Source organism: Molossus molossus, unplaced genomic scaffold (assembly GCF_014108415.1).
Source record: "Molossus molossus isolate mMolMol1 unplaced genomic scaffold, mMolMol1.p scaffold_m16_p_17, whole genome shotgun sequence".
In the NCBI taxonomy this organism is placed as follows: Eukaryota; Metazoa; Chordata; class Mammalia; order Chiroptera; family Molossidae; genus Molossus; species Molossus molossus.
The window spans coordinates 68,676,905-68,800,457 of record NW_023425352.1 but is presented as its reverse complement, the minus strand read 5'-3'; the positions used below and the strand labels follow the sequence as shown (position 1 = coordinate 68,800,457).

Sequence of the window (123,553 nt, the reverse complement as noted above, 5' to 3'; positions counted from 1 at the left end):
CGCCTGCAGGGGCGTCTAGTGCTTCAGCCGGGGGTGGTCTGTGCTCATGACACACACCCGCCTGGCCCTGCCCGACTGCCTCGGCCCGGGACGGCTCTCATCAGAGCGCCGGTAGCCTCCACGCGGGATGAAATGTTCTGTCTTGGCTCCCTCTACTCTGCATCCATCATTGCTCACCCGTCTGAGAGACAGTCTTTCTCAGTTTTGTTGACTTTGAAGAAAACTCCCAAATAATGCATCTTCTAGCCCACTTCTCCTTCCTTCATAGGCCACACTAGCATTACCCAGCACCCAAGTTAATGCTGCCACCCCTATTTGGTTTCAAATATGGTTCCACTCCTGTGCTCTTAGCTTCCTGACTTACATTTCCAGTCTGGACTTGTCTTCTGAGTCCCTATCATAACCCGTGTCCCACTCAGCACCCCTGTTTGGACAAGCTGTCAGCTCGTAGAACTGATCGGGTCTCAGCCGCCTTGGATAGCCCCACCCCCAGCACGCAGACCTGTGCACCCACAGGCACACACAGACGTGTGTACACACTCACAGATGGATATTCACACACACAAACATGCGTGCACACACCTAGCTGATCTCCCCAATTCCCCGTGTCCGTACTGCACACCCACGTGCAATTCGCTCCTGCTGGGAACCCAGGGGTTCATCTTGACATGCCCCTTCCCCTGCCCCACATCCATCCATCACCAAGCCCTGCGGATCTGTTCCCCAAATATGTTTCGAATGCACCCACTCTTCCGCCTGCTGGCTTGTGACCAGCCGTATCCAAACCATGCTGTCCCTTGCCTGGACTTCTGCAACAGCCTCTTGAGTGACCTTCCACTTCTTGCTTCTTTTGCCAGTCCATAGCTCACATACGACCAGAAGTGACTGCTCACGCCACTTCTCTTCTTAAAACCCCCTGCACTTAGAATACGGCGTACACTAGGGCAGCCCGACTTGAAAAAGCTAAACCCTCAAAGGAGAACAGGGCGTCCACCTTCAGTAGCCTGAGTGACAGAGAAGGGTTGTGCTCCACTTAGGGGACGGAGCAAGTGCAAAGGCCCTGATACCTGAAAGCTTGGAGCATTAAGGCCAATGGATCTGCAGTGAGCCAGCAAATACTAAGAAACGGTGATGGAGAAGTTAGCAAAGGCTGGGCCATGCAGGTACTATCATAATTATTTCTAAGTTTACATATATAGATATATATAGATATATATACCTCATATATAGTATACAAACCGATGCATACTCTATCTTGCCTACGGGCCGTAGCCCCGCAGAGAAGCTGCCATGCCTGTTCTGTTCAGTTCGCTCCCGGGCCCAGCAGAGTGCCTGCCACGGGGTAGGTGCTAAATCCTCAGGGAGCGTATGAGAGAAGAAGTATCTTCAGCCTCCGAGCCAGGCCACGGGGCTGGCAACTCCCCCAGATGTTGTGCCCGTCCCTCTTCTAAGAACTTCGTCTTTATCTAGCTCAGTGATTGGTTCTCAACCAGGGGGCCATTCTGCCTCCAGGGGACATGTGTTAATATGTGGAGACATTTTTAATTATCACAATTACGGGGAAGGGGGTTTGTAGACAGCTGGTTAGATATGGGCCAAGGAGGCTGCTAAACATCTTAAGTATACCGGACAACCCCTTCCCCTGACAAACAATTATTCAGCCTAAGATATCCACTGAGCCAAGGTTGAGAAGCTCTGGTCTTGCTAGTTCTACCTGTCCTCCAAGCCTGTGTGCACATCACCTGGGGACGTTCTCCTTCCTCGTGAGCCAGCATGAGACTGCCCTCCGCTCCGCTCCCTACCTCCTTGTGGGGTGAAGCCCTCTCCCTTGCGATTGGCTGCTCTGCCTGTCTCTCACTGGGGGCGGGTATATGTTTCCTCAGCATATACCCAGTGGACCACCCACGCATTTGAAATGAATGCAGCCCCCTTAGCTAGGAATAAATAGGAGGGCAAAGACGGATTTTGTAGCAACATTTTAAAACATACAGTTGACATGTCTGAACTCGTGGGTCCGCGGGACTCAGCCAGCCCCCGTCTCCGCCTGTCTCCAGGTGTCTGTGCCAGTTTGTAAGCAACAGAAACGGCAATTTCCTGGGGGTCCAACCTAATAACACGGTTCACTCTGTTAGTCATTGCCTCGAATTCTGACTTATTCAAGTTGATCCCACTGAAGACAGACATAGAACTAGGGCGTATGAAGGGTTCCTAACCATGAAAAAATAGAGCCAAAGCTTCATTTGCAGTTGGCTCTCCGGTGAGTCATGACTGCTTGATCCACCAGCAAAAATAAAACTCCGCGCCCAGACTCCTGACCCTCAGATGTCCGCCTGCCGCGCGAAACGCCCGAGGCCTCTCCTCGTCGATTCAGGCTTTGAAATGGGCTCTGCTCCAACTGCCGGGTCCTGGAAGGCGCCTGCCCCCTCCTCAGGGTCCTCCCAGCTCCGCGCTCAGCGGCTCCCTCCACGCGCCCTTGTCCCGTGTCCGGTGGCTCTGGCCCTGGCGGCTGGGAGGGAGCGCTGGGAGGAGAGGGCACACCACCTGGGCTCACTGCTGCCGCAGCGACGGGCGCGGCCTGCTGCGGCGCTTCGGACACTCACTGCTGCCGGAAGGGCTCTGTTCTTCCTCCGCCTGCTCCTGGTCCTGCGCCTGCCTTCTCTCCAGCATCTTCTCGAAGAAGGCCTGGCAGCTGAAGCCCTCCTGGACCCCGAACTGCACGTGCTCCAGCAGCGCCTCCAGCGTGAGGAAGACGCGGCAACAGGCCACGCAGCGCAGCCCGTAGTCCGTGGTGACCAGCCAGTCCGGGGTGTCCTGCAGCTCCTGCAGGCAGCTCTCCAGAGGCCCCAGCAGCTCCGCGCCGTCCTGTTCCGGACAGTCCTCGTCCTTGCTGGCTTCCGGGTCCCAGTAGGGGCCACTGTGGGAAGCCACCTCGAAGGGGGAGTATTTCCTCCTCTGCCTCCTGGTGAACTCGGCCTCCCGCACGCGGGGCTCCCGGCTGACCGGCTGGAAGCCGGCCTCGGTCTCCCAGGCCACGGCCACGCTCTGCACCGTCCGCACCAGCGTGTAGAAGGCGCTGGCGCTCTGCTGGCCCGGGTCCTCGTCGCTGCACAGGCAGGAGTAGCAGGACTGGGACTGGGAGGACGGAGAGCTGTACCAGCTCAGCAAGCCCCTGGCCCTGGAGGCAGAGCAGACGTCCTCCTGCTGGGCAGCGGCTGGCCCCGGCCGTGGACACTGCGCCCCCCTCTCCACAGCACCTGAGAGGCGGGAGATTTGCATCAGTGTCCCCATGGATCAGCGCCCATCCCGCCTCAGGACTGCAGTGGGGCTGGCTCCAGGGGCCCTTGGGCAGGTCCCATACCTCCCTGTGCCCGTTTCCTCATAAAACAGGGAGAGTACAAGGCTGACCTCCTGGGGCCGTGATAGGCATCAGATAATTTATAGACAGGTGCATGCATAGGTTATGGATATGATGATAAAGATAAAAAATACATGAATGTAATCACCCAAAATGACCAAACCCCAAAAGGCCATCAGCTGATGAACAGATAGATGGTACATCTCTACAGTGACAGCTCATTCACTGCGGCGTGGAAACATCAAAGAGTCCCGACTGCATTCTCTGCAGCGAAAGCTGCGGAGTGAAATGGTCACCCCGAGTGTGATCCCAGAGAGAGAATATTCCAGAAAAGGTGAGACTACAGGGAGAGAGAACAGGTCAGGGTTACCAGTAGCTGGGGCAGCAGGGGAGCTGACCGTGAAGGGTCACAAGGAAACTTTGGGGGGGGGGTGCTGAAAATGTTCTGTGTCGTGATTGTGGTAGTGGTTACACAAAGGTACATGTCAACATTCTTCAAACTGTAGACCTAAAATTGGTGAGGTCTGTGCCTGTGAAGGCAGCTCAGTAAAGCCAATGTGAAAAGCGAGGCATTGGACGTGCTTTGGCCAGGCCACTGAACCCCAGCTCCCTCTCTGGTGTCTGGGATGTGTCTCCATCTTATCCCAGGAACCATCCTGCCTTTACCTGGGAACACTCATTGTATCCCCTCCCCGTGTAAGTGTTGCCATGTTGCTGTTTTATTCAATTACTGACAGTATTACAGGTGTCCCCCATCTTCCCCCACGTTGCCTCCTCCACTCAGCCCCCCCCCCTCCCAGGCCTTTCCCACGCTGTTGTCTGTGTCCAGGGCTACGCATATATGTATGTAAGTTCTTGTTAACCTCTTCCCGACCCCTGGCCCCTTCCCTCTGAGATCTGTCTGCTCCAGGCATCCATGCCTCTGGGCCTATTTTTAATTTTTAATCTTCACCCGAGGATATTTTTCCATTTATCTTCAAACAGAGTGGGAGAGAGGGAGGGAGGGAGGGAGAGAGAGAGAGAGAGAGAGAGAGAGAGAGGAGAGAGAGAGAGAGAGAGAGAGAGAGAGAGAGAGAGAGAAATTGATATGAGAGGGGCACATCGACTAGTTGCCTTCCTCATGATCCCAAACAGGGCCAGGGACTGAACTGCAACCAAGTTTTATGCCAGAATCGAACCCAGAACCCTTTGGTCCGAGGGCCCACTCTCTAACCGCTGAGCCAAACCAGCCAGGGCTGGACCTATTTTTTTGTCAGTTTATTTTGTTCATTACATTTCACATATAAGTGAGATCATGTGATATTTATTTTTTTCTAACTGGTTTATTTCACTTAGCTTAATAATCTCCAGGTCCATTAATATTGAAAAAACCCTTAAAAGTGGCAGTGTTTGATTCCCACCTGACAGATTAGCAAATTGAGGCACAAAGCATTTATTTATATTTTATTTACTTTAATTTATTGGGGTGACATTAGTTCACAAAACCATGAAGGTTTCAAGTATGCAACTCAACAAACCTCATCTGTACAGGGACCGTGCACCCATCACCCAAGCAAAGTCTCTTTTCGTCCCCATTTCTCGCCCTTTGTTTGCCCAGCACCACCCAGCCCCACCCCCTCTCCCGCCAGCTGTCACCACACTGTTGTCTGTGTCTATGTGAGATATGTATGTATATACGATTTCTTGCTTAATCCTTTCGAGGCACAGAAAATATAACTGACTGGTGGTGCCGGAGCTGGGCCGTGCGGGTCTCTGCCCCCAAAGCCTGGGTGGTACTCTGCCAGAGTGGGCTGTGCAGGCTCTGCCTGTGTGTCACCTTTAGGTGATGCACATTTCAGAGAACTCTTCAATTTGACATCCTAGATGAATTTCAATCAATTTATTATAAAGAAATTTTTCTACCTCTGCTGAAATCAGGGTTGACAGGACTGACATGCCAACTATTTTTTTAATGCACATTAAAACAAAATGAGGGTTCCGCCAGTGTGGCTCAGCAGTTGAGCGTTGACCCTGCACCAGGAGGTCGCCGGTTCGATTCCCGGTCAGGGCACGTGCCCAGGTTGTGGGCCCGATCCCCAGTGGGGGGCGTGCAGGAGGGGCCAATCTGTGTTCTCTCTCACTGATGTTTCTCTCTCTCTCCCTCTCACTTCCTCTCTCTCTAAAATCAATAAAGGAAAAAAAAAAAGAAAACATAATGAGGGGCCCCACGATGCTTGCGACCAGGGCAGCAATGGGCAGTGGCAGTTCGTCCCAGGTAACCTCCTGAACCTGTCCCCAAGGCCCCCTTTTCTCTGACATCTTAGAGAGCCAGCAGCCCAGCCCGGGGTCATTTCCTCACCAGTCCCCCTCCTGTTACCCTGGGCCCTTCCTTGTTTCACTGTCCCCAGCTTTAATAAACGTCCTCTAAAATAAATATATATCTGACTAACATTGTACAGCTTCCTCTTCATGGATCCTGAAATCACCTCCTGTACTCAGAACATTGGCCGCGTTCATGTGCATTGCTATGGCCATACAGGGACTTGGTAGGGCTCTGAGGGCTGCCCTGCGGCCCACCCCTCCCTTTTAGGACCCCCCCCCCCCAGGGAGCACACCTGCCTGCCGTCTCCAGCTCTTCAGCCCAACCTACCTGGCCAGGACACTTCCACGCTGTCCTCCGTGGACTCTGGGCTGGCTAAGACGAGGGTGGCCTCATCCGCTGGGGACTGTTTTCTGCCGTGGTCCACGAAGTGGCGTTTCATGACGTGACGCAGGTGTTCAGCGTTCCAGCTGTTTGTTGGGAGTTGGCTTGGGCTGTGCTAAGCCCTCCACTGGCCCCAGCCTGAGTGGCCACTGGGGCTCCAGGGGTCACTAGGATCCTGGCTTTATTCTGTTACCTCATCAGTGACGTTGGTCTGCTCTGTGACCCGGCAGAGACAGAGACCCCGCCAGGATGGCAGGAGAGGCTTCTCCAGGAGCTCATTCCCCTCAGGGACCTCTTCTGCCTTGTTTATTACCAGGGCACACAAACACAAACTCGAACACACAACACATAAAGACAAAAACACCTGTGCATACCCACATAGACAATTACACACATATAAACACACATATACTCATACCAACAAACACATACATGTCAGACACACGCACTCAAACATACATAAACACACACAGTTAAACACACATGCACAAAAACATACACACATACTCACTCAACCACTCACAGTCCAAGGTGTGCGTGTACATGACCAGCTGGTGTGGCTCAGCGGTTGAGCGTGACCCATGCACCAGGAGGTTGCTGGTCCGATTCCTGGTCTGAGCACAGGCCCAGGGTGTGGGCCCAATCCCCAGTGGGGGGCATCTGGGAGGCAGCCAATCAATGTTCTCTCTCATCAATGTTTCCATCTCTCTCTCTCTCTCCCTTCCTCTCTTTCTCAAATCCATAAAAGAAAAAACAATGTTTTAACGTTTACAAAGATGTAAACAATAATATAAACAGGGCTCCTTTAACATGAAGCCGGGCTGCCAGGCCAGAGGAACTGCCTTGCACGACTTCTCCAACCTCGGTATGCTAAAAACTGGGCAAAAAACCTTTGACCTGGGCTGAGGGCAACATTGTGTATCAAAAGAACTGTTTGCAAAGATAACAAGAAAGCAGACATCCTGGCTACTGGGCTGATGACTAGGGACTGAGAATTCAAAACATTGCTCAGAATTAGCATCAGTGTATTACGATGGAATTTCCCTCCTTTTCTCATGAATGCCCATTGCTTTGTCCCCTAATTGGGGCGTTAGTGGGGCTTCTTTCTGAATTAATGATTCCTGAATAGCTATTCTTATTGATCTCAGATAGGATCAAATGGCTCTCACTTTGAAAGGCCTTTTTATTTTTAAGTTAGAAAAGGAAATATAAGTTAACATTTGTAATGAAAGGGTAGCTTTCCTAAACTCTCGTGATATCAATCTTCCCAAGCATCTTTGAATCTTTGCCACCCTTTTTTTTTTAACTTTATTGCTTAAAAAAATCTGTTTCAGTTTGCATGTCTCTGCCTTTTAGCGAAACTGAAATGAACAGTCAGTGAAGGAAATGAGCAGGCAGTTCCCAGGCGAAGAAATGCAGAAGTCTGATAAACATACCAGATGCTGGACCTCCGATCATAAGAAAACTGCAAATTACAAAATCGTGATATACATAATGTAATTTTCACCCATCAGATAAGCAAGAGTTAAAAATATGAACAGTACTAAGTCCTGGTGAGGAAGGACAGGAGGAAATAAATATTTTTATGTTTTTTTGGTAACAGTGTAACTTGCCTTTCTCAAAGGGAATCTGGTAGCACTCATTAAAATTTAAATCGGCAGTGTTCTCTCTCTCTCTTTCTTCTAATGAAGTATACAAGTTTACTGGGTACAATTCATAGCACAGGGAATTACTCATTGTCATCTACATCTGTGGCTTGCTTTTTTAGTCCACTTTCCTCTTCTGCTGACAGGACCCTGATTTCCAACTCGGGTATTTAACCTCTCAGCCATTCCAGGGATGTTGAGCGGAATCGCAGCTCCAGAGATGACCCCACACGGGTTGAAGTCAATCCCATTTTCCTGGCTACAATGATGGTTCAGAGTTGAGCACGAGCTCAAATCTAGACATTAGGAACAAACCCAGGACTTAAGCAAGAATAAGGAGAGACCCCTTTCTTCCTCTGGGGAACGGGCCTGCTACAGCGAGGCCGTGTGAGGGCCCCCCTCAGGGCCCAGGGCACCCCTCAGGGCCAAGGGCCCCGTGGGGCTAAGGAGAAGCGGACCCTGGAGAAGGGCACTTCACTTGTCATCTTGTTCCCGAGAAACACCCACATTTTGTGCTATGTGGGTAATATAGCACATAGAGAAATATTTATTGCAGTATCGCTCATATTAGAAAAAATAGGAGACGTTGCAAAGATCCATGAAACCAAAGAAATGTTTAAATAAATTACAACATAAGCAAACTGTGGAATGTTACGCTGCAATAAAAAGGAAAATCTGCATGTACTAATAAATGAATTCATACTACGTAAAAGAGATGCTAGGGGAATTCCACCTATGTAAAAATTAAACTAACCCCTCCCCCGAAAAGCCCCACACCGCGTTCTGTGGCATCCGTGTACGAGAAGGCACACAGATCTGCAGAGATGGGAAAGGGGTGAACTCGGCAAAGGGAAAGAAGAGCAGGTGGGTTTGTGGGAGACTGTCCTTTCCCGCCCCTCCCCACCAGCGCATCTCCTGTGCCAGGGGCTCTTCTCCCAGCTCCAGGGGGCGCCCCTGTGCCGAGAAAGACAAGGCCCCTCCTCCTGAACCCGGTGGCCACACCTCCACCAATGGGATGCAGAGGAGTGGTCAGGGCTAGGTCCTGGAAGGTTTTCTCTTGTTCTCCCTCCCTCCCTCCCTTTCTCCCTCCCTCCCTCCCTTTCTCCCTCCCTTTCTCCCTCCCCCTCCCTCTCTCTCCCCCTGTCTCCCCCTCTCTTCCTCTCCCTTCCTCCCTCCTCCCTCCCTCCCTCCTCCCTCCCTCCCCCTCTCCCCACCCCCGGCCTCAGCCATGCTGTGAGGAAGCCCAGGCCCCATGGACTGTCCCAGCCCACAGCCTGGGCAGAGGCCCCGCCAACCACCAGAGGCACGAGTGAACGAGACTTCAGGTGACCCCACTTCCAGCTGGGGCCCAGAGGTCTCAGAGCAGAGACCGGCCATCCCTGTGGACCTGAGCCGTCTGCCCTGCTCAATTCCTGACCCTCAGGAGCGAGCACAGCAAGGGGGTTGCCACACGTCCCCAGCTATGTGGTCTGCGCACCGTGGTTCCGTGGGCGGTGCGGTCCTTGCCCTGTGTACTGTGTTCCCCGGAGGCAGCCCACTGGCCAGCGTCTGCCCTGGAGCCTTCCTGGCCTCGCCTGTTCAGCCCCACTGTGCATGGTGGCAGGTACAGGATTATGGGCCCGCGCCCCGCCCCCCGCCCCCAGGGGAAACTAACTCACAGTGTTCACATAGTTACTTTGTCTCTCACCTTTTCTAGTCACAACACCACTTGCCAAGGTTCCCTGGGGCTGCCCTTCCCCCTCCAGACTCCATAAATTCTCTCATCCTTGCCACACCTGCGGGTAGGTACTGCTAACCCTCCTTTCCGGGCGGGGGGGCAGGATGGGAGGGGCTGCTTGGCCAGGCTGTCTACTGTCCCTGGGGGGCTCACAGCACAGCCCCACCCTCGAGGACAATGTCCTCCCCCCTCACGTGGCCCCTGGGCTGCTCCTGGCCCGGCCACGGGGGCCCTCTGTCCCAGGCCCTCCTCTGCTCCGTGCAAGCCTTTAGCCGGGCCACCCAGACGGGTGCCCCCCAGGGGAAGGGGTGGCTGTGGCCCAGGGCACCCGCTCCCGGGCTCCGGCGGGGTCACAGGCCTGCCAAGAGCTTCTGTCTCACAGCCACAGCGAGCAGGGCCCTGCGAAACGCTGAAAGGACCGACCACCAGCCCGGCTGCGCCCTGGCTCCTGCCCGCCCATTTCACACACAGCACGTGAGCCCACACACAGCGCGTGAGCCCGCACACAGCGCGTGAGTCCGCACACAGCACGTGAGCCCGCACACAGCACGTGAGCCCGCACACAGCACGTGAGCCCACACACAGCACGTGAGCCCGCACACAGCACGTGAGCCCAGACCTCACCAAGACGGCTGGCCGGTTCGCCTCAGGGCTCAGCGCATCGCCCGAGGAACAAAGGGTCTCGGGTTTGAGTCCAGGTCAAGGGAACGTACTGGGGTTGCAGGTTCGAAACCCAACCCTGGTCAGGGGCCTGTGGGTGGCAACCAATCAATGTGTCTGCCTCACATCGATGTTTCTCTCTCTCTCTCTCTCCCTCCCTCTCTCTCTCTCTCTCTCTCTCTCTCTCTCCCTCTCCCTCTCTCCCTTCCACTCTATCTAAAAATCAATGGAAAAATATCCTTGGTTGAGAATTGACTAAAAAATAAAAATAAGAAGGTTGTAGTATTTTCTAGTCTTAATTTTTTTTCCAAAACTCTTCCAGAAATGCCACCTCCTGTTTTTCTTCCTGTCACTCCTCAGATTAGCTTGTGCTCGATCAAGGCTGCAGGGAGGATCAGTCACTCAGCCAGAGCCGCGCGGGCCCAGCATTAGCCTGTCCCCTGGCCTGGCCGAGGAGCATGGTGTCCCGGCGGCGCTCCGGCTGTGGCCTTTCTATGGCCTGGCTGCTGGGGGCAAGTGTTTGAAATGGAGACACTCTTTCCTCCACGCTGGAAAGGGGAGGGACTAACCACTCTGCGCCCTCCTCCCCGAAGAACCCCTGTGGTCAGACCTAACAGGTGAGGGAGGCGGAAGGGCGCTGCCCAGCTGCCGGCCAGCCGGTGGCTCTGCTGGAGAGTCATCCCCGCGAGGCCACTCTGGGGGCTTGCTGACAGCTCTGGGCTCAGCCTGCAGAGAAGCCGCCAGGAGCCAGCAGGCACGTGAGGATCACAGAAGGGGACTCTTCTGTGGGTTGTTTTCTGTTGTTTCTCGTGACGACTTGGAAAGAAGTGAGTCAGTGGACCAGGAGGATCAGCCGCAGAGAAATGTGATAGGGAGCGCGCCCCAGGCCCCCGGGCCAAGGCAAAGGGAGCCTTGCTTTTGTTTGTCTTCCATTTAATAACAGGCTGCCTCTCCTCAGTGGTTTGTTTGGAGCTGTCCCAGGGTTTTGACCTTAACCTCAGGGCGCCCACACAAATAGCCTAGGCTTTCTCTGTCATGGGGGGCAGGGGGCACCCCTCAAGCTGGGTCCTCAGGCATGTCTGTGGCGGTGCTCCAGGCCCCAAGCCCCCACCTGGCCCAGAGCCACCTGCCGGTTCTAGCTCCATGGGACCAGGCATGTTTAATGAGGGTTCTGGAGGCAGAGGTGCCTTTTCCAACATAACGCTTCCGTGGGAGGGTGATCTCAGCTGGAGGAAGGACCGCCTGGCTGGAGGCCACGCACATGACCAGGAGCCCCAGCGTTCCAGCAGAGGCCGCTCCCTAGGCATGTTCTTAGAGAGCCACGCGGGGAGCTGGGGGAGGCGGAGGGCCTGCCCTCTGTCCAAACGGTGCTGGCCATGGGCCGCTGGACACAACTCTCACACACCAGCTGCTGCCGTCCTGAGTGAGCCTCTGGATGCACTGGCTCCAGCTTGGAAGTGAGATCCCAGCACCTCAAGGGCCACCAGTGAGTCACCAGGGTTTCGGAGCCCCGCGTGGTCCCGCCCAGCCTTCCACTCTCATCCAAGGCATTCGCAGCCCCCCCCCGGAGGCAGCGCGTGTGCTCGCGTGTAACCCACGCACAGCCGGGCTGGCTCCTCCTCTATGTTTGTATTGAGTTTTAGAGAGAGGGGAAGGGAGAAGGCGAGAGAAACGTCAATGTGAGGGTGGAACAGCCATCGGCCGCCTCCTGCACGCCCCCCACTGGGGATCAAGCCCGAAACCTGGGCATGTGCCCTGACCTGGCATTGAACCAGCGACCTTTTGGTGCATGGGACGATGCCCAGCCAGCTGAGCCACAGCGGCCGGGGCTGGGGAGATTTCTTTTTGTTCCCACTATCAAGATGACCTTTGCAGACCCTCGCCTTCAGTCTGACTCCTTCCGGTTCCGTTGTTCAGAGACAGTGTCTCTTTTGTGAGGTGCTGCAGTCCCTTAAGGGGCGGTCAGCCGCTGTCCGTCCCCCAGCTGTCCACTCAGCCCTGGAGCTGATTCCGGGCCTCCAGGAGTGAGGCAGGGGTGAGGCGGGGACTTCTGGGAAGGCTGGACGAGGCTGGGCGAATTCCCACAGGAAGTTTCCCGGGAAAGGAATCTGGGCCAGGGCTCGGGGCCAGCCGCGAGGCGGTCCGTCCGTTCACACCGGCCTGCTGCTGCTGCTCCCCACTCCGGGCTTGGGGTGCCGTTGCCGGGGTAAACATCTTGCCCTTCTGTGGTTGAATTTATTCCTAGAGATTTCATTCTTTTTGATGCCATGTAAATGGAACTGTTTTTTAAATACCTTTTTTGGACGGTTCATTCCCGTGGTTCAGAAATACATTTGTTGTTACTCAACTTCGCTGAATTTGTTAATTCCAGGTGTTTTTGTGTGTGGATTCGTTAAGGTTTTCTATACGTTAAATCATGTCATCTGCAAATGTGGTTGTAATTCCCTTTCCACTTGGGTGCCTTTCACGTCTGGGTTCTCTAATCACTCTGGCGAGAACTTCAGCTGAGAGGAAGCGGCAAAGGCTGTCACCTTGGCCTGTCCCGTGTCTGAGGGACGCGTCAGCCTTGCGCCATTGGGCCTCTTGTTGGCTGTGGGTTTTGTGTTTATTTTAATATGGTTTTTTAATTGATTTTCTAGAGAGAGAGAGAGAAACATTGACGTGAGAGAGAAACATCCATTGGTTACCTCCTGCATGCCCCTCCTGGGGGTCGAGCCCACAACCCAGGCGTGTGCCTGCCCTGACCAGGAATCGAACCGGAACCTCTCAGCCCATGGGACGCTGCTCCATCCGCGGAGCCACACCGGCTGGGCTAGCTGTGGGTTTTCATACATGGCCTCTCCATGTAGAGGAAATCCCCATCTAATTCTAGCATGTTGAGTGCTTTTATCTCGAAAAGGCTGCTGGATTGGGCTAAACGCCTTCTCCGCGTCAGCTGAGATAATTCCGTGTGTGGGGCTTCCCACTCACTCTGCGGTGAAATTGTTGCTCGGTTTCCTCATGTTGAGCCAGCCTTGCATTCCCAGAATGAACCCCACTGGCTTGGCTCCAGGAGGGGGTTCTAGAGGCCCCTGTGCTCCATGTGATCAGGTCGGTGAAGTGGGAGGAGCTCGTGGGGAGGGAGATGGCCTGAGGCAGAACGGGGCGCTGGCTCTCCCCGGGCACAGGGAACGGGCGGAAAGGGCAGAGCAGCGTGCCTCCCCCATCGTCTGGCACAAGAACTAGCCCGCGTCACGGGCACTGAGCACACCGCTCCTGGGGAGGAGACAGTCCTGCCAGTGCTGGCGGAAGAAGGTCCCCTTCCCTGGACTCACTTCACAAGAGGAGGACACTCTCTCCAGAAGCCATTCCTGGTGCACCTGGCTGTCACCAGCTCAACAAATACAGCGGTCCCCCCATCCATGGTTTTGCTTTCCATGGTTTTGGTTGCCAGCAGTCAGCAGCAGTTCGAAATATTAAATGGAGAATTCCAGAACTAAACAATGCAGAAGTGTTCAGGTGCATGCCATCCTGCATAGGGTGATGACATTCCCAGCCACCCCAGGCTGTCCTGCCCGGGACGTGAATCACCCCTCTGTCCAGCGTATCCACGTTGCATATGCCAACACCTGTTAGTCGCTCCGTGGTCTTCTCGGTGATCAGAGCTCCTGTCTTCTTATCACAGTGCTTGTGTTCAAATAACCCTTATTGTACTTAGTAATGACCTCAAAGTGCAAGAGTCGTGATGCTAGCGCTTTGGATGTGCCACAGAGGAGCCATAAAGAGCCTCCTTTCAGTGAAAAGTGTGAGTGTGTGCAGGTTCGGGCATTCGCTAGGGGGCTTGGAACACACCCCCCATGAATAGGGGGCACAGCTGCGTGAAAAAGATCAGAGGCAAGCACAGAATTACTTATTTATAGAAGACTATAAGCGTTTGCATATTATTTAAATTTTGATTTAAGTTGTAATATAATTCCTAACATTGAAGATAAACCAGCAAATTCATTATTACCTTATTGGATGTAACACATAATAGGCTAGTTACATAGCACAAATTCACAGGCATTAGTACATTTCAGAAATATCCCTGAACAGGCCCCCAATTTTTCTTTTTTTCACATTATTTACATGCCTTAGTGAAAAAGGTAATGAATGGCTCTTAATTGAACCACAACACATACACGAATTCCAATCGGCTTATTGGAAACTCACAGCCCACGAACATCAGTAATGTGATAAGAAGCAGTACACTGAAGAGTTCACCATCCAACCCACAGCAAACTGAATTGATCACAATAAAGCCAAACTAAGATAATTAAAAGGCAAGAACAGCGGCAACTGAACGTGATCTGTCAGACCTCACCGATGAGGTCCTGGAGCAGAGCGGCTCCCCGGATTGCCAGCTCCCCCGCATGAGTCCCGGCGAGAGCCTGGCTGCACAGCACGGGGGCCAGATGTCTTCAGGGCCCCGAACTGCATTTCTTGCAGAGCCTGATGCTGCACTACTTTAAGATGCAAGTGCCAGACATCTGGAACCAAATAATTCAGATTGCCGACATGCAGCCCTCCGATGAGTGTGAAAACGAAGTAGTGTGACCACGCACAATTCCTCTGTGAGGGTGGAGAAGGGGCTTCGATGAGCTCATGGCCGTGAGCTCCAGTGCTATGCTGGGGCCAGCTAATCCAGGCTGGATAGAGCCAATTATCAAGTCACTCGATAACTTTTTGCAAACCAGGTGTTTCATATAGTTATCAAAATTGAAATCATATAACCTTATAATTGAATCAATTATATTAAACACCAAAATAATAAATACTTAAAACTCATCAATTTCTAATTATTTTACTACATCTTGTGGCACATTGGCAGCTTGTAAGAGGCTCAGAGGGAGAACTGACACCATGGTAATTGGCAAGGGCTCACTCAAGCCCCTACCCGGCCCCAAGGCAGGGAGCAAGCTGTGACACATTCAGTGTGCACCCCTGGGGCTCCTACAGGCAGTTGCTGGAGCCCACAGTTCCGGCTTCGGAGGCAAGCCCTTTAGGCGACTTTTCCCCAATAATTACACTTTCCGGAAGTTTCCACCATACAGGCCGTCTCTTAATCCTTCGGCGAAGTTGTTAGGACCCTCCCATCTACAGGTGGGTAACAATTTAGGAAGGGCACTCCCATCCATCATTTTATAATCCCACAGCAACCTAGAAGCACGGGCAAGAGTATTCTTTCCCTTCTAACGGATGGAGACTTTGAGCCTCAGACGGTGAGGGGTCTCCTAGGCTCAAACACCCCACAGGTTGGGAGCCCAGCTTTCTTGGCCATATTAGCTGAATGAGTTGGGCACATTTTATTTAGAAAACAGTTGAAATCAACACAAAGTGCAGAACTGGTAAGCTCTGGTGGGAAAATAAATTGAAGCAAATTCTCTGGCAACATGTAGCAAACTTAAACCTGAGATGCCTTCTGTCTTGGTAATCCTGCTTCTAGAAATTTATTCTTAAAGATATTAGGAGTGTGTTAGAGATTTTTTTTTTTCTTGTGGTACGTGCCCCTAGTGGGAACTGAACCCGGGACTCTGGTCCGCAGGCCGACGCTTAACGACTGAGCCAAACTGGCCAGGGCGGGAGTGTGTGAAAGATTTTCCTAGCCCATTTTTAGTGGTGTTATTTATACTCAGAAATTCAGAAGCCACCTGTGTTCCAAGACAGGAAGTTGGGCTACATTGATTGGAGAGCATTGGTCTCACCTGGAATTTGCTAGAAATGTAAATTCTTAGGCTTCACCCCAGTGCGAACCAGCAATTTCATTTGAGTAGGCCCGCCTGTGATGGATTGAAATGCCTGCTGGAGTTGGAATCCAATGCAGTTCATGAAGAACATGGAAAAACATGTTCACAGTATCACAAGTAAAACATGTATCGTTCTATAAACCTAGTATATGTACATACACATGCTCACACCAAACAATACATACCAAAATGTGAACATTTTTCTTTGGAAAAGGGGCTCCCCCATTCTTTTGTTTATCTGTATTTTCTAATTTTTGTATAATAAACATAAATGATTTTAAAAAGAGAAATAATTCTAGTTTTATTTAAACACTAATGAGAATTTTAAAATAAAATACAGGCTCACTTTGTAAAGCCCCTTGGCCCCTGCCCATCCATCTCGAGGGTGCTCCCCACCAGGTCCCAGGGGCATTCAGCCCAGGTCGGTAGCCCCTGTGTCACAGGGCAGAAACCCGCCCCTGTCCACACAGGGTTAAAATAAACTGGCTAGAAGGAAGGCCCGTGGGAAAGACGTGACATTTGTTTGCCAGGAAACATAAATAAGGACAAATGAAGGCAGAGAAATGTGGCTCAGTGCAAGCCCGGTGCAGGCCAGCTGCGCAAGCAGGCCTGGCCGCGGGGAAGAGCCACGTGGAGGAGCCTCCCGGGGGGGCTGGGGCCCAGGAGGGCTGCCCAGGGAGTGTGGCCTGAAACACAAACGGCCTGGGGAGCTGGGCATGATTGGGGTCTGGCACTTTGAGACCTGAACGAGCCGTCCAGTTGCCAGGATGGGAGGACGACCCACCGAGATTCTGTCTTTTAGCCCCAAGTTCATAGAAAGAAAAAGAATCGGCATTTATTGACCATTGACCATGTACCAGACACAGAGCAGAGCGTTTCATGATGTCATTTAATTTTTGTGGTGCTGCTAGAGGAGACCATTTCTTATCCCACCTCCTCTGACACCCACAGGTCCCCTCAGCCTGACTCAGCCTGTACCTACAGCTGTCCTCACAGATTCCATCCTCCACCCATCACTGGGCTGTCTTTGTCCCTTAATTTTGTTTCTACCATGTTGCTGCCCTTTTTCCACAGTGGTCTTATAGTTCATTATGTCCACTTCCCTACCTGGTGACTCTCTCAACCAAGATCAGGTGACACCACCCCCTCAGGTCAGCAGAAGCAGCCTGGTATAGTGGATGTACCTACACACACTCGCACCAAACGATACATACCAGGTGCTAAGTCTGAGGAGCAGACAGGGATAAAGAGGGCAGAGAGGGTCAGGCTTCCGTCCTCACATCAGGGTCTAGCAGCCTCGAAGACCAGGGGGATAATAATGCTAGGAGATCATATCATTACACATGATACTATTACTTAGAACATGTCCACACTGGCCATGCTACATGCGTGCTGCAGTTTCAGAAGTCAACATTCTATCTGTCCTAGAGAAATTCTCATTTCTGTGCCAAGAGAATATGTACAAGAATTGTCATTAAGTGTGGTTTATAGTAACAAAAATTAGAAATGACACACCTTAAAAAACTGGGCATAGCACCTGGAAATTTCAATTGATAAAAAAAAGTGGGAAAATGTTTAAAAGGCAAACAGCATTGGTAAGCAGGTGGGGAAAGGATAGTGCTTATATACTGTTAGCAGGAAAGTGAATTGATAGAGACTCATGGAAGAACATTTAAGCAATAACTACTACAACTTCTATTTTTACCCCACCTCAAGGTAATTACCCTATTCAGTTTTTAACTTCTTTTTGAGTCACATATAGTCATTTAAATTTTCTGGGAAAATCATCCATTTTATCCAGATGTTCAAATTTACTCCCATAGAAGTATTCTTTGTTATATGTATACTCTTTTAATATTTTTCAATGTCTGTACATCAATAACAATAAATGTTTATTAAGCACCTAATTTCTGTCCGTCATTGTTCTAGACTCTGGAGATACTAAAACAGTGAACAAGACAGACGAAATCCTTGTCCCCAAGAAGCTGGCATTCCTGTAAGGGATGAATAATAGATAAAAGAATATTTTGATCTGCTTCTGTTATATGTTTTGTCTTAAGAGACATGTATTCCTGCTTCTTTGAATATGTGGTATTGTTCCATTCAGTAACGGACATTTTGGATGGCACATTATGGAGACTCTGGGTTCTGTTATCTTACTCTGAAGAGTGTTGATTTTTAGTTGTTCTGTGTTTTCATAGATTTTGTATTTGTCTATTTAGCACCCATTAATCACAGAGCCAAACTGACAGCCCAAGTTGTTGATGCCTCCTCTGCAATCCAGCTTCTGCAGGTAAGTGAAAATCATAGTGTAAACCCTCCAACCTATCCTGGGTCCATAACCCCAACCACTGCCTTTATGTAACTGTCACACACCAGCCACGTCAATAGTTCCCTTGCCTTGAATCACCTAGGCCCAGGTATCAGGAAACCAGAGACCACCTCCATAGCCCAGAGTTAGCCAACCTTATTCAAACTGGCCAGTCCTAAGCTGTTTTCCGGCCCCTGCCTTGCCTCTCCCGTGGAAGACACTGTAAAGGCTCTGGGTCATGCTTTTGCCTTGCTCCTGTCTCCTGACAAAACTGGTGTTCCCCTGTGGCTCTGCATGGCATAGGGTTTACATTCCTCCTTCTCTGGGGGAAATGTAAGGAATAAATTCATTATAAATGACATTGACTTCTGCATCATCATTTAGTCACCTAAAATCTGGGCAGAAATCATTAGTCTGTCGAGTTAAATCGTTGCAAGTGATCTTGAGTCTATAGACTCCTGGTCCTGGGATTTGCTGAGCGGGTCTATTTCAGTTTTTCCTCTAGTCCTAGGGCAAAACCCCTAGTCACGATTTCAGTGGAAGCCAGATGTGTTTACCAAGTGTATCAGTAAAGGTTCTCCAGAGAACAGAATAGGATATATATAAAGAGATTTCTTGTATGTAACTGGCTTATGCAATTATGAAGTCTGATAAACCCAAATCTGCAGGGTAGGCCGGCAGCCAGGAGACCAGGGAAAAGCCACTGTTGCAGTTCAAGTCTGAAAGCTGTACGCTGGCACAATCTCCTCCTGCTCATGGCAGATCTGTCGTGTGCTGTTCCAGCCTTCAGCTGATTCATCATGGAGGCCAATCTGATTTAAATGTTCATCTCATCCAAAATACACCCTCGCAGGAGCATCAAGGACATTTGCCTACCCATCCAGACACCGTGGCCCAGCCAAATTTGCACATAAAATTAACCATCACTCCGCATTCCTCTGATTTGTCAGGATTTGAACATCAAACTCTCTCCATTCCAGGGCCTTCCAGCTGGTGTTTTTCTTCGAGCCCCTTGACAGTTTCCCACTGCACGCCCAGCTTAGAAGTCAGCAAGGATGTAAGGGGAATTTTTAAGCAGAGTTCCCCCGCTAAGGCTACTTCCCTTCTGGGATTATTCTCCCAAATTCCTAGTCGCTGTAACTCCCTTGTCTTCCCAGCCCAGTGAGACAGCCACTTTCTGCTTAAACTCTGTTGCCAGTGTAGACAGGAGTCGAGCCGACCAGGGGGCTCACCTACTTCTTTCCTCTTAAGGCTCCGTTTCCCTCGGGCTTATTCCTGCTTCGGGCGACTCTTCAGTGCCTTTGGATTGCTGTTTTCTTCTATTTTGTACTGGGTTTATCATTGTTATTGAGAGAAGGGTTAGTTTCAGAGTCCCTCAAGAGTTTTTTGTTTATTTTTAATATTTTAAGATTTACAAGCTAAGAAATATTTTGCACTAGCATTTAAATTTTTTTTTAAGATTTTTATTTTATTAGGGTCAGTTAATGGAGAGAGCATAATTTCAATCCTTTGTAATTTGTTGAGATTATTTTTGTTTCTTTGTGGCCTACGTAATAGAAGTCCCAGCTTCTTTGATCTTTGCAGAGCTGGTTTGAAGCGCCTGCTATTTCCCTGTGGGTACAGGACACTTTGCTTTATTTCAGAGCTATGTTGACAGGGACATAGAGCTTCATGACGCTTCTATCATCAATATCAAATGTCCTTTGTCAAGGTTTTTACTTGAATTAAATTTTTTTCTGATATTACTATTTCTATCTCTCTCACATTTTTGTCAGCATTTGCCTGGTATAACTTTTTTCATGTCTTTATTTTCAGTCTTACTATAGTTTTTATTTTAGTTGTGTCCCTTACAAATGGAAAGTGTCTGAATTTTTAAATAAAATGAATATTTGTTTCAAATAGATTAATTTAATTACTTTACATTTATTTTTATATATTTATACTAATTTCTGCCACCCTGATTTTCTTCTGTTTATGATGCTCTCTCGTTCCTCCTCCCCCTCAACTCTCCTCCTCTTTCTTTTCCTCCTCTTCCTCCTCCTTCTTTCTCCTTTTGTTTCTCTGTGGCCTGTAATTGCTTGGAAGCTTTCCAGGCCCTGCCCCCTTTTGATTGTATGGGCTTCACCTGAATTTATATTATACAAATTTAATACCGTTTGTTTCTATCAATATTAAGAATTGATCAATATTCTATATTATGTCCTTAATCAATATAATGCTTTTACTTCTCTCCCTCATTTTTCTTTCATATAACCTCCCATGTTGAGATCATGTAAAATTTAATGTGTTCAACAGTGCTGTGCCCTGGCCGGTTTGGCTCAGCGGTTAGAGCGTCAGCCTGTGGTCCGGAGAGACCGGGGTTCGGTTCCCGCTAAGGGCACGTACCTTTGTTGCAGTTTGTCCCCGGCCCTGGTTGGGTCATGTGGGTGGCAGCCACTAGATGTGTCCCTTTCACGTCGATGTTTCTCTCTCTCTCTCCTTCCCACTCTACCTGAACAAAAAAATGGAAAAATGTCCTCGAGTGAAGATAAAAAAAAAATAGTGCTGTAATTTTGAAAACATCAGTTATTTAAATTTAAACATAAATATTACTGATTTCTTTGTTTACCACCACCTCTTTTATCCCATATAGTCCTTTTAAATTTGTTTTTAATTTTCTTGAAGTTCACCTTCTAGTAATTCTTTTTTTCAGAGAATTTTTGGGTAGTACATTTTCTGAGATTTTCATTTCTGCATCTTTTCCCCCCTGTTCACCTGAATCTTGTTTGGATCTAGAACACTATGGGCATAATCATTCCCCTGAGAACTCGGAAAACACTGTTCCTTTGTCTTTTTCATTCATTTCTGCCCATAGGAAGTCTAATTTTGCTCACATGCCCACATTTGTATAGGTCATCGGCTCTTCTTTGGTCTTGGCATCCTCACATTTTCCTTTGATTTTTCTGTGGATAGTTGGCTTTGCATTTATTTCACAAAATAACAAGAAATGAGGGACTGGACGGGTCGGCACCCGCTTGCCTCACCGATTCCTGACCCACCTCCCCTGCAGCCTAACCCTGGGCACAGCGACTTCCCGGCTTCCTGGCTTCACCATGCTCCTCCACACTTCGGGTTCCGAGTGCTCTGCCCTCTTCCCTGGCTCAGAGGGCCTCACACCAGGTGGAGACATCGCGCTCTGCCACTAATCACGTGTTTCTCTTCTTTCCTGGGCTCCAACAGGACCCTGTTCAGCCTCTGGAACAACACGTGCTAACCCTGCTTGCCAGCTTCCTGCGTAAGGACCACACCTCGTCTTTGTTTCCACGGCTGTGCCACAGCTGGCAGTGGGCCACGCTTGCTGGGCATCACAAGTTCTGGACAGGCTGCACCTGTGTTACATGCAAGCACACCTGGAAAACCAGCTGGCTGCGCCTCCGCTTCCAGAGAAGGACACTGAGAGGAAGCCAGGGACCGGCCAGAGTCATGCCCAGAGGAAGTGGCAGGCAGACCAGGGAGGGCCTGGCCCCCTGGTGAGAGCCCATGCTCTTCTCCAGGCTGAGTGGAGGTCCTGTCCAGGAGGGAGCGCGCTGGTTGTGGCGGTGAGTGCAGTGAATCAAGTGTCCGTGGGTCCGGATGAAGGCGCCTGGCGAGGTTTCCTGGTTCTGACACCTCTTATTTTCCTTCTGAGACAGGCCACTGCCTGTGGACATCGGTCCCCTTTATGCCCGGCCTGAATGAACCCGGACCAAGGCCCGATGGGGGAGGAGAGCTGTGGATGCAACTTGACTTCAGAAGGTGGGCGGGGCTGTGGGGGCGGGGCGGGGCGGGGCGTTACGTGCCTCAGCAGCTGGAGGCCCTTCTGGATGATGGGTCTGGGTGATGGTCCACACAAACTCTGTCCTTGGAGTGAGTCCGCTGGCGTCAGGGAGCACAGCCCTCCCTGCTGGCTGCAAACGCCTTGTCACAACACGCGTGGGGCGATGCTTGGACATGGTTTGAAGTCCTCTTTGTTCAGTCAGTAGTTGTGCTGGGCTCACGATAAGTTGCCAACATAAGAACTACCTCCTGACTTAAACTCGGGAAAGGATAAAAAAGAAAAACCACATTGTAAGGGTTCCTCATGGGTCCTTTTTTGCTAAGAAAAAGAATGGGCAGCTCTGAGCCACTTTCCTGAAGGGTGTGCTGTCTTACCTGGGGGCGGGGAGGGGAGGGTGTGTGACATCCGCACCTGCCTCAGCAGGGACCTGCTTTCTCCCTGCGGCTGCTGAACACACAGGTTACCTGTCGCTCACCTGAGCAGCCTCGCACTAATGGGAAATGCCTGTTATGTTTCATTAAAAAAAAGTTTCCCTTTTTACTGAGCCTACCCAGTTCAAACTTAAGTAACATTTGTCAGCTCTCTGGCTAATTTTATTTATGAGTAAAGGTTAGATTTTATTATAAATAAAGATGTTATTTACAACAAAAAGTGAGTGAAGACTTGGTTTATTGTTTGATTATTATCAATTTTATGTTACACGTAAGATAAATTTATCGTCATGGAAAATCAAGAGACAAGTCCTAGGTTGAGGGACAATCTACAAATCGCCTGCCTAAGGCCCTTCAACAGGTCAAGGTCACCAAAAACAAGGACAATCTGAGAAACCGTCACAACCAAGAGGAGCCGCAGATTCTCCACGTGAGCCCGTGTCCTGGATGAGGTTCTGGTACAGAGAAGGAATATGAGGGAAACAAAGAAGTCCAAACCAGCAGTTGACACTAATGTAACAGTGCGGGCTCATTAACTGTGAACTAGACACCAAGCCAACGCAAGGTGCTACTTCAGTGCAGGGCTTACGGGAATTCGTGCTACCTCACAACTTTCAGGAAATCTGAAACTTCTAAAATCAAACTTTATTTTCAAAATATGTAAAGACATGGTATACTTCACCTGAAATCTCACTAAGAATGAAAACGTCCACTCTCATTGCAGTCTCAGTATCTGAATTTTGGAACGGGGTACAAGTTGACCCCGACAAAAGCAAACTGTCCTTCATTGGTCACAGTGGCTGAGTGCTGAACACGCCAGTGTTCCAAGAGGGTTATGTGCATTACCTCGTTGAATGCTGCCAACGACCCTGTAGGGTAGGGACAAACATCAGCCCATTTTACAAATGAGGAAACTGAGGCACGGCAAGCTTAAATTGTTTGTTCTGCTCACAAGGAAACGTGGCCGAAGAGCCACATATGCTGCCATCATTCTATACTGCTTAGCGGGGAACAGAAATGAAGAGAAAACCTAAATCTGTTGAAATTCCAGGACCATGAACATTCAGACCCAAAGTACACTGAGCGGGGAGGCTGGACTATTGGTACCCGAGTGGCTGCCCGCACTCTGCACAGACCGCCTGGGAGAGGCGCCACTCTTTGTCATCAGTGATAATGACGCGTGCAAAACTCCTATTCTCTGAAGGTGGTTCATTCATCTGACACACGGAGATGAGACAAGTGGCCCAGAAGGGAAAGAATGAGCCAGCAGGGTGGCCCAGAGCACGCCCAGACTTTAGCTCCAGGTCACAGGCATCAGCCCCTCTGCTGGGGTCCTCGTCTCCACTCAGCTCAGTGTCCCCCATCTAAGCCGCCCCGCAGCACCTTCCGTCTCGTGGGGAAGGAGCCGCACAGCCCCTCCAGCTGACTCTCCCCTGTGTGCTCTCATGGGTGCCGGAGAAATTTTGGCGCGATCTCCAATATGTGTGTTTTGACCTCAGTTCACAAGCTTGAACACCTGCAGGAATGTGGGTTCACTCTCTCTCCAAAGGCAGCCCAGCTTTGGCTCCCTAACAAATCCAGGACGAGCTGTAGTCCTGCCCCAAGACCAGGGCTCCTGGGCCTCCTCACCTGGGGAGTCACGCCAGAGCCTAGGAGAGGTGTGCCTGCTGGCCTTTCCCTCAGCCCCACATCTGTCGGTCCACACGTCCTGCACCTGCTCCTCCAAACCGCACCCCAGACCCACCAGCCTCTCAACTCTCACTGGAACCGGACCGGACCCCGAGCAGCACTGCGGCCGAAGAGTGATGCTGACATGTCATGATCCACGTGGACATCACAACTCTGATGTTTTCATCACCATCTGCTTAGCTTCTTTGTCTACCTCTCAACTATTTTTAAACTTGGATGGTGAAAAGGATGTCATTTATTTACTTATGCAAACTCCATATATTCTAGACTAGAATATATCCTAGAATATATTAGAATTCTATTATATGCATGCTTTTAACACACATGGAAGAGTATACGCAATGTTGATATAATTTTTATGTATTGATTTTAAGTTACATATTAACCATAAATAACTGTATGTTGCAATTGTAGCTACAGAGATTAATATATACTTAATTTGTTGATCTTGCCAGATGATTCCTCCCCAGCTCGCCTTCTTCTCATCCGGGTATGAGTCCTAGAATCAGCAAACCCGCAGCAGCACCCGGATTCTGCTGCCTACTGCCGCCTGCCGCCTGCCGCCTGCCTCACCTGTGCAGGGATGGCTCGTCCTCTGGTGTTGGAGCATCATCTGCCCCTTCCACTCTGGGCAGGCTGTCCTGCCACCGAGACAGACTGCGTGTGATTTGCATATGTTCTGGGGACCCAGAGGCTCTGGTTTATTCCAGCCCTTGGCCTCTGCTAGCAGGCCCCCACACAGTTTGAGGCCGTCGAAATGGCCCTTACTAAAGACATTGCACTCACTGTGACTTCTGTGGCTGCTTCCAAACACATCCAGAAGGTCTGCCCACCAGAACCTCATCCCCAGGAGCTGGTCCCATGGAGAAGGGCTGTCCAAAGGAGCATGACAGCTTCCAGTAGGACTGCCATGGAAGGAAGCCTGGGCTTGGGACATGAGCCGAGGAGAGCCCCTGCGAAGGGCCCCAGCCCTCTCGCCCCCCAGGCGTGTCAGCCTCTCTACCCTGAGGAGAGAGCATGGGCTCCAGCGTACCTCTCTGTGCTCTCACACAGGAGAACTTGTGTGGAGATCAAACATAACCAGAGCCCAGAACTCGTGCTGGGAAGACATGTCATGATGTGGGATGGGGAGGGACCCCCACGGTTCTGTGGAGGCTACAGAAAACGAAACGACTACTGAGGATCCAGAGGCATCCCTTCCGTTCACAGGTGTCTCTGCCATTCACAGAGCAGATGTCTTAATTAAAATGCTGCCAAAGGAAACAAATCAATGAACAGATAGCTTACATGATGGTTTATTCTATCTTACACACAGAAAATTGCTTGTGAGCATCGCATTGCTGCTTTAGGTTATCAGTTAACAAAGGCTGCTAATGAAGTACATTGTTATCAAGTCAGATGAAAGATGCCCTGGGACTCCCGGCAAATTATCATAACACAGCTCTTCGTTTTGTAAGATAGCTCTCTCTCGTCACGCACAAGGAGAGCGACCTAATCCAAGGAGAAGCCGTCTGGATAAGAATCGGAATTGCTGTTGAACGGAAAGGCAAAGGCGACTCCAAATGCAGTCCCAGAAATACACAGTCAATATTACCGGGCAGAAAAATGATAACCGGAGCTGTACCACAGAACCTTAGGTTGATGAGAATAGTAAAAAGATGTTTCCTAAGCCTCTCCGTAATAAGGTATGCACATTATAGCCACGTAATAATTGTAATATGTAACAATAACCATGAAATAATTCTATAAGCATAACAATGATCGCTTACATTTGCACAGTGTTCTCCAAGGCACAGCCTCTGCTTTTTCACGTCATCCTTCGTGGGCCCGTCATTTTAAGAGCTGCAGGCTCAGCCCATGGCCGTCAGACCCTCCTCTTGCTGCAGCCCAGCCTGCCTTCTCTTCTTGGGGAGATCAGTGTTTCATCTGTCGGACTAGAGCCTGCCCCTGGTCTCCGTGTATCAGGGCCCCTGAATGTGCACGAGGGATTCCTCTGGTGGCCGAGAGGGTGAGGCCAGCAGTTCTGCAGAAGGCTGCTTACCTGCCGATCAGACGGTGGTGCCGAAGAGCCTGTGCCTTGAGTTTGGCTCTCTCCCCACGAGCCCTTGCTGAGGGCAGGCTCCCTCGGCACGGAGGCGATGCCATCGCAGAAGCCGGGACAGCGCTCACGTGGGAACCAGGACAGACAGTGAGGGCTGAGTCTTCCATCCTTTCTCACGCCGGTCAAGTGCCCACACTCCCTCTATGTAGCAAAGTGCTTGCAGAAGAGAAGTGATATTTTCCTTCAGGACGGAGGCACTGTGGATTCTGTTCATTCCGTTATTTTCCCTGGATATTGTGTTCCGTGGGAAGTTCCATCACCGGCTTTGGACATTCAAGTTCAAGACGTCCCCCAAACTGCAGTGGCCAGTCGTCTAGACTGCCGAACCCCTCCTGACGTGGCCGCTCACTCAGACTTCAATCACTTGCGAGGCTCTGGAAAGGAAGAGAACCATCTGGAAGACTGACTGGCAGTGACCATGCTCTAACTAGTCATGGCAGTGCTATGTGACACAGTCACACAGGTGTGCGAGAGTTCATCAGCAAATCCTAGCAAGGGGGACAGCTCCTCGTCAACATAGGAAGGGACCTGAAGACCAGTGGCTTCTAGGCAAGGAGGAGTTTGTAGGCAAACCTGAAGGTGGCTTTCTGCCTGCCAGACAAGACACACCTCATCCACTTTGACGACAAGGGAAGAAGTCATTCCCCGAGGTCAACTGCATATCTAAGGGGAACGTGCCACTCTGTGCAGGTGACGAGTTTGCGCAGATCTGGGCAGGTGCGGAGGGACAAGCAGACAGACCGATGGGGATGTACCTGGAAGGGGTCCCTTCAAGTCTGCACTACAACTGTCACAGGTGAGGCCTCGCTGTACTCGGTGCCTCAGCTGTGACGGGAGGAAATGGCAGTGTAGATATATATTAAAATCAGGAACAGAGAAGAAAAGATGAGGTCACCAGACCAGATCCCAGCACAGTAGAGCTTGGGCTGAAATTAGGGCAGAGGCCCTACTGTAGCCCCTCTGGGCTGAGGGCCTCACCAACAGCTCCATGTTGGGACTGAACTCACACCAACACTTGACTGTAGCTTCACATAAACATTATCTGTGATTATCTCAGGAGGACCTGTTTATGCCTATGTTACTTTCGTGTTTATGCCACGCCAATGTTTGTTTTCAGTCTTAATATCTTGTTTAACTAGCATCCCACCTGCGAGAAGGGGCAACAGCAGCAAAGGACTGGGGCGGAGTGAAGCATCAGTGGACACGTCAAGCCCACGGCCATAAAGGGCGGCGCGTGCTTACCCACCCAGGCGTGAAGACCAAGGGCACAGGCTGAGGCTGGGTTACAGAGCTGAATGGCAGCAGAGCCCACATGGAAAACGAGCAGGTTGGAGGCCAGCAAGAACAGTAAGGACGAGAAGCAGAGAAAGAAGTTCTAAGAGCCTAAATGTTGCCAGGTGTTATGCTTCTTCTTGGAAGTATGATGGAGCCAGAAGAACATAGAGCTCAAGTTCAAGTTGGTCTAGAAGTCCAGGCTCAACAGAAAGTTCATGCTTCCTACTGTCTTTAACAAGTGCTGAATTCAAAGGGCCCTTCAGGTGTTATTAAAGAGAGGGTCTACAGTGGCTGTACCTAGCTAGCACTTGCATTTGAACTTCTGATTCCCAAAAAAGATAGGCAGACCAGGAGAGCAGGGTCCTTCCATCGCCGACGGCCCAGAGCCGGGGAAAAGAAACTTGTGAGCTACCTCATGGAGGAAGTTGTTCTCTGACAGGGTAGCAAGGCATGGGGACAGCCCAGCCAGAGGTAGAGGGTACCTGAGGCCCCCAGGGCAAGGGCATGTCCTAGCTCCTGAATAACCCCAGGTACCAGTGGAGAGCAATACCAAGTCTAGAAATTGTCCAAGTACATAAGGAGATTTAGAACATGATAAAGGTGGCGAATAAAGCACTGGGGAATGTGTATGTCACCAGCCTCTAGAGAGCCAGGCACCACCTGCAAGAAAAAATAAGCTAGACAGGAGCTGGGGGAGCATGCTGGCTTGACCAGCAGCCGAATTAGGCTGCAGACCTCGACTGGGTACCAAGAGAAGGACAGTCTTTTGGAGACTGTAAAATTATGGTGGCTGCCTAAACCCACATCTTCACCACATCCTACAAAAATTATACAGACCAACAAGGAGAGGATAAAAACAAAAACCAATGACAGCAAAAACACAAAGCAAAACTAACAACAAAGGGGCCTACACATCCTGGTTTGCTCAAGACAGTTCCAGGGTATACCTTCTGAGGTAATGCTGCTAAAGGTCTTTTGACTAAATCCAACACACAGATCTGATTTTGAAAACTCAGTAAAATAAAAATTAAGGGATACTTCCTTAATGTGATCAAATACATATAGTTCAGCCCTAAAGCCAGCTTCTTACTCAATGGAAAGCACTAGTGTATTTCCCACCAAGAGCTGGCACAAAACAAGTCTGCACATTATTTCCACTATTATTTAGCATTGGTGGTCTTAGCCTATGCAATCAGAGAGGGAAAAAACAACCAGAAGCATAAGAATTGGAAAGAAGATTTATAGTTTGGGAGATGACAGGATATCATCGAATTTAGAACATGATAAAGTGGCAAATAAAAGACCAAGAACAGTAGCAGCGTTTGATGAACCAACTGCTATAACGTTAACATACAAACACAATCCAAAGCAATCAATGACCAAGCAGGAGATGGACTAGGAGACTCCCTTTACAAAAACAACAAAATCATGAACTATTTAGGAATAAACTTAACAGGAAATGTGAAAAACCCATGAAAGTAAAATCTGAAAATTCTTGAGGCACACAAAAACAGACTTGTGTAAATTTTCTGTGAACAACTGCTTAACATTGTAAAATGTCAATCATCTTCAATTTAACACATGAATGTAAAGCAATCCCCCCAAATTCTAAGATATCTGTACCCCTAGCTAGAGTCTTAAGTTTACTCTCAACTTCACTTGAAACAACAAATACGCAAGGATAGCTGGGACAGAGGAGCAGGAGTGTGTCCCTGGAACAGAAGCGCAAGGGGGCAGCCCAGCCAGAGGTAGGGGTACCTGAGCCCCCAGGGCAAGGGCATGTCCTAACCCCAGGTACCAGTGGAGAGCAATACCAAGTCTAGAAATTGTCCAAGTACGTAAGGAGATTTAGAACATGATAGAGGTGGCGAATAAAACACTGGGGAAAGAGGGTGGTTTTAAAAAATGATATTGAAATAACTGGGTTGCCATTTGGGAAAAAGATAAAATTTAAATCTCTGTTGCATACTGCACATCATGATAAATGACAAGTGGCCAAATAAAAATGCTAATCCATACAAGAACTGGGAAAAATATATTCATGTACATATATGTATATAAACCTCTTCTTTGATTCTATAATATATTGTATATATGTAAAAAATCGTAAGTATCTTTTGTAAAATGAACATAGAAAGGATAAAGGAGAAACTATTGAAAACAGCTCAAACCATGTGGGAGTGGACAGGTATGGGAGCACGATTGCTCTGAGTTTATGTTTTACATATTCAAAAAATAAAATTAAACTAAAAGGATTGAGAAAATGCAGCAGACAGACAAATGTTTCTAACTGTGTCAAATTGATAGTATAACCACAAAGAGAAAATAAATTCAATTGAACACAGTACTCTGCACACACAGAAGGCTACATTCTAAGAGCAAAAGGCACTGTAAAGAAATCTTCAAGTTACTAAGCAAGTTTGTAATTCTGGAAGGTGTGTGTGTGTTATATGACATAGCAAACTAATAAAAGCCTTCATGTGGTTGAGAAACAGGGTTTTCACTTTGGAGGAGGCCAAATAAAAATATAAAATAAGAGAAGCTTAAGAAGAACCTTGAGGGACTGAGTTTGTGGTTTTAGTATACATTCCCTGACTGTCCATTGAGAAGGTGTAGAGGTGATAGTGCCTCAGTATTTATGAGCACACATTGTGCCCAGATCTGGGTTTCTAGAAAAAATTCACATCATCAAAAGGAAGTAAGAAGGGAGGGGGGGAGGGAGGGAGGGGGCTGGTGGTAGGGGAGAAAGGGAGGGAGGGAGGGAGGGGAGGAGGGGGCTGGTAGTAGGGGAGAGAGGGAGGGAGGGAGGGGAGGAGGGGGCTGGTAGTAGGGGAGGGAGGGAGGGAGGGAGGGGAGGAGGGGGCTGGTAGTAGGGGAGGGAGGGAGGAGGGAGGGGGAGGAGGGGCTGGTAGTAGGGGAGAGAGGGAGGGAGGGAGGGGAGGAGGGGGCTGGTAGTAGGGGAGGGAGGGGAGGAGGGGGCAGGTAGTAGGGGAGAGAGGGAGGGAGGGAGGGGAGGAGGGGGCCGGTAGTAGGGGAGGGAGGGAGGGAGGGGAGGAGGAGCTGGTAGTAGGGGAGGGAGGGAGGGAGGGGAGGAGGAGCTGGTAGTAGGGGAGGGAGGGAGGGAAGGAGGGTGGAAGGAAGGAGGGGAGGAGGGGGCCGGTAGTAGGGGAGGGAGGAGTGCAGGGATCCTAGGGTAAATGGGTGATTCCAGGACTGAGTAGGGACAGTACAGGGTGAACCTGGATGCTGTGTCCTGTCAAAGTCTAGGAAATGCTCAATGACGAGTGAGTTCCCGTCGAAAGCCCCCAAGAAGTGACTTGTACTGGACACACTTCAGAGCATTAGAACAGAAACAAGATTCATGATGGAGATGAATGAAAATGCACTGAAGTTCATAGGATTACTATTCAACAGGTAAATGAAGGAGAAGGGGGAGCCCTGTTTTCTGGAGGAAAGCCAGCGGCACGTGGGGAGGGGATGCGGGAGTGAGAAACAGCGCGTGTCACTGCTGCAGCAGCTGCTTCCCACACCGCAAGGAGATTAGGTCCTCAGGTGCTCACATGGGCTCAAAGGACGACCCTCAGGCTGTTTCCTGGTTTCAAAGGGGACATTTCTTCTCAGCGACCTGGGACCTGGCGGTGGCTTCCTGGACCGAGCCAGCAAACACAGCATCACCGCCATGGCAGGCCGGACGCAGCACAGGAAAGGGTACAATGTCCCCTCTGTGGCAATCCCGACAAAATTCTGACAAATCCAGAAAACGGGACATCGTACAAGACACCAGCTTAGGTACTGCAAAGTTGGTGACGCCCTCGGGCAGTGACTTCCAGCCGTGCCCCAGAAGCCTGAAACCACTGAAACCCGACTTCAGTCCGGGCGCTGACCTCTTTCCCTAGACTGTCAAATAAAAACAACAGCCAACACAACAATAGCTGTCTCCTGTGAGTGAATCAAAATTACACCTATTTTTTGTCAAATCGGCAAAAACAATCATCTATTTTTGATGTGCCCCAGAACTTCAATTAGTTTATGCCCCCAGATGAAAAGGGTTGAAAACCGGGGCCACAGGGAAAAAAGAGGGGCGGTCCAACGATGAAAGGGAATAATAAGAGACCGAATCAAACACAGTGATCCCGCCTTGGAAAAACAGAGCAATAGAACATACTTTTCAAACGAGCAGAGGAATTTGGATATGGACCACGTAACAGATGATACTGAGTCGGTGCTCGTTTTCTTAAGCATGGTCGTTGCATGACTGGGAGATGACATGGTAATATGTTCAGTGCCGCAGTGCCATGACATGTTTACTAGTTGTCAGGCGGGTCAGAAGAAGGGATGCACACAGAGATGCAGCAGCTGGGCACAGGCTTACTGGTGAGTCTAGGTGAAGAGGGTGCATTTGTTTTTATGACATTGTTCTTTCCACTTTTCTGTATGAAGAAGAGTGAGAGCCTGTGGGCAGGGCATTATTTAGGAAGCTAGGCCCAGGGAGGGCGAGTGTGAACTGGGAGTCAAGGTGCCTGCCTTGCTGGGAGCAGGATCCTTCGGGGTGCGGGGGCGGGGGGGGGGCTGTGCCGGCTTCTGCAGGCCCCGCCCCGCTCACTCAGGTTTGTCCACTCTGAGACCCCAAGCCGAGGTGGAAAGCAGACACTTAGCCCACCCAACCGCTTGATGACGCAAAGAGAAGTTTGGGAATTTTTTCATCAGGTGGAGGATATCGGCTAAGTGTTTGGCCTCTGTCAAGAGACTGTCCTGGTAAATGAAAAAAAAATTAACTGTCTTGCTATTAAAACCCAATTTTCTCAGCTCTAATCAGGCAAATGCCCCCAGAGTTTCATTTTACATATTGCCAAAGTTCCACCTTCTAGGATTTTCTGCAAATGTCCCAAAAAGAGGCTGGTTCCTGGTCTCCCAGCCACCCCGACGCCAGGACTTGTGACCCTCGGCCAGCAGTCGCCTCCTGGCCTGCGTGGGGCGTGCAGGGGAGCCGCCGCCCTGGCCGGACCGGGCTCCTGCCTCCTTCAGTAAGTGGCGACCGGACATCAACTCACCTTCCGGAGCTGGACCTGCGGAACGGAAGAAGGGGATAAGATCACGTGTCGTCCTTCTGACGGATGAGAGAGGTGACCTATGAACCCACTCCCAGAGGGCAGAAGAGCATGTGCAGGTCTGCTGTGGGGAGCGGCTCGCTTGTCCTCTGCTTTTCCTTCCTGCCTCAGCCCGACTCCGTCTGTTAGTTCAGACACTTGAATGTCTCCCTTCTGCAAACATCCTTGCATTTGCAGAGGGGCTCCGATGGCATTCCTGCCCAGAGCGGTTCCCTGCACCTGGTGAGGCTGCATCCTGGGGGACAGTGCCGCCAGCCGTGAGGCCCAGCCACCCGGCCCTCCCCTGCCCTCCATCTCTTCGTCCCCTTCCTCCCCTCACCTGCCTTTCTCCGGTTCCCTTCACATCCCTTTCCCTGAACCTCACTTCCACAGTGTTTACTGTTGACCGATGTTACAGCAACCTGGCCTGGACTGTGGGAATCGTCTCCTATGGCTCTGACGTGTCTCACACACACACGCACACAACGTCAGAATAATCCAGACCTCACACACCACACACACACACACACGACGTCAGAATAATCCAGAACTCACACATACCACACACACACAAACACGATGTCAGAATAATTCAGAATTCACACACACACGACATCAGAATAATCCAGAAATCTCTCTCACACACACACACGACGTCAGAATAATCCAGAACTCACACACACCACACACACACACACAACGTCAGAATAATCCAGAACTCACACACACCACACACACACACACAACGTCAGAATAATCCAGAACTCGCACACACACCACACACACACACACACGACGTCAGAATAATCCAGAACTCGCACCACACACACACACACACACGACGTCAGAATAATCCGACCTATCGCACACACACCACACAACACACACACACGACTCAGAATAATCCAGAACAGCACACCACCAACACCACCACACACCGAAATCAGAATAATCCAGAACTCACACACACCACACACACACACAACATCAGAATAATCCAGAACTCGCACACCACACACACACACACATGACGTCAGAAGAATCCAGAACTCACACACCACACACACACACACACACACACGACGTCAGAATAATCCAGAACTCGCACACACACCACACACACACACACACGACGTCAGAATAATCCAGAACTCGCACACCACACACACACACACACACGACGTCAGAATAATCCAGAACTCGCACACACACCACACACACACACACACACACACGACGTCAGAATAATCCAGAACTCACACACCACACACACACACACGACGTCAGAATAATCCAGAACACACACACCACACACACACACACACGAAATCAGAATAATCCAGAACTCACACACACCACACACACACACGACGTCAGAATAATCCAGAACTCACACACCACACACACACACACACGAAATCAGAATAATCCAGAACTCACACACACCACACACACACACGACGTCAGAATAATCCAGAACTCACACACACGACGTCAGAATAATCCAGAACTCACACACCACACACACACACACACGAAATCAGAATAATCCAGAACTCGCACACACCACACACACACACACACACGACGTCAGAATAATCCAGAACTCACACACACACGCACACTCACGACGTCAGAAGAATCCAGAACTCGCACACCACACACACACACACGATGTCAGAATAATCCAGAACTCACACACACACACACACACACGACGTCAGAATAATCCAGAACTCGCACACACACACACACACACGACGTCAGAATAATCCAGAACTCGCACACACACATACCACTAACACACACACATGATGTCAGAATAATCCAGAACTCACACACGCACACTCACACACGCACACAGGGCTAGGTGTGCCTCTAACACGATCCTACGCAGCAGCGTGAAAGCACAGGGACCCCGTGTGTTGGGCTGGGATGCTAACAGCGTCTTCACAAACACACACGTGTTAGTGGTCACTGTGTCATGACGGCCTCTCCGGCCCTCGTCCCGCGGCTGCACCCGTGTGCACGGACCCGCGCCAGGGTTCAGTCGGGCTTTGTGAAATCTTACATTTGTGTGAATTCTAGCACTAAGATGTCCCCGACACAGTCTGCACAGGCCCCGGAGACTCCCGGGGGCACTGGAGCTCCCAAAGCCAAGTGCTTCCCCGTGCGGGCCGTCCGGCGGCGGGAGCACCGCTCAGCCCTGCGCCGTGTGAGGTCACCGCTGGGATCTCCGCCCAGCACGCCACCGCCCTGACCGTCCCGACCGTCCTGACCGAGGGCAGAGCTGGCCGGAGTCTGCAGCCACAGCCGGGGTGCTCAGGGCCCAGGCCTCTGGGCTGTGCCGCCCCTCCTCTCATGACACCTGCCCACAGCCCAAGCAGCAGAGCGGGGGGAGGGGCCGGGGTGCAGTCTAGTCCCCGCGGAAGCATTCAGGGGGCAGGAGAGGTTAGGCTGGCGGGCAGGGAGCAGAACGCACGAGACAGGAGGGACCCGGTACTGCAGCAGCTACCTTACCTTGGTGGTCTCCTCTGGAGGGCGACAGTATCTAGACAGAGAGAGCAGGGCATTAGGAAGGGGGCAGGGTGGTCAGTGTGCAGCTCAGTGCCAGGTGGGGGCAGGCCAGCTGGACTGGGGAGGGGCTGAGAGGTCCCCTGCGCTGGGGCTGCTGCGGGGGGGGGGGGGGTCTTGGGCTGAGTGCTCTGCCCCAGCCATGGGCACTGTGGGGGCTTCTGTCCCCAGCTCCTGTCACTGAGAACTCACAGCTCAGCAGGTGAGACTGAGCCGTCCCTGGGGCACCCCCACCCGAGGGTCCTCCCTCTTCTCCACTCGCAGGTCCTGGGAGTGTGTCCGCAGGCGCCCACTCTGTGGTGACAGGCTGTTCGCCCTCCCCCGTTCCTTGTTCGCAGGGATACAAAACCAACGGTAAACAGGCTCCTACCCCTCGTGAAGCCCCTGGTGCCATTAGACAGCCAGCATCTCAGGAAGCCCGAGTCTGCCGCTCCGCCCCGGCCGACCCCTCCCCACGCCTTCTGCATTTCTCCACGCACATCATCAGACTGTCCCAGAGGCCGCAGGCGCCTTCCTCCTCCCCCCAGGAAAGCCTCGCGGGGAACCGCATCGTCATGCCAGTGTGCCTCCTAGGGGGTGGGTTCAGGCCCCCCTTGAGAAAGAGGGTGTGAATCACTGTTGCATTTTGCCATCAAAACTCACACACTGACAGGTTCCGGTCTGCGCACGCCCCACCCCCGCAGGTGCCGCGGGACACAGAACCACGCGGGTTCGCGGAGCCCGACCCCACACGTGGACCATGAGGAACTCCCCACTTAGGAAAACAGTGCAGTGGGCCCCGTCATCAGTGCCGCCAGCACCTCCCCCCCCTCCCAGGCCGGGACCAGGGCAGCACCTCCGGGGACTTGCTCTCCCGCCTTCCCCAGGAAGCCAGGTTCCTGGCCACATCACAGGCTCTGGAATGGAAGAGCGCAGAGGGGGACAGAAGGACAGAGACTCGGGGTGTGGCCGGGGGTTACTGCGGGTTTTTTTTGGCCGTGGTTTTTATTCTTTCTCTACCAGGGTTCTGGACTGGTGCTGGGTCCAGAGCTAGGTGGCTCCCGGGAACATGCCCCGTCAGGGACAGAGCCCAGGCTGAGCTGCACCACGCGCTTACCGTTGGCTCCTGCGTTTGTGTTTCTGAAGTCCGAGGAGTCGTGATCAAACAAGTGCTTCTTGATCATGCAGATCTTCAGGGCCAGGGAGCCAGCCGATATGACGACCCCGAGCGCCGTCCCGATGATGGCGTATTTGACATCTCCTGGGCAGGAGGAATTGAACGATGACGTTAGTGGATCACCACCCCGCAAAGGTCCTCCACGGCTCCTTTTGCATTCTGGGTGAAGTCCAGGGTCATGCCTGAGGACCTGAACACCCTACATCTGACCCGCGGAGGCCAACCTGATTTTCCACCCTCCGGGGGGCACCGTGCATCCAGGCTCCTTTCCCTGTACCCCATCTTCTCTTCCCGGAACCCCTGGTCTCCTCGGCTGTGAAAACCACCTCCACGTGAACAGTGGTCCCTTTCTCTGGGGTCTCAGAGCCCTTCCTTCCTTAGACTTTCATTCATTCTTTATTGAGTATGTGTTCCTGTGACGAGGACCGAAGGCAAAGAATGAGACCTGGCTCTGGGGGCCTGCAGGCAGCTGGGCACAGAGGGCTCACTCTAATGCCAGGTAACCACGGGCTGCGCTCCATGGGGTTGGCAGCTTTCTCGGGGAGGTGGTGGTGCTGCCCTTCCTTATTCTGTGATAACTGGTAAGAAACCAACACCAGCCTGCCCCTGCCTACCCAGCCAGGCCTGGGGCGTGCTTGCTCTGGCCCCTCGCCTCCCAGCAGAGGCAGCTGGGCGGACCTACCGATTTCGGCCTCGGCAGACTTGCCCGTTGCCAATACTTGAGCTCCTCCAACATCTGCAGGGAGAGAAAACCCAGAGCCTGGTTAAAGCAGAACTAGGCCGTGAACAGGCCGAGCAGGGCTGGAGGTCCGAACCCTGACTCCGGCAGCCCCCCCCACACATCTGGGAGCCAGCCGTAGGTACCGCTGCTGCTTGGCTGCCACCCTGGGGAGCGCGGAGGTGGGCTCCTGGCTGCCAGTGTCCTGGTGCCTTGCCGGAGTGTTAGAGCCTCCACAAAGCCCAGGCCAGGAGCGGGGTTCCGTGGGGTTCAGTGAGACCAGCCCTTTGACACGGTCTCCCAGACCCTCACTCTGGCTCGTGCCTGCTGTGCCAGCCTCCCCATCACTCTCACGAACCCCCTCATGCCAGTCAGTCTGAATGCTTCCAGTCCCTCACGGGCCCAGGATCTGCTGCCCCTTGGCCCTCTGCCAGCCCACCTTCTCCCTCTCCTTCGGCTGGTCTTGGGTCCACGTCACTGCTTCCCACACCTGGCTTGGCCACCCCCTGCATGCCCCACAGCAGCTGGGTCACCCACCACAACTGACCACATCGTTTATTTAACAGCTGACGCAGCACTGCCGTGCGCCAGAGACCCTCTGAGAGCTTCTCCGCACCAGCCTAGTCATGGTCTCCTGGCCGGTCTCCCGCTGCGCTCTGCCCGCTGGGTGTTCTACCCACAGAGCAGCGCCTGGCACACAGGAGCTCTTGACGTGGGTTTGCTGAATGAATGAATGAATGCATGAATGAGTATATGAATAAATGAATGAATGAGTGAGTGAGTGAATGAGTATATGAATGAGTGAATGAATGAATGAGTTAGTGAGTGAGTGAATGAATGAGTGAGTGAGTGAGTCAGTGAATGAGTGAGTGAGTGAATGAATGAATGAATGAAACGTTGCAGGGGGTCTCACTCTTCTAGCCAGGGCTTGAACACTTAAGAACACCACGCCTGGGGCGGTGGTGCCCCAGACAGACCCTGGGAGCACGAAGGCAGAGCTGTGGCCTTGGAGAGGAGAGCACACACGGACTGGCCACTGGGAGGCAGATTTCGGTACAGCACTTGCGCTCATACATCTAACACGTGCAGCAACGACTCTGAGGTGCGCTGCTGCCACCACCACTTGATGAATGAGGAGCCAGAGGCACCGAGATCGTGTGCTCTCCGGCAGGGCAGGGGAAGAGCCAGGGCCCGGCCTGAACTGCAGGGAGCCCTGCAGGCACTGTTCCGGGCAGCTAGCTAACAGAATGTCAGCAAAGCCCCAAGGCCAAGGGCTGGTGAGCGCGGTGAGGCCCAACCATGCTTCTCAGGGGCCAGCTCCCTGGCCAGAGGAAGCACCTATGCGTCTCCTAACAGGCAGCAGGGGACTGTCGGATGTTTCCAAGCTCAGTTCCACGAAGCCCATCTCCCCAGCCCTGACCTCCTGGAGACTGAACAGCTAAGGCACTTGGTCACCGAACCGGCAAAGATGGTCCTTCCACGGCCCCCTGGGCTGGCCGTGTTCAGTGTGCCCGGGTGCCGTGTTAGGTTGACACTCCACAGAGGACAAGGTCACTTTACATGCTTAGTGGGGAAGGGATCAGCAAGATGGAGTTTAGGGCTTATCCGGCGATCTCACTGGGTCAGTGAAGCAAGCGGGGTTTTCTGAAGTCAAAGCGCACAGCCTGTTCTTCCAAGTCCACGTGCAGTTTCAGCGGCTGCTCGTTTCGCGGGGAACGCACACCCCACGTGGGGCCTGTCCACTCACACGCGCCACGGACAGCCCGGCACAACGTGACCCTAGGCTGTTGGCTGTCTGAAGCCTCCACTGAGCTCCCCGTTTCCTTACATGGATTCTTTACCTTGATCTCGCCGCGCTGGCCAGGTTGACACCATCTCAGGGACACACACGACAAGGCTTGCATTTGGCACAGACAGAGTGGGGTCACTAAACGGAGAGGCTGCCTCCAGAGCTGACTCGCAGCCCAGTGCCCGCAGGTCACAGCGAGGGGCTGCCCGCTCGCCTGGCCCTTCCCACGCCGGCCTGGCCTGGGCTGCTCCAGCACGCAGGGCGCAGGGCATCAGCTCGGGCCCCGCCTCGCTCACGCACACAGGTCTTTCCTGGCTCCCGCCCTGCCCTCCACGTGGAGGACGCAGAGCTCAGAGTGAAACTTGAACAGAGGAAGAAGAAAGGACGCAGGTCAGAATGAGGGAGACAAAAAGAGCCAGAGAGCCGGAGAGTTCAGAGCGACACGCAGAAGGACACGCACGGGAGAAAGGTGGACGCACAGGGACAGGCCAGAGGCTGGGCCAGACAGACAGCCTGCCAGCAGGAGCCAAGAAGGGACGAGGAGGAGGAATGTCCAGTGTCAGCAAGGGCCTTGTGCCGAGCATCCTTCTCCACATCGCCCCCTGATAAGAGTCCTGAACTCTCAGCTCCTCATCCTCTTTGGCAGGTTGGGCCCCTACTCCTTGCCCTGCCCCCACAGGACCAGGGCCCTTAGGGGCCACCCTCCACACTCCATCCTGTGCCCATCCCAAGCCCTGAGGCTGGCCCTAGTTCCTGGGCCCAAACAGGCCCCCAGGCGTCATGCCTCAGGCCCGGGGTCAGGGGCTCAGTACCCACTCGGCCTGGAGCCGCTGCTGGGAGCTGCAGGCAAATAAGCAGGCACATCCTCCCCTAGGAATTCCTGCTAGCCCGCCCATGGCCACTCGGGGGCAGCCTTTCCCCTCCTGGGGCGGGATATCCCTCCGCCCACATTCCCCTGCACTCTGCTCTCTGCCCTGGCTGGGCTCCAGTGAGCCCTGGGGAGTCTCCAGTGAGCCCTGGGTGAGCATTCGCCCCAGCACGGGGTCCTGTGGACCCCCCTCTGCCTCCTGCCAGGGTCATGAGCCCAGGGAGGCCCTCCTGGGCCTTAGACCCCCTGCAAGCCCCAAGCGCTGGTTTTTCCCTGGCTCTGCAGAGGAGCTGCAGGGTGGGTGGCCAGAGGGCTCTGCTCCCATGTTCGATCTGAGAGGCCCAGGACGGAGGCAGAGCCTCTGCACTCGGAATTCTCCGGGTTCTCTGCCCACAGAGGAGGGAGCCTAGCGCTGGGGGACAGGCTGGCGCTCAAGCGGAGCAGGGACACGGCCTCGGGTAGACTCACACGGGGCTGGGCTGCTGGGCTCCTTGCCCTGCGCGCACTGAGCCGGAGCAGAGGGAGGAGCACAGGCCCCGAGCAGGCAGACAGCTGGGGCTGCCCGACGACGTGGGCCTGCTGAGGCGCGAGGGTGGCCTCCCCCACACAGGTCTGTCGGCGCCCAGGTCGGCCCTGAACCCAGGAGCTGTTACCAAGCTCACAGCTGAGGCTGGTTCCTCTTTGGAAGGGGCATAGAGGCACGTTGGGCTCCGAGTCTGGGGTCTCTGCTTCCTCCTCGTGCCCATTTCGATGTGCTGCTGCTGGATGACCTGACACTCTACCCCTGCTGCCACGACACCTGGTCTCCAGCCCCTGTGTGCAGCCCAGCCCTGCGGAGCACAGCCTGCTCTCTGCAAGTGCTTCCGGCAGGAAGGGGCCCTAGAGAGGAAGCGGCTCTAGGCCTGCAGCTGCCCGGGCCCAGCTCCTGGGGGAGAGCGCAGCCAGCAGGGGAAGGCAGCAGGCCGTCCTGCCCCGGCCCCTCTCAGCTGGAACCCGACCCTCTGGGAACCCATCCCTGCCGTTAGGACCTCCGGGCGGAGCGCATCTGTCGGCCCACCCTCAGCGGGGCTGGCACTGCTCGGCACCTTATTTGGGCAGAATCCGCTGCGTGGTCCCAGAGTGGGGCAGTGGGCGTGCACGGCCCTCGACGTTCTATATGCATCTGAACTAAAAATAGAGCACGTCTTGCCTGAAGTGTTTGTCAGCTGATGCCTGGCCATTTCCATCTTGGAACTCGAATGTTGCAGAATGGCTTCTAACTTTAGATCTCACGAATTCCAACATTCTCAGGGAGGCAAGGGTTTCGCATGTCTGAAAGGGCACCAGCACTTCCATAGTCCACACATAGCGATGCACCTGCACATGCTCCGGACCGCCCTGTGCCAGGGGCGCCGAGAGCAACCAGCCGCTGTGCCCACGAAGGAGCCCGCACAAGGAAGGGGAGACGGGCTCACACCGTGGGAAAGATCAGCTTGCTGTCGGGGATGCGCGGCACGTCCTGGAAAGCTCGCTCTCACGGCCAAGGAGTCTGAAGGGCTGTGTGGTAACACTTGTGCGCTGGCCCACCTCCCCTGACTTGACCCCTCAGGTGCCAGAAGGCCGGCTGGGAGCCAGGGCCTGCAGCACAGCCTCAGACCGCCCGGCCAGGGTCGCCAGCTGAGTGTCGTGTGCCCTGTGCCTCGCGCCCACCGGCCTCGCGCCCACCTGCCTCCCGCCCACCTGCCTCGTGCCCACCAGCCTCGCGCCCACCTGCCTCGCGCCCACCTGCCTCCTGCCCACCTGCCTCCCGCCCACCTGCCTCCCGCCCACCTGCCTCGCGCCCACCTGCCTCGCACCCACCGGCCTTGCGCCCACCTGCCTCCCGCCCACCTGCCTCGCACCCACCGGCCTCGCGCCCACCTGCCTCCCGCCCACCTGCCTCGCACCCACCTGCCTCGCACCCACCTGCCTCGCGCCCACCTGCCTCGCACCCACCTGCCTCCCGCCCACCGGCCTCGCGCCCACCGGCCTCGCGCCCACCTGCCTCGCGCCCACCTGCCTCCTGCCCACCTGCCTCGCACCCACCTGCCTCCCGCCCACCTGCCTCCCGCCCACCGGCCTCGCACCCAGTGCCTAGCACCCATCTGCCTCGCGCCCACTGGCCTTGCGACCACCTGCCTCCCACCCACCTGCCTCGTGCCCACCTGCCTCGTGCCCACTGGCCTTGTGCCCACCTGCCTCGCACCCTGAGCCTCGTGGCCCGTTCCTTGCAGGTGCTGCTCTTCCCTGAATGCCGCCTTGTCCCCTGCAAAGCTCTCACTTCTCCTTGAAGACTTATCACAGAGCCACCTCCTTTAAAAGTCCCCATGCTCTCTGTGGGTACAGGGTCACCCCTGCCACCTCATCATACCTCTGTCCCTGCCCGTTAACACCGCCCCAAAGGTGGCTCTGTGGCACAGAGGACACACTTCAGAGAGCCCAGGTGGGCTGCTCCCCCAGGACCTGGACGACACGTGGGGCCCCCTGGAACTCCGTCTCCCCTCCTGAGAGATGCGAGGAGCGGTGGAAGGGCAGAGTCCGGAACTGACGAGGACTTACCCCCAAACCATTGACCGTTACACCAGAAGTGGCTTGAAGCGATAAGATCGAGTTTCTTGTTCTGAGTGACAACATGCTTGAGAGGGGAGAAAAGTTCAGCCGCAGAGAAAGGACTCGGGTGCAGCCTGTGAGTCCGAGTGGGGACGCGCCTGCAGTGCCCACAAAACCCGTGTGGGACGCGCATGGAGGGCCTGTGGCCAGCCTCTCAGCCTCTGTCCTCTCCACCCGAGGCCACGGTCCGAGTGCTGGCCCTGCCGAGAGGACCGGACGGGGAGCCAGAGGGCAGAGTGGAGGGGACAGTCCAGTCCTGCTCCACGCCAGTGTGATCCTGGCCTCACTGTCCTCGTCTGACAGCGGGGACGTAGGCCCCTGACGCGGAGAAAGGACTCGCCGAGACAGTCCTTTCCTTCTGCCCATTTGTTCCGAGCCTCCCCGCAGCCTCAGCCGACCCGCCTCAACTCGGGACTCCAGGGAATGACTGAGGCCCGGGCGTGTGTCCCAGACGGGTCCTGTGGGGCTGGGGAGGCCGCCCGGTGGAGGAGCTGCGGTCTGGGTGCCAGCAGCCCATCCTTCCTCCGAGCTCACGGTGGGCCCGCTTCTCAGAAAAGCAAGGTCAGTGGCCCTGGCCATCCCTGCCCCCGCCACGGGCCTCTTGGAGGCTGGAAATTAAGCCCATGAAGCCCAAATGTGGGCCGGGCCCCGGCCGCTCCGAGCAGAGGCTGAGCGTGGCCCGGCTTCGGCAGCGCGCCTGCTGCCGGGGCTGCTGGTTTGCATGGGCTCTAGAAGCTTCCTTTGACCCAGCCATGACTTGCGGAAACCACCGGCTGCCTGTCCACAAGCCTAGAAACCACCTGAAACTGCCCTTCCTCAAACCCTCTCTGGTCTCATTGAAGAGTCCCCGCTGCCCAACCTCAAAGACAAGGACACCCTGCTCGCTGCTCATGTTTCTTCCCGAGCGCAGCCCTGGGCTCGGCAGAACCCACAGCTGCCGGAGCGGAGTTCCGAGATGGAAAGCAAACGCAAACAAAGGAAAGAGGAGAGCGAAGCAGAGATGCTCCCCAGGGGGTGGGGGGGTCTTGGGACACGTCCCTGTTGCCATGGATCCCCATCCATGGAAGAGAGCTCACTGCGCCCGCCCCACGCCTGGCTCAGCACCGCCTGGCCCGGCCAGCAGGGGCCCAAACACCCAGAGACGGAATGCCTCGCCTGGGGCCCACACGACGTACACAGACATCGGCCACCAGGAGGATCCAGGGGTCCTAACCCAGCCTGGGGAGTCAGAGAAGGTCACCTGAGAAGGAGTGCGGTTTAAATGGAAAGTAAGGACAAGCAGGATCTGGTGCAGGCGGGCGGGGCGTTGAGAATGGGGACAGCGGAGTCCAGGCGGAGAAAGATGCATGAGCCAACGCCAGGGGCCTGAGGCAGCACCGGGGCCTGGGAACGAAGGCGGTGCGGTGGGTCAGAGTACCTGGGGGACACAGGTACACTGCGGCTCTCGGAGCTGTTCGGAGAGAGGGGTCCTGCAGCCAGGACGCGGCCACCGGGGAGGAACCGGACACAGGGGCGATCGAGGGGTACCCGGAGGACAGAGAGGCTGACCCAAGGCTTCCAGCAATCGCATCGTGATTCAGAGGAAAACAGGAACAGTGGGTGACCAGACAGTGTCAGAACGTGTGCCGACTTTGTTTTCCTGAGCAATCTTTGCTAATTCGTTCTTAAGACTCTCACACTGGAAACGAAACACTCAGCCACAGAAGCCAAACTGGGCAATATTCTTCCAGGCTAATAGAGGGGCTGGGGGTGGGGCTGGGTAGGTAGAACCAGGGCCGGGGCTGAGAAACAGGGTGGGCAGAGCGCTCCAGGTCCCTGCTGGCGAGGTGGCGGCAACATGCAAATGCTGTCACACCTGGCAGGAGAGCTCACAGGCCTCCCTGGCCAGGGAGATGCTGAACACTCCAGGGAGCCAGAGGTACCGCAGCCGAGCGAGCTAGAGACGGCCCTGGGTGGATGGTAGTGTCAGGGAGCACGGACCAGCGGACCCACACCAGAACACCCAGCGAACCCTACTCACTGGTGGAGGGGTTTGCTCCATTTGTGAGGATCTCTGTGGGGCAATAAACCTTCCCATGAGCCACTGTGGATGGAATCGGAACCTCTGAGTCCCCATTCTGCAGATGTGACAGGCCCCCAGCTCCGTGGCCCTCTGCCATGGGGCTGACCCCAGGAAGCCTGTCCAGCCACACACAGAGTGTGGCCATGAGACCACGGAAGATGTGTGCTTGCAGACCAAGGTGTCCTCCGCGAGCAGAGACACCTGCTCGAGACCATCCTCGGTTTCCCTGGGACCCTGGGAGATGTGGAGAGCAGAGCAAACCAGAGGCAGCTCTGGGGAGGCGGGCAGGTCGGAAAGGGGCCAGGCCTCCCCGTCAGGGGTGCGGGGGATGTTGGGACGAGCCGCAGAGCCCAGCAGAGGCCTCCGACAGGCGGCGGGGCTCCCGGTGGGAAGCGCGCCCAGCCAAGGCCCAGAGAAGGCCCGCTGCGGAGAGCAAGGCTGCAGAGGGACGCGGCCCAGAGAAGGCCCGCTGCCGAGAGCAAGGCTGCAGAGGGACGCGGCCCGGAGAAGGCCCGCTGCGGAGAGCAAGGCTGCAGAGGGACGCGGCCCGGAGAAGGCCCGCTGCGGAGAGCAAGGCTACAGAGGGACGCGGCCCAGAGAAGGCCCGCTGCGGAGAGCAAGGCTACAGAGGGACGCGGCCCAGAGAAGGCCCGCTGCGGAGAGCAAGCTGCAGAGGGACGCGGCCGGAGAAGGCCGCTGCGGAGAGCAAGGCTGCAGAGGGACGCGGCCCAGAGAAGGCCCGCTGCGGAGAGGCAAGGCTGCAGAGGGACGCGGCCCAGAGAAGGCCCGCTGCGGAGAGGAAGGCTGCAGAGGGACGCGGCCCGGAGAAGCCCGCTGTGGAGAGCAAGGCTGAGAGGGACGCGGCCCGGAGAAGGCCCGCTGCGGAGCGCAAGCTGCAAGAGGGACGCGGCCCAGCGAAGGGCCCGCTGCGGAGAGCAGTGGCAGAAGGGACGCGGCCCGGAGAGGCCCGCTGCGGAGAGCAAGGCTGCAGAGGGACGCGGCCCAGAGAAGGCCCGCTGCGGAGAGCAAGGCTGCAGAGGGACGCGGCCCAGAGAAGGCCCGCTGCGGAGAGCAAGGCTGCAGAGGGACGCGGCCCGGAGAAGGCCCGCTGCGGAGAGCAAGGCTGCAGAGGGACGCGGCCCAGAGAAGGCCCGCTGCGGAGAGCAAGGCTGCAGAGGGACGCGGCCCAGAGAAGGCCCGCTGCGGAGAGGAAGGCTGCAGAGGGACGCGGCCCAGAGAAGGCCCGCTGCGGAGAGCAAGGCTGCAGAGGGACGCGGCCCAGAGAAGGCCCGCTGCGGAGAGGAAGGCTGCAGAGGGACGCGGCCAGAGAAGGCCCGCTGCGGAGAGCAAGGCTGCAGAGGGACGCGGCCCGGAGAAGGCCCGCTGCGGAGAGCAAGGCTGCAGAGGGACGCGGCCCGGAGAAGGCCCGCTGCGGAGAGCAAGGCTGCAGAGGGACGCGGCCCGGAGAAGGCCCGCTGCGGAGAGCAAGGCTGCAGAGGGACGCGGCCCGGAGAAGGCCCGCTGCGGAGAGCAAGGCTGCAGAGGGACGCGGCCCGGAGAAGGCCCGCTGCAGAGAGCAAGGCTGCAGAGGGACGCGGAAGTCGTGCAGGGTAACTCATTACTGCTGGCAGGACTGTGGGTGGGGAAAGCACTGCATAACCGCTAAGTGGTGGGTCATTACTATTCATGCAATATTCATGATGTGCTCTTCAGCCTCTGGGAAGCTTCATCCCAAAGTCCCCAGAGAGCTGGTGGAGGAAGCGTGTGCCCAGGGGCGGGGCTGTGGGCAGACTGCTGGCAGGGCCACAGGGGAGGGGCCACGACGCTGCAGGGGAAGCGGCGACACCCGCCCACTCGGGAGCCCTGGACCCTGGCATCTGCCATCTGCCTCATCTTCCAGGAGAGGGGTGCTCTGAGCCCTGCTGCGGACGGGGTCTGCGCCTGGCTTCCCCGTCACAGCCCCCTTTTCTAAGGCAGCTCGAACATGGGCAGAGCCCAGGGTTTGCAACATGTCTAGACATTTACAAGTTGTCAATCAAGCCACACACAGGACCCAGCTCACTCCCCCCTCAGGGCCCTGCAGTCCACTCCCAGGGGTCACCTTCGCCAGGGGAGGCTCAGTGCTGCCCAGGCCTCAGGGCCGGCAGGGTCTCTGGGCAGAGCAGGAGGACGCTGGGCCTGCTGCAGTGACCGGACCCGCTGGGCTGGGAGCAGGGCCTGGCCCGTCAGGCTCCCAGCAGTTCCCCCCACCCAACAACTGGGTCCCAAGAAATGGGGGCTGCCTGGGGACGCTTGTCGGCATTGAACCAGAGCTCTCCCTGGTTTCTGGGGCCCTGAGCAGGCTGTGGTTTGCCCTCTGGGGTGCCGCACCCTCTCTCAGTGCCCGGTGTCCACCCAAGTCCCTTCCCTTCTATCTGCATGCCGACCCAGTTCCTGAACTTCCGAAGGACTCCCAGCAAGACCAGGCAGAAATAAGGCTTTGTGTTGGGCTGAGACAGGGCCGGGAGGGGCTCTGAGGGCAGGGCAGGGCTCCGCCCCCTGGCGACACAACCCTCATTTCACTGGGAGCCCCAGCAGGCAACGTGCTCTCTGGGTCACGCCTGAATCGGAGGGTTCTGGGGTCTCAGCCGGGTCAGCCTGGCTCCACAGGAGTGTCTCACCACACGGGGCAGACAGTGACTGCAGTGTCATGATGTGTCTTGTGGCTCACCTGGAGCTCAGGAGGTTCCGTCCCCAGTCACCTCAGGGACCCTCTCTCAGTGTCTCCAGAGCCTTCTCTGGTCAGTGCAGCTGCCGGTCCAGCGCTGTCTTCTGCACGGCCGAGCAGAAAACTGACAGACACTGCACCCCGGCCACGTCCCCGGATCTCAGGCCGTGTGCCGCTGCAGGGGGAAGCTGGAGGGACGGTGCAGGCAGTCTCAGAGGACGACACGGACCTTCTGGCATGGCCTAGGCACCCAGCCTGTCCTCGCTTGCCTAGAAAGTGTCCCTGCGGCAGCCTGCCTGCTACCCTGCCGCTGGGCTCTTCCTCCACGGCCTCTCCGGTGCTGAGCAGGGGCAGCCGCCTTCCTCCAGGGGCTCACCAAGCCCTCCCGCTCGGCCGTGTCACCTCTCAGCCTCATCGCCTGCTCCCCTCCGCCCCACGCTGCCCGCCTGTCCCCACCAGGTTCGTTCCTACAGACTGGCTTCTGGACGCTGAGGTTCCCCTCCATGCACGAGTCAACTCACAAACAAGTGCCAGCCGCTGGGAACAGCTGAGCGGTGGCTCAGCGAGACCAGGTCCCGGCCCGACCAAGGCGACAGTGTGGGAACCAGCCTGGAAGAGACCCGCTCCGGGACGCGGGCAGCCCACGGTCCGCAGGGGCTTGCTGGGCATTGGCGCCTGGGGAGTGGGCACCTGGGGCCTGGGGCCACAGTCACCGCTTCGGTCTGTCCTGGCAGCCCTGGGAAGCTGCTGAAGGATGGCAGCAGGACAGAGGGTAATCAATTTGCTCTCAGAAAACCTCTCCTCCGGGAAGCCCCTCGGATGCCCTGGTCTGATCAAGGCTCCTTCTCTGCTTCTGTTTCCTTCGTCTCAGCGCTGAACACACCACTTGGCCACTGTGCCCCCGATGGACGGTGTGCTTTCAGCTTGGGGCCTGACTCACCGACCTCTGTGTCCCAGCAAAGCCTGGTGGATTTCAGTGTTTGCTAACGTGAGCGAAAGCCCCTGTGCCCGGGTCCCAGTCCTTGCGACAGCCCAGGGCTCATTCCCCAGCTGCTCCCTCTGTCATTCGGACCAGCAGGAGAGAGCAGGCCCAGGTCAGCTTACTGAGAACCATCGGCTGGTTATTTCATGGAATCAAATTTAATAAAAGAAGCAGTTCAAGCAGTTCTGGTGGATAAACAAGGGCTGGGTGTGACAGAGACACTCACGGTGACTTTAAAGGGGAGATTCTGCGGATGTGGGTGTCCAGCCTCTCAGCTGTGCCCCAGGTAAGGTGCGAGGACCACAGGACTCCCTGGGAGGCCCCCGCCAGCACCACCCCTTCTGGGGCCTCCAGAGCCGCGTACGTGTCTAAGGGATGTCAGGTAGCCCAACCCCTCCCAAAGAGCGCTCCCCAAGTCACGCATGCCCCAGCCTCTTAACAATTCATTTCGGAGAAAGATGGTAATAAGCGTATTTTTCTCTGTCCTTCTCACCAAGAATAGCTGAAGCCCTCAGATGTTATATTACAGACCAACGCAAGAAGGTCCTGAGAGATGGAGAGAAAGGCAGACAGCCCCGTGGCACCTGCTGGGAACAAGTGTCCTGAGCTCGGGTGTGGCTCAGGAGCTGGTCGTCAGCTCACAAAAACATGGTTTTCATTCTGTAAGGGGTCTAAACTATGTGTGACAGTTGAACTTAAAAATGGTACTATGTCTGTTAAAGTGTTGACACCATGGCCCTGGCTGGGTGTTCAGCTGGTTAGGGCGTCATCCTGTGCACCAAAAGGCGGCAGGTTCAATTCCTGGTCAGGGCACAGGCCTAGGTGGCAGGTTTGGTCCCCGGCTGGGGCTTGTGTGGAAGGCAGCTGACTTCTCACTCTCTCTTCTGTCTCCAAAAAAAATCAATCAAAAAAAATTGTTGTAATGTTGACACAGTAGGCTGTGATGTTTAATGTGTATATAATGTGATACAGCACCCACTAAGAAAGCTATGAAAAGCAATGCACTAAAAACACTACAGACAAATCAAAAGGGAATTCTAAAAATAATAACGCACAGGAAGGTAGGAAAGAAGAAATGACAGAAAACAAACAGAAATCAAAATATAAATTGGCAGACTGAAAGCTCTATCCTATCAATAACTACATTAAATGCAAATTACCTAAATTTGCTCATTAAAAAACAGATTTGTGAAGTCAATTTAAAAAATGCTGAACTACACATTGTTTAGAAGAAATTTATTCCAAACATGATACAGGTAGGTTGAAAGAAAAAGTATAGAAAAAGAAATGTCATGCAAACATTAACTTTTTTAAAGTGACTAAATTAATATCAGAAAAATTTCAGAGCAGATATAATTATCAAAGCCAGTGATATTACATTACATAGTAATAAGTTAATCAACCAAACAGACGTAGCGATCCTAAATGTCTATCCATCAAACAATAGCTGCAGAATATGTAAAGCAAAAACTGAAAGGAAAAATAGACAAATGTTTAATTATAGTTGAATGCCTCAACCACTTTCTCTCGATAATTAATAGAACAACTGGATAGAAAATCAGTAATAATATTTCAAAAATTCAACCATGCTATGAAGCCACAGGACTCAACACTAGCAGAATACACCTTCTCTTTACACACTCATAGAAGATATATTAAGATAGACTATACTCTGAGTCAAACCTCAACCAATTTGGAAGGATTTGAACCATGCAAAGTGTGTTCTCTGATCACCATCAACTCAACTGGAAATAAATAATAGAAAGATTTCAGAAAATTTCCAAACACTGTGAAACTAACAATATCCTAAATAGTTTATGAGTCAAAGAGGAAGCCCCAAGGGAAATTAAAACATTTATTAATCAAACAAAAATGAAAAGTCACAGATTAAAATTTGTGAGACACAGCTAAAGCAGTGCTGAGAGGGCAATTTTTAGCAGTAAAGGCTTATTTTACATTAGAAAAGAAGAAAATTTTAAATTAATAATCTAATATACCACTTTAAGAAACCAGAAAAGCCTCAAAATAGAGCCAGAGCAAGCAGAAGGAAGTAAATAATAAAACAAAACCAGATATCAATGAGATTGAAGAAAATAGTAATACAGAAAATTATGAAACAAAAAACTGGTTCTTTGAAAAAAATCAGTCAAGTAGACAGACCTCTAGCAAGATTGAAAAAGGAAAAAAAAAAAAAGGCATCAATAACCAATATTAGAAATGAAACAGGATACACACAGACCTGCAGACATCAGAAATGAGAGTAAGGAAATAGCATGAAAACCTGATTCCTTAGAGAAAATGAACCAATTTCTCAAAACGTACAAATGATCGCAGCCCTGGCTGGTGGGGCAGCTTGTTGGAGCGCTGTTCTGTACACTGAAAGGCTGTGGGTTCGTTTCCCAGCCAGGGCACATACCTAGGTTGCAAGTTCAATCCCTGGTCTGGACACGTACAGGAGGCAACCAATCAACGTTTCTCTCTTACATCAATGTTTCTCTCTCTCTTTCTAAAATCAATTAAAACATATTTAAAAGGGAGGGAGGGAGAGAGGGAGGGAGGGGGGAGGGAGGGAGGGAGGGAGGGAGGAAGGAAGGAAGGGAGGGAGGAAGGAAGGAAGGAAGGAAGGAAGGAAGGAAGGAAGGAAGGAAGGAAAGGAAGAACCAGAAATTGTTGCCTCAAGCTGGAGGTCAAGGTAGGCTAATTTGAGGAAACTGTCAGGAAGGAGGTGTCAACTTAAAAAGCAGAGATGTCCCAGTTTGGAACAAAAGGGACCCAGCACAGTAACCTTGTGAAACCCCTGCTCCTCCGGAGGCCCCCTGGCCTGCCCAGCAGACCCTCAGCTCCTCCCAGGCCTTGTCCGCAGCCTTCGACCCTGCCTGGGGGAACTCAGCTGTGGCCACCCCTGGTCCCTGGCCATGGTGAAAGCAATGGGACTGGATCTGACCGCTCTCCAGGGACCATCAGAGCCTACAGCAGGATGGAACACGGGGTGATACAGCAGTTTGGGCCCATTTGGGGTCTAGCACTGCAAGTGGCCTCCATCTGGCCTTGGCACCGTCACTCCTGTGACTCGGCCAACAAGCTGCCTCTGCCACCCCAAGGCCGTGGGGCGCAGGGCCCCAGAGGAAAGCAAAGCTGGGTGGGCTGCGGGCAGCAACACCACCGGGCCTCAGCTGTGGCCCCGGCCAAGCGCACAGGCGGCCACAGCATGGGAAGCGGGACCACCGTGCAGGGCACTCAAGAGAAGGAATTTGAGTGGGGATCACTTGGGGTAAAATGGTGCTTCTGGAGCTCCAGTCCCGGGACTTGTGACCACCAGGCAGGCGATCATTCCAGTGACGGTTTCCCTCTGGGCCACGGAAGGGCCAGACCCCGGATGGAGACCCTGCAGGGGCCCAGGGGGGGAGAGCCGTTGCTGGCAGAGGCCTGGCCCAGGAACCGCTGAGGGGGAGACCTGAGTTGCTTGAATTTGCTGGGTTAGGCCTTCTGCAGAGGCAAAATCCAGGCCGGGTACCTTCTGGGGCCAGGACCCAGCAGGCGCTGGGATCCGGCGAGGCCCACGCCAGCCGCAGGGGAGAACCCTGAGGGTGTGGCAGCAGGAAAGCCCTCCCGCGGCGGATGCATTCCCGCGGCGACACCTGTGCTCCAGGCAGGGGTCTGAGGCTCGACCAAGACTCCGCTCTCCCAGCCCTTCTTCCGTGAGAACCACGGGGAGGTGCTTGGGGCCACGGTTCCACCCGACACAGACCTTCAGCTGCAGTTCCCCACACCCAGCGTGCGACCCGCTTCTCCGGGCAGCAGGCCGAGCTGACCACCTCCCCCTGCAGCTCTGCCCTGCACGCCTGCGGTCAGTGCGTCATCATCTCCTGCTGAACTCTAGCTTTCAATGGCCCTCACCAACCGTGTGACCTTGTGCAAGTCATGTTCACCTTGGGATCTCGAGGTCTGCACTGTGAGTTGAACAGCAGCCTCCCAGAAGCTGTGAGCCCTTCATGAGCTCACTCTGCCCTCCAGCTCCCCAGCCTCACTTCTTACCGCAACTCTAGCTGGCCTTGGAGGGCTAATCACGCTGATGATGTTCAGTTTCCTGGGTATGTGTGGTCTCTTGCTAAGGATTTAAAACAGGAAGTATAAACGATCATAACTCGCCCACTATGAAATAGATACTTTGAATTAAGGAAATTGAATTCATAACCTATACCTCCCAAAAAGAGATCTGCAGACCCAGAGAGTTTCAGGGGATAATTCTAGCAAACGTTAAAGGAAAATTAGCACCAACAGTCTAATCTCACCCAGAAAACAGAAGAGGGAACACTCCCTAATTCATTTTATGAAGCCAGAATTACCGTGATCTTAAAATCAGATAAAACAAGGCAGAAAAAGGAAACTGCAGATCAGTATATCTCATGAATATAGTTTCAAAACCCTTACCAAAATGTTCTCAAGTAGAATTCAGCAAGGTAAAAGAATTATACATTATGATCCAATGGAGTCTATTCAGGAGTGCAAGACTAGTTCAATATTCAAAAACCTATCAATGTAATCCACCATATTAACAAGCTAAATAAGAAAAAAAAATCACATGATCATATTGTGTGAGGCAGAAAAGGCATTGGACAAAATTCTACACCTACTCGTGACAAAAACTCTGAAAACTAGGAATAGAGAGAACTTCAACTTATACAACAACAATAAAACAAAACAAAACAAAAAAACCCTACAACTGGCATCATAGTTAACAGTGAGAAACAAAATGCTTTGTCACAAAGATCAAGAACAAGGTGAAGGTCTCCGCCTCACCGGGCTTCTTCAACATAGTCTTGGCGGCCCTGCCAACCCAGTAAGTCAAGAAAAGGAAGTGAAGGGCATACCATTTAGAAAGGAAGAAACATAACTGTCCCTAGTGGCAGATGAAATCATAGACTATGTAGAAAATCCCAAAGCATCTAAAAAATAATTCTTAGAACTAATAAGTGAGTTCACAAGATGGCAGGATACAAGATCAACACACAGACCGTCTGTACAATGACACAGAGAAAAAGAACATTTAAATACAACACAATTTACAATCACTCAAAAAATACTTGGGTGCAAGTCTAATGCATGTATAGGTCTCATGTTAAAAACTCTACAATGCTGATAAGAGAAATAAAAAGAAACTTAATAAACGGAAATTTATATGAAGTTCATGAAAAATTCAGTATGATAAAGATGTCAAATCTCCTCAAATTGATTTAAAGAATTAATGTAATTTCTATCAAAATCCCAGCAAAATTTTTTGTTGATATAGAAAAGATTATTGAAAGGCAAAGGAACTAGAGTTGCTAAAAACCCCTTTGAAAAGGAAAAATAAAGAAACCGCTCCACCATCTTGAAACTTCACAGAAATCCAGACTGCATGGTGTTGGCGAAGGGACAGATACAGACATCCATGAAAAAGAAAAGAGAATCCAGATGTGGTCTACACAAGTATGAGCAACTGATTTTTGACCAGGGAACAAAATCAATTCAGTGGAGGGAGGATAGATTTTTCAGCCCATTGTGCTGGAGCAACTGGGTATTTATAGGAGGAAAAAATACGTTGCCCTAAGAGGAACTCAAAGAGAATAATGGATTTAAATGTAAAATATGAAACCATATCACTTTCAGAAGAAAATGTAAGACAAAAATCTTGGAGACGTGGGGCTTTGTGAAAACTTCTCAAACACTACATCAAAAGCATGATCCATAAAATATATCAGTAAATTAGGCTAAATTAAAAGGACACATATTGCTGCGTGAAAGACCCCGTGGAGGGAATGACAGACAGGGAAAGAAACTGGGAGCAAAGATCGCAGATTGCGTATTTGATGAAGGGCTCATGCAGAACAGATGAAGAAGTCTTGAAATTCAATAGGAAAGAAAAAACAAGCAATCGAATCAGAAAAGGAGCAAAGCCCCGGAGAACCCTTGCTCTGTCGGGAAATGGCTCCCTGCTGCCTGGGGCCCCTGCCTCCTCACCCTCTGGGACTTCCTGAGAGACCCTGGCCTGTTACTCTTCTTTGTTACATGTGTGCTTTGTTACAGAGGAAAAGAAAACAATTCATCAAGAGTCTTCCTCCCTGGAATCCACACAGCACAGGATCTGAGCCTGTGGTCTTGGCAGGAACCCGGAGCAGGGGAAAAGCTGTCAGCAACGATTTCTACAAAGATCTCAGGGACTCCGAGCCAAGGAATAAAGTGATGACTTTGACTTGTAAGATAAAAACGAATTTAATTCTCTCTACCCTGCCTCTGCCATCTTTTCATTATGAATTAAGGGCAGGGAGAAGACTGTTCTCTTCAATAACTCTGGCTCCTTTAATGAAGAATGTTTTAGGCAACTAGAACATAATTAAAGTGATATTGTATTTCTTTTATTAACGTGATTATAGTAATACATAGATTTCAGCGGGTGCTTTCCAGAGGAATTAAAATGGAGACAGATGGCTGACATTTTGGTTGGAATTAGAGTCCATAGGAATATTTTATGTCAGCTCTTTAAAAAGGAAAGTGAAAACTCTAATAAAATGTCTAGAAATTTTACCAGATCTTTTCAATAGCTATTCTTAGAGCAAGATTTTAGCAAAATTTAAAAATATTGATCAGTTGATAGTTCACAAATTGTTTATTTAGTAGTGTGACGACCACAGTTCAAAACCTAGTGGCAAGTCTTCTATCATTATGTCAAAAGAACACCAGCCTTTCTCGGACAGGGGTCCTACCGCTCCAGACGGGAAACCCTGCAGGACTCGAGGCCGTGGCGCGGTTTTCTGGTGGGGAATGGTTGACCGGAACCTAATCATTAGGATGTCTTTCAAATCCCCACATGTTCTGTGAAAAACGTTCTGTGTGAAAAGAGGATGGGAGCTTCTAAAATATTAATGTCCTAAATGACAAACAAAGGTTGTGGAGATGTCCCAGATGAAAGAAGGCTAGAGAGACACGGTCACCTAAGGCAGTGCCCGACCCTCCTCCGGCTTCTCTGCTAAGGTAGTGAAAGCAAAGGGCTTTGTGGGGGCACTGAAAATACTGGACTCTGATAGATTATGTAACAGTATTTTATCGACGTTAAATTTCCTGAAGTGGATAACTTTACTGTGGTTACATACGAGATTATCTCTAGAGAAAGGCCCATTACTATATTTAGAGGTTTTAAAAAATCATGTTGTATACAACTTACTTTCAAATGGCTCAGAAAAATTGTTTTCTCTCTCTGATAAATTTGATTGTATCACATTTAGAGACTTCTGCGGAGCAAAGAATACCACAAAGATAAAAGATAAACAAGTCACTAAGAGAAGATATTTGCAAATATTTGCAACACATGACACAGACAAATAATTAATATCCAGAAAAAAATACACAAAAGACCAATCACCAAATAAAACTAACACGGAATTTACAGGAAAAAAGATAGCTGTCTGATAAATATAGGAAAAATGGTTATTCTCACTAGTAATTGGGAACACATAACCTGAAAAGTTGGAAGTTATATTTTATTTTTTTATTATTTAAAATTTTTTTTTCTTTATTGATTTGAGAGAGAGAGGAAGGGAGAGGGGGAGGGAGATAGAAACATTGATGAGAGAGAACATCAATTGGCCGCCTCCTGCATGCCCCCCACTGGGGATTTGACCCACAACCTGGGCATGTGCCTGATGACCTCTTGGTGCATGGGTCGATGCTCAACCACTGAGCCACACCGGCTGGGCAGCAGTTATGTTTTATAATCCTCCAGCTGGTTGGCAAAGAATGAGAAGTCTGATAATATCAAGTATTACTAAATCTGTAGAGAGACACTATGTCCAGACCCCCCGGCGAAAGCATTTGGCAACATCCAATAGAAGGAGGTTGTGCAAAACCCAGGGCACCGCATCTCCTTTGCAGGTGGTCTCCCAGCCACACAGCTGCACCTGAGTCTGGGACAGAGGACCGAGACGGCAGCCGCGTGAAAAGCTAGAAACGTCAACCCATTAGCACCCGAACGGACACCTAAGTTACACGTAGTGTCGAGACCGTCGTCACAGGCAGTTCAGTGAGAGCGTGTGGCCCGCGCTGTGAGAACGGGGAGGCGGGGTGGCAGCCTGTGGGGGTGTCAGGCGCTTTCAGGTCAAGTCTTCAAACCTAGAGAGTAGCACAGGGAGGACGTGCAGCCGAAGCCCGCAGCCGGGTGCCGTGCCCTCTGCAGAGGACAGAGGGACACAAGACAGTGCAGGAGGGGACCCGAAGGGCTCCAGCTCCATCTCTGATGTCGTTTCTTTGATGAATATGTAAATTTGTCCTCTAGATACTTTTAAATATATATGTCTTAAAAACAACCACATATTTAAACGTGTTCATTCATGGTATTGGTTCCATAAATGTTTGTTACATTGATCTCAGTTTTAAAAAATATTTTTAGAATATTCAAAAACTGGTTTTGCAAATTTTCCAGTTACTCTGTGTGGGGGAGAGCCTGGATATCATTGGGGTGGCAGGCAGAGATTCTCCTCTCCTCGCTGAGCCCCTCACCCCTCACCCACAACTCTCACACCTGCCCCCAGAGGCCATTCATTAGTGAGGTGCACCCGATAACACCCTCGGTCCCTGCGCCAGTCCACAAGGGGACGCCCTTCTCCTGACTGCTTTCAATAGCTGCCATGTTGTTGCTTTGTTCATAGAAATGTATTTATTGGAATTAAGAATATATGTGATCATTATGAAAAATGTCAATACAGAGAACTGAAGAATACCTGCTGGCCTATCTCCTAAGGAATAAAGGACACTATTAGCCATTTGCTAGGTTCCCTTCCAGCGAGGGTTGGATCAGAAAGCAAAGGGAGGAAAGTGTAACTGCTGTGTAACTGCTGCTTGGAAAGGATCCCTCTGTGTTCCTCCTCTGTCTGTCCCTCTGTCTGTCCGTCCCAAGGAGTTGTCTCCCCTTAACCATCCTGGAGTGCTGGAGACCTCAGAGCACAGCTGGCTTCGCAAGCTTCCGACTCACAACCACTTGTTTCTGGTTCTCACTGTGGTCAGTGTGTGAATGACATTCTGTGAAATATTTCGGGGCGCATTTGCTCCAACATTTCATTAAGATAAACCTTGAAGTGGAAATGTCTGGGTTATTGCCAAAGGGCCTTCTGGGAAGATTGGATCAGTTGGTTCCCTGAACACCCAGCAGTGAGCGCGCCCCTCCTGCCAGGCACTGGCTTGTGCTCCCCCGGAGGCAGGGCCAGTCCCTCCGCAGCGCTGTGAGGAGGGTGCTGTTATCACCCCCAGGTTACCGAGGGGGACACTGCACCCAAAGGAGAAGAGCAACCTGCCCGCCGCTGGGCTGGGCAGAGTGGAGCAAGGGTTAGTGCCCGGGGTAGAGCAGAGGCGGGCCCCTCACCAGTGCTACCTCTGCTGGCGTTTCTGAAAGCACTCACTGCTGGGACATCTCGGCCAAGTACTGGAAGCCACACTCGGCAAATGCAGGAGAGTGGGGCCCGCTCCGCAGAGCTGGCGAGGGGCCTGGGGGCGGGGGGGCGTGTGTGCAGAGGCTGCGCCCAGCAGGCGAGGGAGCACCCCCAGATCTGGGCGTTCTGCTCCCTTGTCATCTTGAACTCGAGCATTTTCAAGATCACTGTCGGTAATTCCCCAGTGGCTTGCCTGTTTGTACCAGCCGCACGTTTCCTCTGGGTCCCCTAAATTGACCCCGCCCCGCCGCCCGGACAGATTATCTAAATAGGTCAAAAGCAGAAGCAGAGGGTGGAACTTGTGCACCTTTACTGAGCGCGCTCTGCACCAGCTGCTCTGCAGGCCCTTAGTGCTTGCTCGCTGGCCACCCCTGGTGCCACGGTCAGGGACCATTTTCACGTGTGAACTGATAGATGCCGTGGCTGTCTGTCTGTTTTCTGCTGGGTTTGCTGCAGGCTTCAGACGGAGTCCTGCCCGTCGGGTACCTTTGCCAGGTGTGGGACACAGACTATCACTCTGGAGACAGAGGATGAAATTAGAGACCGACGGCCCGCCTGAGTCTTGACCCAGTGCAAGTTCTGGGAAAGGGCATCTTTGTGTACAAGAGGACTGTCCGCCGCCTTTTAAGAAATAACAGTTGACGTCAAAGGGAATTTTGCAAAGTTGCGTGGCTCTTTCCTCCTCTGCCTGCCTGCCTGCCTGCCTACACATGCTTCTAATTATCATCTGTGTCCCCTTCTCTATGTCCTTGGTTTCTCCCTCTGTTTCTCTGGCTGCACTTTTTCACTGGCCTCTGCCTCTCTCGCTGCTCCTGCTTTTGATGCACAGGGTTACAGACGACCCTACACAAAGACGCCTCGGGGGACTAGGCCCACTTTCCTCCAGGACAGACTTCCCACTAGCTGCAGAGGAGCATCGACAGACCTTCCTTTTCTCATCTCGTGCAATTATTTTGATTTGACTTGATTAAATTTAAGTTAATGTCCCCACTATCCTAACAGGTCCACGTTATCATCACCCACTTTATTGGCTCAGAAACGAATGCTCAGAGGGCCTGACGCTGTCCGCAGTTAGAGCTGCTGGGTCTGGGCTCCGCGCCCACGGCCGTCCCTGTTCTCCCCTGGCCCAGAGCATCTGAGAGTTGCAGCTGGAATGAAACGGACCAGAGCGATGCTCACTGCCCAGTCAAAATGAGAAAGGCCATCTGTCCACAGGGACACAATCACGCTTCAGGGACTGCACCCGAGTGGGCGAATGCTCACCCAGCTCCCCGCGCGCGGTGGCACCCCTGGCACAGAAGAGGAACGTCGACCCCGCTGTAAGCTGCTCACTCACCCAGGAGAAGGAGGACGAAGCTCAGCGTGCTGGCGGCTGCACCCATGCCGGTTCTCTGGCCCCGGCTCCTCTCAGGGCAGGCGCGGGCGGCCCTGTGACCCAGGCTCCCGGGGACAGGAACCAGCCCCACGTGATGGGAGGGAGGAAGCCACCGGCACAGCACCAAGCCGCTGAGCTCCTCTCGGGCCCCATCTGAGGGCAGGGGGGCAGGAGGCCCAGCACCCCGGCCTGTGCCAGAGTGGAGAGGACCCACCGCGAACGCCGGTGTTCACCCAGCACTGGAGCCCCCTACACAGCACAGACAGAAGCAAAGCTTGCCCACAGACCCAGGCCTATAAGTCTGGGGCCGGGGGGCTGCTTCCTCTGGCTCCCCACTCCTTGGTAGTTCCCACGACCTCGGGCAGGTCAGGACACTCCTCCCCAGTCCCAGCTCAGTCCAGTCACTGTGTGTGCCGGGAACGCCCCTGGGTCTGGGGACGCCTATGACTCTTCTCAGAACAGCACTGTTTAAATGCCCAAAATTAAGTATGTAGGCTTGCAAAAGAAACCGGTTAACACTGAAATACACGTATCGACATATTTAGAACACAGACTTGCAATAAGGACAGACATGTGCTCCTTTATCCACACCCGCCACCGGGCTCCCGGCGCCGTGGTGAACGCGGAACCGGTCAGGGAGAGGTGCAGCAGCTGAAAGCACTCGGTGTCTGCTGCCCACAAAGTCACTCGGGTGGTGACATCACTGTGGAGGGGCTCACTCAGAAGATGCTGCCTTCTGTTAAGTTACAGGACGTGCACAGACCCCGCCAAGCGGCAGCCCCTGAGCGCACTTGGTCCACACCGGCTCCCCCAGCTCCAGGCCCACGTGCTTCCGCACTTCCCTTGGACACTGCGTGACTGTCAAGCCACCAACTCCCTTTCTAGCGCGTGAATAACGTGATGAGATTGTTGAGGCTCATCCAAGTGCACGGGCAGAAATGAACGTCTTTCATTCTTCGACCAGTCCCGAGCATTCCCCCTGCGGGCAATTCCGAGCTGTGCTACGTAGACCGACCTCTGACCTCCTCACACCCTGGGGTCAGGTGGGGTACCCCGGCTTACACAGCCCTGAGGGTGAGGGCGGGGCTTGGACGTGGGCTGCCAGCAGCAGCCTGTGCGCCCCCGGCTGTGCTGTGTCCTCACGCGTGGGCACCAGCACTGCTGCGTCCAGCCGGGTGCCCTGTGCCCCTGACACGCAGGGGCCCCTGAGCACGGCCACGTTCGCTCCTGCGTCTCACGGGAAGGGCGTGGGGCAGCCGGCTGTTCACGAGCAAGGCCTTTGCTTCATTTCGCTGCCGCAGGCGTCCACCCCGCCCCACGCACTTCATTCCACGGAAACACTTCGAGTCCGGCTCCACCTGCGCCGGGGCAACGCTCTCTCGGGCTTCTCCCCAGACGTGGGGCCTTGCATGCTCTTACCCCACTTAGACTGCGAGAAACTGGTTCGCTTTCCCGCAGTGGGGGGACCTTCTTTGTGCCCGGGCTACTGGGGCCTTTCTAACGTCATGCGTGGCCGTGGAAACTACCATTAGCCTGCGGTGTCGGGCCGCCCCCCACCCCCTGTCCCGCGGTCCCGCGCGGGCGTGACGGAGCTGCGCGGCTTCCAGGGCCCCACAGGCCGCAGGAGGGCGGGCATGCCCCCCGGTGAGCCGTGGGAAACGCCGCGCAGTGCCCACGTGCTGATCCGCAGGCAGCGGTGGGCACGAGGAGGCGCGCGGGGCGGGGGGGGGGGGGGGACGAGCGGCCCAGCGCTGCCAGGTGTGCAAAGAAGTCGCATGTTTATGTGACGTCACTGCTTTTCAACTATTGCCACCTACGTTTGAATGTTTTTACTTGGGTCAGGGCGAGGCAAGCACCAGGGATTGAGGTGGGCGCTGGGGTAGCTCTGGAGACCTCTGCCCGGGCTCCCCCCCACCCACGAACAGGAAGGGGCGGTCCTGCGCCGGCTTCTGCTTCTCACCGGCCACCGCCTCCTGGGCCAGACAAACGCCGCAGGCCACCTTCTTGAATGGAGAGGGCAGAAGCAGCCAGGAACGCGTGGCCTGTCAGCGAATCTGAGAGACCTGACATCTGGCCAGGGCACCTTGTGGGGTGGCTCACCTGTCATCCGTGTGCTAGGACGGCCCGACCGGAGTGGGAGCCCCGCCCCGTGCTCCAGTAGTGGACACCTGCTTCTTAACCTGAGATTTCTCCAGTCACAGGGATGGGATGACTCTCACTGAACTGGGGGACAGGGAGGGCAGCAACCAGAGCACCTGGCCCGGTGTGACACAGTGCGTGGTCTCAGTAGCGCTTGTTAGATAAGAATCAGTGCATTTACTTAGCTTACTCCCAGGCCAAGCCAGCCCAGCCTCTGGCCTAATAGTGGGAAGGTGGTGGACCTCATCCTACCTGTGGTTGGGAGGTAACCTGCTGTCAGTCAGAAGGGAGCTAGTCAACAGCTCTGATACTCTGCAGGGCACTGCCCCCTCCCCCTCCCACACACACAGTGAGGCCGTGGCCACAAAGGAAGCCTCTGTCCTCTCCAGTCCCTCAGCACCAGCCACCAAGCACACCCGTCCACGCCCGAGATGCCTGAGGTGTAAGTTGGGAGAAACTGTCAAATCCACCATCTTTACAGGAGAATCTTAAAAATTTAAAGATAGGGAAGCTGTGAAACACACACTGACGAAATGGACTGAAATAGAACTCTAGCCCCCCCATTAGAAAATAGAACTCTAGCCCCCCCATTAGAAAATAGAACTCTAGCCCCCCATTAGAAAATAGAACTCTAGCCCCCCCATTAGAAAATAGAACTCTAGTCCCTCCCATTAGAAAATAGAACTCTAGCCCCCCATTAGAAAATAGAACTCTAGTCCCCCCATTAGAAAATAGAACTCTAGCCCCCTCATTAGAAAATAGAACTCTAGTCCCCCCATTAGAAAATAGAACTCTAGCCCCCCATTAGAAAATAGAACTCTAGTCCCCCATTAGAAAATAGAACTCTAGCCCCCCATTAGAAAATAGAACTCTAGCCCCCTCATTAGAAAATAGAACTCTAGCCCCCTCATTAGAAAATAGAACTCTAGCCCCCCCATTAGAAAATAGAACTCTAGTACCCCCATTAGAAAATAGAACTCTAGCCCCCTCATTAGAAAATAGAACTCTAGCCCCCCATTAGAAAATAGAACTCTAGCCCCCCATTAGAAAATAGAACTCTAGTCCCCCCATTAGAAAATAGAACTCTAGCCCCCATTAGAAAATAGAACTCTAGGCCCCCTCATTAGAAAATAGAACTCTAAGCCCCCCCATTAGAAAATAGAACTCAAGCCCCCCCATTAGTAAATAGAACTCTAGTCCCCCCATTAGAAAATAGAACTCTAGCCCCCCATTAGAAAATAGAACTCTAGTCCCCCCATTAGAAAATAGAACTCTAGCCCCCCATTAGAAAATAGAACTCTAGCCCCCCCATTAGAAAATAGAACTCTAGGTCCCCCCAATTAGAAAAATAGAACTCTAGCCCCCCATTAGAAAATAGAACCTCTAGCCCCCTCATTAGAAAATAGAACTCTAGCCCCCCATTAGAAAATAGAACTCCAAGCCCCCCATTAGAAAATAGAACTCTAGTCCCCCCATTAGAAAATAGAACTCTAGCCCCCCATTAGAAAATAGAACTCTAGTCCCCCCATTAGAAAATAGAACTCTAGTACACCCATTAAGAAATAGAACTCTAGCCCCCCCATTAGAAAATAGAACTCTAGCCCCCATTAGAAAATAGAAACTCTAGCCCCCCATTAGAATTTAGAAATAGAACTCTAGCCCCCCCATTAGAATATAGAACTCTAGCCCCCCATTAGAAAATAGAACTCTAGCCCCCCATTAGAAATATAGAACTCTAGTCCCCCCATTAGAAAATAGAACTCATAGTCCCCCCATTAGAAAATAGAACTCTAGCCCCCCATTAGAAAATAGAACTCTAGCCCCTCATTAGAAAATAGAACTCTAGTCCCCCCATTAGAAAATAGAACTCTAGTCCCCCCATTAGAAAATAGAACTCTAGCCCCCCATTAGAAAATAGAACTCTAGTCCCCCCATTAGAAAATAGAACTCTAGCCCCCCCATTAGAAAATAGAACTCTAGTCCCCCCATTAGAAAAGAGAACTCTAGCCCCCCATTAGAAAATAGAACTCTAGTCCCCCCATTAGAAAATAGAACTCTAGTCCCCCCATTAGAAAAGAGAACTCTAGCCCCCCCATTAGAAAAGAGAACTCTAGCCCCCCCATTAGAAAATAGAACTCTAGTCCCCCCATTAGAAAAGAGAACTCTAGCCCCCCATTAGAAAATAGAACTCTAGCCCCCCCATTAGAAAATAGAACTCTAGTCCCCCCCATTAGAAAATAGAACTCTAGCCCCCTCCATTAGAAAAGAGAACTCTAGCCCCCCCATTAGAAAATAGAACTCTAGTCCCCCCATTAGAAAATAGAACTCTAGCCCCCCCATTAGAAAAGAGAACTCTAGTCCCCCCATTAGAAAAAGAAACTCTAGCCCCCCCATTAGAAAATAGAACTCTAGTCCCCCCATTAGAAAATAGAACTCTAGTCCCCCATTAGAAAATAGAACTCTAGCCCTCCCATTAGAAATAGAACTCTAGTCCCCCCCTTAGAAAAGAGAACTCTAGTCCCCCCATTAGAAAATAGAACTCTAGTCCCCCCATTAGAAAAGAGACTCTAGCCCCCCATTAGAAATATAACTCTAGTCCCCCCATTAGAAAATAGAACTCTAGTCCCCCCATTAGAAAATAGAACTCTAGTCCTCCCATTAGAAAAGAGAACTCTAGCCCCCCATTAGAAAATAGAACTCTAGCCCCCCATTAGAAAATAGAACTCTAGTCCTCCCCCATTAGAAAAATAGAACTCTAGTCCCCTCCATTAAAAGAGAACTCTAGCTCCCCCCCATTAGAAAATAGAACTCTAGTCCCCCCATTAGAAAATAGAACTCTAGTCCTCCCATTAGAAAAGAGAACTCTAGCCCCCCATTAGAAAATAGAACTCTAGTCCCCCCATTAGAAAATAGAACTCTAGTCCCCCCCATTAGAAATAGAACTCTAGCCCCCCATTAGAAAATAGAACTCTAGTCCCCCATTAGAAAATAGAACTCTAGCCCCCCATTAGAAAATAGAACTCTAGTCCCCCCATTAGAAAATAGAACTCTAGTCCCCCCATTAGAAAATAGAACTCTAGTCCCCCCACTAGAAAATAGAACTCTAGTCCCCCCATCAGAAAATAGAACTCTAGTCCCCCCATCAGAAAATAGAACTCTAGTCCCTCCATTAGAAAATAGAACTCTAGTCCCCCCATTAGAAAATAGAACTCTAGTCCCCCATTAGAAAATAGAACTCTAGTCCCCCCATTAGAAAATAGAACTCTAGCCCCTCCCATTAGAAAATAGAACTCTAGTCCCCCCATTAGAAAATAGAACTCTAGTCCCACTCACTAGAAAATAGAACTCTAGTCCCCCCATTAGAAAATAGAACTCTAGTCCCCCCATCAGAAAATAGAACTCTAGTCCCTCCATTAGAAAATAGAACTCTAGTCCCCCCATTAGAAAATAGAACTCTAGTCCCCCCATTAGAAAATAGAACTCTAGTCCCCCCATTAGAAAATAGAACTCTAGTCCCCCCATTAGAAAATAGAACTCTAGTCCCCCCACTAGAAAATAGAACTCTAGTCCCCCCATTAGAAAATAGAACTCTAGCCCCTCCCATCAGAAAATAGAACTCTAGTCCCTCCCATCAGTAAATAGAACTCTAGTCCCTCCCATTAGAAAATAGAACTCTAGTCCCTCCCATTAGAAAATAGAACTCTAGTCCCCCCATTAGAAAATAGAACTCTAGTCCCCCCATTAGAAAATAGAACTCTAGTCCCCCCATTAGAAAATAGAACTCTAGTCCCCCCATTAGAAAATAGAACTCTAGTCCCCCCATTAGAAAATAGAACTCTAGTCCCCCCATCAGAAAATAGAACTCTAGCCCACCCACTAGAAAATAGAACTCTAGTCACCCCATTAGAAAATAGAACTCTAGTCCCCCATTAGAAAATAGAACTCTAGTCCCCCCATAGAAAATAGAACTCTAGCCCCCCCCTTTAGAAAATAAGACTCTAGCCCCCCATCAGAAATAGAACTCTAGTCCCCCCATCAGAAAATAGAACTCTAGCCCCTCCCATTAGAAAATAGAACTCTAGCCCCTCCCATTAGAAAATAGAACTCTAGTCCCTCCATTAGAAAATAGAACTCTAGTCTCTCTCATCAGAAAATAGAATTCTAGCCCCCCATTAGAAAATAGAACTCTAGCCCCCCATTAGAAAATAGAACTCTAGCCCACCCATCAGAAAATAGAACTCTAGCCCCCCCCATCAGTAAATAGAACTCTAGTCCCACCCACTAGAAAATAGAACTCTAGCCCCCCATCAGAAAATAGAACTCTAGTCCCCCCATTAGAAAATAATCTCTAGCCCCTCCCATTAGAAAATAGAACTCTAGCCCCCCCCTTTAGAAAATAGAACTCTAGTCCCACCCCACTAGAAAATAGAACTCTAGCCCCCCCATCAGAAAATAGAACTCTAGCCTCCCCATCAGAAAATAGAACTCTAGTCCCCCCATTAGAAAATAGAACTCTAGCCCCTCCCATTAGAAAATAGAAGTCCAGTCCCCCCATTAGAAAATAGAACTCTAGTCCCTCCATTAGAAAATAGAACTCTAGTCCCCCCATTAGAAAATAGAACTCTAGTCCCCCCATTAGAAAATAGAACTCTAGTCCTCTCATTAGAAAAGAGAACTCTAGCCCCCCCATTAGAAAATAGAACTCTAGTCCCCCCATTAGAAAATAGAACTCTAGTTCCTCCCATCAATAGAACTCTAGTCCCCCCATTAGAAAATAGAACTCTAGCCCCTCCCATCAGAAAATAGAACTCTAGCCCCCCCATTAGAAAATAGAACTCTAGCCCCCCCATTAGAAAATAGAACTCTAGCCCCCCCATTAGAAAATAGAACTCTAGTCCCCCCATTAGAAAATAGAACTCTAGTTCCTCCCATCAATAGAACTCTAGTCCCCCCATTAGAAAATAGAACTCTAGCCCCTCCCATCAGAAAATAGAACTCTAGCCCCCCCATTAGAAAATAGAACTCTAGTCCCCCCATTAGAAAATAGAACTCTAGTCCTCCCATTAGAAAAGAGAACTCTAGCCCCCCCATTAGAAAATAGAACTCTAGCCCCCCATTAGAAAATAGAACTCTAGTCCACCCATCAGAAAATAGAAATCTAGCCCCTCCCATTAGAAAATAGAACTCTAGTCCCCCCATTAGAAAATAGAACTCTAGCCCCCCCATTAGAAAATAGAACTCTAGCCCCCCCATCAGAAAATAGAACTCTAGTCCCCCCATCAGAAAATAGATCTCTAGCCCCTCCCATTAGAAAATAGAACTCTAGCCCCCCCATTAGAAAATAGAACTCTAGCCCCCCCATTAGAAAATAGAACTCTAGCCCTCCCATCAGAAAATAGAATTCTAGCCCCCCATTAGAAAATAGAACTCTAGCCCCCCATTAGAAAATAGAACTCTAGCCCACCCATCAGAAAATAGAACTCTAGCCCCCCCATCAGAAATAGAACTCTAGTCCCACCCACTAGAAAATAGAACTCTAGCCCCCCATCAGAAAATAGAACTCTAGTCCCCCCATTAGAAAATAGATCTCTAGCCCCTCCCATTAGAAAATAGAACTCTAGCCCCCCCTTTAGAAAATAGAACTCTAGTCCCACCCACTAGAAAATAGAACTCTAGCCGCCCCATCAGAAAATAGAACTCTAGCCTCCCCATCAGAAAATAGAACTCTAGTCCCCCCATTAGAAAATAGAACTCTAGCCCCTCCCATTAGAAAATAGAAGTCCAGTCCCCCCATTAGAAAATAGAACTCTAGCCCCTCCATTAGAAAATAGAACTCTGGCCCCCCTATCAGAAAATAGAACTCTAGCCCCCCCATCAGAAAATAGAACTCTAATCCCCCCATTAGAAAATAGAACTCTAGTCCCACTCACTAGAAAATAGAACTCTAGCCCCCCATCAGAAAATAGAACTCTAGTCCCACCCACTAGAAAATAGAACTCTAGCCCCTCCCATTAGAAAATAGAACTCTAGTCCCTCCCATTAGAAAATAGAACTCTAGTCCCACTCACTAGAAAATAGAACTCTAGCCCCCCTATCAGAAAATAGAACTCTAGCCCCCCCATCAGAAAAAAGAACTCTAGTCCCCCCATTAGAAAATAGAACTCTAGCCCCTCTCATTAGAAAATAGAACTCTAGCCCCCCATTAGAAAATAGAACTCTAGCCCCTCCCATTAGAAAATAGAACTCTAGTCCCCTCATTAGAAAATAGAACTCTAGTCCCCCCATTAGAAAATAGAACTCTAGCCCCCCCATTAGAAAATAGGACTCTAGTCCCCTCATTAGAAAATGGAACTCTAGCCCCTCCCATTAGAAAATAGAACTCTAGTCCCTCCCATCAGTAAATAGAACTCTGGCCCCTCCCATTAGAAAATAGAACTCTAGTCCCCCCATAAGAAAATAGAACTCTAGTCCCCCCATTGGAAAATAGAACTCTAGTCCCCCCATTAGAAAATAGAACTCTAGTCCCCCCATTAGAAAATAGAACTCTGGCCCCTCCCATTAGAAAATAGAACTCTAGCCCCTCCCATTAGAAAATAGAACTCTAGCCCCTCCCATTAGAAAATAGAACTCTAGCCCCTCCCATTAGAAAATTGAACTCTAGTCCCTCCATTAGAAAATAGAACTCTAGTCCCCCCATTAGAAAATGGAACTCTAGTCCCTCCATTAGAAAATAGAACTCTAGTCCCCCCATTAGAAAATAGAACTCTAGTCCTCCCATTAGAAAATAGAACTCTAGTCCCTCCATTAGAAAATAGAACTCTAGTCCCCCCATTAGAAAATAGAACTCTAGTCCCCCCATTAGAAAATAGAACTCTAGCCCCCCCATTAGAAAATAGAACTCTAGTCCCCCCCATCAGAAAATAGAACTCTAGTCCCCCCCATTAGAAAATAGAACACTAGTCCTCCCCATCTGAAAACAGCCATTTGTTTCAAGCTTACATGCAATATTTGTCACAAAATATTGCTACATATGGGTCATAAGGTAACTCTCAAAAATTTAGAACATGGATGACATACACATTTCTTACCACTGTGCAACCAAATCAGAGACAGTAACAAAAATACTTTGTTTTCAAATGTTTGAAAATTTTAAGAACACTTCTAAGTAGGATTAAAAAATTATAGTGAAAATTTAGAATAATTAGACTGAATGATTAAAAAACTGTCATATCAGATATTGTGACATGTAAGTAAAGTAATAATTAGAACGAAATATATACATGTAAACACCTAGAAAAAGAGGAACTGAAAAAGAAATGAGGTAAAAAAAAAAATCTGAGAAGTCTGCCAAAGAGTAGTCCTTAAAAAGGCCCCCAACAGCAGATAATAACTGTGAGGGCTGAAAAGACTGACCAAAACCAAAGATAAAATAGAAAGACTCAACATCCTGAAATTTATTTGTAAAAAACGAATACAACAAATTTCTCACAAAATTGATGGGAAGAGAAGAAAGAAGACAAAAGTTGTAATATCCATACAAAGAGGAGATAAGCATCACTTTATTTAGTTAAAATAGAAAAACATATAATTATCCCAATAGATGCAGAAAAGTATTTGATAAAATCTATCTCCCATTCATGATTTTTAAAATCCAGTAAACTAGGAGTACATAGGAACTTCTTTTACTTAGTAAAAAATATTTACCACAAAAACCAACAAACTTCATTATGGTGAGACACAGAGATGCAATCCCTTTGAAACTAAGGACAGGACAGAATGTCCTCATCACTATTTCTAGTCAATGTTGTCTAGATTAGTATAGATTAGTATAGATTTCTTTTAAAAGGAGCATACAAAGAATAAAAATTGGAAAAAAAGAAAAACGATATTCTTAGGTGATTTATCTATCTAGAAAGCCCTAGACTCAAGAACTATTTGTTAAAAATAATAATATAGCTGAATTTTAGGTCAATATTTTTATATTTAACTATTGGTTAAAAATAATAATATAGCTGAATTTCAGGTCAATAGTTTTATAATTAATTGGATTTTGTGCACTAATGACAAACAGAAAACATTAAAAAATAGAAATTACCACCACCAATATCCATGCATACATGTGGAATATAATAGATTCTTACACAGTATAGAATAGATCTAACAAAGGTTACTCGAGACTCATAGGGAGGAAACTTCAGATAACAGCATTGAAGACCTAAACAGACTGGACGCGTGTTGTTACAAGTAGAAAAACTCACAAATGGTGCAGAAATCAGGTCTTCGCAGGTTGCTCTATGGTGTCAGCGCGTTAGTAAGCGGAACGTCAGGACCAGGGTGACATATCCCTTCCACTGTGAGGCTGGCCACAGTGCAAACCTTGGTAACACATTTGTGACACGTGAATGGACCTGGAGAACATCACGCCAAGGGAAATGAGCCAGACTAAGAAAGACAAACATGGTCTCACACGCATGTAGAATCTAAAACAGTCAAGCATCCAGAGGCAGAGACTACTCTGGTGGTTGCCAGGGCCCGAGGGGAGGGGACGGAGATGACGTTCGATGGGTACAACATTTCAGTTACACAAGACGAGTGAGGTCTGGAGAGCCGCGTACAGCGTGATGACTACAGTTATAACACTGTGCATACACTTGAAATGGGCTAAGAAGGGAGATGTGTTCTCATCACACACAGGAAGAAGAAAACGGTAATTACATGAGCTGTTAGATATGTGAATTAGCATGATTGTGGTGATTATTTTGCAGTATATACATATAGCAAAACAACACTTCGCATAACTTAAATGTCGCCTGTTTTTGTCAATTATCCCCAATAAAGGTGGACAAATCTTGGTGCTCCAGTTAAGGTGAGAATGTGACAATGTGAGGCCGAACGTCTCTGCAGCAGTCTGTCCTGTGGGGAAGCTGAAGATCTCTGTCACACAAGCCCAGAGCTCTGCCCCCGGAGACGTTTACACGCGCGCACACGCGCACCCTCAGAGACACAGAGGAGGGTTTGCAGAACAGGATTTGTAAAAAGCTGAAAGGCCTTGAGTGAACCAGGAGACCCTTTAATGGGAAAAAGGATAAACAGCTGATGATAAATATTACATAGCTATAAAAATGAACGTGCTATAGCAACACAGAGCACGTGGACAAATCTTAGAAACATAATATTGTGTAAAAAAATCAAATTGCAAAAGATGACAAACAGAATGATATCATTTTTGTGAAGCACAGAAACAAGCAAAACTAGACAATAAAGACTATGTACGTAAGGAATACATACTTTTCACTGAATAACATTTTAAAAAACACACTGGAATAATAAATACAACATCCAGGAGAGTGACGGGAGAAGGAAGGACCAGAGAATGCAGAGGTGACGTTCTGGCTCTTTGAGGGCGAGGCGGGTGGGTGTCTGTTATCCGTGCTTCGTTAGCAGAAGGGCGTGCGCTGGGTCCCAGGCGGGTGCTGCTCTGTCCATTACCTTGGCGCAGCGATAGCAGCACACCCTTCTACTCGCGGAGGCTGGACAAGGGCCAGAGGGTTAGGTAATACATTATGTAGTCTCCTTGTTTATAACCCACCTATGCTATGAAGAATTTGATATTTATTAAAAATTACATAATTAAAATGTAATTAAAACAAATATTCATACCAGCCATGTTGTGGTAATAGAAATTTAAATGGTTTCAATCATTCTAGTTCTAACTGTCATCTGCAGCTTTAAAGGTTTACACAAGCTTTGACCCACTAATTGCACTTTAAGAAACAGAGTTTTTGGAAATAATTTAACAAATGTGTAAGGATGTATATATAAAGATGCTCGCCCTGGCCAGTGTGGTACAGTGGTTAGAGCGTCAGCCCGCAGACTGAAGGGTCGCGGGTTCGATTCCTTGTCAAGGGCATGTGCCTGGGTTGCAGGTTCGATCCCCAGCCCTGGTCAGGGTCGTGCGGGAGGCAACCAATCAATGTGTCTCTCACACTGATGTTTCTCTCTTTCCTTCTCTCTCACTCTATTTAAAAATCAGTGGAAAAATATCTTCAGGTGAGGATTAACAACAACAAAAATGGATGCTCATCACACAACTGTTATAAATTTAAAATCGAAATGACATGTAAAAGTCAGGAACCAGCCTAAAGTGAACCAGGCACCAGACGGGGCAGGACACACCAGTAGGTGTATCCTCTTACCTTTATCGCCTCGCTTGACTTTCTAGAGCAAATTGGTGTAGTGGCTGTTTCCAGAGAAAGGAAAGGTGAAGCTGTAGGCAGATATGGTCAGTGGTGTAACCACTTGACCAAACCTTTTGCCGGTAAAGGACCGTGCAACCTTGGACTGTGGACAACAGAAGCAATAAGGTAAAGGGAAGACGTGTGTGCATTTGGGGGTGGGCCGCGGGAACCATGCAGATCAATGTGACCGGTCTCACTATAAATACATATATATACGTGGTGGTGGTTCAGTAGTATTTCCTCATTATAAAAGTTATACTTATGCCTTTACATATGGCTTAATTTCTTTCCTTATCTCTGCATGACTGAACACAGTTCTGTTGCTGACCCTAGAATAATATTGTGATTCTAAATTGTCTCAAATATGGCCAGGTCATGATAAAAAGTATCAAGTACATTAAGGTACTAATGCAAATTTCATTATTAAAGTAATTAATCTTAAAATAATGAAACCACCGAAACCCAAAAGCAACTTTCATTTTCAACGTTTTCCCAGGGCTTTGTGGGAGCGAAGGAACCGGCAGCCGTTAATGTGACTTTGGGGAAGCCCCGGCCTGTGGCTGTGGTTCAGGAGCCCGGGAGGGAACCCGGCGTGGTGTGCACAGAGCCCATTTCAAAGCGGGTTCAGGGCACAGAGCGTGTGCTCGGGCCTGGCATTCGACTCCCTCCGCACTTGGCCACCTGCAGGCGGTCTGAGTATTAGGAAACTATGGTGTCTGCACTATTTCCCTCACTGTTGAAAAGAGGACCTTCATTCTTAGCCCACATCACTTTAAAGGTTACAAAAATTAGCTTTTATCAAATTTGAAGACCAGTAAAAATGCAAACCACCCGGATGCCCTGTTTCTTGACTTCAACCTTGAGCAACGGATCAGCTGTTACTGGGCATCGTGGCCGATGTAGGAAGCCTCTTAGAGAAGGTTGCAGACGTTGGGACTTCTCACACTCTGCCTCGTTTTGCCCGGAGGAATTACAGTCTTTCCTGGCTCCCCTGCTTAGGGAGTGAGGTTTGAGTCACTTACAAACTCTCAGCTCTGCCCGGGAATCACAAGACTCAAGTATAAATACTAATTTCCTTTGTATTAACAAACGTTATCATCTAAATAAGGGTTCTAAATATGGGCCTGCGTGGGAAAGTTCTGCTTACCCAAACAAACCCAAATGCCTATGCTCCCACCAGGATATTGATTACTGAAGCAGAAAGAATAAAGCAAAAATATTGGAGAGAGAAAGGGGTTGTGGTTAAGCCAGGCTTTTTAAAAAGAAATTTAGAGTCAATTATAATGTAGTGATTAAGAGCATGGACTTGGGGACCCGCTGGTCTTGACCCAAAATTAACCTCTCTGCTTCTTAGTGTCTTTTTTGTAGAAGAGAAATAAAAATGTACTCCTAGGCTTGTTATGAGGAGTAAGTGAATTAATACATATGTTCCTCTTGAAACGATGCTTTGCATTGTAAATGTTAGTGTGAGTGGTTGATGCTGTAATTATTGTGACGCTGATTCACCAAACGTGAACCCAGTTGTAAATGGCCTATAAAATAAATACCACAAATCTACACCGCGATGCAGTGGGTGGCTGAAATCAGTGGGGACTCGTCCCATGCCCCCACAGCAGGAGGTCCCCTGTGGACCAGCACAGGCTCTCACGGAGCCCTGAGAAGAAAAGCGATGCGTCCCCAACGTCTACACTGACAGTTGTGAGAAAGTGTTGTGGCCACAGAAGGTGGTTGGTCTCAGTACGTACACGTGGGAAATGGCAGCCTACAGCTAGGCCCAGGCACCATGCCCCAGGCGGACCTCACGGAGAGCTCACTACTTGACCTCTCCTCGGGTAAACTGCCTGGATTGAGCAAAAATACAGCAGGCTAGCTGGAGGTGGTGCCTCATCATCAGGACAGCACTGCAGGGAACGGACCAATAACAGCAGGTGGATGTCCACGGGCCTCCACCCCTCCCCCACTCTCACTACGCACACGCCTACCGCATGGAAGCAGCTGAGACCTAGAACTGAGAGGAGGGACAAATTACTGAGCAGTCCCATGAGGGCTCCAAAGCTTTAGGGCTTAGGAGTAGAGGAAGCATGCAAATAAGCAGTGCTTGAACCCAGATCATGAAGCCGGAGGGATCTCCACCCATCGTGTCCCCAAGCCTCTCAGTAAGGCACGATTGAAGCCAGGGTGTTGCTGCTTCTCCAGTCCACATCATTAACCAAGGCAGCTGATGGTCCTAAAATAACATGAGTTCACAGGGAAAATAGTGAGATATCTGAAAAGCACAAGTGCTAAGTATGAAAAGTAGAAAAACAAAATATATGATGACAGAAGAATTAGAAAAAAACACAATAATTTAATATAAGCATAAAAAAATACACCCAGAGAAGTAAGAGAGGATAGTGGAAAACAGAAACAAGCAGCAATGAAAAAACATAAAAATGGAGTCACTGGGTATAAAAAGTATGTAAATAAGAAACACTATAGAGGAAATGAGTTGAAGAAAAATACAGCAGGAAAATTAATTAGTGTGCTTTGAAAGGTTTAGGAACTCCTTCCGAAAACATCATAAAGGAAAAAAAGAATAATAAATAAATGTTTAGAAGCTTGGAAGGCAGAAGTAAAAGTGTCAACATCAGTATCATTGAAGCATTGGAAGAAGAGAAAAAATTGAGGAGTATTTGGTGAAATAATATATTAAATTTCTCAGAAATAAAGATTAATGATTTCAGACTAAAATGGCTTCGGAATGTTAAGAAGCATATATTAAAGTGGGGGCAGTTTATTTTATTTAAGTATATTTTATTGAAATTGAATAGCATCATAGAAAAAGAAAATATTCTAAGAGCTTCAAGAGAGAAAATATACATCACTGACAAAGGAGAAAGAATTAGGTAATATCCAATATCTGAACAGAAACAATGGAGGCAACTATAAAATGGAGTACTGAATAAAAAAAAACTATAAATCAAGAATTTTATATCTAGTTAAACTCTTCTTTAACCGTAAAGATAACGATATTCTCAGTCGTGCAAAATGTCAGAATCTCTTTCAAAATACTTACAAGAAGTACTCTGGCAGAAAGAAAAATTTAAGAAGCCAATGAAAGATCATGGAAATCAGTGTTGAAAAAATTCTTTCAAGTCTATTACCCAAATGTGGAATTATCCAAAAAATAAAGAGAAATATATATATTTAAAATTCCTTTCTCCATTCTTCACTTTCCCTCTCTTTTGATTTTTAAAATACTTCTGGTTACATACACATGCAGACATATTTTCCAAATTAAAATTCTAGATATACTAATGTGTAGTGAAGGAATGAATATAAAGACTGGGAGTATCTCATATAGAAGTAAGCACATATCAAAACCTTATTCCAAGGAAGACACGGGTATTGGTAAGCTCGAGAAATTGATGACGAGAAAAGCATAGGGATGGATCAGAGAGGTTAGGGATAGACATCAGAATAACAAAAGTAGACTGTTTAAATTTTAACTAAACAGAATAAAAAACAGTTGTCCAAAGGAACAAAAGAAAGGAGAAAAATAATAAGCAACAACAAAAGGTAAAGGAAAAGGTAAAAGAATACGATGGAAATAAATTATCACATAAAATAATTAAGAAATAAGTAAATGTAAGTACAAAAACATCATTGTGATTTTTGGCATAAACAAAGATTTCTTAAACAAGACAAAATATTATAATAGTAACAATGAATAAAATATACTTCATTAATATTAAGAAGTGTGCAGCAAAAGACATCATTAGCAGGTTGAAAATACAACTCATAAAATGGAAGAAGATATTGATAATATATGTATTTGACCCAGCCCTCAAATTTATGGAATTTGTAGGGACATTTCTAGGCCTTCATGTCCCTACAAATTCCAAAAAATAAGATAATTCTCAATAGAAAAATGGGCAAAAGACTTGAGGAGACACTTCACCAAAAAAGGCTATATAAATGGTAAGAAATATATGAAAAGGTGCTCAATTACAGTTGTTAGCAGAAATACAAATTAAAATATCAATACAATTCCACTATATACCCACCAAAATACCTAAAATTATTTTAAAAAATAATAAAAATAAAAACACAGAAAATGCCAACAGTTGGTGAAAACATAGAGCTACCAGATGTCTCATATACTACTCAAAGTGTAAATTAGTACAACTGAAAATGCGTGGCAGTGTCCACCAAGGTTAAACATGTGTGCACACACCGACCCAGCAATTCCACGCCTAGATATACATCCAAGATAAATGTAGAAACTGTGTACTCCACAAGACATGCCCCATAAAATGGTCATAGCAGCCCACACAGCAATAACAAAATCAGGAAATTATCAAAATGCTCAACAATTAGTAGATAAAGAAATTGTATATTTACACAACAGGATTCTATACTATAACAAACATGAACTATCAGCATCTTCATACAACAATATAGATAGATCTCACAAACATAACATAAGCAAAAGAAGTCAGATACATTTATGTAAAGTATGAAAACAGGCCAAATTAATCCATGCTCTTAAAAGTCAAGAATTGTGCCTAGCTGGTGCGGCTCAGTGGACTGAGCGTCCTCCGGTGGACTGAGAGGTCCCTGTTAGATTCCTGGTCAGGGCACATGCCTGGGTTGTGGGCTCCATCCCCAGTAGGGGGGCGTGCAGAAGGCAGCAGATCAATGTTTCTCTCTCATGGATGTTTCTCTCTCTCTCTCCCTTCCTCTCTCTGAAAAATCAGTAAAAAAATATTAAAAAAAAATAAAGTCAAGAGTTGCTTCCTCTGGGGAGTGGTAACTGAGAGGGGGCACAGGGAGACTTTAGAGGTTTGGTGATAAACTGAAGGTTTATAAGCCCATGTTTACATGGTATTATAAGTGAGTTCTACCAAATTTTATAGGGACAAATAATTCTTCTACAAATTTTTACAGAAAAAATAGAATTAAATTAATAAAAGCTTGCATTTTTTGGATGCCAAAACTTTAAATAAAGGCAGTAGAAGAAAGATATAAATATAGATATAAAAATTTTACATACTATATTAATAAATCAAATTTAACTGCTTACTTGAAAACACTAGTAAACTATGACCAAATGGGGTTAGTCCAAGGATTCAAAAATGATTTAAAATTTTAACAATCTATCAATATAATTTACAATATTTGTGAATCAAAGGAGAAAAATTACATGATCATCTGATATATTAAAATACATTTAATAAAGTTTAACACCTGGTTATAGTTTTTATTTTTTTATTTATTATTTATTTATTTTATCCTCACCCAAGGACATTTTTCTATTTTTTGTTCAGATAGAGTGGGAGGGGGAGAGAAAGAGAGAGAGAGAGAGAGAGAGAGAGAGAGAGAGACATCGACATGAAAGGGACACATCAAGTGGCTGCCACAACCCAACCAGGGCCCAGGGCCAACCTACAACCGAGGTACATGCCCTTAGAGGGAACCAAACCCGGGTCTCTCTGGACCGCAGGCTGATGCTCTAACCACTGAGCCAAATCGGCCAGGGCTGGTTATAGTTTTTAAAAACAAAAAATTACTTGGTGTTAAACAAGAAGAAAGAAAACTGTTATTTTCAAATGAAATGATTATCTGAATAAAAAACCTTGACAAAATATACAGTTGTGAAAATTAATAAAGCATGTAGGCCAGCAATTCAAATACAAAGCAACTATATAGTGCAACAATTTTCTTTTACAACAGCAAAAATAAAATTAAAAATATATTCAAATATTAAGATACCATTCCAAATGGCAACATAAACTATACATTATCTAGAAATTTACTCAATGTAGAATGAAGAATGCACAAATGATTTTTGGAGCTAAATCTCTGGTAAAGGACATTAAAAGAAGAAATAAATAGAGAAGATCCTGTTTATATATGGAATAAGTTAACATAAAAATGACAGTTGTCTGAAAATTAATGTATAGAGTCAGTAAAATGACAAAAACTCCAGATGAACTTTTAGAAGCGTCACATGCTTACATAGAAAACCAAGAATAGCGAGAGGATTTTGAAAAGAGCATGAGGACAGGACAGGGAGGATGGTTTTGGTGGAGAGGACTTTGTCCTAACAGATATTACTACTTACTAAGTGACAGTGATAGTGATGAAAAAATGATGAAGTTGACGGTGATGATGATGATGATGATGACGATGATGATTTCTTTATACAAATATTCTTTCCATTGTTCTTCATTCCTTAATACATCTCTCAGCTTTTATCTGGGATCATTTTCCTCCTTGAAGAACACACGCTGTTTACTTTCCAGTGTGATTCTGCTGATGACAAATTCTCTCATTTTTTTCTGAAAAATAATTCACTTTCATTTTTATTGGGTTTTTTTGTTTGTTGTTTTTTGCTGGACATTGCTGAAATTCAAGATAAGTAATAATTTTTCTTTAACATTTAAAAATAGTATTTCATTGACTTTCATTGTTTCTATTTAAAAATCCAAGCTTATAAAATTTGGTAATGTTTATCTAAAAAAGAATACAAAATTTGGTTCAAAAAATTACAAATTTATAAAAAGCTAAAAACAACACAAAGTTAAAAACTTATAAAAAGAAAATAATATTTTTATTACCTAACTGCCAGACAAAACTCTAAAATACTTCTTCCTCTATTTTTTTGCTATATGTATTTTTGGTGTCTCTTCATGTCAACTATTTTTTAAGAGTAAAGAGAGAATTTCCTCTAACATGTTCGAAATTTATTTTTTGTTATTAGCTGTTTATAAAAGTTTCTTCAGCATCATTCTTTATCATTCTTTAGCAGTTATTTTAATGTTTTTATTGATTTTTTTAGAGCAAGAGAAAGGGAGAGAGAGAGAGAAACATCTGTGTGAGAGAGAAGCATCAATCAGCTGCCTCTTGCACGCCCCCTACTGGGGCTCAAGCCCACAACCTGGGCATGTGCCCAGACCAGGAATTGAACCAGGACTTCTCAGTCCTTGGGATGACACTCAAAGCACTGAGCCATACTGGCTAGGCTAGTGATGCAATTTTTAAAAATTTATGATTATGATCAAAATTGAGAAAATTCATATCAAGTTTCTTTTATATGTGAGCTATAAGATTTGGAAAAATCCTCTATAAACTTGCTTCCAGCTTCCACATGTTCCAAACCTGTTGTTTGTGGCTTGCCTGTTTATTTTTCTCTGTCCACATCCTTCCAGTGTGGCCACCGTAAGCAGGAACCTAAGAAGGAAACTTTAGCTCTTTTGAAGATTTTTTTTTCTTTTTCTTGCTGCTTATAAGTTTTTCTTTGTCTTTTATTTCACATTATTCTAACGTGTCTGTGGTTTTATTTTGATTTATTTAGCTTAGAATTTTTAGGACTTCTTAAATATGTGACTTGATGTTTTTCATTAGTTGTAAAAAATTGTCAGTCATTATCTCTTAAAATACTGTTTCTATTTCATCCTCTCCTTTGGTACTCTAACTCCACATACGTTAGACTCTGTCACTTTATCTTGTCTGTTATAGTCTCTTCTGTGTTTTTCATCCTCTTGTCTTCCCATGCTTCTGTATAGATATTTTCTTCTAAACTATCTTCCTGTTTACTAATTCTCTCTTCAGCTGCACATAATCTGATGTTGAACCATCTATTGGATTAATTTTGGTTATTGTAATTTTCAGTTCTACAGATTTCATTTGAATCTTTTTTATACTTTCTAGTTCTCTGTCAAAATGATTTTATTTTTGTATCTTTTAACAGGTTAAGTATAATTGTTTTAATGCTTATAATCTGAAAGCTAGATTTTCTGGATTGAATATGGGTTTGTTTCTATAGTCTATTATTTCTCCTGTATTTTCCTTTCTGGCATTTTTTTAAAAATCTTTTCATACACCTTTTTAATTGGATCATTGATATTGTATATAAAAAATTAAATATATAAAATAATTTAAAGCCATTTGGCTAGTGTGGCTCAGTGGTCGAGCATCGACCCATGCACCAAGAGGTCACTGGTTTGATTCCCAGTTAGGACATATGCCCAGGTTGTGGGCCCAACCCCCAATAGGCGGCATGCAGGTATTGGCCAATTGATGTTCACTCCCATTGATGTTTCTATCTCTCTCTCCCTCTCTCTTCCTCTCTAAAATCAATAAAAGGTAAAAAAAATTAAATAATTTAAAGCCTAGGATAATGTTAGCTTTCTTCAGATGGATTTATATTGCTTTTGACAGTCTTCTAGGTTTTGCTAGTAAAAACTGCAACACCTAACTGATAAAGATGAATTAAAGCTGGACTTCAGTCCTGTTGAGGGCTGGTTTCATCTGGTTCAGCATTTCTCCTGGGGGTTAGCCCTTCATCATCCTGACCCGAAGTTGGGGAGGTTACCAGGGTTCCTTTTCCTTAGCAGGGTCTGAGTTCTGTCCGCCCAAAGGTACTGACAGCTTTCCTCATTTCTCAACCACCTCCTTTAGGATTAAAAGATACCTTTGGGAAAAAAACTTTTCAAATTTCAGACTCATTTTGAATTTCTTCTCCCAGATCTTGTTCTCACGTTTCTTCATTGTCTTATTAGCTCTCTGATAACTTTAAACAGGTTTTTAAAAGTGCATTTTGTCTAGATTTTCTGTTCTTCTTATTGAGAAGAAAGATCCAAATTACTTAGTCTATGTTCCTGGGAGTCCGAGTCCTCACAGCCAAACGCAGCGCAATGCAAGACTAAACCTGTGAGTATGGAAACACCCTCAAAACTCTCTATTTACAGAAATTAAGGGCTTCAAGCAGATGGAGTTCATGAAGTTGTTAATCATCTGCTAAAGACTCAAAAGAGTCTGATTATTTATATTAGCATTGCTTAATCAAGTTTTTGATTACTTTAAAAATATAAATTCAAACCACCATCACTAAACAAACTTCTGGTGGCTAGGCTTGTCTTACCTACAGGAAAATAAACTAGGGTTCTCAAAGCCAAACAGAATTTGGAATGAACATCCCACCCCCTGAGCTCATATCATTTAAGGTGTTGCCCCCTCTCCCACGTGCATGCACCTGCTCCCAAGAGGTCCTAGACCCTGAGCATCTTCCCAACTAGAAGACATCTAGTGTTAGTCTTTTCTTCCCCAACCCCAGACTGTCTTGCATAGTTAATATCAGCCCTCATGCCTTCTCTCTCCCCACCTATCTGTTGAAGTTCAGAATGTATATATTTAATTAATTCAGCTTTACCTCCAACCTGTAAATAGTGGAGAAATGTCAGATTTATGTGGTGGATAAATAATAAGGGTTTTCCCAGGAGACTCCATCATGGTGAAAGAGGGTAACTGTAATTTTCAGCTGTGAGTAATTGTACATAATATAATCCTAAATGATTTTTCTTCTGTAATTTCATTAGAGTTTAGAAATTTAATTAGATTTTGAATCACTCTGAAATAAAGTAGCAAAACACCAAGAGAATGAGAGCGGTGGTTATTTTGTCCTTTGAGGCCACATTCTTGGTCTCAAATTGGCATGTCTTCATTAGGAGGAAGTTTGCAGAACTTCTTGATATATTATTGTCTTTCAGAATGGACTCTGAATAGGTCTTTAGAGAGTATTAGAAGAGTACACAATTATTATGCACACTCTTCTTGAGGTTTAAGATCATCTGCCTTGCATATACTTAATAAAAATATGTCTCTAAAGTTGTTTAAGAAACTGTGAAGATAGGAAAGCCGTTCCTGAATGCCCAACGCTGTTCCTGGATTATTAGCAACTACCTGTACATTATGATGCAGTGAGGAGCTGTTTGCTTAACTTTAATGATTATGTAAGGTTTATGGTTATTTTTATTGCCACAACATATGAACTGTCATGGTGGCTGTAATTAGAGGCAAGCTAAAGTGCTACTGTTGCAATCCTCTGGGACTGGAAGAAACTACTTCCTTCTTCTCAACTTTGCCTCTGTGCAAGAGTTGGGAAAAAAAGGAATCAAACTGACTGAACAGATTTTACCTCAAAACAGAGTATGAGACAGAAAAAATATATAAAAAACAGTCAAACTTCAGGCCAACAGCTTGCATCTACCGAAGCTGCAAGGAAACCGTCTCGGGAGCCCTGAAACATCGCGTTTGTTTAATTCTCCCAGGGGCGACAGCCCACATCTTTCGCCTGGTCTCTCCAAGTGCAGGAGGATGGCGGACATGCCTAAGAGTGTCCACATCCCTCTGCCATGCTGCTGCTGCCTCTGCCCAGATGTCCTCTTTGCACCCCAGGCCAGACCTCAAGACTCAGGATAGACTGAGGTGTAGAAAGAGAACAGCCCAGAGGCTCTGGGAGCTCCTGGCTGCAGAGAAGTCAGAAGCACCAGAAGAGGAAGTGGTTAGAAAATCCAGCTCCACAGTCGGTCTGAAGCAGGTGGGATGGCTTGGGGAGGAAGCTGATAGCACAGTCATGGACTCAGAAGAACTGAGAGTTCCGTGGCACTGATGTGAGGGTCTAAGGGAGGGTGGGGGAGGAGGCAAGAAAAGAGGGATTCTAGGAAAAAGAAAGGCACGGGAGGAGCCCCTGGGGCAGTGGGACTAGGGAATGGGAACCTGGGCCTGGTGGGAGCCGAGCTGTGGATGTCTTCACCAGGGCTGCTCAGCTGTCATGGACTAACAGACACAAAAACATAGGACCTGGATCCACACAAGTATAGTAGTTCATTACCTGTCTTCTCTTCCAGACTGAGAGCTCTCTGAGCAGCCTGGGTGTGTCAGATTCATTGTGTTTCCACTGCACACACAGCAATGTCTGGCAGACAGCAGGGGTTCAAGAACTGCTGAATGGATTGATAGATGGATGGATGAATGCATGGATGCATGCATGCATGGGTGCATGGATGGATGCAAAGATGGGTGGATGAATGGATGGATGCATGGATGCGTGGATGGGTGGGTGGGTGGGTGGATGGATGGATGCATGGATGCATGGATAGATGGATGGGTGGATGGATGGATGCAAAGATGGGTGGATGGATGGATGCGTGGATGGGTGGGTGGATGGATGGATGGATGGATGCATGGATGCATGGATAGATGGATGGGTGGATGGATGGATGCAAAGATGGGTGGATGGATGGATGCGTGGATGGGTGGGTGGATGGATGGATGCATGGATGCATGGTTAGATGGATGGGTGGATGGATGGATGCGTGGATGGATAGATGGATGGATGGGTGGATGGATGGATGCATGGGTGCATGGATGGGTGCATGAATGGTTGAATGGATGGATGCATGGATGGATGTATGTATGGATGGATAGATGCATGGATGGGTGAATGGATGGATGCATGGATGGATGTATGTATGGATGGATAGATGCATGGATGGGTGGATGGATGGATGCATGGATGGATGTATGTATGGATGGATAGATGCATGGATGGGTGGATGGATGGATGCATGTATGTATGTATGGATGGATGGATAGATGCATGGATGGGTGGATGGATGGATGCATGTATGTATGTATGGATGGATGGATAGATGCATGGATGGGTGGATGGATGGATGCATGTATGTATGTATGGATGGATGGATAGATGCATGGATGGGTGGATGGATGGATGCATGTATGTATGTATGTATGGATGGATAGATGCATGGATGGGTGAATGGATGGATGCATGTATGTATGTATGGATGGATAGATGCATGGATGGGTGAATGGATGCATGTATGTATGTATGGATGGATGGATAGATGCATGGATGGGTGAATGGATGCATGTATGTATGTATGGATGGATGGATAGATGCATGGATGGGTGGATGGATGGATGCATGTATGTATGTATGGATGGATGGATAGATGCATGGATGGGTGGATGGATGGATGCATGTATGTATGTATGTATGGATGGATAGATGCATGGATGGGTGGATGGATGGATGCATGTATGTATGTATGGATGGATAGATGCATGGATGGGTGGATGGATGGATGCATGGATGTATGTATGGATGGATGGATAGATGCATGGATGGGTGGATGGATGAGTGAGTGAATGAATGAACAGGATCGGAATGCAGCGAAGAGGAGCCAAAGCCACTGCTAGAGGTGGGATCTGATGAAGGCTCAAGGATAGTAATGCTGCAGTGGGGCCTCTTTGAGAAGGTCAGTTGGTAATTTTTAACAAAATTTTCCAAAATGGGTGTGTTTTTTGACATGCAAACTGTACTGGGTATTTTTTTTCCTAAGGAAATAACCTCGAAGACAGAAAATAGCCCTATGCATAAATATACCTATAATGATGAAAAATTAGAAATAACCCAAATGTTCAAAGAGGAACAGAGTAAATCATGACACATACATATGTTGGAATAGAGTGCAGCTTAATAATAATAATTTTTCCAAAGTCATAACACAGAGAAGCCCATTTAAAGAGAAAACAATATACAAGATTTGTTTGCACAGAATGATTACAGAAAGACATGGAAGAAAACACTGTGATGGAACACACCAAATGACAAGGCGTTTGGGCTGTACATCTTTGGGAGAATCAATATCTACTCCTCCCAACTTATCTGTGCTTTTCAAACTTTTATTAATGCCACAGCAGTGCTTCCAACCCTAAAACTGCCCTCAGTCCAACCCAAGTGCCCGCTGCCTCACCTGCCCACGGACCTGCCTGGCCAGCAGGCTTTGCCAGGAGACTTTCCCAGGAAATTATTTGGTGGGTTTTCACAGCGAACCATTTCTTGTTCTCAGCCCACCAGTGACTTCTGCTCACAAAAACCCAGTCCCACCTTGTGGAACATGTATGGCATCTATAAGTCACGGAGCTGAAGGAAGCTTTATGTTTTTTCCCTTGACTTCAGCATTTTATTCCATTTTATTTTATGCAGATCACCGAGGCTCCATTTGCGTCAAACATCAGCCTCAGGTCCCAGTTGGGACAGTCGTCTACCGCTTGTCTGCGTCCTCCCGTCCCTTCTGCTGGACCTCGGTGCGCTCCCTCCATCCTGCTCTGAGCTTTGCCGGCTTCTGAGCAGCTGGGAGACTCTCTCCAGCATTAGACATCGTTTCCAAGGAGGCTTCTGTGGTTCCTGGTGATCTTACCCTTCACTGTCCCCGGAGGTCATCCGCCATCACCTGACTTCTGAGCCATGGGCCTCTCCTCGCGCCCTTGCTGTGAGGAGCCTGGAAATGGGGGCGATCAGTGCTGAGGAGCATGATGGTGAGTGGGTCGTGCTCTGATCAAAGTTGGGGTGCTGGCATGAAGGGAGCAGGCGGAGCCCGCCATCACAAATACACAGGCAGGAAGAGGTGAGTGGGGCTGGCTTGGGAAACAGCTCTCTGAAAAATCAGAGAAAGCTGAGCCAAGTCCTAAGTTTCTGGGGCTGAGACCGGGGGGATCCAGGCCAGTCTTGAGACCTAAAAAGGGGTCCTGGACCTTGGATCCGGAAAGTGCTGGTTCCGAGTTCCGGCTCTGAGGGTGGGGCTCAGTGAGAAGCAGCAGGGGGCGTGGTTGGTAGCCCCGCCCTAGTCCCAGGATGCCTCGGCCCAGTCTCCGCATCTCCACGTGTGTCACCCACGGCAAGTCACATAACCTCCCTGCGCCTCAGTTTCCTCATCGATAAGGTCAGGGTGATGGTCCCAGTTACATCTGCCTGACCCTGAGTGAGCTATCACTCTAAAGTGACCAGGATGAACTTGCCTCACACCTCCCATGGGTGCTCCCAGACCTAGTCCTCCCTGACTCCCAGCTGCCCAGAAGCGGAGCATGTCTGTGCTTCTGTCCCCTAGCTCCTCCTGGCCGCTGACAGCTGTGCCTGCTGTGGCCCTTCGTGCTTTCGCCTTTCCCTGGGCAGCTTCGGCCCAGGTGGCTGCCTGCCCGGCTCTCTCCACCCCACCCCACCCCACCCCACCCCTTGCCTCAATGGGCAGAAACAAGGAGTTCACGGACACGCTGCACCGGGGCTGCCTCAGCCTTAGAACCAACAGCCTTCTCTCCGGACACAGCCAGCCGGATGCTGGGACGACGAGTGGGTACCCAGCTACTCCCACCCTGCCCCCAGCTCAGCCCCCAGGCCTGCAGTCAGGGACCCAGCTACTCCCACCCTGCCCCCAGCTCAGCCCCCAGGCCTGCAGTCAGGGACCCAGCTACTCCCACCCTGCCCCCACCTCAGCCCCCAGGCCTGCAGTCAGGGACCCAGCTACTCCCACCCTGCCCCCACCTCAGCCCCCAGGCCTGCAGTCAGGGACCCAGCTACTCCCACCCTGCCCCCAGCTCAGCCCCCAGGCCTGCAGTCAGGGACCCAGCTACTCCCACCCTGCCCCCACCTCAGCCCCCAGGCCTGCAGTCAGGGACCCAGCTACTCCCACCCTGCCCCCACCTCAGCCCCCAGGCCTGCAGTCAGGGACCCAGCTACTCCCACCCTGCCCCCAGCTCAGCCCCCAGGCCTGCAGTCAGGGACCCAGCTACTCCCACCCTGCCCCCACCTCAGCCCCCAGGCCTGCAGTCAGGGACCCAGCTACTCCCCCCTGCCCCCACCTCAGCCCCCAGGCCTGCAGTCAGGGGCCCAGCTACTCCCACCCTGCCCCCACCTCAGCCCCCAGGCCTGCAGTCAGGGACCCAGCTACTCCCACCCTGCCCCCACCTCAGCCCCCAGGCCTGCAGTCACAGCAGCGCATGGGGCTGGCCGCTGGCTCTCCGTGACCACCCGGCCCCAGGCGGCAAGGGACTGAGTCCCTCCTGGCCTTTCCTCCCCTCCCTCAGGAAAGCCTCTCGCGCACTCTGCTCCCCATGTCACCTCGAGGCACCCAGCAGGACCTCCGCACACAGGCAGGGACTCCCCCAGGTCTGCACACACAGGCCCTGAGCCAGACAGGAGAGCCTTCCCAAGCCCTCCACACAGTTCTCCTGGAAGAGAAGTCTCCTCTAGCCTACAAGGCCTGAGCACCGTCCAGGTGGCCAGCAACGGGGACTACACGAGTGGCAATGCTGGAGACGGGACTCCGACAGCGAGTCGGACCCGAGCACTGGACGGGCCTGGAGCCGGCTGCAGCACGGGGCGCGCAGGAGTCCCGGGGTGCACGCGCCTTGTCCTTCCTCCTGGGCCAGGGTGTGGCGCAGAAGCAGGGGCTGTGAGCCTGTTTCTCGTGAGAAGAGGTGATCACCAGCTGCATCTGCCCTGTGCCTGGCTCAGCGACCACTTTACCCAGTGGACATGGAGTCAAGTCGCAGAAACGGCTTCCATCGCAAGGCAGGGGACGGCAGGATCCTGTAGTCGGTCATCTCAGACGAGGCAGGAAGTTGTCTAAGAAGAAACCTAGAAACCTGAGCTTAGCTCTCAACACCAAGCGTGGACGCTGGGCCTCAGTCTCCCCTCCTGAGGATCACTTTCTCCACTGGGAAGGGAAAGAGTCACAGCTCCAGATGAACTTAGTATAAGCCTCTGCTCAAATAACTATGTAATCCTTCTTCTTCAGAATATACAACGTATGTACAAGAAAACATGTATATGTACATTCCTCTATTGAAAGGCTTGTAGCTCAGGTCACATTTTATGGCCTTGAGCCGAGAGCATGTGACAGGATTCAGACTAAAGAGCCAATAAGCTGTGATCTTCGTAATGGCTCAGGGTTACAGGGATCGAATGGTTTTCGGAGCAGAGCTGCAGAGACGTTCAGCATTTCAACAGCAGAGCGTGGAAGGAACCAGCGCGGTCCCCAGCACACTGAGCTGCCTGTGCTGCCTACCCTCTCCGGCCCGAGTTCGAAGACCCGCTGTGCACAAAGACGCCTGCCGAGGCCACGGTGTGCCGAGTCAGCAGCGACGGGCGGCCTTTGTGGGGTGGATTTCTGTGGAAGCTGTTAGGACGACAGGGATGTGGAACAGAACACAACACGGGGACCCCCTACTCTGGAATGGGGTGACACTCCCAGGCTGGGCGGGGTTAAGGAAAAGCTTTTGATCACTCAGTGCGGATGTGGTCCATCCTCCACCTTCGGAAGCATTTCCTGCTGCAGTGTGGCTGCCACCGTGTCCCCACCCCTTGAGTGCATTGCTCGTGTTTAACCCCCCGGCAACCAGTGTCCACGAAGCCCCTCCCAGGTGAGGAAGGGACTGGCCTGGCAGGAAAGGGACCTTAGAGAATACCCGAGACCACCCACCTGAAGCACATGAGGCCTGGAGACGTGGAAGGCCCTGCCCATGTTCCGTCACTGGCTGTCACCTGGCTCAGTCTCCTTTCTCTTAGCCCCCAGTCTTACCAACCCCGGGTCTGGGTCACTGCCTCTGCTTCTCAAAAAGGCAAATTTGATTTGGGAAAAGAACTAATGCTCACCGAAGGTCAGGTCTAGAATACCAGAAGAGCTCACGCGGGCCAAAGAAAATGAGGTTAGATGAGTCTTTCCTCTGACCTCCTTCTGATCAGCCTGCTTCCCCAACTCGGTCCACAGAGGCCACACTCTGAAGTGCTGATGTATCTGAAATGACAGACACAAAACGGTTCTCGGTTTGCCTTTACCATCCTACCTGTCGCCCAAGATGTGCCTTGCTACAAAGTGTTCTTTCTGCTCCGGCCCTTCCATGCATAGTCCGGACTCCACCTCTGTTCATCTTCTCTCCTGAAGCATCACAAGGTTACAGAGAGAGAAACGTTTGACTTGATATTCTCTCACACAGACACCAGCTGACGGATTTGTGATTTTGTGTCTACTTTCACCAGAGTTAGCAAATAACTAGTTCCCAGAGACACAGACTGACAGTTTGAAAACGGAAACAGCTTTGCTTCAGCTCTTACATAAACCACATACCAGCTGAGGTCATGAAAAGAGGGGCTCAAGTTAAGTCAGGTGACTCAGGCTGGAGTCTGCCCAGTCAACATTCAAGGTGGCCAACAGCAGGAGGGGTCAGAGGACGAAGGGAGAGAGGCAAGATGGCACTGTGCCAGGCAGCTCCCCCTGCTCCCCTGGTGGGCTGTTCCAAGTATACATCCCAAGTCAGCCTGAGCCTCGGGTCCCTTCCTCTCTGCTGCTGGGCTCTCCTTGAAGACACAGCACCCCACTTCGCTCACAGGCAGCTGGAAGTGGGGGAGTTACTGCTACCTGGGCGGCTCCCACACCCTGGGGAACAGGAACACAGATGCTGCAGCCTCCTGAGTTTAACAGGCAGTGCTGGGTGGCGCGTCTCGGAGGTCACTGCAGTCCAGCCTCTGCTGGCTCCAGAAAGCACCTTGCACTGCACCCTGCTCCCTGGCCTCACCTCCCAAACATATTATTCGCACCCAGGGATTTGTCTTGGGCTCCACCCTGGGGGAACACAAACTAAAGCAACTGAAATGACAGAAGGAAGAACCTTGCAATTTATATTCTTAGCTTTCTTCTCAGAAAGGTGAATGTTCTTAAATAAAGGGCCACGTGACCTGCTGAGCCTCCCAGCGTTTGGGTACGAACCTGAGGAGCAGAGCATGGAGTTCCTGGGCTGCCGAGTGCAGCTGGGTCAGAAGCAGTGGGGTTGCAGGGAGGCAGGCCGCCTGGGGGGAACTTCTGAGCGACAGGAATCAACAGTGACCCCGGTGTTTGTACTGTACTGCTCTGTGTGAGTCCTCCCAGACCCGTTTGACAGTGTGTGTGTGACTGGGTTTTCGAGGGCTCAGTCCCTCCCTTGTCTTCGTGGTGCATGGAAAGACCCCAGCGCCAAGGAGGTCAGGACCTCCAGGGAAAGCAAGGCCCTGGGAAATTGGAATCTGGGGCCGGGAGGCTTTCCCGGTAGGTGGGATCGGGGAAGAGCCACCCTGCCCGGAGTGTGAGGGACAGTGAGCACGTCCTCCCCACAGCCCAGCTGGACTCCTCCCAACGGCTCTGGGAGGCACAGGCTGACCATCTCCAGAGTGGGCTGGAGAGGGCTTGGGAATTCATCCAGATGGACACAGAGAGGAACCGAAATCCAAATCTGGGCATGCCTTTCTCCAAAACTTGTACCATTCACAAGACCATCATGTCCCAAAGGAAATGCATTGTTAAAAAATCAGCAAAAGGGTGAGACTGAGGATAACATCTGTTTCCTGGGTGTTTCCGGAAGGGTGGCTGCCTTAGAATGAAGCATTATTTCTACATTGTATTTCCAAGCACAACTTGAAACAATGTGGCCACTTTCAGTGGCTCTCGTGTTCCTGGAAATAGCTCTAGATGTCTCCTCTATTAATTGCTGGAGGGGAAAAGAGAGAGTTGTAGTGTCTGGTGACTATAGAAATGAGACTCTGTTGAGGCTGAAATAGCAGTACCTCTCACCTCTGGGTCCACAGTCTTGTTTGGTCAACAGAACTCTCTTTCTTTAGAAGTGAGTCACAACATGCTTGACAAGCTGTCTTAGGGGCCTGGCCTGCACACATGGTGCACACATATGTGGTCTGGCAGTCGCGGATCACGCTGTTGGACTCAGGGCACAGGGAACCTGGAATGCTCCAGTTTGGACCTTTGCCATCTTAGACTCCCTGCCTTGTCCATCATTATGCTCATTCACCAGCTCCAGTGACAGTGTGTACCCTGAGGCAGGGACAGGGTGCTGCACATAATAAATGACTGTTTTTGTATTAATTGATTGGCATCTTCAAGGGAAAAAACCCATTGTGATGTACTGCCACTGTGAGCGGGCACTATTAGTACCCTCGAGTTTACAGGAAAGAAACTGAGAGATGGAGAGTTCACTTTCCCAGGGTCACAACGCCAGTGGGGCAAAGGGTGGCAGAGCCGGGATATCAACCCAGGTGGCCTGATCTAGGAGCTGGATCTTAGTCACTATTCTAGACTATCTATAAAAGTGCCTAGGGGTACCATATCTGACATCATTACTCCACCCTGAGCATGGTGATGGTCTAGAAAAGTATGTCTCAACCCAAACTGTTCCATACCTGATAAACTGTTTACATTATCTAGTAAGCACCCTGAAATAAGAAAGAAGATAGTGAAGGTAGGAGAAAGGTCTGATGTTGCCAGTTAGAGGTTGGTAAATACTGATCCAAATGCTCTGGAACCTAAGTTATCACCAAGCATCTTGAAGCCAGCAGAAGAAACAAAGACACATTACCTTCAGGTTTACAGAAGCAATAAGACTAACACTGACTTCTCGATAGAAATGATAGGAGACAGAGAACAATGGAGTTCTATCCTCAAAGTCTGAAGGAAAATCAACTGTAGACCTAGAATTCTATAGCCAGAAAATATCTTTCAAAAACAAAAGCAAACTAAAGATATTTTTAGGCAAATAAAAACAGAGAACGTATCACCAGCAGATTGAACACTGAAAACCATACTGAAAGGGTTTGTGTTTTTTTGACAGAGGAAAATGATTCCAGATAGGAAAAAAGAGGCACAAAAAAAAAGAGATGAGCAACAGAAAGAGAAAATATACATAAACACATATGACTCTTGACTCTCTAAAACAATGACAATAATGCCTTGTGGGATTTAAATGAGTCTACAACTGAAATGCACGCAATAAAACACATCCGGCAGGAGGAATAAAAGTAATTAAAGAAAAACATCATTATATTGTACAGGAAGTGATAAAGGTATTAATCTATATTAAACACTTATAAGTCAGTGATGCATGTTACCGTCTTACCGTCTCCAGGGTAACCATCAAAATCAGTAAAATAATATGTAAGAAATTTTATAATAAAGGGGCATAAAAGAAATAATTTTTAAAAATACTTCATCAAAAAGAAAGCAAGAAAGGAGAAGAAAAAGAAACATGGAACAGGCAGAACAAGTAGAAAGGAGTGGAAAAGGATAGTTGTAAACCTAAAACATTGGGCAATGTAACAAGCGTAAATATAAAAACATTTCAATTAAATGACAGATCATCAGACTGGAAGAAAAGCCCACACTGCTTACAAAACACAACCTTTGATGGGACAAACCTGTTAAAAGTAAAAGGATGCAAATACTAGCCAAAAGAAAGCTTAGGTAGCTATATTAATATCACATTTTGAAGCAAGAAGCATAATTAAAAACAAAGAGAAATATTTCATACTAAGACAAGTTTCACCAAGAAGATATAGTAATCTTAAAATTTTATATCTAACAATTTAGCCTCAAAATATATACAAGAATAATTGAAAAACTAAAATGGAAACAGGCAAACTCACAGTGACAGTGACAGGTTTTAAAATGTCTCACACAGTGACTGACTGGCTAATACAGAACATGACACCCAGGATTTCAAGGCTGTTACCAACCCAAGGCTTGAAGGGAGGAGGCGAGGTGGATAGTTAACAAGGATCCAGAAGGAGAGAGTCGTGTACAGAAGGTCTCTTTGAGAGAGGAGCTGTGACCATTGGTCTACCCACAAAGACGAGGGCAATTGCAAAGAGGTATCCGAGGCAATAAATGCTCTGACCTCACTCTCTTCCTTCTGATCCCTCTGATGTTCCGGAGTTCCCCATTGGCCACGCGCAACTGAAATTCATCAGTAAGGTCCCTAAAGATCAGCCTCCCTGGGCAGAGAGTAGGGTGGAGAAGGGTGAGCAGGATGGTTGGGGGTGGGGAAAGAAAGATGTCTAGCACAGGTGTGCAAAAAGGAAACTTATTTTCTACAACTCAATTTAATTTTGACTCCTTATGTCCATAATATCTTTTCCAGACATGTAATCGAGTTGCTTTCCTATAAACTCAGAAAGCATTTGATTTCTCATCACGTAAATAAAGATTTAGTCGTCTCAAGATTTTTTTTGTTTTAGGATTTTTCCCTTTTTAATGTTTTTTTGTGCTTTAGGGCTTGATGCTGAACTTCAGGTTTTTCAAGTCACAGGAGAAGAGGGGGACGGTGCCCTCCTCTCAGTCTCGGTCTCTGAGGTGGCCTCTTGCTTGCACTTGGGCGCATCTCACTTGGTCCATGATGCAGCCAGCGAATGATGCTCCCTTTAGTGATGGTTAGCCTGGCCTGTGGCTCTGGCTTAGTGCCCACGCAGTTTCCTGGGCACTGCTGACATGAAGTCATATCTCCAGTGCAGTGGGGATTGTCCCCGCTACATTATTCTATGTGCATTCTCTCATCTTAGACGTTAGATCCTGTATAGACCCACCATGGTCTTTCAGTGTATCTGCTCAACTCCCATGTTCCACCAGGAACCCTTTGAAAAATATGAGATGCCATCCTAAGCCTTGAGAAATTAGGAGAGTCATGGGAAAAAGGGAATTTCTCTTGACTCTTTCAAATCTAGGTATGCCACACCTCCCCTTCTCTGTTGCCCCAGGACAGCACGGGTGACTTCAGTAGCTCACGCCTAGGCCACACCGAAGCAAGTGCAGTACAGTCCTCTCTCCTTCCTGACCCCGGACTTTCTCACGGGATGTGCAGCGTGAAACATTTCCCACAAGTCCTGGCCCCTCCCCTGCGAGCTCTCTCCCTTGCGTCACCCCTTGAATCATCTCGGGGAGGACTGAGAGAGCAGGAGAATAAACTACATCCCCTGTCAAATATCGTCTAGCTCACACTTATACTAGGCCTTGGGCCTCAGGCCTAATCTAGACTAAGGACCTAGCTCTTGGACCCAGAGTCAGGCACCATGTTCTCGGGTCCAACCTGACAAACCTCACTGGGATTCGGGGCAACCTGTATCTCATGGGTATGGAGCAGAAGAAAAAGAGGTTTGTGGGTGTCTCATAACAGTTCACCTCACGAGTGAAGAAGTATCCTGGCTCCTAGGAAGAGTCAGTCCTCCTCATGTGTTCTCAGTGTTATCTCCTCTCACCTCCTGGATGTTTCTATTTTCTCTCCATCCTCTTTCTCTACTACAGTGTCAGCATCCCCGCCCCCCGCCCCGCCATCGGGTCATCCAACAGCACACCAATACTCTAGAGTCTCATTTTAAACCAACCAAAATACATTTGACTTTCTTCCTTCTCTCCAGCTACTGCCCTATTTATTTACTCCCCTTATTGGCAGAAATTTCTCAGAAAAGTCATCTACACCAGCTCTCTTCTCTTTCTCACCTGCTCCGGACTCTTCAGCTCCTTCCAAGGGAACACAAGTGTTCTTTGCTTTGTTGAAATTACTCTTGCGAGGTTACCAAAGAGCGGCCCAGAATTAAATCCCAAGATGGTACCTTCCTCCTCTTCTTGATCTCTCAACTTCACTCTTGGCAAGTACCTCTCTTCGCTCCTGTGTACCCCAAGCTCTTGCTCTTCTGCTCCCCCGTTAGCTCTCCTCTCAGGCTCATTGGCTGCCCCTCTGCCATACCTAGTCTGTGCCCGCTGGCCCCTTGGGACCTTTCTGGTCTTTCCTCCCCGAGCTTCATCCACACTCCCGTCCTGATGGGAATGGTTCTATATTGACTCTCCAACCAAGTCTCCCTCCCGTCCTGCACACTCCCCTATTCAACTGCCTTCCTGTCCTCTCCACGCGCATTCCCAGCTGGCATCTGAAACTTAGAAGGGGGAGCGCACGCTTGGCCCCGCCTTCCCTGCAGACTGGCTTTAGGTCTTTCCATCCACTCACCTTCTCCACCCCTTCATGTGAGGGAGCATGTGTCGAGTCCCTGTCCTCAACACAGCAGGCCAAGCCTCTCGACAAATTCAGGGCCCTCCTGCTCTGCCCCAGGGTGATCCCCCGGCTTCGAGTCACCCCCACCTCCTGCTGGGACTCTTCCAATAACTCGCCTGCTCTGCCGGCTCCATCCTTTCTCCACCCAGCAACCACAGTGATACATAAACACTTCAAAAACCCAATACAGCCCATGTGACTTCCCATGTAAAATCCTTTGACTGTATCCACTCCATGTTAGCATAATATTAAAACTTGATTTTTCTCCAGATTTATGAAAATATGATATGCACATAACATTGTGCAAGTTTAAGGTGTCCAATGTGATGATTTGATACATGTATACTGTGCATTGAGAGATGATGACCATGATTCTGTGCCCAGTCTTCCTTATGATACTTTTTTTCAGTCAAAACTTAAACTGTTTTATTCCATATCTCAGGGACCCAAAATAAATAAATGAATAAATAAATAAATAAGCAGATCTAAGCATACTCATAATGAATCTGAAGTTAAAAAGCCTCATTGAAGAGCTTGAATAAGAACCTCATGTGGCAAATACCTCTCTTCCCTCCTGTATACCCCAACCTCTTGCCAAACTCATGTGGCAAATGTGGTTCATTTATCATCTTTATTTCAAGTAGCCAATGTTACCTCATAATAACGTCAGCATCCAGTTTCACAAACTTAGGAGTAAAGGGGGTATTTTAAAATATGTATTTATGTCCATTGTTAAAAACGTTCCTAAGTAAAAAAAATGCCTGTGATGGGGAAGCTATTTATTGGGCAAGTGTTAAATGTTGGAAGGTTGAGGATGAGAGGGAGCGACTCACCCAAGGACACACAGCTAGCATGGGTTGGCTGCAATACCATCCCAGGTCTACTGGGTTCCAAAGCCTCTTGCCTTTCGCCATGTGATTGTTCATGAGTGTCTGAAGCCAGCAGTGGAGGTCACTGCAGTCACTGAGCTCTGTATTCTGCAGCAGGCACAGTGCCATGGGCTTCAGTCACCATCCCATTTAGTCCCCACGATAGTCCCATGTAGTATGAGCCATAATTATCACCATCTGCACACAGGGGAGCCAAGGGTTGGGCTTTTACAAATTGCCCAAATCAAATAGCAGAAACAGCAGGACAAGGATTTGAACCCAAGCCTGTGTGATGCTGCACCCCACACTCGCAGCACGCCACAATCCTACTTACACCCCCCTATACACACAGAAGACCTCAAAAGCAACACGCTTTGCTTCCTAGGAATAAGAGAGCGCTCCGGGTGGGCAGAGAGACTGGTGCATAGGACAGACTCTGGCCAATACTGTGGGGGGTTCAACCAGCCAAATGATGGGCTGAAGTCCCCACATGCTCACCCACCCCCACCTTCAGAGAGACCCAGGTGGGAAGGCAGGCCCAGACCCTCGACGGTCCAGGGTTTCCCTGTCCATAACTTCCAGGCTCTGGGAGTCTTCCAAAGCATCCTGCTGTCTACAGTGAAGATTAGGTCTTGAGTTCTCAGTCCTCCCCTGAGTTAGATGAGCATCTATTCTCACCTGCACCTGCCTCCTATCATTCGAGTCAGGTGACCTCCTTCTATGACACCTACATCGTGACACCGAGTCCCACTGGAGTCAGTGCTCCACGCTTTCTCTGCAGCACAGGAACACCTGTCTGCTCCCACTCAACTCCATGCCCGAGAGGCTGAGGTGAGTCCCATAGCCCCGGCTGAGGGTGGAGCCTAAAGGTCAGGCCATCATGGTCAGCGTGGGGTCGGTGGGCTTAGGCAGGGTCCCAGGGGAGTGCAGACCTAGGGAGTGGGCGATGATCAGACCAGAGCAGAGGAGCAGGTTCCCCTCTTTCCCCAGGCCTGGTCCTGACCCCACCCCAGGGTGCTGTTTCTCATGTTTAAGAAGTGCCCTCTCTCCAAAGTGTCTGTACATTGCTCCCTGTACACTGCACATGCTTTGTGCCTTCAGGAAGGTCAGTGTTTTGTCCTGCCTCCTCCTTTGCAAAATAGGATGGATGGCCACCTTCTTCTCCAGTCCTTCTGGTCACGTCTGACATGATGTCCACTCTGAAGCCCTGGTGCTTTGCATTGAGGAGGAATGACAAGCACCAGACGTGGGAACTACTAGGGGAGCAATGGACCAGGACCAGAGGGTGCAGGACTGGGATCAAAAGCATCTCCTACTGCTGAGCAGCTCTGGCAGGCTGATGTCCCTCTCTGAGCCTCAACGAGGCTAAGCAATTTCTAAAAGAAGGCTTCTCCCGTGTTCAGATTAGGTGAACAACGAAAAATTACTTAGAACACATAATACTTGTATTCCTCTAGTCAACGAGGTTTGAGCCCAAACCTAAGAGCTGCTGCCTTTTACCCCTCGTCTTCCCACCGTAGGCTACAAGTCTCCAGGGAGGCCGCTTCTAGGGTCAGCGCCACGCAGACACGGGGAAGTCCCAGGCAGCCACTCTGCAGCTGCTGTTTTCTGATAACACCTCATGGTCTTAAAATACTTCTCAGTAGGTGCTGTGACCCTCAAACGTGTCAAGGTGAAGGGTGAAGAGGGTGCTGTGCTCAGATCCTGGGGGTCCTTTGATCCCTTCTCTCTCAGGAAGGATCTGTGCCATTGCTGGAAAGGGAGCCAGCTCAGAGGGGCCAGGAGGAAATGGGTGCTGCCGGCCCCGCCCCAGCGGGCCTGCCCCCCGTGGCCCCGCCCTCAGCGGGCCTGCCCCTCACGGCCCCGCCCCCGCGGCCCCGCCCTCAGCGGGCCTGCCTGTAGCTGAGCGCACTGGGCACAGACTGACGCACCCAGGGTGGCCGAAGTCACTCCGTTCTGGCCACCTCCAGCCCAGCCCGCGGCTCAGTGTCGCCTCAGGGCCCAGTCCAGCTCTCCCGAAGAGCCCATCCCTGTCTCCCACACGGCTCCTCTCCCGGCCGTCCAGCCTGCCTCTGGGGCTGGGGTGTACCAGACCTGCAGAGCCCCTTCCTCTTAGCCCCGCCCCTCCTGCCGGCTCCCGACCAGGACACCGGTGGGTGACGTGTCTGTGGAAGTCCACTGCTTCCTGCTGCCTCAATGCTTTCTATTCCCACCAGCTCAGGGTGACGTGCGAGATACTCGCAGACATTCATGACCATCTGCAAACCTCCTACAAGGCTTATTTTCTGGGCATATTCTGGAATCCGCCCCCCTGCTCTCCTGTGCCAGACATTGCGTCCTGGTGGTGTCTGGCTGCAGAGGCGGTGGTGGGGCTACACTTGGCAACCAGCAGCTCCAGCGAGACCAGCGTTTACACATTAGGGAAATTAGCAATCAAGTCCCGTGACACTGTGGGTGGGGGGGACTGGAGCCCACACCTCACGGGTAAGGCAGCAGGGGTTCGGCAACTGGCCCAGGGCACAGTGGGTCAGCTTCAGAGGTCAGGCCTTCACACCGATGTCAGCCCTTCGCTCTACATAAAATTGTCCCAGATCTGTGCTTAGAAAATACCTTGTAGGCCTGGTCGGTTTGGCTCAGCGATTGGAGCGTCGGCCTGTGGACCAGAGAGTCCTGGGTTCGGTTCCTGCTAGGTGCACATACAAAAAATAAAAAGAAAAGAAAAGAAAACACCTTGTAGGATATTTATTTAGGGCTAAGTGTTGAGCATTTAAACACCTAGAGAGCGAGGACCTGGGTGAAGTGAGGCCACCGCGGTGGCGAGGAGGGACAGTGGGATCCGGCCTGTACGCAGCGGCAAGGAAAGTGGGAGGGATCGGATGCAGAGCGAAGAGGGAGGAGCACCGGCCTGAGTGGGTGGAGGACGGTGAGGCCATCTATTCTGAACAGAAGCTCGAGAAGAGAAGGGGCGGAGGGAGAGGCCATTCTCTGTCTAATGCCTCTGAGCCTGTGGGCCCCCCAGACAGAGCCGGAAGACAGACCATCAGTAGTAATGATGTTGGGATGCCTTGCCAAAAAGCATGAGAGGTCAAAATAGGGGGGAGGGATGCTCTGAGGACCAGCATTTAGAGAGAGGGCTGGCGACAGGCCAGCGGAGGTGAAGAGTCAGGGTAGCGGTCAAAGCGCATGGGCAGGCCCAGCAGCCCTCCTGCCGAAACCCCCCCGCGGCCGCCCGCTGCGCACGGGCACAGACAGATGCCTTTGCTCCGCAGGCCCTGCGGTCCGCCCTTGAGCTGTCCTCGTACCTCCCGCCTGCTGTTGCCCTTTAGATGTGATTTCCTCCGATTTTAGCAGATACTTCTTGGAACACAGAGCTGACAGCCCAGGGCAGCTCTGCCTCTCTGGTCCTGGGTGGGCACCTGACTGAGGGCACCAGTCACACTCTTTCTAGGAACTAAGAGAAGTGCAGAGGCTGGTGCCCGTCCCACAGCCAGAATCCAGAGGAAGGCCAGCGAGGTCCCGCAGAGGCCACCATGAGGCCTGCTGCTCGGCTTCCTGCCTCCTGAGCGTTGGCTGTCCGCCTTCTCTCGGGTTCCCTGAGCCAGCCTGGCACCCCCCCACGCCCCGTTACATCCCCACTAGTGCTGCCGACCGGACTGAGTTTCTGTTGCTGGGATGAAAAACACGCCCCTCGTGTTTCCCCTCCGCACCTTCTGCCTGCAGCTCCCTCTGCTTCGAATGCATCTCTGGAAGCCAAGTCCTCACAGTGGGATTGTGTCCAACCTTAAAGGTCACAAATGCCACCTCCTTCCTGGAGGCTTCCCTGATCTCCCACGTGGACACGATGCCTCCTTAGACCACCGTCTACCCACCGTACGCACGTACCTTCCTCATGCGGTCTTAGGTCATCGTCTTTGACCAGCTCTCTGGGCTAGAATGGCAGGTTCCGTGTAGGCAGAGCCGGGCCTCATTCTCCTCCGGACCTGCTGCTGGGCCCTCCAGGCCAGGCCCGGGAGGGGAACGCGGGGCAGTTCTGGTACTTTCTCGGGGCGGAGCCAGCCCTGACCTGTGCTGAGGAGAGGTTGGATGTGGAACCGAGGCCCCTGGAGACCCGCACTCAGCTCCGAGTCACGCGGATGCACAGCCGTGCGCATGGCCTGCAGCGCCTGTCAGCCCAAGGGTGAGGCCATCTCTCTGCGCCGGAAAAAAGTCCGGTGTCAGGACCACAGAGACAGAGCCGCTGCCTCTCCCAGAAACAGAGGGACTTCGGGCCCCATCTACTAATGACTGGAGCGCTGGCCCTGGGACAGGGAGCCCCTCCTGCTTGTCGCACGGGTGTCTCTGGGTGCTGAGGCCCCCGGGCATATTGGACAGGGCCCAGGGACAGTCCTGAGCCCGGCGCCTTCAGCAATCTCAGAAAGCTCTTGGCAGAGAAGCTGGGGCTCAGACCCCGTGCCTCAGGAGAATGCACTGGAAGCCCAGCTGCTGAAGTCAGGAGAAGAAGTAAGGTGTGTGGCCGTTCGCTGTGAAGGGAGACCGGGATGCAGGCGGGGACAGCCAGCCTGGTCATCTGCAGCCAGGCTAGGCGCTGGGACCCACTCCTGACCCGCCAGGTCCTGGGCCCCCCACCCCCTTCTTTCAGGAAGTAGCTCTCCAGGAGGCCAAGCGCGCATTTCCCAAACGGCCTGAAGCCCCAGGTAGCCCTGAACGAGCCGCTGCACTTCGGGGGAGCCGCTCCTTCAGTTACAGGAGCAAAGCTCTTTAGTTTAAAATCCTCATAAAAGCAGCAAAGCTCATTTCCTTTATTGGGTTGTATTTCCTAATTACTGTCCCAAAGGGAAGCCAGAGAGGAGAGAGGAGGCCCCATGGCTGCGTCGGATTCGAAAGCTCGCCCTGTGCTTCCGGGGAACGCACCTGTCTTCCAGGGTCACTTCTGATGCACACAGAGTGGAATCTCTCGGAAAAATTATTGGTTCTGCTGGAAAGTAATTGCCACTCATTTTGTTTCTGAGGCAAGCTCTGCTCGTGACATCAGATTAGACTTAACTGCATCCTGTTTTGATGCTAACTAATATTTGCCCTAATACTAGGCATAAATAAGTGGGGATTTCTCCTGAGACACCACAGATATTACATCTTTAATGGGACCTAATAGTCAAGGCAGCCAATTGCCCTGCTGTGGGATGATAATATGTGCACTCCTTTCCCCCTTTTAAATTTCACGAACAGAGGAGCACTCCAGGCCATTAGGCTTTCTCCAGAAACACGGGTAAAAATAAAACGGCCCGTCTGCAAACTCCGCGTCATCCGTGCCGGAAGGTGACGGCACTCTGAGCGTGTCCTCAGATGCGCTGCCGTGCCCAGGGCTTCCTGCTAAGTGGCTGGTGCCACCAGCTGCTCACAGGGCGCTGGGCATTGGGGGGAGGCACAGCCCTGCGGAGGCCAGGAGTCTTGTCGCCAGGTGGGCCCTGCCCTCCGAGACATGTTCCTGCAGCCTCCGGGGTCATGCTGGCTTTCTCCCACGGGTCCGTGTGTGGAAAACCCTGGTTTTATCCGGGAATTATGCACGTGCTTGTTTCTGTGAGGATGTTGGGTAGTGAAGGCACGGGCCCTGTGTCGAAGGCCACCTGGGCCATCTGGACAGAGGCAGAGCCCTAAATAACAGTTCATCCAGGCCTCGCGCGCAGGCCTGCCCTCTGGCCTGCCCCCCGAGCTGCTGAGACGAAAACAATGGTGGGCACTGTGAGCAAAGGCCCAGAGGTACCTGGAGACGCCGGGGCCGAGCCGGGCTGCAGATCTGCGGAAGAGCATGCTGGGACACGGACTGGTGGAGCCAGCACCCACACACACCTGCACCACAGACTAGAAGCAGTGTGCCGAAAGGACAGGGAGCTACGGGCCAATCAGACCCAGAACTGGGGCAGGAGGGGCAGATCAGGCAGCCAGACTAGGGCCCTCTGCTTTCCAGAACCTGCCCGGTGGGCAGGGAAACGGAGCGCGGGGACAGAGCAGGCGATGCTGGCATCTGCTCCCCATCCCCTGTTGCTGGATTCCTGGACCCTCTGAGTCAGCACAGACTTGCTCCTCAAGAGGGCCAGTTCGACAGCCAGTAGGCGTAGCCTCAAACCTGCCCCCTTCTAGACATCTGAACATGACCTCTTTCTGTAGTCCCCACTTTTGCTCCCCAAATGATCTCCAGTAGGCCCTCATCTCTTTGGCTCTCTTGAGCCCAAGGAATTCTCTAAGCCAAGGAAGCCCATCTCCAGGCATGGCCTGACGGCTTACCCTCTGCCAGCCCCCCACCCCCATCTCTCTGGCTAAGCATCACATGAAGGCCCTTGTTCAGTAGCTGTGCACCGGACATCGAGATACTCAGTCAGCAGCAGCTCTGACTTTATTACCATTTTATAATAGGTGTGGAGGAGATGTGTGGGGCATGGGGACACAGGACCTGGGAACGCGGAGGGAAGGCCGATTACCGAGCCAGGGAGGCCCACGGAGGAGTCGGTAGAGCCTGGAGAGTGTGGAGGGCGTTCCAGGCCAAGGCTCACCCAGGGAACACTGTGGACCGTTTGACTCTAGCAAGAGGCTCTTAGGAGAACGGGGTAGGCAGGGGCGGCGTGGGGAGAAAGGGGAAGAGAAGGAAGGCAAGAAGATTGGCTTGGATTCAAGAGACCACAAATGTTAGGCTAGGCTATTTAGATTTTGTCCCACCATCAACAGGTGCCTACAGAGAACCTTTGTACCCGGGGGAGGCAGATGTGCCATGACATTTAGGAAGGCCGGTCTGGGATCTTACCCAGCGTGGCCTGGAGGGGGAGCCAGAGGTTGGGGTAGGCCGTGAAGAAGAAAGGTGGGACCTCAGCACTGGGGACTGTCGCCTGTGGGCATGGCGGAGGGGGAAAGAATCTAGAGGTCCAGGGTTTGGCCCCTGGGAAAGGGGTAGACAAGTTTGTACTTAGGACACCTGGCCCCAAGATGCCTCAGACTGCAGGAGCCCACCAGGCCCCAGGGAGACCATCCCCTTGCCCGGGCTGGTGCCCACCCCAGGGAGAGCTGCCGCTTCAGACAGAGCCGGCAGTGGTGGGAGAGGTTTTCCCCTAGGACCTTTCCACTCATGGCTTTTTGGACAAGGTTCTGCTGCTGCTGAGCAAGGTCCTGCCCTTCTTTCATAATTTGGGGGGGGGGGGACACCTCACACACAAAAAACAGAAATATATAAAAGAAAGAAAACAATGACTCATATTTTAGACCCTTAAAATTAACCATTGTGACGATTTTGGTATATTTCTCCTCCATCTTTTTCTGTGCTTATATACTTTAAAAAATTGTTCAAGTGTCCTGGCCGGTTTGGCTCAGCAGTTAGAGGATCAGACAATGGACCAGAGATTCCCGGGTTCAGTTCCTGCTAGGGGCACATACTTCGGTTGCAGTTTGTCCCAGGCCCCGGTTGGGGTCATGTGGGTGGCAACCAGCTGACGTGTCTCTCTCACATCGATGTTTCTCTCTCTCTTCCTCCCTCTCCCTCTCACTCTATCTGAAGATAAATGCAAAAATGTCCTTGGGTGAGGAAAAAAAAATGTTCAAGTACTATATTAATTCTTTTTTCTTTAACCAATGTTGGAACACTTCAGCTAAATAGAGGGCCTCTTACCATCACCTTAAACTATGTTTTATAGTTCTAGGTATATAGGTACACATATAGTCATAAAAAATAAATATTTTTGACATGTTTCTATGTTCATAATTGGCACAAAAATTGGATTTTCTGTTTCGTTTTGTTTTTAACTCAACATCAGGTTTTGGGGATCTATCCATGTTGATTTGTGTAGTTAAAATCTATGCCTTTTGCCCGCTCTACAGTGTGCTTGTGTTTGCACAGGTTACATTTATTTCATCCTGTCTCCATTAACATTACCTTCAGGGTGTAACAGTTTGTTATGATGCCAAGCATCGCCGCGATGAGTACACAGCTCTCCTGGTCCCACAGCTGACCTGCACACCAAAGCACTTGTCGTAAAGACGAGGAAAGCCGTTACCCTGAGAAACAGAATTATTTCACTGGGGCCAATACCAAAGCAAAATTGGTGAGTGATCGGGTATGTGCGTTTTAATTCCCTTCTTTTCTATGAAGGGATTTAACTGGCCACACACATTCCCAAAATAAACCCCTAAGCCTCTGAAACTTTAGTGCACTCTCAAGAGGAATAGTCCAGAAGTTATCTGGGAAACTAGATTAAAAACTCTTCATGTAGATAATGCCATATAGCCTCAGTGTACTACTGATATTAGTATAAACTTTCATTCTTACATATTTATATTTTTAATTACAAGTATATTGTAACATTACATAAATTGTGGGAAGAGATGTGCCATTCACATAGAATTGGAACATCACACATTTATCATCTCAAGACAATAAATCTAGGCAATATTCATCAATGGCTGCAAGTCCATTAGGTCAAAGGTTGACAGGAACTTCATAATAGAAGCCAAGGATTCCAAAATAGCAGTGGAGTAAATGGAAGCTACACTGACATTCTCTCAGGACCAAACTGGACTTACAACTAAAATATAGGAAAAAATCATTCTGAATAACCCATTGAAGACTAGCTGGAAAGAACCCTTATAACCAAGGATGTAAAGAGGAGCCCACAGCAAGACGGGTAGAAAGTGCAGAGGTGTGAGAAGGCTGGCTGGGCTCCCACAAGCAGCAACTGAAGTTCTGGAGGGATATTTCAGCTGTGGGGACTTCCCCTGAGAAGACTGGGGTCTAAACACCCCAACCTGGGCTGCCCAGCCCAGAATAACAGAACCCAGAAAGATGGCCACATAACACCTGGTTGTGAAAAGCAGCGGAGATTCTGTCCAGCAAAGTGAAATGGCTACTAACACAGACACCCTCTTAAAGGGCCAATGCACTAAATTTTCTTTGCAGACACTCAACTTGGGCTCTGGCAGAGGGAGGGCAGAGTGCACTAGAGCTGCATAAGGAGGAGTTTGGGATCGGTAGCTCTAGGGAGAGAACTGAGAAGGCAGCCACCAGGATTCCTTTGTTGAGACACTCCTCCATGCTGCAGAAACCATCTTTCTCAGGCAAAATTTTCCCATCAAAGTAGCTTCAGCCTGGGGTGGGGGTGGGGGGGTAGGGGGAAGCAGTTGCCTCACCCATTGGAAATTCTCTCTACCCACCCTGTGGCGTTTATACCTAGCTGAGGACTACTGACGCTCATTAAGTGACTGAGACTAACAGTCAGCCTGCAGGCAGAGGTGGATCTCTGGGTGCTTTGAGTCTTTGCCTGACTTGATCTTCTACCCTGGGCTAGTAAAACCAAAGCTTAGTGTTCAGCTTGGTCCTTTCCATACATACCCAGCCCCAGCAGAGGGAGTCATGGGCTGTAGATTGCTCCAAAGAGGCCCCAAACCAATAAACCCAGTGGCCAGCTTCAGTCAACTACAGAGCAGGTCCCAGTAAGCTTCCCAAGCAGTATATCCATGGGGAGATTTTGCAGGCTCCCAAACCTGCTTATGTTAATTGTACTTCCTGTGATACGCACTCCTGTTGGGGTTGATTATCACTGTCAACCAGCCAAAGGGGCAAGCCCATGCATGAACAAACCAATAGCAATCAAGACTCCTTTGCAACAGGAGGACCCACACAAAGAGCACAAGGGACATATTTAGAGCACCTAGGTCTATGATCAGGGAGACTGTGCCACTGGGTCACACAGGTCACCTCTTACATAAGATCATGCTACCCAGACTGGGAGTCATAGTAGATCTACCTAATGCATAGAAACAAACCCAAACAGGCAGCCAAAATGAAGAAAAAAAAAGAAACAAACTCCAATTGAAAAAAAAAAACAAGAGAATTCTACAGAAGAAGAGCCAAATGAAATGGAAATAAGCAATTTATCAGATATAGAATTCAGGATAATGATTATAAGGATGCTCAACGGCATGAAAAAAAAAAAAAAATACAGAAACTGCCCTGGCTGGTCTGGCTCAGCAGTTAGACTGTCAGTCTGTGGACCAATGAATTGAGGGTTTGATTCCAGGCAACGGCATATACCTCGGTTGCAGTTCCTCCCCAGTCCTGGTTGGATTGTGTGGGAGGCAACCAGTCGATGTATCTCTCTCACATCAATGTTTCTCTCTCTCTCTCTCTCTCTCTCTCTCTCTCTCTCTCTCTTTCTCTCTCTCTCTCTCCCTTTTCCTCTTCTTCTCCCTCTTCCTCTCCCTCCTTCCCTCCCACTCTATCTGATGACAAAGAGAAAATGTAATCCTCAAGAGAGGATTAAAAAAAATAAAAAATACAGAAACTATAAAAAGCAACCAGTCAGAAATGAAGAATGACATAGAAGAAACAAAGAATACACTGAAGGAATAAATAGCAGATTAGAGGAAGCTGCAAACTGGAAGACATGATGGGGGGAAAATACTCAATCAGAGAACCAAAAAGAAAAAAAATTAAAAATCTGTAGGACAGTTTAAGGGAGCTTTGAGACAATATAAAATGTAAAATCATCCATATCATAGGAGTATCAGAAGAAGAAAATAGTGAGCAAGGGTGAGAGAATCTGTTTGAAGAAATAATGACAGTAAACTTTCCTAAGTGAGTGAAAGGAAAAGTCACACAAGTTCAGGAATCATAAAGACTCCCAAGCAAGAAAAGCCCAAAGAGGCCTATGCCAAAATAAATCATTATTAACATGCGAAAATTAAAGACAAAAAGAGAATCTTAAAGGCAGCAAGAGAAAAGTAATGTGTTACTTACAGAGGAGCTCCCATATGACTGTCAGCTGATTTCTCAACAGAAACACTATAGGCCAGAAGGAAATGGCATCTGAAACCAAGACTACTGTATCCAGCAAGGCTATCATTCAAAATAGAAGTTGAAATCAAGAACATTCCAGACAAAAGAAGTCTAAGGGAATTTATTACCACAAAACCAGCATTGCAAGAATTGTTCAAGGGACTGGTGTAATAATAATAAGAAATATAGAGAGAGAAACATAGGCATAATGAATAAAAATGGCAATAATAAGTACCTATCAATAATAACCTCAAATGTAAATGGATTAAATGCTCCAATATAAAGACATAGGGTAGCTGAATGGATAAGAAAGCATGACCCTCCTAGCAAGTGTGGCTCAGCAGTTGAGCATTGATCCACACACCAAGAGGTCACTGATTCGATTCCCGGTCAGGGCATATGCCCAAGTTTTGAGCCCGATCCCCAGTGGGGGGCATGCAGGAGGTGATCAATCGATGTTCTCTCTCATTGATGTTTCTATCTCACTCTCCTTCTACCTTTCTCTCTCTCTCTAAAAAATAAAGAAAGAAAACATTAAAAAAAACAAAAACAAAAAACAGAAATAAGAAAGAAAACATGACCCTTATATATGCTGTCTACAAGAGACCCACCTCAGAACAAAAGACTCACTCAAGATGAAAATGTAGGAATGAAAAAAAATTTACATGGAAATGGAAATGAAGAAAAGCTGGGGTAGCAATACTCATATATGATAAAATAGACTTCAAAATGAAGGCCATAACAAGAGACAAAGAAGGTCACTACATAATACTAAAAGGATCAATGCAACAAGAAGATATAACCCTGGTAAACATATATGCACCCATGTAGGAGTGCCTAAATATATTTTAAAACTTCAAGAGGACATTAAGGGAGAGGCTGATAGAAATATAATAATACTAGGGGATTTTACCACAGTGAAATCACTAGATATATCTTCGAGCCAAAATATCAAAGAGGAAACAGACCCTAAACAACACACTAGATCAGATGGATTTAATTGATATTGACAGAACAGTTCACCCCAAAGCGGCAGTATATACATTCTTCTCAAGTGCATATGGGACATTCTCAAAGACAGACCACATGTTAGGACATGAACTAAGTCTCTACAAGTTCAAGAAGATTAAAATCATATCAAGCATCTTCTTGGACCACAGTGGCATGAAACTAGAAATCAATTACAGTAAAAACATATAAACACATGAAGGCTAAATAGCATGTTATTAAACAACAAATAGGTTACCAATGAGATCAAGAAAGAAACCTAAAGCTTCCTGGAAACTAATTAAAATGAACACCCAACAATACAAAATCAATGGGACACAGCAAAAGCAATCCTGAGAATTTCATAGCACTACACGCCTACTTCAAGAAACAAGAAAATTTTCTAAAAAAATATCTAATGCTACAACTTAAAGAATTAGAAAAATGGCAATAAGAAAAGCCATCAGTAAGTAGAAATAAGGAAATAATAAAGATCAAAGTGGAAATAAATAACATAGAGACTAAAAAAAAGGAAAAAGGAAAAAAAAAGATCAATGAAACCAAGAGCTGGTCCTTTGTAAAGATAAACAAGATTGATGAACCTTTAGCCAGACTCACCAAAAACAGAGAGAGAGAACCCAATCTAATAAAATCAGAAATGAAACAGGTGAAGTAACAAGTGACAACACAGAATGTAAAGGACTGTAAGAAACTACTATGAACAATTATATGCCAACAAATTGGTCAACCTGGGCAAAATGGAAAAATTCCTAGATTCATACAGTCCTCCAAAGCTCAACCGGGAAGAGTCAGCAAATCTGAGCAGACCAACAACAACAAATAAAATTGAAGTTGTAATCAATAAACTTCCAGCAAACAAAAGTCCTGGTCCAGACATCTTCACAGGAGAGTATTATCAAGCATTCAGAGAAGATCTAACACCTATTCTCTTCAAACTATTCCAAAAAATTCAAGAGGAAGAAAGACTTCCAAGCTCTTTTTATGAGGCTAGCCTAATCCTAATTCTGAAACCAGATAAAGACACTACAAAGAAAGACAACTACAGGCCAATATCCCTGATGAACATAGATGCCAAAATCATCAACAAAATATTAGCAAATCAGATACAGCAATATATATATTTAAATTATTCACTACAAACATGTGGGATTTATCCCAGGGATTCAAGGCTGACACACTATTCACAAATCAATAAATGTGATACACCACATAAACAAAATGTAAGATAAAAATCATGTGATCATATAAATAGATGCAGAAAAAGCATTCAACAAAATCCAGCACACATTTTTTATAAAAACTCTCAGCAAAGTGGGAATAAAGGGATCATACTTCAACACAACCATGTTCATGGATTGGAAAAATCAACATCATTAAAATGTCCATACCACCAAAAACAATCTATAGATTCAATGCAATCCTTATTAAAATATCAACAGCATATTTCACAGAGCTAGAAAATACACCAAAAGTTTATATGGAACCAAAAAAGACCACAGATAGCTGCCACAATCTTAAACAAGAAGGACAAAGTGGGAGGGATCACAATACCAGATATCAGTTTATACTACAAAGCTATTGTAATCAAAACAGCCTGGTACTGGCACAAGAATAGGCATATAGATCAATGGAACAATACAGAGAACCCAGAAATCAACCCAAGCCATCATGCTCAATTAATATTTGACAAAGGAAGCAAGAGCATACAATGGAGAAAAGACAGTCTCTTCATGAGTGGTGTTGGGAAAATTGGATGGGTACATACAAAAATAAAAATAAAAAAAATGAAACTAGACCACCAACTTATACCATACACAAAATAAACTCAAAATGAATTAAATACTTAAATGTAATTTGTGTAACTCTAAAATTTCCAAAAGAATATGTAGGCAGCAAAATCTCAGACACCTCACATACCAGAATTTTCCCTAATATGTCACCTAGGGCAAGAAAAACTGGGGGTGGGGGTGGGGGTGGGGGAATAGGACTATATAAAACCAAAAAGCTTCTGTACAACAAAAAAGAGACCAGTATCAAAATGACACTGGAACCCACTATATGAAAGAACATATTTGCCAATGATACATAGAATAAGGGGTTAATTTCCAAAATTTATAAAGTACTCACACAACTCAACAAAAGGAAGACAAACAATCCAATTAAAAAATGGGCAGAGGACCTAAATAGACACTTCTCCAAAGAAGATATACAAAGAAACCAAGAGACATATGAAAAAAAGCTTAATGTCTCTAATCATCAGAGAGATGCAAATTAGACTGAGCTATCACTTCACACCTGCCAGAATGGTTGCCATCAACAAATCATCAAACAATAGGTGCTGTCAAGGGTGTGGAGAAAAGGGGACTCTAGTAGACTGCTTGTGGAAATGCAGACTGGTGCACCCACTATGGAAAAAGGATGATGTTTCCTCAAAAAATTAAAAATTGAACTGCCATTTGATCCAGTGATTCCACTTCTAGTAATATATCCTAAGAAGCCTGAAACACTAATCAGAAAGAATACATGTACCCCTATGTTTATAGAGCACTATTTACAATAGCTAAGATTTGGAAACAGCCTGAGTGTCCATCAGTAGATGAGTGGATAAAAAAGTTGTGGTATGTATACACAATGGAATACTATGCAGCTGTAAAAAAGAAAGATCTCTTACCCTGTGAGACAGCATGGAGGGACTTGGAGAGTATTATGCTAAGTGAAATAAGCCAGTCATAGAAAGACAAATATCATATGATCTCACTTATTTGTGGAATCTAATGAACAAAATAAACTGACAAACAAAATAGATCCAGAAACATGAAAGTAGAGAACAGACTGACAAACCTTAGTGGGAAGGAGAGGGGGGGGGGGGGGGGGAGGGCAGGAAGAAATAAACAAAAGAACTTAGATGCATGTATGTACAACCAATGAACACAGACAATAGTGCAATGAAGGCTAAGAGGTGGGGGAGTGGGGTGGAGGGGTCAATGGGGGAAAAAGGGGAGACACTTGTACTTTCACCCATAAAGATAAAAACAGTAATAATAGAAGCTGATTTCACCTATCAATGGGGATTGATCAACCACCATGCATATGATTTCATCAGACATGATGCTCCCTGGATATGATGCAATAGGAAGAACAAAGCCCCATCTAGCACGGGTTCCTTCCAAAAGAGAGCAAAACTGAATGCAAACATCAACAAGTATCTAGGTCTTCTTGCCAATTACAGGAAATCTGAGAACTAGAGAAATACATGCAATGACACCTTTAGGATAAAATCAGCCAAATCCAGACTGTGGAATATTCACAGGATAGATGACCAATTCCTCCAAGAATAAGTTACATGAAAAGGGCGGGGGGGGGGGGGGTGCTAGTATAAATTAGGCAAATAGCTTTCAAAGACTAACAACCAAAAACAACTTTGAAACTTCTTTGGATCCTGATTAGAACAAAGTCAACAATAAAGACACTTTGTAGAAAATTCAGGGAAATTAAATACAAACAGGGTATTAGATAATGTTAAGAAATTGTTTTTAGCAGCTAAGATGATGGTAATTATTAAATCAAATCTCCCAAAGTAACCTGCAAAAGGAAGGAAGAAAGAAAGGAGGGAATGAGAAGGACAGAGAAGGGAGGGAGGGGGAGAAGAAGGGAGAGAGGGAATGTAGGGGAAAAAAACTACACAGAATCCACACTGTCCACATAACTAAAGACAAAAAATATCCAAACTTGAAATAACTTGATTGAGCAAATAAACAAACATATTGTGAGTAATGTTAGCTAAAACTATTATTACGGTTAGAGACAAGAGTTACAATTATGGAAAGTGAGAAGAATAAATGAAATCTGTGGTGTGGGATTAGGAATAGAGGAAACAAAGTAAATTCATGTAAACTTATGTATATTGAACCATGGGGGGTGCTGTGTGTGTATAAAAACCTATTTAAATGTGTGGACTTATGTTGTGCGTGGACATGTGTGGGGCTGCATGTGTATAAATAGCAGTGTAATGTATAGACATGCATGTTGTGTGGTGAGTGTGTGGGTGTAGTGTGTGCACATACGTGTATTCCCTAGCCTGGGTCACTGTGAGAGCCTGGAAGCCAGGAGCACACCTGACACCCACGTCTTGGTTTCTAAACACAATGTCTAATAAAAGAGGCTCTCCTTAGCAAATGCGTGATCCCAGCATGGACAGCACGTGATGAAACTGGAACAGCCGGTGCTGAAGTCAGAAAGCGCTCAGAATATTGTGGAGACAGAGCAAAAGGACACGGGGACAGGAGTCAGCAGGGAGAGCTTCCACTGGGCAGGTGTAGGGTAATTAGAATATCAAAATAAATAATGGTGCCCGGCCCGTGTGGCTCAGTGGTTCAGCATCGACCCTGCACCAAGAGGTCTCCAGTTCGATTCGTGGTCAGGGCACATGCCCAGGCTGTGGGCCCGATCCCCAGTGGGGAGCACACAGGAGGCGGGCAATCGATGTTCTCTCTCATCGATGTTTCCATCTCTCTTCTTTCTTCTTCTCTCTCTAAAATCAATACAGAAAAAAATAGATAAATAAATAATGGCATAACAGATAATAACCCATTGAATAAAATATGAATCCACGAATTCATGCTGATGTCAATCCATCTATAATCAATAGGAAGGAAAAAAAACTCTTCCTTACAGCCAAAAATCAATGGATAAATATAGAAGAAATTTTGAAATTAAAAAAGTGGCAATCATTATACAGGTCACATACCCATGGTTTTGTGTTAATTTCCTGGCTGTAATCACTGGACTCCATTTATGCAAAAAAAAAGTCTTTGTTTTTAGAAAATACACATGGTGGTATTTAGGAATAAAAGCACACCATACCTGCGACCTGTTCTCAAGTGGTGCTCCAGACTGAATGCTCTTGTCCCCCCAAATTCAGATGGTAAAGCCTAACAGCCGGCGTGACCGGTCTGGAGGTGGGGCCTTTGAGAGAGGACTCGGGATTGAGGGTGGAGCCCTCATGAATGAGATCAGTGTCCTTTTAAAAGGGACCCCAGATAGCCCCTCAGCCCTTATACAGCATGCACCGGGGAGCAGGCCCTCACCAGGCACTGATCTGCCTGTGCCTCGACCTTGGACTTTCTGGCTCCAACACTGCGAGAAATAATTGTTTAAACCACCCAGTCTGTGGTACTTGGGGGATAGCAGCCAGAACAAACTAAAACAAATGGTTTTGAAAAAAGTGCGTGTGTTTATGGGGGCAGGAATGAATAGAACACATGCGGTAGAATGGTAACATTTGGAGACTCTAGAACAAGGGTGTATAGAAGTTTTTTGTATTATTCTTCCGACTTTTCTGTAAATCTAAAATTGTGTCCAAATTTTTGAAAAGACACACACATGTAAAAAATTACTTACTTTGCTGGTTGTGATGATGGCATGTTGGTTATGTTTTTTTTTTTTTAATTTTGTCTAGTAGAGGTTTTTATGAAGGAGATATGTCAAAAAGCTACTAATTGGAAAATCTAGGCTGTGACTTTATGAAAGTTTTACTATCTTCTATACCTCTATGTATGTTTGAAATTTTCCATAATCAAAAGGAATTTTGAAGGACTCATTATTTTTTTTTAATCCTCACTCGAGGATATTTTTATACTTTTAATCTTCAGATAGAGCCAAAGGGAAAGAGGGAGGAAGAGAGAGAGAGAGAAACATCAATGTGAGAGAGATAAATCGATTGGGTGCCTGCAGGACCCCAACTGGGGCCAGGGACAAACCACAACCGTGATACGTGCCCTTGGCCGGAATCAAACCCGAGACTCTTTGGTCCGCGGGCCAACACTCTACCCGCTGAGCCCAACTGGCCAGGGCAAGAACTCATTCTTAATTCCATACTTATCATTCCAAAGACCAAAAAAGAATACTATTTTTGTATTATTCCCTTCTAGTCTTTGGAATGATGTGTACAGCATTTAAATCTTGTCCATTTTGCTTTTCATGTACCAGTGTCTTCACAATCCGCATCTCATTTCATAAGCCAGGGGGTACACTAAGTCACCCCCGTGCGGGACTTGTGGCTTGCACTCCACTCAGTGCGATGCCTTTCCCGATGCCTTCGGTTCTTTCCTCAGGGAAGTTTCAGAGGTGGGATTTATGGATCAGAGGCATGACCATGTTTATCTTGAAGTGATTTGCCAAATTGCTTTCCAAAAAGTAGCACCGCATCTGAGACTCAATCTCCACCATCTGAGACTAGCCATTAGGGTTAGCATGAATTTTTTAACTGGTGCTGGGGCTGTCATTTCATCTTCTGATTCTTCCTTTGTGAGTCGCTCTGTCTCTGTGTCTCTGATGAGGTCTTAATGTTCTTCAAAATCCACATGAGCTCTTTGAGTAATAAAGATATTACCTTTCATATCATGTTTGCCTCAAATGTTTTTCCTGAAAAATTCACTGTAAGTGGAAGAGAGTGTGTGGCTATAGCAACTACCCGCTGTTGTGACGCTGCCTCTCACGTTCTCCCCAAGAGGAGACATGTCCTGGGCAGGCGCGTGTCCGTTTACAAAACAGTTATATTTATCCAGAGCATAAAATGTTATGCAATGACTTTGTCTTGAGATAATTTGTCAAAGACTGCAAAACAGACCAAAGGTCCTGGCGTTGTCTTCATGATCAAAATAACTAGCTTTAAAAATGGCTGATGTGGTCTTTGTACTGTTTTCTTAGCAACCAAATCAGACAGTCTCATGACTAGTAAATGTAGGACATTATAGTAGCCAAATAAAGCTAAAACACAGGAAAAAAGATGACACAACATTTATTTCTACAGGAAAAAAAAATGTCTATTTCTCCAGGAATGGATTTCTAAATAAATCAACCTAAACCTGTGATAGAAAAGAATGGCAGGGTCTAACACCCACGTTGCCCAGCTAGCAGTCCATGCTTGTCCAGGGGGTGGTGTTGGGCCACACCGCCATCCTGGGTGGCCCTCCCTCCCGGGCCATGGGGGTCTGCCATCCCACACACGCCTCTTCCTCCCTGTTCCTCACCCCTGCAGGACCTCCCAGCCTGTCCTTGCCTTCCCTGGCGTGTGACAAGGTGGGTGCTGAGGGGGAGAGCGGAGCTTCATCTGAAATGAATGGGCCACGCAGCCTGAAATATTCACTGTCTGGCCCTTAAGGAAAAATGTGCTCATCTCTGCTTAAAATGTCTCCTCTATTACAACCTCCCACTCCTACATATTCCCCAGAACCACTCAATTTGCCACTCCTTTCTCATTAAGCAGAGCAATGTACTATTTTCTAGTTTCTGCCTTTAAACTTACACACCCAGATCAATACTGTATTCAAGTCTATGGAAGCCATTACACAGGGCAGGATAACGGCACTCAGCAAACAAAAGAACTTCCAGTTAGCATACCGCACGCTTCTTAGAAGGCCGGAATGGGTACGTAAAAGAAAAGATCACTTTGATTTGCTGGAGTATACCTACCTCGTATAATGTGTGTTTAGGCATGATCAGCCCTTACTTAATGACCTTCAAGGGCTAACACAATGGAATAGAACCCCTGAATTCCTCCCGATGTTCGCCATGGGCTCGAGCTGGCCTGAGGTGTGGAAGGAGGTCTGGGGAGGCCGGGATGGGTGCAGAAAAAGAAAAAGATAAGGAAGATGAAGGAGAGGACCAGAGGAGAGAACTAGGCTATGGGTCTACGGCAAAGGCAGGCAATTTCAGCTCCGCCTAGCCAGGGAAGTTGAAGTTCTAGACAAATAATCACTATTGGGAAAGACAACACAGGGCAAAGCTGTCTCCGACAGTCTAGCCAGCCCTTCAACCACAGGTACCACTGCTACTCAAGTTTTCGAGCAAAGCTAAGCAGAATTGGCAGCAGCCAGCTATTCCAACCCATATTTACCAGTAACAAACAAGAAAATATACTTGGTATCATTAGTCATCATGAAAATACAAGTCGAACCTCAGTGAGATACCACTTCATACCCACTAGGATGTCTAGAAGCAAAAAGTGAAATAAAAATAACTTGCTGAGAATGTAGAGACATTGGAATCCTCATACACTGTGGGTGGAAAATTAAAATGATACAGAGACTTCAGAAAACAGATGGTTTCTCAAATGATTAAACATAGAGTACCATATGCCCCAGCATCCCACTTCTGCTTATATACCCCAGAGAAATGAAAACATGTCCACAAAGACTTACAAATGTTCATAGCAACATTATTCATAATAGCTAAAAGGTAGAAACAACTAAAGCTTCAGCAACTGAAGAATGAATAAATAAAGTGTTTTATATCCATACAATTAAATATGATTCAGCCATAAAAACGAATGAAATACTGCCATGTGCTACAACATGGACAGACCTTGAAAACACTACGCTAACCGAAAGAAGTCAGTCACAAGGACCACATGGGATGTGATCCCATTCATGTGAAAGTTCAGAACCAGGAGATCTATGAAGATAGAAAGGACATTAGTGGTTGTTTTGGGTGAAGAATAAAAATAGGGGGCTAAGGGAGTCACAGCTTAAGAGTATGGGGTTGTTGTTTTTAAAGATGATGAAATGTTCTGAAACGGATTATGGTGATGGTTGCACATATCTGTGAATATACACTTTATATGGGCGACTAGTATATTATGTGCATTATATCCAACAAAATTGTATAGGCAAGAACTAGACAGAGATAGACACAGATGTAGTTGTAATCAGGAAGGGTAAGGGGAGAGGGAGATGTCATTTAACATTTTGAAAAGTGATAAACCATCTGTAATTCTCATCTCCGGGAAGGAGTTTGTTTCATTTTTACTGTAACTTGTTTTATTGTCCCCAAACTGTGATTGTGGAAAAAAGCTGGGGATGAGCAGTGCTGAGGGTCCCACACTCTGAAGAGTCACCACGGACTTGCAAAGCAATGACCCCAATTGGAATCAGACTGCTTCTTCAAAGGTTATTAAAGGGGACAAAGCCACTCAATGACCCCAACTGCGATGGTTAATTCTTTGTGTCACCTTGGCTGAGCCCTAGGTTCCAGATATTTGGTCAAATATTACTCTTGGTATCCCTGTAAGGTTGTTTCTGGATGAGATGTATACTTCTATCTGTGGTCATCGAGATTGCTTTTTGTAATGTCGGTGGGACTCATCGAGTCAGCTGAAGGTCAGGACAGAACAAGACTGTCTTCCCCTGAGCAGACAGCATTTTGCAGAGCGGCCTTCAGACCGGAGCTGCAGCGCTGACTCTGTCTCCGCATAACAACCTCCATCCTTGATCCATAGCGTCAGCACTTCCCTGGGTCTCTAGCCAAGCAACCACCCCTGCAAATTTTGGACTTGCCAGCTTCCATAATCATATGAGCCAATGAGTCAATCTCTTACAATACACACACACACACACCCCATCATCCCCTGTTTCTCTGGAGAACCTGACTCACACTCACACTCCAGCCCCCCTCAACCCCATTGAATTCTACAGACACAGAAGCCAGGACCAGGGAGGAGGAAGAGGCATGTCATTGGTCTCAGGAGAAATCCCCTCATCTTGGGGGATGGTTCCTTCTCAACTGCCCAAGCCAAGAAGGAGAGGGCGCCTATAAAAAGAAGAGACTGGCCCCTCGTTCGCTCTTTGGACATATGTTTGGAATTATTCATCTGCCCTACACCTACATGAGCCATAGAAAACGGAATAGAAAAAAGATATGACCAAGAAGAGGGTGATAGCCAAGCAGCCACGCTCCTGTCTTGAATAGCAAGAATACGAGTCACCTGTGTGTCAAACAATGCTCCGGAAGGTGGCCAGGCCTGAGCTATCTTGACGTGCCACTCAAGAGTTGGCTCATTACAAGATGGGATCCAGCAGAAAGAGGCCATTGGGGGAGCTGAAGAAGATTGTGCAGAAGTTGGGTTTCCTATCTCAGGAAAGGACCTGCACAGGGATCCCCAAAGAACTCACACACACCAAGATGTGGGCACTGATCACACCAAATGCATCAACAAAGATTCAACACCAGCCAGTGAAGCAAGGTCATTTCTATAGGAAGGCTTGGGCTTTTTCCTCAGTCATTCCTCCTTGCTTTAATCCTGCCCTAAAGGAAGCAGAACCCAAAGGTGGTGGGAGAGGAGAGGTGACAGATGGCAGACATGCCCTCAGAAAGAGGGCAGCTGGGCACGTGGTGGGCTCCCGTGGCTCCGTGGCAGCAGGAAAGAGGAGACCTCGGACCTGAGCTGAGTCCTCACTGGCCTCTGCTGCAGCCTGCTGGTCAGGTCAGCACCTGAGTACGCTGTCCACTGAGCAGCTATTCCCACAGCTGGCCCCAGGGTCTGGGGCCTGCCCCTCAGAGCCTGGGACCTGCCACCAAGGCGCACAGCGCTCGGCACCCCTGGCCTGGGACAGAGACCCCTGTGCTTCCCTTCCAGGCACAGAGCCAACCTGCACTGCCCAGCCTCCCCTGGAACTGGGGCGAGGTGGGCCCCTAGAGTCGAGCTCTGGCTAAGAGGTGGTGGAGATGGTGCCCACTACTTGCCAGCCAGGCCCCGGAAATCTGTGGGTTTCCTCTTTTTACTTGCTTGTTCTGGCTGGTCAATAGAAAGGATACAGCAGAGAACTCAGAGCTGAGGGGCCACAAAATGGAAAACGTGGGCCTCTGAGTGACCGTGTGACACCCCTGGCCAGGCACCCCTCCTCTGGCGCCTGCACCCCGCCGCGCCTCTGCCAGCGGCCCAGTTGCTCCCACCGCGGGTGAACTGTGCTTCCGAGTTGTGGGTGTGAACTGTCGCATGTCTTCCGCAGGCCCTCGGCCTCCCAGGATGACAGCAGGGCAGTGCGCTGGGGACTCTGATGTCTGAGGGCACCACCGCTCCCATCAGGATGGATCCCGAGGAGAGACAGGTTTGTTCTCTCCCGCGACCGCCGCCAGACGGGGCAGGGGGCTCTCCGCTTCCTCGCCCCGGGGCAGGGTCCACGAGCATTTTCTCACGAGTGTCTCCACCCCGCTGCTTCTGCGACCTTGACGGTCCTGCTGAGCCTGTGGCTGACATCGAAGTGGTGGTTTCGAGAACTTAGAAGAAGCGTTCTCTCTGCAAATCCTGGTTCTTACGACCAGTGTCCTGTTAGAGCCATAAAGCATTTCATCTGAAAAGCCAGAGCTGGTAACGGCAGGGCATCCCAGCTGGTCCCTGCCTCTGCAGGAAGCACCGAAGCCCCCGTTCCGTGGGAGGTGCACGGGTCCCGGGTGCCCAGCAGCTCCTCTCCCACTAGACTTCCTGTTCTGTGACCCGGAGGCCGGGCGCTCCATTTCCACGCGGCTCCACACAGGCCAGCGGCCGCTCTGACTCCAAACCGGGGAAACGGAGTGGATACGGGAGGCCCTAGGCCCTGGCCACACGACTGGGCGTGGTATCTTCCAGAAGGCCTCACTGCAGAAGCCACTGGCTCTCCTCGGCAGCTGGACTGGAATTCTGAGTCCTGGTGTCCTGAGAGCTAAGCACTGGGTGGCGACAGGGTGGCATTTTGCTGGAATAGTCCTGTGTGTGCCTGAGCAATGTTCCCGGCTGCGTGGCGCTCAAGTTTATTTCCTGTTTCCCGGGAGACCCTGTAAGCAAACTAACACGATTTTTAATTCCCTCTGATTACACTCACTGGTGTGGATTCCGTTGTCTGCAGGGAAGAACTCTGTCCAACACAGGTAGGGAGCCCAGGGCATGACGAGTTTCTAGACATGACAACACTTCACAAATAGTATCGCCTTTGAACACGTTCTCTGAACTCAAGCCAAGTGAATTGACAAGCGTCTTGCTGAAACCGTGAGGAAGAAATATTGAAAGTTTAGAGGAAAGGATGGTAAGCTGCTACAAACTGTGCTGTGTAAGAGCTTAGAGCTTTGTCTTATTTGGGATGCGGCCTGTTCCGTTGCACTGAATTGAAGAGAACGTGCGTAGGTGCTGCACGGGTTCATTTATGACCTCAGGCCTCAGCCCCATGTTTCTCAAAAGCTTTCCAACAGTGGGTTCCCCCACTGCTGAGGTTTCAGGGAAACTCGCCATTAGGCTGGCACGGACTCCCCGCCGCACACTGTCGAAGTGATGTGTTCAGAAATTAATTAAGTATGGCCTGGTGATTGCAGCCATTATCCTGAGCCACCAGATGCTAAGGACCTTTCCAGCCATAACAGTTACACCTCCGTAAGTGCGTTTCTAAGGCGCCGCGGTCATGCTTCTCCAGCCGGAGAACCTCAGAGAGGTCCGTGATTCCCAGACAATTATCCTGTACCCAGTCCGTCGTGTCAGCCACCCAGGGGCATGGCTTCCCCGGACTGCCAGAAAAGGGAAGAAATGACCAGCCCTCCACAGCCAGTGCGTGGGCAAATCTCACGATGGGACAGCACAGGACAACCGGGTGCGGCGGGAGGAGCCTTTCGGGGTTGCCGGGCAGTCAGCCCCGGCACCCGCGCTCAGGAACCACGAGCTGTGTGAGCGGCTTCATTCCACGCAGCCTGTGGGATGTTTATGAGAACGAACCAGCCATTGTGGGCCTGAGGCACTGCAGAGGCCGTCCTGGGGCGGCCGTCACTGGTGGGGGCAAAGGTCCCGGTGAGGAGCGGCCGTCGCCAGGGTCTTCACTGGGCTGCATGTTTCAGACATGCTCCAAGGGCTCAGTCTGTTCAGACCAGGAGGTTTATAAATAGCGCTTCTTTCTTTTTTTTTTTTATCCTCACCTGAGGACATTTTTGCATTTATCTTCAGACATAGTGGGAGGGAGAGTGGGAGGAAGAGAGAGAGAGAAACATGTGAAAGGGACACATCGACTGGCTGCCACCCACACGACCCCAACCAGGGCCGGGGACAAACTGCAACCGAGGTGCGTGCCCCTAGTGGGAACTGAACCCGGGTCTCTCTGGTCCACAGGTCGATGCTCTAACCGCTGAGCCAAACCAGTCAGGGCGACACTTATTTCTTATAGTTCTGGGGGCTGGGAAATCCAGGATAAAAGCGCCAACAGGTTTTATGTCTACTGAAGCCCAGCCTCCTAGTTCATAAACAATCACGTGCTAACAGGCAGACGGGGGAAGGCAGCTCTCAGCGGCTCTTCATAAGGGCACCAATCTCGTTCATGCGGGCTCCACCCTCATCACCCAGTCACCCCCAAAGGCCTCACCTCCAAATACCACCACATTGAGGGTGAGATTTCATATAGACTGATGCAGCTCAGTCTATATCACTAAGAAAGCACACTGTGGACTTCTTGGAGCTGAGAAATGAACAATCTGACGGAGCTGAACCCTGAGGTTCTTGCTGATGACGGCATGATGATGCACACTGCAGTGTGAAGGACCCCCCACCCCTTATTTGTGGCCGTTCTGAGGTGTCGTACCCTCACCTGGGTTCAGGGCTCTGTGGGAGCAGCTCCTGTTGTCCTCAGCCAGCTCATCTACTCACCGTTTCCTCCTCTCTCTCAGTTCCCCAAGCCTTCTGAAGCCTTCCCTTCCCCAGGGCATTTGCACGTACCATTCTCTCCTTCTAATACACACTTGCCCCTACCTACTGCCTGATAAGCACACCTTTAGTTTTGGTCTCTCTTGTTCACTGCCAAGTCCTTCACTCCTGGAACTGTGCCTAGTTCATAGTAGGTGCTTCATAAATATTTCTTCATCAATTTAAAAAAACTATTGAAGTACAGTATGGATTTTAATTAGCATGAATTATTATGTATAATGAAAATAGTTGTAGGTCCAGCTTTTCCCTTTTCCTTGCCTTTCCACTTCTAGACTCCTGAGCTAAAGGCAAAAACTAGACAATGTCCCAGTGAATTGTCTCTTTTGTTGTTGCTAATCCTCACCTGAGCATAGTTTTTCCACCGAGTTTATGAAGCATGGAAGGGAGGGAGGAGGGAAAGAGAGAAACGTCGATCCATTGCCTTCTGTACGTGCCCCAACGGGGATCAAACCCGCAACCCAGATACGTGCCCTGCCCGGGAGTTGGACCAGCAACCTTCCAGTGCCCAGGACGACGCTCAACCAGCAGAGCCTCTCAGGCCGCACCCAGTGGGTTTCCCCACAGCGCTTTCCTCACAGCGTCCCCGCGGGCTGCCTGTGTGGTCGCTGGGGCTGAGGCGGTCCGTGCGGACAGCAATCAGCAGCTCCGTGCTCGTCCTCTCTTTAGTACTGATCTCACGACACACTCATTGTTTTTTTTTTATCTCTGATTGAGCATCAAAGACCTCAGCCATCAGGATCATTAAAGAGTTTGCTCGTGGCCATCCTTCTTATAAGTTGCACAACCGTATTTAAGTCCAGGGCCAGTGTCGCCCTCCAGATGCAGAGGTGGGAAATGGAGAGGCCCTGGGAACATCCCGGGGCCTGACTCAGGGCAACCCTCGGGGACTTCCCTGTGGGCGGGGCGGTTAACGGCAAGCTGGGGGATGAGGGTGCAGCTAGCTCTCGGTCACAGGCACAGAGCCGGGGGAGGTGACCTGGGCCAGGGCTCCCGCCGCCTCCTCCGACCTCGGCGAGCTCACCTGCAGGAGGCAGACCGCGGGCAGAGTCTGCTGATGCTCGGGAGTGCGGGGAGAATTAACTAAGAAATGGTTGGGAAGCACTTGGCAAATGTAAAGTGCTATATAAATGCTTAATAGTAACAACCACCCTGTCAGGCATCCAGGGCTGCTTTGATCCCTGTGGTCCCTGTGTAATGATACTGAACCCTACAAAGTGCTTTACGAATAATAAATAATTCATTCTCAGGCACCCGAGGGAAGGGAGAAAGTGCTCCTCTTACTTCAGAGGAACTGAGATCTAACATTTGCTGGGGCTGCTCACCCAGGAGCCCTTTACGAAGCTAAGTTTGGAGGCCGTGACCGTCGGGCCGGGCTGGGTGGCCCAGCTGCTCGGGCTGAGGGCGAGCCCGTGGTCCCGGCCCAGGCCTTCGCTGGGCAGGCTCTGGAGCCGAAGGCTGCGGCCTGGCGGACCGAGGGGCACCGGGAATTCGTGAACAGATGTGGAACAGACGAGGAGGGGAGACGACAGGGTGCGGTGGCTAGAGGCAGAGGACACTTTGTTCAGCCATCTCCATGCAAGTCCAGGGAGTCCCCCCTCAGGGATCGTCCAGCACCCACAGGCCTCGAAGGGGTCCCTCCTCACGCCGGGCTCCTCACCTGACCTTGGACAGTAGCAGAGCTTGGGGAAACAGGAGAGGTCCAACCTTCTAGCTTCAGGGCGGGAAGCCATTCTTCAGGGAGGCTGCTCCGCTCGGCTTGGGTCTAGGGCTCCGAGGTCAGGACGCTGGGCCAAGACAGGCCGAGTGTCAGAACAGCCCTTACTGCAGGGGCCTGGCTGAGGGGCCCCGGGAAAGAACCTCCAGGTCTCCTCCTCTCAGCTGGAACCCTCTTCCTCCTCTGCCGGGGTTCCTGCACCCCGAGAAGGGAGATCCAAAGGCCTGCCCATTGTCGTCCTGGAAAACACGAGTGTCAGATTGAACTGTTGGCGCTGTTGCAGGCGCTAGTAAGAAATCGTAGGTGAGACGAGAGGATGCTGAGCTTCTCCAAAGTAAGGCCCTGTGTTAACTGAAGATGTGACTCCAGCTTCCCACTGAAACGTCGTTTGACACAGGACAAACCTCTGACCCCATTCCCAGCGGTGAACTACGGATAACCACAGGCCACTTAGGCCCCGACGCGGAGGCCTCGGGATTCACGGCTCTCCGGGGTCAGTCACGTCCTGATGCCAGCACAGTGCCCACGTCCCCGCTCCAGGCCCAGGGCAGCACCAGCACAGCCAGCAGCCAGCAGGCCCCCCACGGGCCAGACAGCCACCTCCTGGCAGGCGGCGCTTTGATCGCCTGCTTCCCCAAAGAACCGGACGGGAAGGCAGCAAACGGAGTGTGCTTTTGCTCCGGGTCAGTGCCTTACGCACAATATCTTACTTGTCCTCACAGCAGAGGAGCACCCTGAGGCTCAGAAGAGTTAGTGTCCTCAAGGTGGCTCAGCTGGCCACGCCTGGTCTCTGATCTGGTGGCCTATTCCAAGCCTAGCAGTCCGTATGCTGTACCCTGCCGTGTGCAGACTGACGTGCAGGGGAGAGGAAGGGGGAGGCACAGGGTGGGGTGGGAGGCTTCTCCTGCAGGCACAGCTACAGTCCAAGAGAGAGGGGCAGCCAGATGACCTCATCTTCCACCGGGAACCCGGGGAGGGAGAGGAAAGAAAGAATACGAATGATCAGATTATTTCCAGGTAAAATAAAATTTGACGTAAATAACAAGCAAAACCCATTTAACTGTCAAAGGGAGGCAGGTGTACCCATTTCTTACTGCACGCTCAGAGTGCTGCGCATGTCCCGGGACTGTGCTGGGCGCAGGCAGAGGTGGGAACCGCGGGGCACGCCCGCGCTCGGGACCCTAAGGAAGCCTGTGGAGACGACAGGGCAGCACCGGCCCAGGACAGACGAATGAGCATGGGGAGTGTTCTGAGGGAAACAAGGCTGCACAGGGAGCCACCCCGAGTAAATCTGTACCCCTGAAGCTAACCTCCGGATGCCATCCCCAGCAGATCCCACGCGCTGAAGGAATGAGCCAGCCGAGGACTCAGGGAGTCTTGGCCACAGGCTTTCAACATACATCTTTAACCTTCAACTAACCAAGTAGTGACAAGTAAGGGACACCGAAATGAGAATTATAATTAATAAGACTCTATTAACGGGTGGAATTTAGACTGTGCCGTACGGAGAATACTCCGGACCAAGCTTCCTGGACATTTATAAAAGAAGGCACTAAAACCTCAAGACGTGGAAGTTATCTGTATAGCAGTCTGAAACAAAGTACAACAAAATCGGAAGTTGATAACAAAGTTTCACTAAACAAGTAAAGATGAGCCCCATGGGAACAAAGAAAGAGGAGGAGCTCTTAATGAACTGGAATCACAGAAGTCACATTTACAATCACAAATGCTGGGGAGGGGGAGCAAAAACACTAACCTTCAAAAAAACATGGAACGCGGCCCAAAGTAGAAGCAGAGACAAGTTTATAATCATTGTCTGTATATGATGAACATTGGTTGACAGCACGAGACCTTAGTAGAAGGAAAAACAAGCCTCAGTAGAACAGGTGACGGGCAACAAGAGAGGCAAAAGCAGAAGTCAGCAGAGTAAACAAAACAAACAGGCAGACAAGGCCCTCGCCTTAT

At 49.5% G+C, this 123,553-nt stretch overlaps 2 protein-coding genes across 3 annotated transcripts; both read right to left on the bottom strand.

The window, feature by feature from the left end:
* Positions 1-2,547: 2,547 nt before the first annotated feature.
* FAM170B (family with sequence similarity 170 member B) lies at positions 2,548-6,096 on the bottom strand. Its single transcript, XM_036264858.1, has 2 exons — positions 5,985-6,096; positions 2,548-3,254 (listed from the first exon to the last, which is right to left on the bottom strand). The coding sequence occupies exons 1-2, from the start codon at positions 6,094-6,096 to the stop codon at positions 2,548-2,550; spliced, it is 819 nt and encodes a 272-aa protein (XP_036120751.1).
* Positions 6,097-25,158: 19,062 nt separating this feature from the next.
* TMEM273 (transmembrane protein 273) lies at positions 25,159-58,887 on the bottom strand. Of its 2 annotated transcripts, XM_036266028.1 has the most exons (6): positions 58,795-58,887; positions 36,929-36,982; positions 36,187-36,330; positions 35,037-35,067; positions 32,481-32,495; positions 25,159-26,528 (listed from the first exon to the last, which is right to left on the bottom strand). In XM_036266028.1, exons 1-6 carry the CDS (start codon positions 58,838-58,840, stop codon positions 26,504-26,506), a joined length of 315 nt encoding a protein of 104 aa, XP_036121921.1. In that variant the 5' UTR covers positions 58,841-58,887; the 3' UTR covers positions 25,159-26,503. The 2 variants fall into 2 exon arrangements, with proteins under 2 accessions (XP_036121921.1, XP_036121922.1); XM_036266029.1 differs by lacking the exon at positions 32,481-32,495.
* Between the last annotated feature and the right edge of the window lie 64,666 nt (positions 58,888-123,553).

Coding starts and splice junctions, on each gene's coding strand:
- TMEM273 (XM_036266028.1), bottom strand. CDS start 58,840: ATGGGTGCAGCCGCCAGCACGCTGAGCTTCGTCCTCCTTCTCCTGG. Junction 36,983..58,794: donor CTTCGTCCTCCTTCTCCTGG/GTGAGTGAGCAG, acceptor CTCTCCCTGCAG/ATGTTGGAGGAGCTCAAGTA. Junction 35,068..36,186: donor CACAAACGCAGGAGCCAACG/GTAAGCGCGTGG, acceptor CTCTCTGTCTAG/ATACTGTCGCCCTCCAGAGG.
- FAM170B (XM_036264858.1), bottom strand. CDS start 6,096: ATGAAACGCCACTTCGTGGACCACGGCAGAAAACAGTCCCCAGCGGAT. Junction 3,255..5,984: donor CGTGGAAGTGTCCTGGCCAG/GTAGGTTGGGCT, acceptor CCCGCCTCTCAG/GTGCTGTGGAGAGGGGGGCG.